The sequence below is a fragment of the Pinus tabuliformis genome, chromosome 5_1 (genome assembly GCF_031772625.1).
Source record: "Pinus tabuliformis cultivar Carrire ecotype Pingquan chromosome 5_1, CPIR1, whole genome shotgun sequence".
NCBI classification, from domain to species: domain Eukaryota; kingdom Viridiplantae; phylum Streptophyta; class Pinopsida; order Pinales; family Pinaceae; genus Pinus; species Pinus tabuliformis.
This window is the reverse complement of record NC_142305.1, coordinates 37,336,229-37,480,407: the sequence shown is the minus strand read 5'-3', so window position 1 is coordinate 37,480,407 and position 144,179 is coordinate 37,336,229. Positions and strand designations below refer to the sequence as shown.

General features: G+C 38.1%; 1 long non-coding RNA gene across 1 annotated transcript; it reads left to right on the top strand.

Moving 5' to 3' along the window:
- Positions 1–125,285: 125,285 nt before the first annotated feature.
- Positions 125,286–126,206, top strand: LOC149163365 (uncharacterized). The gene is made up of 3 exons (XR_016260167.1): positions 125,286–125,633; positions 125,731–125,965; positions 126,078–126,206. It is a non-coding gene; the product is annotated as an uncharacterized LOC149163365 (long non-coding RNA).
- The last annotated feature ends 17,973 nt before the right edge of the window (positions 126,207–144,179 follow it).

Below are 144,179 nucleotides of genomic sequence, written 5' to 3'. Positions count from 1 at the left end.
TGTAAAAAAATATAACATTTAAAAAAAATATCCACACTTAATACAATAGAAAAGTTAAAGCGTCAAAAATAAGCCTTCTAAAAAAAGGGTTGATGCTGCGTCAACATGTTTCAAAATCAGCATGAAAATCACTAATATTTAAAAACAAATATTTATATTTGATACATAAGAAAATTTAAAGTGTCAAAAATATGCTAAAAAAAAAAGTGTATTCTACATCACCACTTTTCAAAATTGGTTGACCTTTTTGCTACCTTAATGAAATGGGTAATTGTATCAATTCCCATTTCAAAGTTTACATTGTTCAACTGAGAGGTCATGATATTCTTCTTTTTATTATCTTTCTTTTTTTCTTTGGGTTAAGATTTCGATGCAACTTCCAATACTTCTCATCTGTATGACTGTCAATATTACAGTGGTTTAAGTGGTTGTTGGGGTCTTTACATTGGTGTGTTGTGGTTTTCATCCTTTTATCTTTAGCCCTTTACAATTCTTCTTCCCTTCCTTAGAAGCATCATGATGCTCCTTTTTCTTTGATCCACTTGATTTCGCTTTCCTTAGGCTTATGTTCTCGAGGTAATATGCTTGTACCCAAGCCTCATCGATTGATTTGAGATTGAAAAGCATAACTTGCTTCCGCATATGGTTGTGTAGACTCCCAGAGATACTTGAGGAGTAAATTTTGGTTCTTTGGGGGGATATCCAACATTATGGCCATCTTTCTAAACTCCGTGGTGTTCTCCTATACACTTTACCCTTACTTCTACTTGAAGTAGTGCCACCGAATTCATTGGTCCTCTACATACCTAATATGGTAAAATTGTGACTTTATGAAGGTTTTATAGTCCCCCCACTTAGTCATTGGAGGATCTCCCCCCAACTTCAACACCCCCGTGTGGTTTTCCCACCAAATCAAGACATGGTCCTCTAATTTTAGTCGCCCAAATGAAATCTTACGTTCCTCCTCTATATGTTGAACCATTAAATAAACTTTTAATTATTAAAACCAAATTATTTATATTCAAAGAATAGTTATCACCTTGGTATGAATTAATATCAACCTTCAATTATAGTTTGAATAGGGATTTTGAATACTTCACGACACTCAAATTGGGTTTATCTCTTTCAAGTATTTTCTTTAGCTCGTTCTATATTTCTTCCCCATCTCTTGATCTCCCCACTTATATGTCAGTTGTGTTAGAACCCCCCCAACTCTGCCGCCCAAGGCCGCGCCCCCACGGGTCGGTGGGCGGCTGAAGGCCGATTATCAGAACCGACCTTCAACCACCCAGAGGGCCGTGGGGCCGCAATTTTTTTATTTTTTATTTTTTTAAGTCCGATTAAAAAAATAGCTTTTATATATATATATATATATATATATATATATATATATATATATATATATATATATATATATATATATGATGATGATGATGAGACCAAATAATGATCTATCGGACCTAAAAAGACAAATTATTTATTTTGATTTAAGATTTTATTCCTATGCTCAAAAAGCTCGGAGAGAAGCCTCCCGAGTTCACTATAATTTTGGCATTGTAAAAGGCTAGGAAGTTCAGTATTGTAACAAAGGTTGTGAAATTGAGATCTAATGTGGTTGTATGCAGGGCACTCTAAGAGGAAGTGGTTTTCATCCTCGATGCTCCTATTCTCACAAATATGGCAGATCCTTTCTATCCATGGCGTTTTAGGAACTGCCCAACGGCCAATTTCACTATGGAGCTCATGAGAATTCGTTCTAATCTTTGCTATATTAATTTTCTTCTTTGAGCTAGTTAAAATAGAGAGATACTTTTGATCTTCAAGGGTGGGGTTGATGACCTTCTTATAATAACTTAATTTTCTTTTAGACGCTAAATCTTTCACGCTAATATATATATAATGTTTTTAATTTAATTTGAGTAGTTTTTTTTTTTTAATTATTTAAAACGTTTTAATTTTTTGTTTTGTTTTTGTGTTTGTTAAATTTCTAGTTTTGTTTTTTAAAATCTAGTTTGTTATATATATATATATATATATATATATATATATATATATATATATATATATATATATATATATATATATATATATATATATATATATATATATATTATGTTTTTTATTTTGTCTTTTTTTTTTAAGTAATCAACATTTAAAAAAAGAAAAATAAGACAACTAGAAAATTTGCTAAGTAATCATGATTTAAAAAACAATTGGACATAAAAAAAATTAAAGTGTAAAAAAATATCCACACTTAATACATTAGAAAATTTAAAGTGTAAAAAATAAGCCTTCTAAAAAAAGGGGTTGATGCTCCATCAACACGTTTCAAAATAAACATGAAAATCACTAGCATTTAAAAACAAATATTTATATTTGATACATAAGAAAATTTAAAGTGTCAAAAATATGCTCCAAACAGAAATCAAGTGTATTTTGCATCATTACTTTTCAGTATTGGTTGATTTTTTTGCTACCTCAACGAAACGGGTAATCGCATCAATTCCTGTTTCAAAGTTTACATTGTTCAAATGAGAGTCCATGATATTCTTCTTATTATTATATTTCTTTTTTTTCTTCGGGTTAAGATTTTGATGCAACTTCCAACACTTCTCATCTGTATGACTGTCAATATTATAGTGGTTTCAATGGTTGTTGGGGTCTTTACATTTTTGTGTTGTGGTTTTCATCCTTTTATCTTGAGCCCTTTACAATTCTTCTTCCCTTCCTTAGAAGCATCATGATGCTCCTTTTTATTTGATCCACTTGATTTCGCTTTCCTTAGGTCTATGTTCTCCAGGTACTATTCCTGTACACAAGCCTCATCGATCGATTTGGGCTTGAAAAGAATATCTTGCTTTTGCATATGGTTGTGTAGACTCCCAAAACTACTTGAGGAGTAAATTTTGGTTCTTTGGGGGGATATCCAACATTATGGCCATCTTTCTAAACTCTATGGTGTTCTCCTATACACTTTTCCCTTACTTCTACTTGAAGTAGTGCCACCAAATTCATTGGTCCTCTACATACCCAATAGGCTAAAATTGTGACTTTATGAAGGTTTTATAGTCCTGCCACTCAGTCACTGGAGGATCAGCCCCCAACTTCAAGGCCTCCATGTGGATTTCCCACTAGATCAAGGCATGGTCCTCTAAGTTTAGTCATCCAAATGAAATCTTATGTTCCTTCTCTATATGTTGAACCATTAAATAAACTTTTAATTGTTACAACGAGTGATTTATATTCAAATCATCGATATCACCTTGGTATGGATTAACATCAACCTTCAATTATAGTTTGAATATGGACTCTGAATACTTCACGACACTCAAACTGGGTTTATCTCTTTCAGGTCTTTTCTTCAGCTCATTCTCTATTTCTTCCCCATCTCTTGATCTCCCCACTTATATGTCCTCTGCGTTAGAACCCCCATATTCACCAATTATCTTGTTCTTATTACTCATTTTTGACATGAGAAGATTCACATTATGCATTACATCTGCAACTTGTGCTTCCAGCGACGAAAACCTCTCCTTTATTGGATCATGAGGATTATTTTCATATTTGTTGGCCTTGAATAGGATTTTCTAAGTTTTGGCTTAAATGATCTATATTCCCCATAAATATGCTAAATATACCCAATGAAGCCCGCTCTGATACTAATATGATCGACAAAATTCCATGGATATTCCATTGGACAGTTCATCACAATAGAGATGATAAAATTATACTTCAAATTTTGAAGATCTACCTATTAGGGTTTATTCCTCTTTAGATATCTAGATATGTATATTATTGTTTATTGCGTATGCATGCAAAATTAAAATTTAAGAAAAAATATAGAACACCGAAATAAAAACTTACAAACCACATTTGAAATAAGACATATCTTGGGAAAACCTTTTCGGAGAAAACCTAGTTGGAAGGTGAGACCACTCTACTCTATTTCTCTGAATAGAAATTAATGCAAGTACAAATAAATAAGGCCTATGACCCATGGGCTACTACAGTGAAAAAACCTCTCTTTTTTCTCTCTCCCTATTCCTCTTGGCTACTTTTCTCATCTATGGAACAAATGCACTAAAAAGGAATGAAACACCTTTTCCTCCTAGTGGCCCAGTTATAACATAATTTGATATCCTACTAATGGTTAGGTTTTACTACCTCAACTCTTAAGCACAATTACAATATGCATTCTTCTAGAGTATTATTCATCATAGTAGCATGGCTAGTCACATCTCAATGGGCTATGGGGGTTTACATGGAATCATCACAAATTATGGTGGTGAAAACAGGAAGATCAACTTCTGAGTGGCATATGATTTGCATACATACTCCAACTGGGGTGAGTATTAAACTATTTGAAAGGTATCTATGTCTGCAATATGAAAAAATTGTGTTAGAGTATAGCGGAAAAGTTTTAGCCCCCCAAAAAAATGTTTTATGCCTCAAAATTTTCCTAGAAGACTTCAGACCCAATTTGCCAAACTAGGCCCCTTCAATAAAAATGGTCCTATGAACTTATTCTTACAATTTTTCCTCTCTAAAATAATTGAAATGGATTTCAAACAATATAATGATCAAATATAATATAATGTTGACTTAAGTTTACTAAGTTGACCTAGTTTTACTACGTTTACCTAAGTTTTCTAGGTTGACCTAGTTTTGTTGGGTTGACCGAGGTTTATTAAGTTTACTGAGTTGACCCATGGTTAAGTAGTTGATATAGGGTATTTGGTTTATTAGGTTGACCTGGGTTTATTAGGTTTACTAGGTTGACTTAGGTTTACTAGGTTGGCTTGTGTTTACTAGGTTGACCTATGGTTTACTAGGATGACCTAGGTTTATGAGGTTGACCTAGGTTTAATAGGTTTATTACACCGATCTATGGTTAGCTAGGTTGACCTAGGTTCACTATGTTGACCTATGTTGACCTAGGTTTATTAGGTTAAATAAGTTGATCTAAGTTTACTAGGTTAACCTACATTTACTATGATGGCCTAGGTTTGCTAGGTTGACCTAGGTCTACTAGGTTTACCTAGGCTTACTAGGCTAAGCTAAGCTTGCTAGGTTTACCAAGTTGACCTGATTTTACTAGATTGACCTAGGTTTATTAGGTTTACTAGGTTGACCTAGGTTTATTAAGTTTTCTAGGTTAACCTAGGTTTATAAATTTATTATATTTACTAGAGTTACTTAGTTTTATTAGGTTGAACTAGGGTTATTAGGTTTACAAGGCTAACCTAGGTTTTCTAGGCTCACCTAACCTTACTAGGTTGACATGTGTTTACTAGGTTGACTAGATTTTCAAAGCTTACCTAGCTTTACTAGGTTGTCCTAGGTTTACTAGGTTTACCTAAGTTTCCTAGGTTTACTAGGCCTATTTGGTTCACCTAGGTTTACTTAGTTGACCTACCCTTACTAGTTTGACCTAGATTTATTAGGTTGTCCTATGTTTACTAGGTTGATCTAGGTTTACTAAGTTTACCCTAGGTTAACTTAGGCCTACTAGGTTTACTAGGTTGACCTACATTTATTAGGATGACCTAAGTTTATTAAATTTATTAGGCTTACTATATTGACTTAGGTTTACTATGTTTACCTGGTTTTATTATGTTAACCTATCGTTATAAGGTTAACCTAGATTTACTAGGTTGACCTATATTGACTAGGTTGACCTAGTTTGACTAGGTTGGCCTAGATTTACTAGGTTGACTAGGTTGACCTACATTTACTAGGTTGACCTGAGTTTACGAGGTTTACTAGACTTACTTAGTTCACCTAGTTCTATTGACAACCACATTAATAAAGTGGTTGACAACCATATTAATAAAGTGGTTGACAACCATATTAATAAAGTGGCTTGCTAAATTAACTAGGTTGACAATCATACTAACTTCATTTATAGTTAAACATTGACAACCATGGTGAATCATGTTCACCCATAGTCAACCATGGTTGTCCATATTTAATCATGGTCAAACATGCTCACAATGGATAACTATGGTACAACATGGTCAACAAGTTCATCCATGGTCAAACCAACTCACTAATAGTCGACCATGGTCATTCATGGTCAACCATGGTCAACATGGTCAAAATAATCAACCATAATCAACATGGTCACCCATATACATCTATAGTTACATGTTGATAACCATGGTCAACCGAGCTAAACGATGGTTAAACGAACTCTTCAATGGTCAACCATGATTAAAACAACTAAACAATTTTAAACCATGGTTAATCCACTCAATAATTGTCAACCATACTCAACTGTAGTTAAAAACAGACATCCTTGGTCAACTATATTCATTTATAGTTAAACATCGACAATCACGGTTAATCATTTTCACTTATAATCACCCATGGTCTATCATATCCTTTCATAGTCACAAATGATTGACCATCGTTAACCATTGTCAAATAATCTAAGCCATGGTCAAAGAATTTGATGAAAAAAGGATGATTTGTAATATGATTAACAAATAGTAAACGTTGCAATGTGATGAAAAAATTTGGCTTTACAATGTGACAAACAAACATCAATTTCACAATATAATGAACAAAAATAAACACCACAATGTGTTGAATAAAAAATGTAATTAGTGCATGTGATGAGCTAAATAAGTGTCATAATGTGACGAACAAAAATCATCATGGCGATGTGGAGAACAAAAATTATGTTGCAATATGATGAACAAAAATTGAGATCATGTGTGATGAACAAAAAATGACACAATGTGACAAAACAGTACCAACGTTGCAATGTGGCAAACAAAAATCAATGTTATATTGTGATGAAAAAAAATTAGCATCATGATGCAATGGACAAGATGTAAAACAAATGACGAATTCAATGCTATTAATGCTAGTCAACTATAGTTATCTTTTTCAACTATGGTCAACCATAATTAAGCATGTTGACCATGTTTACCCATGGTTTAGCATGACTAAACTTGGTCAATATGTTCATCCATGGTCAACCATAACAAACCATAGGAAACAAGGTCAACCATAATGAACTTGGTCAAACATGCTTAGCCATCGACAACATGCATAGAAAAATAAACTCTTGCTAAACATGGTGTTACAGGGAAAAGTGTCTATATAAAACTGCTCCATCCCACTAAGGTGTGACAGCTGCCTTAGAAACAAACAGAGAAAAGCTACTTTAGTTTTTCCTTTATGAATTATAGATAGAGAGGAATAGAAAGACCAACCTTTGTCTTGCGCTAATCTCCTGATTTGATCCCTCTCTTCTTTGATAGTCCTCGCTACCTGCTCCCTTGCACGCCCAGCTTCACAAAGTACCTATAAGATCACAGAAGCATAGCACTATACAAAGACATTGATCTATAATCATAAACAATCTAGGATGAGATGTAAATTGACCATACGAATGTAACAAGCATCAATGACACAAAAGCATGGAGGAAAACTCAAATAGCTTTTATTGATAAACAAGAAAAGAGCCAAGAGGAGTTATAACTGGTTGTTCTGACCCAGCATCAACCTCCCAGCAAAGAAACCCCTCTTCACCTCAAACAAAGCTTAGATCACCCAACAATCTGATGTTTGTCTCAAGAAACCAACAACAATTCCTTACAATATGCAAAATTCCAGCCCTTAACCCCCGGATCTCTGGGATGAGAGATCTATATATAGATATCTTCAGAGGTGTGAGTCAGCTCTGGGTTTTTGATTAGTGTCTTCTCTCTGATAGTTCTTGCTTCCACTTGGAGATCTCATTGATCTCTTACTCATCGTTGGGCGATTCTCAGAGGCAAGTGTCCCAGGAGAAGTTTCTGGAAGATTCCATGATCATCCACCTTGCAACATGTCTCTGCCACTTATCTTTTCCCGTCCATCACACCCCATAGAAGGGCTTTTTGAAATGCAACGCACTTCCCGTGTGTACAAGGTGCGATGCATCGCACCCTGGCCATGGAGCAAGTGAAATGATCCAGTTTTGACCAGTTCTGAGTAGTTTTTCATGGAGAACTTCTGGGAGAAGCTGTAATCAGTTGACCTTGTTCCTTTAGGGGTTTGAACAACACTTTTAGGGACTTAGGAGACCTTGGTTTATGGACATTTTATGCTTGCGGTTGTAGTGCCCAAAAATGTCTATAACAGTTGCCCCTTAAAGCATGAGGTCGTTAATCTTTTGATGTCGGGTGAAATGCTTTATTATGAGGATCCGAAGTTCTTTCAAGCTGGGAGGAGACCTGTAATAAGATACAATACAATACATTATCTTCATAATATTTTCATGATCTAACTGAGGCGGGCATTCCCATGCTCAGCTCTATAAATTCATTTTCATGTACATAGGACAGACAATCGTCTGAGTGTAGACTGATGATTCTGATAGAGCCATCATCATTTTGATTGGATGATTATCTGTGCAGCAATGATGTACATTTGATGTCTTTATTTCCCTGAATATATATCGCAGCCCGGATGGATGAAACTAGATCCGGGGTCTTCAATCTCGTTCGATCTTCACTCGAAGTACAAGTCGATCCATGTGAAAGTTGTTTTGGAGTCGAACATGGAAAGACATCGCCTGATTACCAGCCAATGATGTAAGTTGTTAACAGGCGCGAGAGGAATCACTGATAATGATAATGACCCTCAAGGTACTACAGTACAATTCACGTGGTGTGAATAAAGGACTTGGCGTCGAACACCACGCAAAATCTTTCAGTCGAAGGCCATTGATGTAAACCTGTCGCCGGAAGTGAGAAAATTGCCATTGAGGTATGCAAGCTTCAAAGTACTGAATGGGGTGTTCCTAGATCAACTTCTTGGATAATGAGCTGATGTCGACAAGAAGTGATCCGTCACAGGAGGGCCTTAATGAATCCCACATCAATGACACGGAACAGAGAAAATGATTTTAATGGAGGTGAAAACGATATGGTGATATAAGGTTCAGGGTGGCGGTCATGAAAGAATGGAGTATAATGTATGGTAGTGGGTGAGACATAGGTGAATTCTCTGAATGACTTCTCTTGAACATATCGGTGACACTGATGTGATGGATTGGTAGCATTAACCCCAAATGTGGATGGTATGGCGTGACCATGGTGATGTGATCGGTGAATGAAACAACCCAACCCGACTCGGACACGGAGTGGAAGTGTCATGTTCAAGAGCGACTTGCTACCAACAAAGTTTCTTTAAGTTTTCTTCCCAATTTTCCCCAGTCATTGCTGACCAGTACCTCTTTATTTTTGTCAAGCTTGAGGAGGATAACATATGCTTGTTCTATAATTTGCCCTTCGGGCAAACTCCTCGCTATGTTTTAACGAGCCTAGCGATAGTGAAACTCGTTCTTGTCTATAGACAAGTTTGTCGCTATTAATCTTTTTTTTTTTTAACGAGTTTAACGACAAAGATAACTCGGTCCTTTTCAATTTTAGAGAGTCTGAAAAGGAACCTAAAGGTAACTCCAAAATTCCTTTTTCGTCATCTAATCCCTTAAGTCCGAAAAAGTATAAAACAATACAGAAGGGATGAATTTTCAATACTTTTAACGAGCCAAACAAAACAAGCGCTCGATCTTTTTGTGTAATAATCCCTCAGATCCAAAAAGATTAAAATCTAGAGGAGGGATAGCACTTCTTGTCCCTTTAACGAGCTGGAGAGGCCAATGGCTCGGCAATCTTTTCATATTTTACGAGTCAGTTGAAAAGAGCTTAAAGGAGACTCGTCTTTTGAGGAACGAGTGATAAAACAGGTAGCAGCTGATTCCAGGTAAGGTTTGGAATTTTCCAATCACGGCAGTGTCACAAGGATGGCTAGTGAAATCAGTCTTCACAGCTGTTCCTAAAAATGGGTAAACAATCAAATGGAGGTGAATGATCGGCCAATGAAAAAGTGGAGGTGACGGTGCAAACACGACCAAGGCTTTAATGGCTGAAGTACTACATTCACGATGGTTATTTACCGAAAATTGGTTCATTTTTTAATGAGCTTAAACTCTGGGGAAACATGTGCTCATTGCTTATGTTTATTTTTTAACGAGCTTGAACTATGCGCTAAAACTGCTCGATGCGGGTTTATTTTTTAACGAGCTTGAACCCTGTGGTAACACTGCTCATGGTGGGTTTATTTTTTTAACAAGCTTGAACCCTGCAGTAACACTGCTCGTGGCGGGTTTATTTTTTAACGAGCTTGAACCCTGCAGTAACACTGCTCGTGATAAGTTTGCATGCCCCCAGCATAATAACGCAAATAGAGGTGCACGCCCCCAAGCTTCATTGCATTCAACTTGGTGGTTGGAATGAAGGTTTACCTTTGAGATTTGGAAAGGGGATTTGTTTCATTTTTTTTTTAATGAGGTTGACACAGTAAAATAACTATCCTCATGACTCCTTGTTTTATTTTTTTAAGAGGTCGACACGAGATAAGAACCATCCTCAAAATCCACGGTATTTACAGTATTTGATAGAATCAAAAACTGATGGATGATTAAGGTTGCTGGAATAATCTTCGTGGTAATCCGGAAGATGGGAGCGATGGTGGTAATCTTCCCATGGTGCCTCTCCTATCATCACTGATTGAATGATTCCTTCGTCTATAGAATGTACATGCGACCAAGGATCTGAAGAGGTGCCATATTCCCTAGACCTATCTATCCAAACACTCGATGAGCGCTGATTTGGGTTTGCCCCCCAAGCCAAGAAAATTGATTGCTACAATATTTCTAAAATGGCGATGATCCATGCTGACAAAATGTTTAGGAATCTTCTGAATCCATTAGATATAGAAGATTTCATATTGTAGGTTTCCACTGTGGCCACTTCCACCAGATTACTTTGAGGCGGTAGGGCAAAAGTACCCATTAAGGCAGGGTCTTTTAGGAGGCCTACTCCAATATTTTGAAGCGTATGGGGGCTTCCATGGATCATTGGAATGCTTCCCGTAACTTGTGAACTTTTGGGGAGAAATGTTTGTTGGTCGATGATTGTAATTCTTCCTTGGAAGGGAAATGCAATCTTCCTGAAGTAGGTCGACACAACTACGGCCATGGCATATATCTAGGGCCTTCCCAGTAGGATGTTGTAATCGAGGTTTCCTTCGATTACTTCAACATCAATTTCTATTGTTTTGCCCCCCAGTTCAACTTGCAAGTTACTTAAAATCCCGTATGAAGTGTATGGTCATCCATCAAATGCTTTTAACATCGTTGATGATCTAGACAAGGGTGGTGAGCCTAAATTTTTCCAAAAACTCATCGACATAATACATGTAGATGCCCCCTCATTAATAATTGTTCGATGAACAGTTTTGTTGAGGGCTTTCACTTGAATAAGAAAAGCTAGTTGAGCTGGTAACTGAGGGTCATATCCTTTATGATCAAAGGCCACAAGATTGGAATCCATTGGGTCAATCCCACCTATCGCTGATAATAAAGCTTGCTTTTGGGAGAGGCAATTTTGCGGTACCTCAAGTGTTGACATAGCGGATGGCGATTGGGCCAAGTCCTCTATTATATTATAATTCTGTGCTACTTTTGCACGAGGATTAAATGTCGATTTGTGTACTACTCCCTTTGGCGACTTTATCATTGGTTCAAGAATGATGGGTGGCACAACTTCGGTCAAAGTTGTTGTCGAACTACTAGGTTGTTCATTAGCCTTGTTATTCGACAGCTGTGGATTCCCGTAATCTTTATTCCTTGTCAAAGCATCATTTTGCTGCTTTGAGATAGACAACATAAGCACTTGGGATCGGGAAGCATTTTGATTAGCAACCAGTTTGGTTCCCGGGTTTGGAAACGGATCAGTCAATACTGCTGAGGTTTTTGAACTCTTAAAGAGTTTCTTAACTTCGGCTTCATGTGGACAATCTCTCGTCCGATGATCCTCATCACATATATGACACCCCGTAGGGGGTTTCCTTTGCCCAAAAAGGTTTGTGGAAGCTTTTTCAGGAGATGACTCATCCTGCTTCTTTTTTCTCCCTTTCTTTTTCTTCTTGCCCCCTGGTTGTTTCAGTTGTTTGCCCTTGTCGGTCGACACGGCATTTACTTCCGAGGCAAGAAGTTCCTCATTAGCATTTTGACTAGAAATCTTACAGGCTTTCTTAGATGTAGCCTTTGTCGATTTCGTGTCTGTCATACCAATCACGCCATCGCCGGCATGAGTGTCATTGTTCGATTTAGGAGGAGGAGGAACTGAGAATTCTGGTCTAGGAGCGTCAGGTATTTTATCATAGAGCGTGCCAGACTGAGTGTAAATTAAGTCCAAATATTGCGCACGAGCGATAACCTGCTCTTCGGTGATGACCCCCCATTTTGCCACATCTTTTGTGATGGAAGGCAATAATGACTTAATAAACCATTCAGCTAAAAGCTGATCGGGAACATACGTTTTCACCATTCTACGACGACGTCGCCACTCATGTATATGATCGGATATGTGAGTGGCCGTCGTTTGTTTGAAATTGGTAAGAAGTTCCGTTCCCATTTCGTACCTTATCGGTAACTGAAAATGTGTTAAAAAGGTCGTGGCTAGGGTACTGAAGTTGTCAAATGAAGCTCTAGGCAATTCGATATACCATTTTGTTGCCGGACCAGTTAACGTCCTTTGAAAAAGGCGAAGCCTAATCGAATCATCGTTTACGGTGTTTGATGAACACCACAGATGAAAGGTCATCACATGATTCGACGGATCTTCACCCGGATTTCCATTAAATTTAGGAATATCTGACGGAAGTTTATGCGGAATCGTTGGCCACCAAGGGGCATAAGCAATTGGATCATTCGTCAGCCGGTTTAGATCTGGTAATTATAGAGTTGCTACAAAGGGAAACTGTTGATTCAGGTTAGGTGGAGCATACCCAGGATAAGATGGAATCGCCTAAGCAGTGGGTCTTTGCATACCAGCATAATGTATTTGATGCTGGCAACTTTGACAAGGTTGATGGGCATAACCATTATAATATGGTTGTTGATAACCGCTTTGGAAATGCGGTTGCCCATTACTTACAAAGACTTGTTGCTCAGGTCCTTGATATGATTGCTGGAATTGCGGTTGTTGAGATTGAACCAGCCATGGTTGTTGGACCATTTGTTGTTGTCCAATACTGGATGATTGACCAAGATGAGGAGTCATAGTACTTGTTTGAGCCTGAGTCGCTCCAGATAAGGAGGCACTAACCTGAGGTTGTGATTGAGTCGTTGAGACAAAAGGTTGTTATATTGCAACCTGAGAAACTTGGGGTTGACAGACAACAGGTAGCGCTTGTACTTGCGACGCAATCACCGTAGCAGGTATAGTGGGAATATTCGACACAGGGTAAACTGGTTGCATTGAATATACAACCCTTGGTTGCTGAGGTAGTATTGGTACCCAACCGCTGGATGTAATTCCAGTATGACCTGAACTTTGTTGTAAACTCCCATATGGTTGTTCTCTGGAAGGGAACAATGAAAAGGCATACTGCCCTCCATATGGTGGAAATCCAGTACTTAAAGGGTAGATTGGCCTTTGAATACACATTGGATCAATTTGTTGAGTTTCAACATAAGAAATACCAGATGATAATCTGGATGAAGAAATAGGAACTGACCATGTCGTCGAAATAGTCCTTGATTGGACTCCGGCTTGTTGTTGATAACTTGCCGGAAGAGATGGTATACCATCGAACATCGTTGGAGTAGCAGTAGGAGGCTCTGCCACTGCTGCGTCGGATGACACAGTCCTGGATGTTGACGGTTGTTCAGACATATCTAGTGTATCCAAAATATTTCCTAGCGATTCTACAAGAACTTGCGATGAAGGGAGATTAACTTCTAAGACCAACGAGGGAACAGTGATTTTATTCCGATTAAAATAAATTTTAGATGCTTTGACACAACTTGTTTTTTCAATTTTTAAGAGTCGAGAAAAAACAAAAGATGACACTAGTCGCCTTCGATTTTTAATGAGCCTGAAGTGACAAGTGCTCAGATGGACCTTTTCCGTTAAGGAGTCTGAAAAGGAACGAAAGGGACTGCTCTGGAAATCTAGGTAGAGGGATTACCAAACCAATCGCAAAACTGCAGAATACTTTTTACGGTACGGCAGTCAATCTTCCCGAATGTTGTGTTCAGTGCATTGCGATCGATAGGGCGGCAGACACGGCTTCCTTTGGATAAAGGATTAAGCCTATTGGGGTCTCCCAAAATATACTCGACGGTACGTGGGAGTACAAGTCCGTACTGGCACTTATCGTCTCAAAGTGGAGGAATCACCCAACCACCAGTGAGAACAATAGTTACCAGGCTTTACGACGCCGGAATACGTCTCTAGCCTAGACTTCTAAATGTTGTGCGTTAGGTTCCAAAGCGTTGTTAGATTCATTGGATTTATTTTAAGTTGATGTTGTTTATGAAGTTTTCCTTTCGGGTTCACCACAAGATGTAGATGTAATTCCTAAAATGCAATCTAAGATGATAAACAAACTTTTTATCTCCTTTATGCAATGAAAATCCTAGCTACTAGGGAAAAGAAAGACAAAATCTTTTCACAAAGAGCAAAGAGCACACTCTAAATGCACATTCCTAAATCAAGCCAATCAGACTGTCTATATGCAAATGCACATGCATGTATTTGTTTTTCGACTTTCTTAGTATATGAATGCTAAAAAGAAAGTTGATGCACAAATCTGAATTTCTTTTCAAGCGACAAATATCAACAAGTTTCTTTTCGAAATCAAAAAATGGAGATGATCACAACACCTTACGATTTTGAAATGAATACATGTTCTCGACACTAGAAAACTACAAATTCAGACCAAAAGCAATAGTAACAGGATAATCGACCATCAACAGCAATTAAACTCTTTCCTACGATTAAAATCGACACTTGTGACAGTTTCAAATCAAAGGACGACAGTACGATTACGCTACTTTTGCAAAGGAGAACTGTAGATGACTCAACAAACACACAAAAACATCTACAGTTATTTTGTACAAAGGAGGTAGAATAATAGCAAGGAAAAGGGGTTTCAAGCAGACATATACTGATCACAGGTAGCAAAATTCAAGAATAGAACTGGAAAGAATGAACCACAGAAGCCACAACTGTACAGAGCTAGTCTGATCAGCGCACCTGTAACACAGAGAATCTAAAATGCAGCGCAGGTTGTCCACTCGGGAAGTGCGCTGAAATTCAGAATCTCTGAACAGTACCTGCGCTGGGCCAGAAACGAGACTCTGTTCGGGTTTCGGGTCACAGTTTGCAGTCCAGTTCTTGGGTTTTGGCCAAGCAAAAAGCAATCAGTAATGCAACAATCAGGGGTAGATCTAAGGAGGATCTAAGAGCTATCACGAGGGCAATCAGATAGTCTGTGAATCAGTTGTTTAAATCATAAATAGATCCAGTAGATGGATTGAAGCAGCAGTTGTCTACTTTGCATTTGTTATGGCAAATGCAGTTCGAATGCTGCTTGTAAGTTTATGAAACAAACAACAAAGAATGATAAACACAAAAACCAATTAGTTTCCCAGCGGAGTCGCCATTTTGTTACAGGGAAAAGTGTCTATATGGAATTGCTCTATCCCACTAAGGTGTGACAGCTGCCTTAGAAACAAACAGAGAAAAGCTACTTTAGTTTTTCCTTTATGAATTATAGATAGAGAGGAATAGAAAGACCAACCTCTGTCTTGCGCTAATCTCCTGATTTGATCCCTCTCTTCTTTGATAGTCCTCAACTACCTACTCCCTTGCACGCCCAGCTTCACAAAGTACCTATAAGATCACAGAAGCATAGCACTATACAAAGACATGGATCTATAATCATAAACAATCTAGGATGAGATGTAAATTGACCATACGAATGTAACAAGCATCAATGACACAAAAACATGGAGGAAAACGCAAATAGCTTTTATTGATAAACAATAAAAGAGCCAAGAGGAGTTACAACCGGTTGTTCTGACCCAGCATCAACCTCCCAGCAAAGAAGCCCCTCTTCACCTCAAACAAAGCTTAGATCACCCAAAAATCTGATGTTTGTCTCAAGAAACCAACAGCAATTCCTTACAATATGCAAAATTCCAGCCCTTAACCCCCGGATCTCTGGGATGAGAGATCTATATATAGATATCTTCAGAGGTGTGAGTCAGCTCTGGGTTTTTGATTAGTGTCTTCTCTCTGATAGTTCTTGCTTCCACTTGGAGATCTCATTGATCTCTTACTCATCCTTGGGCGATTCTGAGAGGCAAGTGTCCCAGGAGAAGTTTCTGGAAGATTCCATCATCATCCACCTCGCAAAATGTCTCCGCCACTTGTCTTTTCCCGTCCATTGCACCCCATAGAAGGGCTTTTTGAAATGCAACGCAGTTCCCGTGTGTACAAGGTGCGATGCATTGCACCCTGGCCATGGAGCAAGTGAAATGATCCAGTTTTGACCAGTTCTGAGTAGTTTTTCATGGAGAACTTCTGGGAGAAGCTGTAATCAGTTGACCTTGTTCCTTTAGGGGTTGGAACAACACTTTTAGGGACTTAGGAGCCCTTGGTTTATGGACATTTTATGCTTGGGGTTGTAGTGCCCAAAAATGTCTATAACACATGGTTAAGTGGTCTACATGATTAACCATAGTCAACATAGTTAACCATAGTTATTTATAGTTAAGCATTAACAATCATGCTTACCACAGTAAACCATAGTTGACTATACTCAACCATGGTTAAACATATTCATCAAGTTCAACCATAGTCAACCACACACAAGCCAACTCAACTATATGCAACCATGGTTACCATGGTCATATAAACTTTAGTTAATCAACCATGGTCAACAAAGTTTGACCATGGTTAAACATGGTCAACATGTTAATATGTTATTAGCCATAAATAACCATAAACAACATGGTCAACCATGATGAACTTGGTTAAAGGATGCTTGGCGAACATGGCTAACATAATTGAGCATGGTCAAATATGGTAGGGTGGTCTACATTATCAACCATAATCATTTACAGTTAAATATAGATAACCATGTCCCCCCTTGTCATTTTTACTTAACCATAGTCAATCTTTGCCAAACAAGCCCTTCCATGGTCACCCATGGAATCCAAGTTAAACATTGTCAACATGGCCATCGATGGTCACATTTAGTTAACCATAATATATATCATATACATCCCTGATCAACCATGGTTGACCTTAATCCATTAAGTTCAACCATGGTAAACTAAGTCAAACATATCTAACCATACTTAACTAAGGTCAACAACAGTTGACAAAGGTCTACTTTGGTCAACCATGGTCAACCTCGTCAACCCTATTTAACCACTAATGCAACCAAAATTGTAAAGTTAATGTAACATTAACATTAACATTACTGTACCATGATCAACCATGACCAAAATTAATGTAATGTGAATCTAACAATGTAACAATCATCAACATTAATGAGACATTGTTAGATTAATGTAACATTTTTACATTAATAGTTGACCACTATCAACCTTAGTTAACCTTAATCAAATTTCTTCAGCCTTAGTTAACCTCATTGACCCTCTTCAACCATGGTCAACAATGCTCAACCTTTGATAATCATTTTTAACCATAGTCAACCAACATGAACCATAGTCAATCATAGTCTATGAATCCACTCCATAGATATGGATCATCTATTAGCAAAAGCACATTAGTAAATGTAGTTGATACATGTTGATTGGAAACATTTTCCAATTGACATATGAAGATGATATTGATGAGAGTAGATCGACCACATTTATTAATGTGGTTGTCCTAGTGAATAAATTTAATTACTAATGTTGTATCACAAAGATGCCTACGTGTTGTATGTCAACTAGATATGACAATCATGTCATTATACCAAAATCATTTTTTTGAGTTCGTTTACTTGAAATACATGGTCACTTAAGATATTGTTGAATACAAAGTTTGCATGATATAATAAGAAACGAAATCCATGTTAACAAATACTTTAATTATGTCAATAGGTGTCTTTATTTATGAATAGGACTTTATTTACAAAATATTTTAGTAATAGATAAGATAAAGAGTTGAGATTTGTCTCAAAGATCATTATTCTCCTTTTGCTTTTCATTTTAATTAAAAAAAAAAAATTAAATAAAAATATATATAAAATATTTTTTTTGGTAAGTTTGGTAGGACTACATCTTCATCATGTCCAATTCCCCACCCCAATCGGGGTGGAGAATTGAACTGGTGACTTCACATAAGGAGTGCCTTAACAAAGCACTTGATCATTGTCTAATATCCAACATATATAAAATAGTAAATGACTATGCAATGAATTATGTTCTTTTGGACATATGGTATTAAGTCATTATATTGTAACAAAGCCTATTTACAAGTTAATAATCTCCATAATAAAATGGGGATAAATATCTATAATTAAAAACCTTATTACATGTTTTTTTATACTATATATATGTTTAACTCATATATTAATTATTTTATAATAATAATAATAATAAAATTATAATTTAGTTTTTTTTTTGACAATTTAAATGTATTAAAAGCTTAATATTTTGATGCTCAATATAAATTAAAATTTTTCCACCCTTGCTAATCATTTAATTTATATAATTATATCTATTTATATAATATAAAAATATCCAATATCCCAAAAAAATATAAAAATATCCCATATCCCCAAAAAAAAAAAAATAAATAAAAAAATAAATTAAATTCATATTCTCTCAGTAAAATTTAAATTTATTTGCACCACCAAAACATTTCTTCCGTTCTTTGACGACCGAAGTATGTGATAACGATGTGGAGCATGGAGCTCCGGTCAACAATTAATTTTACGTGAACACGCACATGGCGTTGGTGACGAAGATGAATTGATAGACTCCAAAAACAACTCCGCTACTGGTAGTGAGGGTCGTCACTTACAAAAGCTACACCTTTCCTTAACCCACAACATGTAACCCACAGCATGTAAGGTAACAAATAAAATTACTTTACAACAGCCTATTAAAAATTTATTTGAATATGTTACATGCATATGTAAGGTCAATAACATCATCACATGCGTCAATACATATTGAAAGATCAATAACATCATTATATCCATTTAATTCTAACTTTTATAATGATATAGAAAAAATTATTAATAAAAGATTTGTTCAATGTTATTTCAATATTATTATAATTATATGTAAATGTTTATAAGGATTAATTTATAATAAATATGAAAACATTTATTTCAAATTATATTATATATGCAATTTATTTTATGATACCATATATTTTTTATATTAAAAAATAATAAAATTAATTAAATTATAATTTTATTTTATATTAAAAAATAATAAAATTAATTAAATTATAATTTTATTTTAAATGATTATTATTATTATTAAATATAAAATCAATTAATATATAAAATAAATAATATTTTTAAACATGGAGAGTTATTTTCACTTTACTATGGAGTATGGAAATTCTTAATTTGTAAATAGTTTTTGTTACAATACCATGGGCCAATACAATGGCTTATCAATACCACATGCCCAATATGATACATGTGGACATAACATTTTTTTTAATTAATTAATTTGAAATAAATCAATTAAGCAACTCATACAACTTAACAAACAAAAAACTTGGAAATAAATCTTAACCCTTAATCTATAAATACTACTACAAATTTTCTGACATATTGCATGGAGGTTAAATCTACCATTCATCTAATAATTATTAATAGTTAAATTAAATTATTAAACACATATCTTATTAAATTATATATATATATATATATATATATATATATATATATAGATATATATATATATTCATGATGATGATGATAATGGTGGTGGTTAACGTCCATGAGACTAAACTTTGGTCTATTGGACCCAAAGAAACAAATTATTTAGTTTGATTTAAGATTTTATTCTTATGCTCAAAAAGCTTGGAGAGAAGCCTCCCGAGCTCACTATAATTTTGACAACGTAAAAGGCTAGGAAGGTCAGTGTTGCAACAAAGATTTTGAAACTGAGATCTAATGTGGTTGTAGGCGGGCCACTCTAAGAGAAAGTGATTTTCTTCATATTCTCATAGAGATGGCAAAACCTTTCCATCCATGGTGTTTTAGGAACTGCCCAACGACCCGTTTCACTATGGAGCTAATGAGAGTTCGTTCTAATCTTGGCTATATTAATTTTCTTCTTTGAGCTAGTTAAAACAGAGAGATACTTTTGATCTTCTAGGGTGGGGTTGATGACCTCCTTATAATATCTCAATTTTTTTTAGTGGCTAAATCTTTATCACACCACATTTTTTCTTTGAACTTAAAAGTAACAATATTTTTAATGTTATTAATGTTTTGCAATGCAACATTCTTGTCGATCTCCCAATGATTGAACCAAGACCTGGTATCTTTATACCAATATTGTTTGAGCCTTAAGTGATTTTAACTGAAATTTAAGACTAACTTAAAAAAATCATAAATGATCCAACTATTAAAGAAAAAAGTACCCCCTGCTTCTCAGCGTAGCGAGAGAAGTCCGGATGATGGTGGTGTGAAAGAGGGCTCTCATAAAAGATTCCTCGAGCCATGCACGTTCAATGTCCGACAATGATCATCACGGAAGTAGACTCACGTGAGGTTCGTAAAGGATATGGATTCACAAAATAAAAAAGCGCAGTCTTATCAGAAAATACATTTTTAATTGAAAAAATTCTCGCCATGGTAATAATAGAAAACGTCAAATAATATAACAACCACCCATGACATTGTTGAAGTCCAATTAAAGTTTAGCGCACCACCCACCCTCTACAACTGCTCTAGTGTCCATATATATATAACGAGTTGTAACGAAAGTAGGTAACTTTTGTCTTCTCTTGGTAACGGGTCATAGGGATTAGTCACGTTAGAGTTTGTAGTGATTGAGTTGCATAAGGTGGGAAATTTGGATCGAAAGCAATTAATCAATAGAAATAAATGTTTTTGTAAAGCTGAATTTATTGTTGTTGTTAATGATGATTAATATTTTTTTAAGAGTATTAAATTTATGTAAAATATTATTATGAGTTCTTTAGAAAAAAATAATTTTTTATTTTTGTTGTTGAGGCCATAGTTAAAAGTTCTGCTGTATCGGGCCAAAAAATTAGAAAATTCACTTATATGGTTCGATTCATATAAAAATACGTTCACCTTAATAAGATACTGATTTTTGTTTTTAACCAAAATTTTTATATTAAAAATATAAAAATTATATTAAAAATTATGAAAAACTATAATATTTATGTTAAAAAATTATAAAATTTCTATATTAAAAAGTTACACTTAAATAATATTAAGTTTTTTTTACTAAGAAAGTATAAGTTTTTTATTAAAATATAAAAATCATAATTTCTATATTACGAAATTTATATACTAAAAAGTTCTATTAAAAAGTTTTTTATTTAGAAAATATAAGTTTTTTATCTCTAAAATATTGATGAAAAATTTTGTATAAAAAATATAAGTTTTTTATTACAAGACTGCTAAAATAAGTTTTATATTTTAAAAAATAAATTTAAAAAGTATTTTCTTTACCTTTCTAATTTTTTTAATGTGTTGACAATATTGGATCGGCCAGCATTCAGGGGATCTCCTCCGTATTAATTCTCAACTAAATCTCACATTGTTTGGTGTAGGAGTCTCATAGAGTACAATGGCCCGCTTGCCATTATCTTAGAGATTTGCCTTAGCTCTTGTTGTTCAACACATCAGAGTGCTATGCTTGTAACTTCAAGAAATCGAGGTGAGTGTGCCTGGTGAGTGCGTAATGTAACTCTCTGTCCAAGTTCTCTTACTGTCAAAAGGGGGAATAAAGTGGGCCTCTTAATGAGAGGGAATAGTCTCAATCCAAGAAGAAACACACGAGAACAACAACAAGGGTTTGTCCAGCATCCAACGGAATAGTCCATAGTGGATGCAGCAGTCATGAAAACCAAAGTTTAATGGAAAACATGTACACTATCCAACAGAGTAGTCCCCATGGGGGTGACAATCGTTAAAACCAAGAAAACACAAAGATGGTTTGTCTAATGTTAGGCGGAGTAGTCCACATGGATGGGACAACAGTGGTAAGCAATATAACACATCTTCAACAATATGAGTACTAAAATAACCGAAGTAGTTCAACTACCATAATACAGGTTAAGAAAACATGCATTACAAATGCTTAAAGAGTAGTCTTATAAACGGATACAAAACATGCGTGAAAATGTACTAGCCTAAGACATGCATCTGAATTAAGAAAACAATCCAAGACACATCTGTACACCATACATCACTAGTCCCAGTAGTGGGACATTGGAGCCACTCCTCGCTCCTCAAAGAACAAACTACCAACTCTCAAGGCTATGTGGTAGGAGCAAAGGTGAAAAGTCAATTTCTCATACAATGAGGGGGTATATATAGCCAAGGGAAGTAACTGACCCTTGTGACTCTTCGACTTCCCTCATGACTGTTTGACTTCCTATGACTTTTCAACTTTACATGACTCTTCAACTTCATATGTGGGTCTCTTGGACTTCCACTTTACATTACATTGATTACAAGAAGTATGGCTCATAGCAGTGATTTGGTTGACACAACTCATGACACAACTCAACATGATACTACTGACATGTACTGGCTGACTGTGGTGTCCGTGTCGAGCTGTTATACTACTGAGTGATAGTATGATCTCGGTGTAATATGTCTTCACCTCCACATGGAAAAGTGCACAGGGTCTTCGATTGTCTTGGTCTTGGCTTGATGGTGTATGTGAATGTATCCCTTTCGCTTGCTCGCTCAATGTGCTTCATGTGTTCGTTCAAGTGCGAGAAAGTCTTATAGCATGCGCCTCTTCTCCATCCCGTTCGTCGTCGTGCCATGTTTGATCAATGTACCTGTTCCTGCAATCACTCATGACGAGACGTCGTTAAATCCAAAACTCTCCTAGTCTAACATGATGCATTGTTTTATGTTTCAGTCCACGTGACCGATAGAGGGATAAGGCACTGAAACTGCATAGAGCACAGCTCAGGCCGGGATGCAAGGCTCCGAGCACTGTCAGGAAAAACTGCGCAGATGTTAGTAGGAGGCAGATTTGCGCAATTCGGGACAGCAGTGACAGTTGGAGGGCAAAACCCAGCTAGGAGGTAGAATTGCACAGTTTTTGAGAGGAAGGCCAGGCGGGGTGTCAAAGAACTACTGGGCCAGTCTGTGCAATTTTCAAGGGGAACACTAGGCAGGTCATCCAGCTAGGATATGCAGAGTTTCTCCAGGGAAGACAGTGTGAGCAGCAGGAGGCACTGGCAGAAAAAATCTGCGCAACTTTCCAGAGGAGGACAAGATCGGGTTGCAGGAGCTGCTAGTCAAAATTGTGCAATCCTGGGAGACATTCCGGGCCCAGACATAATAGCGCAATTTATGGGTTGATTACAGAGCAGGACAAAAGAGCAGGTGATAGCCACATTTGCACAATTTTTTGAGCGAGAGCAGAGTAGGTCAGTAGGGAAGCCTACTTAACAGCTCTGCGCAGTTTCTGGGTTTTGCCTATTGATTCAAACGGATATTGATGGTCACCTGCCTATCCCACTTGGACCCCCACCATTGTCTCTTTCAGTTTTTCGGTTTTCTTATTTGTAGCAAAATTTACTAGTTTTGGTAATTTTATGGGTCCTAAACTTACGAAGTCGTTTTGAGGCCCTAAACGACATTTTTTTGGCAAAATGTCTTTAGTGATTGCTAGGGAAATCACATCAACAGTTGTAGTTCTTAGAGAGATGTTTCCAACGAGGTATCACACGTGTCAAACATAGATAATATGGCCATGTTACGACCCCAGGAAGTTAGTTTCCCAACTAACCCCAACGGGGCCCATAAACTCTTGGTGTTACATATCCTCAGGTTAGGGTTTTGGTTGTTTAAGGTTTTCTCTTATTTTTCAATAATAAAAAGGCCCTTGAGCCTCATTGTAACTCAGTTCAGAGGCATGTCACCGCCACATCTCTTCTCGAAGATAGGCTACTATCGCCCAGGTTAATCTTATTTCCATTCTGTTTGTAAGCATATTTTAGTATTTTATATTAATGAAATTGTAGAGCATTGGAAAGGTATGTTTTGATGCATAATTTAGTGATGTTTCAAGCAATGTTTGTAATCTTTTCTTTGTTATAAAGTAAGAAGAATGTAATGAGAATGAGCACGAATGACCAATTACTAATAGTTGTCTTCTCTATGCAGAAAATGACAAAAGGAGGAAGACGCAGTGCAAAACTGGAGTTCCATGAGAAGATAACGGTTGTCCCTTCGAAACTAACTAAAGTCCAGACCAGGGCGAGCAAATCTCGGCAAATCAATCTGGGACGAGATAAGGGACTGTCAGTTCGGAAGACTAGGCAAAGAAAAGAGAGGAGTTAACAGTTTAACAGATCCCTCAGGATCTTTGATCCTGAGGGATCGTTACTTTCAATTATTTTGTTGTCTGGTTAACTCCGCCATTACTAGTATAAAAAGGGTAGCATTGAAGACTTTGAGGACTCTCGTTTCTGTATCTTTATTTTCTGTTTACAAAATTCACAGTCAGTTGGAACTCAGACTATTGAGTCTCTTTGAGACTTAGTTTTTGCTGTACTATCGTTGATGCGTTAATATAATATATTTGGTATTACTTTCCCTCTGCGTCTGAAGTAAATTCCGGCGGTGTGCCATTGGAAGCTAAGGGCCCGGCTCCAACGGACACTGGCTGATTGTATCATTACAGTTTGGCTTTGTGTGGTTTGTTTATCATTCTTAATAATTTGACATATTTTACATGCTGTTCCATATTCGTTCATCAGTAGTTTTTCTATTGTAAATCTTTATAACAAGCTCACATCATATTTCCAGAATTGGTCACATAACGATTGTTCTGAGTTGTTCACTTATGTTACAACATTTATAAGTGGAATGCTTTAGCTACATACAGTTGGAGTGACGATCATAAGGAAATGGAATTAACGTTGTAGGTGGACTACTGGTGATCATGTCAGATTATCTGTACATATGATTGACGTTTCCTGTTTATTTGATTTAGTTGTCTACTTTTATATATGATTGACGTTTCCTGTTTATGATGGTTTGCTGTTCCATTTGGTTAAGCTGTTTACTTGTATAAAAGATTGCTCTGTCTTTGTGTATAAGTTGATGCAAAGGATTGAGAGTGTTGAACTCGCGAGACTTAGTTTCTTTTACTGTTGTTCCATTTCTGCATTGTCGTTCCATTTTACTTTCCTGCTGTTCCTTTTTACTCGCATTCATTGGTTTGGTGTGAGAGGAGGATCAAGGCTGTCGTGAGACACAGCAGACGCTATTATGCTCCCAGATCCATGATCCATACTCTAATTTCTTTTCTTTCAACAGTTTCTAGAGGGATGGGTTACTATTTCCGCACCCTCGACTGGTAAAGTTGCTGCGTGTAATTTCTTTCTGCAAAAGTAATCTAGCCATAGTTTAGCATCCGTTTACTCTTGTATTTCTTAGGCCTATACTACTAAGCATTACTCTGACAAATAGCCTCAAATTGAGATACCCTTTGCAATAACAAAACGCTCCCGGATTGACTTGTAATGTGAGATAACTAGAGGTGAAAAAGGCCCTTGTTACAGCTCTACATTTTGGCGCCGTTGCCGGGGAAGGGTATAGCCATTTGTCTTTTAAACAGGGTAGTGTGCGAATCTGCTGGGGGAGAGTTGGATTTTAAAACGAAAGGTAAGAACCTGCATACGGAGCATGTAAAAGCCCTGCTCCACCGTCCGCTTTCCTAGCAGAATTGATTGGTTAAATAGGATTTAGCAGTTTAATTGGAGTGCATGACTAAGCAGAAAAAGTTAGAGAAAGATCAAAAGCCTCCATCCAAAGCCAAGGGGCCGGTGACCCTTGGACGAACGACCTTCATAGACGAAATCTATAAGAAAGCCAACTCTCAGCCATCGGTAGGTTATAAGAAAGTCAATTCTAAACAGCCTACTAGTTCCCTTCAGGCCTCGGGATCACCATCTGAAGCCTTTGCTGAAGTGCACAGTCAAACAGAGGAGCAGGATTTTCAAGAAATTGAAAATTTGACTCCTGGACCATTGCACGAAGGGACCCAAAGTAACCTTTGTGAAGGAGAAGGAGAAACAGGGGAAATCGAGGAACCTAGATCTCCTATTGAATTAAGCCAGCCTTTAAATAGCCCGGACAAGGGAAGCGCTGCAAAAATCCTCGTTGAAGGAATCCATTCACCACAGACAGTTGGGGCCATTATCATCCCTGATCAAGGGAGTGGTGTCAAGACAATCCCTGTTAAGACTACCCCTCCTCAACCAAGGAACACTCTCTTGGAAATTCCTGAAGATTACTGGCATATATTCGATCCCATGGCACAGAATCAGCCAAACACCCAGACCTCCACATTGCAATATCCGATAGTAGATTCTGCAGAAAATGCGCCCATGAAAGCTATCCCTCTCCAGCATATCCCCACATTTCATGGCCTTACATCAGAAGACCCGGACGCATTCTTGTTCAAATTTGATGTATTATGTAGAGGATACGATTACACCACCGATCCCCAGAAACTGAAATTGTTCCCCTCTACATTAAAAGGGGCTGCATTAAGATGGTTTATGGGCTTAGGTGGTGGGGTTATTAACAATTGGGATCAAATGAAAGAAGCCTTTTTAAAGAAATATCAAGATTACTGTAGGTCAAGGGAACTAAAAGATGAAAATTTTCAAATGTCAGCCAGACCAAACGAAACCCTAGAAGAATATGTGGAACGTTTCCAATACAACTTGCAAAGATCTCCTTATGCATCGCTACCTCTGCCTGATAACGTGTTGAAAACTGCATTAATTAGAGGTATGAAAGAACAATGGATTGAAACGTTAAACATTATGGGGAAAGGAGACATTTATCAGGAAAATTTTGCTGATATCATTGATCTGTGTATCAGGAGCTCAAGAGGAAGCACGAGGATAAAATTGGCAGAATATGATCGCTTCACCAGAGATAACAGAACATCAACAGAGGGAGTAACACGGGTGGAACTTGGAAATTTGCTAGAAAATTTTAAAACTGATATCCTGGGGACATTAACTACACAACTTGACATTGTGCAGGCTAAACAGAAGCAAGCAGAGGCGGAACAGAATCTAGCAGTTTTTTGCCCACGATGCAGGAAGAAACATAGCCACAAGGAATGCCCGCTGGATACAGTCCAAATATGTGCTATCTGTACCAAGGACCACCTGACCGAAAGCTGCCCCTCACTTCCTGGTTTGAAGGCAGTATACAAAGAAGCAGAAGAGGAACCAGAATCAGCATATTTTATTAACCAGCGTCGTCAATGGCAGCCTAGGCAATCAGGTATGTTTTCAGACCCCTCCTCTTCTTTTCAACCCCCGCAGTTCAATACTCAGCAACAGAATATGTGGCAAAACCAGTCTCAACCCCCGTTTTCAAATTGGTCACCTCAAATGTTTCCTACTCCGAATCCTTGGATGTCCCAATTTGGTTGGACAAACTTCCCTTATCCTCCACCATATTGGCACAATAATTCATATCCTCCGCAGTGGACCCCTTCTACTTCGCAAAGCTCATCCTGGCAGACAAGCTGGCCAAGATCGACATATCAGCCAGCAGGATCAATTCCATTCCCTCAACCGACTCTGCCAGCCTTACAACAAAACCCCCAGCCTAATCTGAGACCGCAGCTCCCAGCCCAACCCAACCCTAATCCAAATAATAGACCAGTTCAATCTCTTCAAATTATAGAATCCTCAGAAATTGAATCTGATCTGCGGGAGTGCAACGATCTTCAGCTAAGATCTGGGCGAATAATAGAAACTGAGGGACATAGAACAACTCACATTGAAGATCAGTTACCTATAGAACAGCCATCACAACAGGAAGATGTAAATAAAGACCAGGCTCATCAACAAGTAATTACATCTCCTCCACCGTTCCCAGAACGATTAGCCATTCCACGACCAACACAATATCCAGACTTTGATATTCTGGGAGAACTACAAAACTTGTATATAAGAATACCATTCCTTCAAGCTATACAGGATATCCCCATATATGCAAAAACCATAAAGGACCTGTGTAGCAGAAAACCAAAAAGAAATGTAACTTCTAACCCAAGAGTCCAGGTAGTCGGCACCTTATCCGACCTCCTATCAGGAAAAGAAACACCAGTTAAATACGAGGACCCTGGGAACCCAATTGTCACTGTTCAAATCTATGGGCAGACCTTGAGCAACGTCTTAGTTGATCTAGGGGCTGCAATTAACATCCTGACAACATCAGCTTGCCAGAAACTCAGAATTACATCGGTAGAACCTACTTCCACCTTGTTAGAACTAGCTGACCGATCAGTAATTAGACCAGAAGGCACCCTTTATGATGTCATGGTTTCAGTGGATTCCTGGGAATACCCGACCGACTTCCTGATAATTAATCTGAAAACCCGACTAGATGGACATCCGCTAATTCTAGGTAGACCGTGGCTCACTACTGCTGACGCCTACATTGGTTGCAGGCAGGGAAACATGACTATAACCAGAGGGCCGGATATCAAAAATTTAATTTTGTACCCTCCAGCTCAGCCAAGCATCACGATGATGAAAGCCAACCTGCGCCCTGCCTCATATATCACAGACAACATTAGACCTCCATTAACAGTCCAGGAAGCGCTAGATTTCAAAGATCAAACCGAAGACGATGTCATTAATAAATTCATTAATCAAACAGAATCCACATCGTATACACAATGTTTTATGATAAAGGCGGCATTTGACAACGAATTAGAGGAGGATCCTCTGAAGGACGAACATGACCAAAATATACCGGTGACTTCTGTCGCTAATAGCAAAATAGTGCAAATTGAACCGGGGAAAACTTTAAATATTAACGCTAATCTGACACCAGATCAAGAGACAAAACTCATCCAGCTGTTACGAAAGTATCAGGAGGCATTTGCATGGGACTATCCCGATATGAAAGGGATTGATCCCCAGCTATGTACACATCATATTTATATCGAAAAAGATGCAAGACATGTTCGACAACTGCAAAGAAGACTCAACCCCCATTTAAAAGATGTTGTAAAAGATGAGCTTCAGAAACTTTTAGATGTTGATTTCATTTATCCTATTTCTGACAGCAAATGGGTATCCCCACTTGTGGTAGTACCTAAAAAGAATGGGAAATGGAGGATTTGTGTGGATTATAGAGAATTAAACAAAGCCACACAAAAAGATCATTTCCCTCTTCCATTTATAGACCAGGTACTGGACACCTTAGCAGGCAAGAAATTATTTTCTTTCCTGGATGGCTTCAGCGGATACAATCAGATTCAGATTGCCCCTGAAGACCAGGATAAGACTACCTTTACTTGCCCCTGGGGAACGTTCGCTTATCGAGTCTTACCTTTTGGTTTATGTAATGCTCCAGCCACATTCCAAAGGGCTGTTCTTAGCATCTTTGCAGATCTAATTAATGATGGATTGGAAGTCTACATGGATGATTTCACACCATATGGAGAGGACTTTGATCCAGCTCTAGATACTCTCGAAAAAGTCCTACAGCGCTGCATCGCTACCAGACTTTGCTTGAGTCACGAAAAGTGTTACATGATGATGACTGAAGGACTCATTCTGGGACACTATATTTCAGCAGCTGGTATTCAGGTAGACCCGGCTAAAATTCAAATACTTTTGCTTATTCCAACCCCCACTAATCAGACAGAGGTACGCAGTTTTCTTGGTTTTTCTGGCTATTATAGACGATTCATACAACATTATTCACATATTGCCGCACCTTTACATGCATTAACTGGAAATGTTGACTTCTTATGGACAGAGAAATGTGATCGGGCCTTCAAAGAATTAAAGAGGCTGGTATCTACAGCTCCAGTTCTCCGAGGACCTAATTGGAATTTACCATTCCAAATTTCAACCGACGCCTCAGACACAGCAATCGGTGCAGTTCTGGGCCAAGAAGAGGATAAAAAACCATACGCCATCTATTATATCAGCAAGAATTTGGTTCCAGCTGAATTAAATTACACTGTCACCGAAAAAGAATTTTTAGCTGTGATACACGCTGTTAATAAATTTAGACACTATATTACAGGCTATCCTGTTATTTTGTATACAGACCATTCTGCTATTAAGTACTTAGCAAACAAGCCTGTTACAAATGGAAGAATAACCAGGTGGTTGATCTTGTTGCAGGAGTTCGACATTACAATCAGAGATCGACCGGGGAAGGAGAATCCTGTAGCCGATTTCCTCTCACGAATACCAAAGTCAGTTGAAGCAGCAGCAGTCGAGGACCAATTTCCAGACGAACACTTATTCGTTGTCGCTGTTCAGACTCCCTGGTACGCTGATGTTGCTAATTATCTTGCAGTAGGTAAGCTTCCAAAACATTTAACTCCCAATGAACGGAAACAGATTGTTCAGAGAAGCAATCGATTTTCGTGGGTTGGGGGTTATTTGTTTCACACAGGAGCAGATATGGAAATCAGAAGATGTATTCGGGAGGACGAAATTTTTGATATCTTGAAAGCCTGCCATGACGGGCCATGTGGAGGACACTTTGCTGAACGAAGAACAGCACATAAAGTCTTACAAACGGGATATTACTGGCCTACAATTTTCAAAGATGCGAAAAAATTTGTCCAGGCCTGTGATAGCTGTCAACGTGCAGGACGACCTGGTCCAGCCGACGAAATGCCTTTGCGACCCCAATTAGTGATCGAACCTTTCGAACGCTGGGCTCTGGACTTCGTCGGCCCCATCAGCCCGCCATCAAATCAAAGAACCTACATTTTGGTAGCAACTGAATATGTTACCAAATGGGTTGAAGCGGAGGCTTTGACTAGAGCTACCGAAGATTCGGTAATACAGTTCTTGCTCCATTTGTTTGTACGTTATGGTCTCCCAAGGGAAGTAATTACAGACGGAGGACCACAATTTGTAGGGCACCAATTAGCTGCAACACTCAATAATTATCGTGTCCAGCATAAAATTACTACCCCATACCATCCTCAGGCAAATGGGCAAGTGGAGAGCAGCAATAAGGTAATAGAGTCGATTTTGACAAAAACAATTGCCTCACATCGGCGTGATTGGGCCGCCCGATTACCCGAGGCACTGTGGGCTTATCGAACCACATGGAGAAGCACCACCGGCTACTCACCATATCACTTAGTGTTTGGAAAGCAGCCTATTTTTCCGATAGAATTCGAAATCCAAACGCTGCGAACGGCCCAAGAAGTCGGATTGGATTTAAGTGAAGCACAGAAAAATCGATTACACCAAATTAATGAATTAGATGAAATAAGGCTCTCTGCATTACAGAATACAGCACTCATTCAACAGCAGCGAGCCAAATGGCATGATGCGCTTATCAAAAACAAGATATTTCATGAAGGAGATTGGGCTCTGTTATATGATTCTAGATTTCAGGATTTCCCGGGCAAGCTTCAGACTCGTTGGTTGGGACCATACGAGATTCAAAAAGTCCATGACAATGGGACCCTTACATTGACCACAATCGATGGGTCTGGATATACATTTAAGGTAAACGGTCATCGAGTTCGTCTGTATCGCAAACCGCTCACTCGGGAATCTTTTTGTCAGCAGCTACGCCAAGATACTAACATTGAGATTATGGGCGAGGAAGCAAAAACTTCCTCACCTATAGATCAGTAAGAATTTACTTTTTATTACCACATTTTGTATATAAAATTGTAAATTTTGTATATATGTTTTCAGTATCTGTGTGTGCTGTTCCTTTTCAAAAGGAACAGCACCTTCGGGTTTTTGCTGTTCCTTTTCAAAAAGGAACAACACTTTTGCGTTTTGCTGTTCCTTTTCAAAAGGAACAACACTTGTGTGTTTTTGCTGTTCCTTTTCAAAAAGGAACAGCACTTTTGCGTTTTGCTGTTCCTTTTCAAAAGGAACAGCACTTGTGTGTTTTTGCTGTTCCTTTTCAAAAAGGAACAGCACTTTTGCGTTTTGCTGTTCCTTTTCAAAAGGAACAGCACTTGTGTGTGTTTGCTGTTCCTTTTCAAAAAGGAACAGCACTTTTGCGTTTTGCTGTTCCTTTTCAAAAGGAACAGCACTTGTGTGTGTTTTCTGTTCCTTTTCAAAAAGGAACAACACTTTTGCGTTTTGCTGTTCCTTTTCAAAAGGAACAGCACTTGTGTGTTTTTGTTGTTCCTTTTCAAAAAGGAACAGCACTTTTGCGTTTTGCTGTTCCTTTTCAAAAGGAACAGCACTTGTGTGTTTTTGTTGTTCCTTTTCAAAAAGGAACAACACTTTTGCGTTTTGTTGTTCCTTTTCAAAAGGAACAGCACTTGTGTGTTTTTGCTGTTCCTTTTCAAAAAGGAACAGCACTTTTGCGTTTTGTTGTTCCTTTTCAAAAGGAACAGCACTTGTGTGTTTGAACAGCACTTGAGTGTTTTTGCTGTTCCTTTTCAAAAGGAACAACACTTTTGGGTTTTTGTTGCTCCTTTTGAAAAGGAAGCAACATTGATGTGCTTTTGCTGGTTTTTTTAAGGCAATGCATCAAATGAACTCCTCCTCACCCTTCCTTTCAAAAACAAGTAGTATGCTCTTGTCCCTTTCACATAAAGGGTGTGTTGTCCATCCTCTTTCGAAGGTCATAAGTAGCAGCTATACCTTTATGCAATGAATATAAAAGTCAGGACATATCGAAATCAGAATATCATGAATCGCTATCTTTAACAAGCCCTAGTATTGATGCAACAACAAAGGAAGGATCCACACACTCATCATTTTTGCTGTCATAGTCTCACCTCCTCTGCCTTGTTGGACAATTTTATCATGTTGAGTTCCTACAATTTTCTCTATTATTACTTGGAAATAAGAACAGAAGATTTATATCTTCCAAATTGAGATGACAAGACTTCTTCCGCCATTCCCACTCTTAAGGAGGGCTGAACCACCCTTATGTGTAATTATACAAGAGAAAAATCTGTTACTTAAAAAAAAAAAAAGGAAAAATATATATATATATTTGTCAAATGCAGGATAGGGGGTTTCATTAAAGAACCAACCTACTATGATCATAAGATTGGAAGCGAAGTGGCATTCCCATCATGGCCACCACACCAGGGATATGGTCCAACAGGTTCACTATATAAACAAACCTTGGAACAGGGGGTCTCATCACGAGCCGGCCTGCCCACGATTCGCGCCTCTCTGGTGAATAGCATCATGGTTATCTGGTTACCAAGCCAGCATGATGGCCTGCATTTTGACAAGAATTGCTCTTCAAAAACACACAAAGAACCATGGTTCCAGGGTGAAATAAACAACTCTGCCAAGGTTATGAACACCTGTCGGCAGCAGAGCTCTGTTAGTGGTATCGGAGTCGTAATATATACACCAATTTGGATGATATTAAATACTTCCTTCTATCCTTGTAATAATGATATCTTATATTTTGATGGATACGTCACATGAATATCTATCACTACCAATCATGGCAGAGGTATTGACTATGACTACCTTAGACTTTATATGAGTGCCAGACGTCCTATCCTCCTGTTTTGCATCACATCACGAAGGCTTATGCAAAACGCGATCTACCTGTTGCCTCGATCTCGGTATTTCTTTGTCTAATCTGAAACATGGCAAAACTCTACATGCTGTTCCTTTATGACTTGGTGACGGGATGGCGGCTCCTCCTCCATTTGACGGCTGGGACAGCCTATCATGTTGCGAGGGGGGAGGTGACCTCATTACTCCGCCGGCCACGTGGTAACACACCATTCGGAAATGATATGGTACGAAGGTACGATATGGGCTAACGGCATGATAATACTATTTTTGCAATAAGTTGTTATTTACAATCAATTTTTCATGCATGCTCTGTGTTTTTTCTAGCTGCGATTACGTTCTTTGCGACAGGTAATTGCTGTTCCATCTAGGAGCCCGAAACAGAACCATGGGAGGCAAGGCTATCAGAAGCGAGCCTAGTGAGCTAGTAGTCTCCGAAGCTGCTCGGGAGATCCTAGAAAGGGCGGGGTGGTTAACTTATTTTAGCCGCCTGCGTGAATCTAATGAAACTGTGGCCATGGAATTTCTGCAGAACTTGCAGGAAGAACACTCCGTAGTGGGTGGAAAGCAGATAACGGTCACGAAGGAAATAATCGCGGAGGTAACAGGATTACCAGCCTCAGGACCAATATGGACGACAAAGAAGGAGAGGCTGCAGAAGATCATAGAGATTTTCCAAGACGAAGGACAGAATCTAACAGTAAAAGGAAAAGGAGTGCTGCCGGCAACGTTGGGAGAACCCTGGAGCGAATTGGCAAAAGTAGTGCAGAGCTACATCACCTGCGAGGGCCGAAAGGATGTGGTAAGACCGCGTCACCTTAAGCTCTTGGCTGTGTTAAAAGGAAAATGTTTCGTGCATCTCCCTGCATTGTTAAATTCATTATTGCATAATGCCTCTCGGAGCCTGAAAAAGGCACACCATGAAGACACAGTAGTTAGCCACCATGGGTTGATCCGCCTGATAGTGAGCTACAGTCTCACTCAGCAGCAGAGTAGCTGGGGGGAGCTTATTACAGCAATTGGAGGGGGAGTGGCATCACCATCCCCAAAGGCTAAGCACCCTGCTAGTACCTCTGAAGCACCCAAGGAGCCCAGAGCATCACCATCCCCAAAGGCTAAGCACCCTGCTAGTACCTCTGAAGCACCCGAGGAGCCCAGAGAATCACCAAAACCTAAGCGTCCCTCGGATACACCCGAGCAACCCAAGAAACGCACGGAGTTATTAAAACGAAAACGTTCCTCTAGGGCATCTGGACATGTAGAAAAACATAAGGAACGGGCCGCAGAAGAGCGTGCTGCCTCGAAACGTAGGCATTCCTCTGGCACGACAGAACAATCTAAAAAACGTAAAAAGGTGGTGGTGGAAGAACAGGTGGCCAGTACACCTGAGCGACCCGAGAGACCTAGGAAGTCAGCTCGGCTGGCAAGAATAAAAGGCAGGCTGGAGAAGATCCAGCCAAGCATTGATCAGCCGATCGAAATAACAGATGAGCCACCGGTGCCAGAACAGGAACCTTCGAGGGAAAATATGGAACAAATTGAGGACGAAGCAGAAGTCGAGGAAGGAAAGAAACCTTCTGACTCTGAGGCCGAAGCCGACTATCCGAAGGCAGCCACTGAGCAGCCAATTCAGGAGGAGGAGATGGAACAATTGGGGGGTAGCCCTCCACAGGTCGCCATGGAGGAAGAAGAGCTGGCCACTATCTTGGCCAGCCTGGGAGATTATACTTCACCTTCCAGTCCAGCAAGCCCTCCTGAGGGACCCTCTGGGGAAGAGGCGCATGAAGAATTGCATGAAGAGATAGCGGGAGGAGAAAACCTCCCTGTTATTGACGAAGAGAATGTAAATACCGACCGGGAACAATCCGTTCCCAAGACACCAGAAGAAAACCCACCTGCTGATGATGTGGGGAATGAAAATGCTTATCGGGAACAGTCTGTTCCCAGAATGCCAGAAGAAACCCTCGATGAAAGAGGAACAGAACTGAGGGCCACTCATACGCCCACTGCCGAGGCAAGAGAAATTAAGAAATTGAGAAAGAAACAGCAGAGACTGCTGAATATTATAGCCCAGCTTCGGCAGAAAATTAGAAGTTTGAAAGCCAGTCTGAGAATAAGAAGGACCGTAAGGAGAAAAAGAAGAACAAATGCAGCAGGGTCCTGTCAGAAGAGAAGGCAAGGGGCTTATAGGCGTTTCGTGGGTCAATACTCTGCTGATAGACCTACGGCTGTTCCGACCAGCACTGAGGAACCAAATGCCGTTCCATCTGATATGGAACAGCAGAATGCCATTCCGGAACAAACTGCTGTACCAAATAGCCCATTGGGACCAACTGCCGTTCCAATCAAAACCGAGCCGCAAGACGATATTCCATTTACAGAGGGGCCACCGTACCCCTTTATCCATGTGAAGAAAGAAAGGGAAAACAAAGAAGTCCAAACTGAGGCATCACCGTTAGGGATAATTCGGGACACGAATTCCAGGCAGCGAAACGTGAAGGTACAGGTAAGACTCCCTGCCTCTGAGAATTCATGGAAAAGGGATCCAAAAACCAAGGCCTTGCACCACAAAATGAAGCAAGCCCGACAGGAGGCTGACCAGCTGAGGGAACAAATGATCCCTCGGGAAAAATACGAGGAGTTGCAGCAGGAAGCTGAGCAGTTGAAAGAACAAACGATCCCTCGGGCAAAATATGAAGAATTGCAGCAGCAACTGCGCAACATGAGTCAATCAGAGAGTCAGGCCTTTGAAGGATGGCAGAAGGAACAGGAAAAGGCTGCCAAGGTAACACGTCGATTAGATGTTGTTATTAAACAATTTGACACTGTATGTTCGCTGTATGATGATGTTTTGACTTGCAGGGCCCCTGCAAAGAATTATGCTTTATTTCTCCTTGAAAGATACTTAAGACTGAAAATAAAAGTTGTCAGGGCAGGTGCCCCTATTCAAATTAATACTGTTAATGATTTTATTGATTGTTGCAAACATTATGGGGTTAAGGTTCAACAGTTGCTATGTGAATTCTATTTGCACAATATGGTGCTCGAGCAGGAAACTGACTTAAACCCGGGGCCCTTCGTGGGAGATATACAACTCCAAGCCTTTGTCTCGTTTGGGGTCAATCAGTTAAAGTGGCTCAGGGCTTACAATGCCTTTCAGAGGCAGGAGCACAGCCTAGATCTATGGGTCAGGGCCGAGCCTAGAGACCCAGTTCACCTATGGCAATCACACAAAAGCCTCATGAGAACCCAGGGCGTCATGGAACTGTTAGGACCCATGCATGAGGACTTGATCCGAAATAGCGTGGAATTTTTTCTGGCTATTAAAGATTCTGCCCTGGATGCTGCCAAATTCCGTTATCGGGTTTCTACCCCAAGCATCCAGCTCAGGGAGCCATTCAAATACGAGAATTTTGAGCTGGCTGCTGAACGGTTGAGCCTTTATGGCCAGCGCCTTTTGCAAGCTGGGCCGTCTTGGTTAGGATACCGGTTCCGTAGCCCAATTATTTGGCACCCTGCACCTGGATACCAGGCCTTGTATGACATGCCTGCAGATCAATTGAATTACTTCTTTGATAATCTCGTTGCTCACCATGGTTGCAGACCTCCTCATGCGATACCCTCTCCCGCTTATTCTCTTACCGCTCTCCATGTTAATTATAACGTTTTCATGAGGCCATGAAACAGGGTAAGCCGGGGGGTGTGTAGAGCATTGGAAAGGTATGTTTTGATGCATAATTTAGTGATGTTTCAAGCAATGTTTGTAATCTTTTTTTTGTTATAAAGTAAGAAGAATGTAATGAGAATGAGCACGAATGACCAATTACTAATATTTGTCTTCTCTATGCAGAAAATGACAAAAGGAGGAAGACGCAGTGCAAAACTGGAGTTCCATGAGAAGATAACGGTTGTCCCTTCGAAACTAACTAAAGTCTAGACCAGGGCGAGCAAATCTCGGCAAATCAATCTGGGACGAGATAAGGGACTGTCAGTTCGGAAGACTAGGCAAAGAAAAGAGAGGAGTTAACAGTTTAACAGATCCCTCAGGATATTTGATCTTGAGGGATCGTTACTTTCAATTATTTTGTTGTCTGGTTAACTCCGCCATTACTAGTATAAAAAGGGTAGCATTGAAGACTTTGAGGACTCTCGTTTCTGTATCTTTATTTTCTGTTTACAGAATTCACAGTCAGTTGGAACTCAGACTATTGAGTCTCTTTGAGACTTAGTTTTTGCTGTACTATCGTTGATGCGTTAATATAATATATTTGGTATTACTTTCCCTCTGCGTCTGAAGTAAATTCCGGCGGTGTGCCATTGGAAGCTAAGGGCCCGGCTCCAACGGACACTGGCTGATTGTATCATTACAGTTTGGCTTTGTGTGGTTTGTTTATCATTCTTAATAATTTGACATATTTTACATGCTGTTCCATATTCGTTCATCAGTAGTTTTTCTATTGTAAATCTTTATAACAAGCTCACATCATATTTCCAGAATTGGTCACATAACGATTGTTCTGAGTTGTTCACTTCTGTTACAGAATTTATAAGTGGAATGCTTTAGCTACATATAGTTGGAGTGACGATCATAAGGAAATGGAATTAACGTTGTAGGTGGACTACTGGTGATCATGTCAGATTATCTGACGTTTCTTGTTTATTTGATTTAGTTGTCTACTTTTATATATGATTGACGTTTATTGTTTATGATGGTTTGCTGTTCCATTTGGTTAAGCTGTTTACTTGTATAAAAGATTGCTCTGTCTTTGTGTATAAGTTGATGCAAAGGATTGAGAGTGTTGAACTCGCGAGACTTAGTTTCTTTTACTGCTGTTCCTTTTTACTGCTGTTCCATTTCTGCATTGCCGTTCCATTTTACTTTCCTGATGTTCCTTTTTACTCGCATTCATTGGTTTTGTGTGAGAGGAGGATCAAGGCTGTCGTGAGACACAGCAGATGCTATTATGCTCCCAGATCCATGATCCATACTCTGATTTCTTTTCTTTCAACAGTTTCTAGAGGGATGGGTTACTATTTCCGCACCCTCGACTGGTAAAGTTGCTGCGTGTAATTTCTTTCTGCAAAAGTAATCTAGCCATAGTTTAGCATCCGTTTACTCTTGTATTTCTTAGGCCTATACTACTAAGCATTACTCTGACAAATAGCCTCAAATTGAGATACCCTTTGCAATAACAAAACGCTCCCGGATTGACTTGTAATGTGAGATAACTAGAGGTGAAAAAGGCCCTTGTTACAGCTCTACAGAAATGAAGTGTTATTTCTGTTGCATCTCTGTATTTATGGTTATATCTATAATTTGTTATGTTCCTGTTTAAATCCAGATCAATCCACTCCATAGAAACCGATCGTCTATTAGAAAAAAAAACATTAGTAAATGTAGTTGATATATGTCGATTGACAACATTTTCCACCTATATGCCAATTTCCATATGAAGATGACATTGATCAGAGTAGATCGACCACATTTATTAATGTGGTTGTCCTAGGGAATACACTTAATTACTAATGTTGTATAACATCGATACCTACGTGTTGAATGTCGCCTAGGTATGGCAACCATGTCATTATACCAAAATCATTTTTTGAGCATGTTTACTTGAAATACCCGATCACTTAACATATTATTGAATATGAGGTTTGCATGATATAATAAGAAAAAAATCCATGTTAACAAAAACTTAATTATGTCAATAGGTGTATTTATTTTGGAAAAGGACTTTATTCACAAAATATTTTAGTAATAGATAGGAGAAAGAGTTGAGATTTATCGCAAAGATCGTTATGTTCTTTTTATTTTCAATTTAATTTCAAAAAATTACAAAATCATATATATATCTATATCTATATATATATATATATATATATATATAGATATATATATATCTTACTTTGACTATGCAATGAGTTATGTTATTTTGGGCATGTGGTTTTAAGCCATGATATTGTAACAAAGCTTATGTATAAGTTAATAATCTCCATAATAAAATAGGGATAAATTTCTATAATTAAAAAAATTTATTACATGTTTTTTTATACTGTATATGTTTAACTCATATATTAATTCTTTTATTATAATAATAATAAAGTTATAATTTAATTAATTTTTCAATTTTTATTTTTGGGAGTTTAAATATATTAAAAATTAAGTTTTTTAATGCTTAATATAAATTGATATTTTTTCACATTTACTAATCATTTAATTTATATAACTACACCTATTTGTATAATATAAAAGATAAGAATAATCTATAATGTAAATTTTTGGATAGAGATGTGACACTACTATGAATGTATATAATAGGACAATTTCTCAATTTCCGCGCGACGGTCCCTCTTGAGGTCTAACAACGAACATGGATATACGTACCAGATATACAATGTATGCACACTCATTTAAATTTTAAGTTTTAATTTGGAAACCTTCAGAAACATGAAATTTGAATTTATGTATCCTCTCGTCCAATATTTTTCGCAGCAGTTGTTGCTTTCAATGGGAAGATACATCATTCTTCATGATATGTCGGGGAAGGGAATATTTAGTTTCTACAATGATCCCTGGAGGCTGCAATAAAGTCTCCAGCTCTGATCATTTCTTCGATCACATTCTCAATCTATTCGTTCTCCATCGCTTGGGTAGTATAACATATTCCCTCACCAAATATCCTACCATGATCTCCAGTGTCTCGACATCGATTTGGCATATGTCATTCGAGTTTGATAAAATGGGCAACACTATTGAGTTACCTGTAAATGAGCAATGAGCAATGTTGAGTTGATGGGAGTTCTTTGTAAAGTGTGATTCGAAACATTTTCATTCTTTATGATTGGCATCGTTGGAAAATTTTCTTTGAAAAAAGTGTAGGATCTCTGTTTATTGTTATGCACCATAATCTTTGTGCCTTCTCTTTACTTTGTGTGGGTGTAAATTTATTTTCCAAGATTTCACATGTGGCATTTGAGTTTGATGAAATGAGCCAAACGCAGTGCTAATAAGTCTGTCATAAATGAGCAATGAAAAACACTATTAAGTTCGATGTAAATGAGCAATAGACAATGCTCCATTGATGAGAGTTCTTTGTAAAACGTGATTCCCAAATGTTTGCTTTGATATAAATTATTTTCGGTGAGTGAAGTTTTTCCATTACAATCGAGCCTTTCGTTATTGTCTTTTTACATTAGAGAGAAATAAAAAATACATTTTCCATTTTATTGGATTTAGGCTTTCAATAACTCAATTAAAAATGAAATAACTTGTAAAGTAATATTAATTTTATTAATTTTAAGTTAAAAAAATTATGATAATATTCATTACTTTCATTACAATATTGTTGATATTGAAATATTTTTTTTTTAAGTTTGGTAGATTTTCCTTTTTCGTTAATAGAAAGCAAATTAACACCACATAGAACTAGCTAGGTGGTCTCAACTTGCCTAGTGGGAAACCAAGTCTGTTGGCCACCTATTCTTATTATATGCCATCCAATAGCAAAAGATCTTAGGTCTCTATATCCAAGCAATATAAGTTTCGTCCACTTCCATACTCTAGAGTTCTACATACATATGTAAATGCATAGACAAATTTAAAGGCTAGCCACATATATAAACAAAATTATGAGTAAGTAGGCATGTTAATCATGTTGTTCAGCAGATGTTGATTCAACTGGGGCTAGATCTTTGGCATTCGATCCGGGTAGATATTTCTGAACCAAAATGCGTGGCAAGTGCTTCTCAATTCGACCAAGGCGTATGTTTTGTTTTTGCAATTGGAACTGCACCTTCTGAAATTCCTGCTTGTGATTTGGCATTCCCTGGATCGTGACTACCATGTCTATCGAGATCTGCTTTCCCCACAGGCTTCTCATCAACCAGTATAAGTAAAGGGCATGTTTGAACTGGGTGATTCTCCCTCTTTTGTTCCCAGGATCTAGGATGAGGACTCTGCAGTCCTCTAGCTCTGTATCCGTCTCATTCTCCTGCTTCACGTCTGCCTCCCATTATTCTAACATATTTCAAATTTCTTCATTGGTTACCTCTCGGTAGGCGGTTGTCGCTTCACTGGTTAAACACTCAACAGAGTTCCAACCTCATCGGCCACCCAAAGAGCCAGGTCCCGTGGCTTCTTACCTCGGCCTCGAGTCTTTGTTGGTAATGCTGTGATCTCACCGACCCAACACTTTGTAGTGCGAGGTGGATAAGTCGGTTCACGAATTGTGATCTGTTCAGTTATGGAATTTCCTTGTGTTGGGGTGGGTTTACCATGTGGAAGACCTGCTTTTCATACAAGACATTTAATTGACCAATTAATATTCATTGTGTTACTATAGAATTGATGTATACGGGTGGTAAAACTGTGTTGCTCCATCCCCCCAACTTCAAACACCCCCTTGACTGATCCAGATTTAAATAGGAATGCAACAAATTACAGATTTAACCATAAATACAAATATGCAGTAGAAATAACACTTCATTTCATTAATATCAAATACTGAAATATGCTTACAGACAGAATGGAAATAAGACTAGCTCGGACGATGGTAGCCTGTCTCTAAGAAGAGATGTGGTAGCTACATGCCTCTAAACTATGTTATAATGAGGCTCAAGGGCCTTTTTATTATTGAACAATAACGGAAAACCCTAAACAACCAAAAACCCTAACCCGAGGAGATGTAACACAAAGAGTTTATGGGCCTCGTTGGGGTGAGTTGGATAGCCAACTTCTCAGGGTCGCGATTTGGTTATATTATCTCCATTTGACGCGCATGATAACCCGTTGGAAAGATATCTCTGAGAACTACGACAAAAAACCCAATTTTTTCCAAAAAATTGTTGGCGGTAGGTTGCCAAAAAAACGTCGCTTAGGGCCTCAAAATGGCTTCGAAAATTTAGGATCCGAAAAACTGCTAAAAATAGTAAACTATGCTACAATTATGGAAACTGAAAAACTAAAAGAAACAATGGTGGGGGTCCAAGTGGAATTGGTGGGTGGCCACCAATATCCACCTGGATCATTCATCCCCCCTTAGGAAGCAATGGTTCCCATTGCATTGAGTTCCTCCATGAGATGAGGAAACTTCTGCTGAAGTTGGTCCCTGGTGAGCCACTTGCCCTGGTGAAGGTGTTGGCCTGCTTTGATAACTCGATACAATTGGATCTTCTATTGGCGAGTGTTCTTGATCTATGTGTCCATGATCCGATCAGTTGTGGCTTGCTCCATGCAATTTGGATTTAACTCTATAGGTGTGAGTTGTTCTACAATGTCTGATATGTCCAACAATGGTGGGAAGTATGGTCGAAGGTGGTCCACATTAAACATTGGGTGCAGGCCAAGGAATGGGGGAATGCTGAGCTCAAATTCATTGTCGTCCACAGCCTTGGTAATGGTGTAAGGACCATATCGGAGTGGTCTGAGTTTACGATAGGCTCTGGCAAGGCGTTCCTTCTGCAAATGCAACCAGACTTTGTCGCCCACCCGAAACTTGTGTGGTACCTAATGTTGATCATGTCGTTGCTTGTACTTGGCATTTGATCTCTCCAGAATGTCATGGACCTGTTGGTGATATGTTGGATGTGCTCAATGAAGCTGTTTGCCTTATTAGCTTCCGACTGGACATGAGCCGAATCTTCTTGAGTAGCTGCAAATGGTATGGCCACATCAATGTGACATAGTGGCTAGAATCCCAAGCCCACCTGAAAAGGGCTATGGCCAGTCGAGTTGTGGAGAGCCCGGTTATAGCTGTGCTGGACACAGGGAAGGCTCTCATCTCATGTGCATGGATGCTTTGAGTTGTATATGTGCAGAATGTGTATGATCATCCTGTTGACGACCTTTGTATGGCCATCAGTTTGGGGATGGAAAGTTGTGGACTTAGTGAGCTTGGTGTCCAGAATCGACCAGAGACTGGACTAAAATGTACTAAGGAACCCACTGACCCGATTTGAGATGATAGACTATGGGATCCCAAAGTGTACCCACACTTGTTCAAAGAAGACTTTAGCAGTGACTTCTGCTGTGATATTCTTCTTGCAGGCCACCAGAATGGCAATCTTCGAGAATCTTTCAACGACCACAAAAACATAGTTGTTTCCATGCTTAGTAGAAGGGAGGCACGACATGTAATCCATGGAGATGGATTCCCAAGGTCGACTAGGCGTAGGCAGTGCAGTACACAGGTCTTGCTTCTTGATGATCAGTTTGGTAATGGCGCAAGTAGTGTAGGATCTGATGTACTTCTTGATAGCATGTCGAAGATTCAGCCACTAGAAATACTTCTGCAATATTGCCACTGTTTTCTTGACCCCAAAATGCCCAATGGTACAACTGTAGTTCACTTCCCAAATCATCTTGGCTCGCTCGCTTGAAGGAACACAAAGGTGTCCCAGGTGGCATAGGAGGACATCCCGAAGGTGAAAATATGGAACTTGTTGACCCTCCAAGAGCATCTGGTATGTGTGGCCGAACTCTGGGTCGCTTTTGTAGAGAAGTGGCCAATTAGAAGTCTCGTGCCCACCAGAGTTGAGCACGGTGGTTAACGCCATGATCGGTGGTCGGCTGAGGCTGTCTGCAACATTATTGGTGCTACCCTTCTTATACTAGATATTCAAATGGAACTGTTGCAAATATGTGGACCACTTTTGATGGTGATCATTATGCAACTTCCCTTGCGTCTGTATGAACTGCAGGGGCCGGTGGTCTATGTGGATGGTCGTTTCCTTCCCCAAAATGTAATTCTTCCATTGTCAACATGCCTGCACAATGGAATACATCTGTTTATCATATGTGGGATACGTCCAGACTGTGTCTGAAAGTGTCCCACTGTGATATGCCACTGGATGCCCTTGTTGAGTAAGGACTGCCCCAATATCATAGTCACAGGCATTTGTCTCGATCTCAAATGGTTGTTGCAAGTCTGGTAAAGTGAGCACTGGCACAGAGTAGAGGCGATGTTTCAACTCTGCGAATGCCTTCCGTTGAGATTTAGATCAAAATAAATTTTCTTTCTCTCCTCCCTTGGTGACTTGACTCAAGGGCTAAGTGATATGAGAGAATCCCAACACGAACCTGCGGTAGAAATTGGCAAGACCTAGAAAGCTACGGAACTCTGTTAGAGTGGTTGGGGCTGGCGAATCCTGAATGACTTGGATCTTGGATAGATCTACATGAACCCCTTGTTCATCAATAATGTATCCCAGATACTGAACCTGGGTCATGTCAAAAGTTAATTCCTCCAAATTGGCACACAAATTGTGTGTGCGTAGTGTTTGGAGAACCTGTTGGATGTGGTGGAGGTGCTCTTCTCAACTCTAGCTGAAGATGAGGATGTCATCAAAGTATACCACTACAAATGAGTTGGTGAATGGCCACAAGATGTCATCCATCAGCCTCATGAAGGTTGCAGGAGTATTCATCAACCCAAAAGGCATAACCGACCATTCGAGAAGGCCCTCCTTGTCTTTGAAGGAAATCTTCCACACATCAGAGGGTTCAATTGGCACCTGGTGATAACCGGACTTCAATTTGATCTTGCTGAAATAATTTTCCCCCTTCAGTTGGTCCAGAAGGTCGTTAATCCATGGGATCGGGTAGCTACTCCAGACAGTGATCTTGTTGAGCACCCGATAGTCAATACAGAGTCTCCAAGTCCCATCCTTCTTCTGTACCAACATGATCAGGCTCCCACAGGGCGATGAACTCAGATGGTTGTGACCTTTCTGCAGCAGCTCCCGAAACTGCCTCTTGATTTCATCATTCTCCAGAACGAAGCGTCAATAGATTGGTCCATCGGGCAGCGACGCACCAAGGTCCAAATCGATGGAGTGCTTGACCTGACAGTGCAGAGGCACCCCTATGGGGGAGGTGAAGATGTCCTCGTACTCCTCCACGACCTTGTCCATCTGTTGTTGTCGTGCGGAGGGGCCCTGTCTGGAGGTCATGGCCACCATATTCTTCTTTCCCTGAGGGGGTATCATTAGGAAAACAAATTTCTTGGTTTTGGAAATGAGCTTACTGCATTGTTTTGCAGTAACCAAAGAGATGGCAGTAGGCAGTTCTACCTTTGGTATCATGTAAAACTTATTGCCCAAAGTAACAATAATAGCACAACGCCTTGACTCATACACAACATGTCGCTTCCATAAGTATGGTTGGCCCAATAATACAACACAAACATTAAGGGGAGCAATGTCACATAATACCTCATTCATGAAGGGCTTGATGTTGTATGGAAGGTAGCACTGCTGCCTCACGCAAAGATCCTGTCCTTGGTGAAGCCACCCGATGGTGTAAGGTTGTGGATATGCTGTGGTTGGTAAGCATAACCTCTTCATGACCTCTGTCGAAATGAGGTTCTTTTGGCTCCCACTGTCGACAATGAACTATAGTGGGGAACCCTTTACCCACATCTGGGAGTGGAAGAGGTGCTCCTCCTCCTCTGGATCTTTGGGTTCCTCCTTTCGGATCTTCATGGTGGAAACAGTAGCATTGGGCCCCGCATCGATAATCTGCTTCCCTTTGTCATTCCCCTTGTCGGGTTCTAACTTAGAGTCATAACATGCATCTGATTCCGAAGCCTTTAGCTCAACCACGAGTGACTACTTGGCCCGACACTCACTTTTGTTGTGAGTGGAGCTCTTATGGAACTCCCACCACTTTCCCGTGTCCTTCTTCGGCTTCTCGACGTTGTTCTTTGCTTGCGGCTTTGGTGGGTTGTCCTGGGCCGCCCCACCTTGGCTTTTTCATTTGTTCTGTGATTTGGGGGCACCTTTCCCTTGCTTCGAATTCACAAATCCAAAGTCTCGCTTCTTTTGTTTAAACTTTTGCTCGATCTTAACCGCATATCAGTATGCCATGCCAAGCGAGGAGATGTCCTGTAATTTCATCTCATCCTAGATGTACCTGTGTAGGCAACCGAGGTACTTGAGAAGCAAATGCTTCTTAGAATCCTTGATACCCAACTTCATGCGAAGGGTATGAAAAACATTGGTAAACTCCGACACATCTTGGTCCCTTCCCTATCACAACATTGTCCACTTTATGTATTTATCCTCATAGCTCCTGACAGGGTAATACTGCTCCTTGATGGCATCCCGGAATGAGTTCCAAGTGGGTGCGGCTGAAAACAGTGAGTTCGTACTTTCATCCTTCTGCTCATAATAGGTTTCCCACCAATCCTTGACGTGGGGGGCTGCTTTGAGAAGTGCAAAGGTGATCTTTTCCCGGCTGGAAAAATCATGAACGGAAAAATATCCTTCTAGCATATTTAACCATTTATCTACAACATCTGCATCTATCTGACCCTCAAATATGGGAATGTCAAAGTTAACTTGTACCTTAAAGGGTGTGGTGCTTCCAGAGTAGCTTCCAGAAGTAGATGTGTCGCCCCTGGGTAGCTATTGAAGGATCTGGGCAAAGTTGTCCATCATCGCGTTCCTTTGTCACTTGAGGGCTTCCTCGAGCAAGATTTTGATAGGATCTCCTGCCCCCTCGTCTTTATTTTCATTCGCCATGGGAGGCCGTCAAGATTTGCAAGGCTAGTCTTTCAAAGGCTTGACCAGTTCAATCCCTAACTCCTTATATCCCGACCTCGTTGGGGACATGCAAAGAGAAAAAAAGAAAGAGCAGCCCTCTCTGATACCACTGATCTAGATTTAAATAGGAATGCAACAAATTACCGATATAACCATAAATACAAAGATGCAGTAGAAATAACACTTCATTTCATTAATATCAAATACTAAAATATGCTTACAAACATAATGGAAATAAGACTAGCTCGGGCAATGGTAGCTTGTCTCTGAGAAGAGATGTGGTGGCTACATGCCTTTGAGCTACGTTATAATGAGGCTGAAGGGCCTTTTTATTATTGAACAATAAGGACAAACCCTAAACAACCAAAACCCTAACCCGAGGAGATGTAACACCAAGAGTTTATGGGCCCCGTTGGGGTGTGTTGGACAACCAACTTCCCAGGGTCGTGACTTGGTCATATTATCTCCATTTCACACACATGATAACCAGTTGGAAAGATCTCTCCGAGGACTACGACGAAAAAGCCAAATTTAGACAAAAAACCGTTGGTGGTAGATTGCCAAAAAAAACGTCGTTTAGGGCCTCAAAATAGCTCCGGAAGTTTAGGACCCAAAAAAATGCTAAAAATAGTAAACTGTGCTACAATTAAGGAAACCGAAAAAACTGAAAGAAACAATGGTGGGGGTCCAAGTGGAATTAGCGGGTGGCCACCAATGTCCACCTGGATCACTGATGCTTGCAGTTGCATTCCTCTTATGGTCGCAGGCAGGATATGCAGAGAGGCCTTGCCCATGCCCCGTACATATGGGTCAAGGTCCCAATTGAAGCTCCCCCCTTAGGATCGCTCATGCATGTATTATCCATCCAGTGCCAGTTACAGTGTCCCAACTTCCCTCCGGCCATTAGCCCAACCTGTTTGAGCTTCCCTTTGTTGCCAGCCCGACAAGAAAAATGGGTGCCCAACACAGGCGGCCAACCATCCCCAAGCCCCATAACACAACATTCGTCGCTCCTCCTTCCTGTTCTATCATAGTTAGTCTCAATTACCTGCTAGGTTGCATGCCTGTGGCGTTTCTCCTCCTTCTCCCCAGTTCCCAGGTCCTTGCAATCCCCCTCTTCGGCTGAGCACGGCCAAAAGACGAAGGTTTCCTCCCAAAATGCGGGGGTACAGGTAGACAGTATCCCCATACCCAACCCCCAATATTTTCGGGTGACGCGACTATATGCTTCTACACTATTCTCCATGCCCAATACCAACATAATTCCCATACGGGATAGGAGAATCTCAAAATAGAGCGAGATGGTTAGGATGCCTGACGGATTACAAAGGCAGATGTAGGTTATCACTACCAGCCTACGCCCCCATCCCCTATCATCCCTACACCCCTTCCCCAATTTTCTTTCCATCTCCCATAGACGAAACCAGAAACAAGGCAACATAATGAGATGAGAGAGGATGCCAATTACATACCCGGTTTCCTTCGCTTGCAGACGGTGGGTTCTTTGTTGCTCGTGGAGTCGCTGCACCTGCTTGTCGCTCCAATCTCCTTGCACTCGGTCATTCTGGTGCTCACTACACTTCTCTCTGGGGTGATTACAGACTAAAACTCTTTCCCTCCTCTCGCTGCCACCTTTCCTTAATACTCTGTCCATCATCATGCAAAGGGTCACCGCACCCATCGCCTCGAGCGTGTGGGGGGTGGTGGTTCTGTACCTCGTGGTACATTCCATTAACATGGCCTTAATGAGGTGATATGATGGCTCACACCCCAATTGGGGGTATATTGAAATGTCTTTTAAGTTATACAATAAGTTATTATTATAATTATTTTATAATTAAATTAATTTGATTTTACATGTTTTAATTAATATTTATAATTTTATTTTTTATTTTTTTTATATGAAATCAATTTTATCTTTTAAAAAATGACAGTAATTTAAAAGATTTAAAGGATAGCTTTAAATTAATGATATAAAATAAATATTATTAAATTTAAAATATATTAATAATATTTTTCTAATTAAAAACTTTTTGTAGGTATGTTGGTTTATAAATTAATAGATAATTAAAATTAAATAATAAATATAAGGAAAATAAATTAAAGTTTATTAAATTATTTGGATTTTTTTAAATTTACATATTACTTGCATGTTTTTATCCGCTCTATAAGTTGAGGGGAAAATAGTGGTTCTTCAAAAATTAGAGTAAAGTTCCTTTATCCATCTATATAGTGGGTTTAATCTTTTATGTGAGTTAAGGTGACACTTCAAATAAGTTATAAAGGGTTTACTTAACTAATCAATTTGGATTTTGAAAATAGTAATTTTTTTCACATTAAAATTGCTTTCAAAGTGTCTTTTCTTCATAGGACCACATGTTTCATTGGAGTATGGATTCATAATGCCCCTTATTTTGGCTTTATATGGTAAACGTTTCACTTTTTCTCATCTTAATAATTCATTGCTTGGTATCTTTTTGGGATTAGTTATGATCAAATGGATATTTGGTATTTGAACCTATGGACCTATTTGTGTGTTGCATAATATTATTTTCACTTTTTATAAACTAATGATACTTATATGATTTGTTTAAACTTGCAATATTAAAATGTGTGTTTTTAGGATATGGATACTAGTTGTGTAATGCATGGTTTAATTAGGCATACATTTATAACATGTGCGAGACATGGTGTAAATAGGAATATATTTCTTAATTCAATGTCAACACAAATGTAGATTCTCATATGAACTTTGTGATATATCTGAATTGATAATAGTTATTGGTGAGCTAACTTACAAGTTGACGAGCTATGTATTATATCAATTATTGTATTGCTAAGGTAACCTAAATTTCATAGATATATAGAAAATATTATATACTATAAAGTTTTGCTTATTGATCAAATTTATGATTTCAAATATTGCTATAATGTATGGTAAATGTGGTATTTATAAGATGCATAGATTGCTTAGAGTGGTTGTTCAATCATATGACTTTATGTATAGTAGCGAGTATGGATTAATATAAGGTCACCCCTAGTTTTTCCAACAAGAATAGAGGTATTTGTATTGAATATGTGTAACTGTTATTGATGGCTCAACAAGGTATCTCTATAACCTACCATTGATGTATCAACAAGGTATTTTTGTGGCCCCTTTGTGGGATTTCAACAAATTAGAGTTTATAGTTGTGCACATTACTTTAGACTCTATAACATTAAAGAGAGAGAAAACTATGAAACAAGAAGTTTCATAGGTTGATCATCTACACTTATGTAGGAATGCAACATAATACAAATATAAACATAAACATAGAGATGAAGTAGAAATAAAACTTCATTTCATTAATGTCAAAGAACTGAAATATGCTTACATACAAGATTGAAATAAACTAGCTCGAGCAATGATATCTTATCTCTGAGAAGAGACGTGGCATATACATGCCTCTAAACTATGTTACGATGAGGCTCAAAGGCCTATTTATTATTGAGAAACAATGGAAAACCCTAAACATCCAAAAACCTAACCCTAGGAGATGAAGTGCTAAACATATTGGCCTCGTTGGGATAAATTGGTACATCAACTTCCCGGGGTCATAAATTTGACATACGATCTACGTTTTATGCGCACGATGTCTTGTTAGAAATATATATTTGAGGAATATATCACTCTTCTTCACCTGCTTTCCAAAAAAATGTCGTTTAGAGCCTCAAAAAAACTCCGTAAGATCAAGGCCCGACAAACTACCCAAAATAGTAAATTGTGCTACAATTACGGAAACTGAAAGAAATAATGGTACGATAGTGGGGGTCCAAGTGGAACAGGTGGGTGGCCACCAATATCCACTTGGATCAGTCCCCCCCCTTAGGAATCAATGAAACCCATTGCGTTGAGTGCCTCCATGAGATGGGGAAACTTCTGCTGAACTTGGTCCTTGTTGAGCCACTTACCTTGGTGCAAAATATGGGCAGCTTTGACAACCCAATATAGTTGGACCTTCTATTGGTGAGTTTTCTTGATCTATGTGTCCATGATTCGATTAGTTGTGGATTGTTCGACGCAGTCGGGGTTTAGATTTGTTGGTGTCATTGGTTATGCAATTTCTGATGTGTCTAGTAATTGTGGAAAGTATGGTTGAAGGCGGTCCATAATGAACAATGGGTGTAGGCCAAGGGATTGGGGAATGCTGATATCAAAACCATTATCTCCCACGACCTTGGTAATGTTTTAATGCCCGTATCAGAGTGGTATGAGCTTCCGATGGACTTCGCTAAGGCATTCTTTCTACAAATGCAACCAAACTTTGTTTCCCACCTGAAAATTGTGTGGCACCCAATGTTGATCATGTCATTGCTTATACTTGGCATTGGAATTCTCCAAGATATCGTGAACCTGTTGGTGGATGTGTTAGATGCGTTCAATAAATCTATTTTCTTTATCAACCTGATACAATACATGTGTGGATTTTGTCTATGTGGTCGCATGAGGCATGCCAACATCAATGTGACACAATGGTTGAAATCATAGACCCACTTGAAAGGGACTGCGACCAGTTGAGCTATGGAGAGCTCTGTTATAACTGTGACAAGAAAATTTTTATTTTTTATTTTTGTTGTTGAGGCCAAAGTTAAAAGTTCTACTGTATCGGGCCAAAAAATTAGAAAAATCACTTATATGGTTCAATTCGTATAAAAATAAGTTCACCTTAATAAGATACTGATTTTTCTTTTTTAACCAAAAATTTTATACTAAAAATACAAAAGTTTTATATTACAAATTATGAAAACTATATGTTAAAAAATTACAAAATTTCTATATTAAAAAGTTGCACTTAAATAATATTAATTTCTTTTTACTAAAAAATTATAAGTGTTTTATTAAAATATTAAAAATATAAAAACCATAATTTCTATATTATCAACTTTATAAAATTTCTATACTAAAAAGTTTCTATTAATAAGTTTTTTATTAAAATATTGATGAAAAATTTTGTATGAAAAATATAAGTTTTTTATTACAACACTGCTAAAAAGATAAGTTTTATATTAAAAAAAAAAAAAAAGCATTTTCTTCACTTTTCTATTTTTATTTTTTTTAAATGTGTTGACGGTGTTAGACCGGCCAACATTCATGGGATCTCCCTGTTATGAAGTCTCAACTAAACCTCACACTGTTTGGTGTAGGAGTCCTATCCAGCACGATGGCTCGATTGCAATTATCTTAGAGATTTTCCTTACCTCTTGTTGTTCAGAACATGAGAGTATTATGCTTGTAACTTCAAGAAAGCGAGGCAAGTGTTCCTGGTGAGTGCATAATGTAACTCTGTGTCTGGGTTCTCTTACTGTCAAAAGGGGGAATAAAGTGAGCCTCTTGATGAGAGGGAATAGTCCCAATCCACAAAGAAACAAACGAGAACAACAACAAAGGTTTGTCCAACATCTAGCAGAATAGTCCATAGTGGATGTTGCAGTCGTGAAAACCAAAGTTCAAGGGAAAACATGTACACCATCCAATGGAGTAGTCCACATGGGGGTGACAATCGTTAAAACCAAGAAAACACAAATATGGTTTGTCTAATGTCCGATGGAGTAGTCCACACGGATGGGACAACATTGGTAAACAATAGAACACATCTTCAACAATATGAGTACTAAAATAATCAAAGTAGTTTAACTATCATAATACAGGTTAAGAAAAAATGCATTACAAACGTTTAAAGAGTAGTCCCACAAATGAATAAAAAATATGCGTGAAAATGTGCTAGCCTAAGACAGGCTTCTGAATTAAGAAAACAATCCAAGACACATCTGTACACCATACATCACTAGTCCTAGTAGTGGGACATTGGAGCCACTCCTCGCTCCTCAAAGAACAAACTAGCAACTCTCAACGCTATGCGATAGGAGCGAAGGTGAAAAGTCATTTGATCATACAATGAGGGGGTATATATAGCCAAGGGTAGTAAATGACCCTTGTGACTCTTCGACTTCCCTCATGATTGTCTGAATTCCTATGAATTTTCAACTTTACATGACTCTTCAACTTCATATGTGGGTCTCTTAGACTTCCACTTTACATTACAATGATTACAACAAGTATGGCCCATAGTAGTGATTTGGTCGAGACAACTCATGACACAACTTGACATGATACTACTGACATGTACTAGTTGACTGTGGTGTCCGTGTTGAGCTGCTCTACTAATGAGTGATGGTATGATCTTGGTGTAATATGTCTTCACCTCCACATGGAAAAGTGTGTGGGGTCTTTGATGGTATTGGTCTTGGCTTGATGGTGCATGTGAATTTGTCCCTTTCGCTTGCTTTCTCAATGTGCTTCATGTGTTCATTCGAGTGCGATAAAGTCTTCTAGCATGCACCTCTTCTCCATCTCGTTCGTCGTCCTTCCATGTTTTATCAATGTACCCGTTCTTGCAATCACTCATGACGAGACAACATCAAATCCAAAAATCTCCTAGTCTAACATGATGCATTGTTTTTTGTTTCAGTGCAGGTGATCGAGAGAGGGACAAGAAATTGAAACTGTGTAGAGCACAGATCAGAGCGGGATGCAAGGCTTCGAAGCACTGTCGGGAAAAATTGTGCAGATGTAAGTAGGAGGTAGATTCGCGCAATTTGGGACAGCAGTGACAGCTACGGGGCAAAATCCAGCTAGGAGGCAGAATTTCACAGTTTCCCGGAGGAAGGCCAGGTGGGGTGTCGAGGAACTGCTGGGCCAATCTCTGCAATTTTCAAGGCGAACACTAGGCAGGTCATCCAGCTAGGATATGCAAAGCTCTCGCAGGAAGATAGTGCAGGTAGCAAGAGGCACTGGCAGAAAAAATTTGCACAGTTTTCCAGAGGAGGACAAGATCGGGCTACAGGAGCTACTGGTCAAAATTGCGCAATCCTGGGAGATAGTCGGGCCCAGACATAACTGTTCAATTTATGGGTTTATTACAGAGCGGGACAGAAGGGCAGGTGATAGCCATATCTGCGCAATTTTCTGAGTGAGAGCAGAGCAGGTCAGCAGGGAAGCCTACTTAACATTTTTGCGCAGTTTGTGGGCTGATTGCAGAGTGGGGAAGAAGGGCAGGTGACAAACATCTCTACGCAATTCCTGAGATGACTGCAGAGTGGGGAAGAATGGAAGGTGACAAACAATTCCGCACAATTCCTGAGATGATTGCAGATTAGATAAGCAAGGAAGTCTGCCTGGCAGATTTGCGTAATTTCTCGGGATAGTGCAGTGATAGGTAGCAGATGCATGTCCCACATGTCTGCACAGTTTCTGTAGGTAGTGCAAGGTAGTCAGGCTGGACGAGTTCTGTGCAATTTTGGAGATTAATATAGCCCTGGTTCACAGCTCAAGTCATTTATCTGGTTGACCAGGGGAAGGCTTGACGGGAGATCTTGCGGGAAGCACAGACTGGATAGGGTTAGGGGACAACTTCTACGTGGTTATGGGAGTCGTTCAACTAGCTCATCTCAAAAATTGTGTAGTGCAAGCCACCTGGAGGACAGCCTCAAGCTCTGCATAGTTCTGGGTAGCAGTGCAAGGCCACTAAGATCGGGTCTAGCTGACGAAGAGTTTTTCGGTCAACAGATTTTCAAGAAAATTGACTAAGTGTGAAAGCAAGTTTACTTGTGCATACATGACAATGTGATCACACACTTAGCATGAATCGATGACAAGACACCTCAAACCAACAAGACAACATGTGTTTAGTGAGACTAACTCAAAGGTTAAGAGCTACAAGTGCGACAATTGAAATATGTCTTTGAACTATTGTGATGACACTCGCACGACAGCGTTTACAACTTTGTGTGTGAGTGTGAATGATGTCGATGGAGAGAAATCAACTCACACACACAAAGAAAACATTCACAATTTCCAAAACAAACTCACAAACATGACATAGTGATTAACATGCCAAAAGATGATCGGTGGTCGATCAAGCGAAAAGGGTGTGAAGACTCAACAAGAGCTCATGGGATGAGCCCGAGCATTTGCGAACATCAAGGGGAAAACCAAGGAAGGATCTGAAATTTGGATACAGACCAAAATTTTGGAGGGTGTTGCAGCCGCTACAACACTTGGAGACACACTGGTTGAATACCAGCTTCTCCGTTTTGGTTCATTTGTAGCACAAGGCCTTGGTCTTTCAGGAAGTATTGATTTATTGTGCAGGTTACTTTGGCTTCCCCACTTAGCCCATGGACAAACAAGGTTCACCTTGTACTAACTCATTCAAACACAACACAATTTTCAATTAGATCGCACTGTTTCAAAATTGGGAAAGGTAGTTTGGTTCACGAACTTAAGAATTGCAAAGTATAAGTATTCATCTTTGGTGTTGCTCCGCTGCCAGCAGGCCTAGAAGGTACCCCGGTAGAGTCACTCATGAACACAAGAATTTCTCCACTACCAGCGAGCCTGTTCAGTACCCGAGTGGAGTTGTGTGCTTCACCTCTCTATGCAAGAAGCCTTTCTCTTATTTCACCTTTGTGTGATTTCAAAGAGGATTGTGCATATGCACTTATTTATTTTTGGGGTGAAAGAGGGATCTTGACTTATTGAGAGCAGAAGAGGTTGTTCCTTCAGAGAAGTATGTAAGACCTTTGATTTAGGTATGCTCATTTAGAATTTTCCCCTTCTTTGTTTCTACTAGTTGGATTAAGCTTGAAAACACAGATCAGAAGAATGAGTATAGGCATGGGGTTTCCCGGTTTGGACACAGGTTCATGGTTTGACTAGAGCTTCCCTTATAGATGGATCATATTTTCTTGCCAGGTTTCATTGACCAAAACTTACAACCAAGCATAGAGAAGATGGACGCAGGACTGGCCAAGTGTTGCAGTGTCACAAGACTCTTTAAACTCAGCCACATACTTATTCAAAATCCAGAACATAGTATAGGACAACACTTATTTACAACAAAAAAAAAGACAAGACAACCAAAACAAAGCAAAACAACAAAGTAAAACAACAAAACAAAATAGCAAAGCAAAGCAACAGAGCAACAATAAGCATGCTATGTACATAGGCAGGGCGCGGCCCCAGATCATTGAAAATAACACTTTAAATTTTTGCCATTGAGAGGAAGGTTGTCAATCCTCCCATCAAGTGATTTCAAGCGATACGCATGTTGGCCAAGTTTTTTGTGAACTGTGTACGGACCAATCCATAGAGATTGTAACCTTCTATGTTTTCCTTTGTCTTCTTGGGGTTTATTCCACTTCAAGACTAAGTCACCCACAACGAAGCTAGCATTCCTTGCAGAATTACAATCGAACCATCTCTTGATAAAATTCTGGTGGGGTCAAAACTTTTCTTTTGCTTTCATTCATTCTTCCTGTAACTTGTGTAATGTGTCCATCATACGTTGAATCAATAGACATAGCTTGCCTCCGAATTATTGGGATAACTGGAGAGCAGGTAAGTAGATATTGGTTGGAATGATGGCTTCTTTTTCGTTTACAAGGAAGTATGGAGATGTGTTTAGAGAGGGATTGGGTGTAACTTGGTTAGCCCAAAGTGCATTCACCAGAGCGGAATTCTAGTTTCGTTGCTCAAAGTAAATGGTGTTTTTTATGATGCGAATAAGATTATTGTTTTTAGATTCGACAAGACCATTTCCTTGAGGGTAGTATTTAGTTGAATGTTTAAGAAAGATATCTATTCCAATGCAAAATAATATAGTTCCAATGAAGAGAAGTAAGTTGCATTGTCAAAAACAAGTGATACAGAAATGCCAAACCTCGAAATGATGTTCTGGTGAAGGAAGTTGATGACTTCCTCGTCGTTCACTTGTTTGAGCGGAAATGATTCCATCCATTGCGTGAAGTAATCTATAGCATTAAGAATGTAATGATTCCGCTTTGATGAATGTGGGAAGATTTCCCAAATGATGTCTAAGCCCCACTGTTGGAATGGTTCGTCCACTACAACAGGCTCCACTGAAGCTGCAGACCAAGTTTTGTCGATGCGTCGCTGACAGATCAGGCACTTGTGGGCATAAGCGTGTGCATCCTTAGACAATATGGGATAGTAAAAACCATCTCTCATGACTTTGAGCACAGTTTTGTTACCCGCAAAGTTACCTATGGCTAGTCCGTTGTGCATGTCACGTAACACTCTCTCTGAATCTTTTGCCTCATGGCACCTGAGAAAAATTCCATTGTTGTTCTTTCTGTAAAGCACTTTGCGAACCAACTAGTAATATAAGACTTTGAGGCAAAGTTCCCTCTTATCTGGCATGGAAAAGTGAGAGGGCATGGTGCCATGCTCAATGTACTTGCACACTTCTTCGTACCAAGAGTTGCATCTCGAAGTGGGTAGTGCTTGCTCTATATTGTATATGTTGATTTCTGGCTCCCAATCGGCGAGCTCTTCTTCTTCCTCTTGTGTGTGTACTTCTTCTGCTTCAATTATGTAGAGACCGTGACCCTTGACAGTGTGAAATAGCCTAATACTAAGATCATACTCTTGCAGTCCTATCATCCACTTCGCATGTATTTCACCGAGCGCTTGTTGAACGAGCAACACTCTGACTATTGGGTGTGGCACAAAGACTATGCAATGACTTTTCAACAGGTAGGGTCTGAAATGTTTCATCGCCTTGTATATATCATATGATTGCTTATCCACGGTGGGATATTTGATCTCAGGTCCCTGCATGCTCGTCCTCATGAAGGAGATGGGACATGTGTTGTTCAGCTCATCCTTCTTTGTGAGCACTGCAACGAGTGATTTGTTGGAAGCAAATGTATAAAGCAAGAACTCTTTGTTGAAATCTGGGTTGAACAGCGCAGGTGCATCTACTATTTTCTGATTGATACAGGAGAATGCATCCTTTTCATTCTTCCCCCAGCTGTAGAATGCATCCTTATTGATCATATCTTGGATAGGTTAGACAATCTGTGCATAATCTGAGAGGCACTTCCGAAGGAAGTTGATCTTCCCAAAGAAGGCTCACATAGCTTTCTTGTTGACTAGGTGAGGAATCTACGTGATGGTCTGAACTCAGTCCGGATCAACCTTGATCTCACTCTTGGTGATGATATGCCCAAGGAGGTTCCCCTCAGACACTGTAAATACGCTCTTACTAGGATTCAAGCATATCCCGTACTTTCGACATTGCTCGAAGATCTTCTTGAGATGGTGTAGGTGGTCTGACTGCTTTCTAGAAAACACTGTCATGTTGTGAAGGTATACCACCACACTCTGTCCAATGAGCCCATGGAAGACGATGTCCATAGCGCGCTGACAAGTTGCGCCTGTGTTTACCAACCTAAACAGAATTCTTCTGTAAGAGAACGTACCCCACTTGGTACGGAAAGTATTTTTAAGTCTATCAGGTTCTGCTACCCGAACCTAGTTATATCTAGAAATTCTATCAAGGGGAAAGAACATTTTCGCACTAGATATTGTCTGCAATATGTGCTCCATAGACGACATAGGGTAGTGGTATTTTTCTGAGGCCCTATTTTGATTTCGTAAATCTACGCATAGGCAGATCTCCCTGGACTTCTTCCTTATAGGAAATAAGTTTGAAACCCAAGTAGAATGAAGAACCTTGTATTTGATCCGAGCATCCAACAACTTGGTCAATTCTTTCTATATGAGGGCCTCAAGTGACGGATGGACTTTTCTGAGTTTCTGCTGAAATGACTTGACCCCTTCTTTGATTTGGCAGTAGATGACCAGCTTCCAGATGAACATTTATTTGCCGTAGCAGTCAAAACGCCATGGTATGTAGATGTAGCAAAACTATTTGGCATTATGAAAGCTGCCCACGCACTTGACAACAAGAGAAAGGAAACATATTGTCCAGCCCAGCGCCCGATTTTCTTGGATTGACAGATACCTTTTTCGCACAGAGTCTGATATGTGTATACGCAAATGCATTTGTGAGGATGAGATTTATGACATCCTGAAGGCTTGCCATGATGAGCCCTACAGAGGACACTTCGCAGATCGTAGGACAGGGAATAACATACCACAGATGGCCTATTATTGGCCCACTATTTTTAAAGATGCTAAGAAATATGCCTAGGCTTGTGATAGCTGCCAAAGGATGGGCCGACCTGGTCAATCTGATGAAATGCCACTGCAGCCCCAACTGGTAATAGAACCCTTTGAACGATGGGCATTGGATTTTGTTGGCCCATTTCATCCGCCATCAAACCAAAAGGCCTATATACTGGTTGCCACATATTATGTAACGAAGTGGGTAGAAATAGTAGATTTTCCAAGAGCTACAGAAGAAGTTGTAATTAATTTCCTTTTTGGGCTATTTGTGCGGTATGGTTTACCTTGGGAAGTGATAACGGATGGAGGAGGGAAATTTGTAGGACATAAGATTACAGCCACTCTAAGGAACCACCACATTATACATAGAGTCACTTCCCTGTATCACTCGCAGGCGAACGGGCAGGTTGAAAGCACCACTAAGGTAATCGAAGCAATTATGACCAACATAGTCTCAACACATCGGCTGGACTGGGCTGCTAGACTGCTAGAGGCCTTTTGGGCCTATTACACAACTTGGCGAAATACTACTGGAGATTCTCCGTACCAAATTGTATTTGGCAAAGAACCTATATTTCCTATTGAATTTGAAATAAAAACTCTAAGAACATCTTAGGAAGTGGGATTAGATCTAACAGAAGCCCAAACCAAGCGATTTCAACAAATAAATGAATTGGACGATGCTTGGCTACTTGCTCTACAATGCATCACAATTATTCAACAGCAAAGAGCGAAGTGGCACGACAGTCTTATTAAAAAGAAGACGTTTCAAAAAGGAGATTGGGAACTTCTCTATGACTCCAGATTCCAAGACTTTCCTGGCAAGTTATAGACAAGGTGGCTTGGCCCTTATGAAATTCAAGAATTACAAAACAATGGTACTCTCACTTTGACTACCATTGACGGGTTTGGCCATTCTTTCAAGGTGAACGAGCATCGAGTGCATATTTATCACAAACTTCTCACCAAGGAGTCTTTTTGTCAACAGGTACGTGATGACCCCACCATGCAAATTTTAGCTACATGGAGTAATGACCTGGCAACTTTGCCCTTGTGAAATCGTATCTTTCTTTCACTGTAAATAATGTATATATTCCTTTGCGGTTGATTGCAATCTAGTTAGGCATCACCATGTAAATATGAGGATTTCTCTTCTCTTTGGGTTTAGTAAGTGTAGTTCAATCGATTCAACGATTGTTGTTCAATAAATTGAACGACACTTATTTTTGTGTGTTGTTGTTCAATTATTGTTCAATTGATTGAACAACACTTATTTTTGTGTGTTTTTGTTTAATCAATTGAACAACACTTATTTTTGTGTGTTCTGCTATTCAAACAACTGAACAACACTTTTTGTGTTCTGTTGTTCAATCATTTGAACAATTGCTGTTCAAACAATTGAAGAACATTTTTTGTGCTTTTGATGTTCAATCGTTTGAATGATTGAACAACACTTTGTGTGTTTTGTTGTTCAATCGTTTGAACGATTGTTATTCAATCAATTGAACAACGATTACTTTTGTGTGTTATGACGTTCAATTGATTGAACGATTGTTCAATCAATTAAACGATTGTTGTTCAATCGATTGAACAACACTTTTTGCATATTTTTGTGTTTCGTTGTTCAATCGATTGAACGATTACTGTTCAATGAATTGAACAACACTTTTTGTGTTTTGTTGTTCAATCAATTGAACGATTGTTGTTCAATGGGTCGAAAAATTTATGTTCAATCAATTGAACACTTTTTGTGTTTTGATGTTCAATCGATTGAACGATTGTTGTTCAATCAATTGAATACCAATTGTTTGTTTGCGTATGTTTTGTTGTTCAATCGATTGAATGATTGTTGTTCAATCAATTGAACAACACTTATTTGTTTGTGTGTATTTTGATGTTCAATCATTTGAACGATTGTTGTTCAATCAATTGAACAACACTTTTTGTGTGTTTTGTTGTTCAATCGATTGAACGATTACTGTTCAATCAATTGAACAACACTAATTCTTTTTTGAGTGTATGTTGTTCAATCAATTGAATGATTGTTGTTCAATCAATTGAACAACCCCAATTTTTCTTTTTGTGTGTTTGTTGTTCAATTGGTAGAATGAATAATTGTGATTTCTTTTTGTTGTTTTTATCACCGGTCATTCTTTTTGCCATTTTATTTCTCTTTTATGTTTTGAATAAAAACCATTTGGTTGGATATGTGCCTAAGATAAAGAAAAATAGTAATGTTAATACCATTATGACCTATGAAACCTTTTGATGGTCATCTTTATTCAAAAGCTGACATGGTGCATCTCTATAATGACTGGTTGAATATCTTCCCTTTGGACACATCATAAAATGATTTATTATTCTAATACCATGCTGGTTTATCTTTTACACTTTCAAATGGATAAATCCCTTTGATATGATGATATGGGGGTAAAAGCATAACTTTCATTGGACTTTTGTTTTTACTTCTTACACCATCCTGAATCTTAAGGAGTAAATGAGCCTACCTCTTTTTACAATAAAAGCATTAAAATATGAAAATACAACAAATATTGTTTTAAAGAGGATAGGGGGTCTTAGCACAAGCCAACCTACCATGATCATAAGGATGTAATGGGTGACATTCCATTATGGCCACCACACCAAGGTAATGACCTTCTTGATAATTAAAATTGTCAAAAGGACAGGGGGTCTCATCACGAGCCAGCCTAATCACTTTGTTATATCTTGGTGAATGACACTATGATTATCTGGTTACCATGCCAACATAGTGGTCTCTTTATAGCAAATGAAAAGGGAGAATCATCTAAATACTAAAAAGAGGACTCTGGCTCATTTGTGGGGTTAAAAAGCAACCCTGTCGAGGCTATGAACACCTGCTGGCAGCAGTGGCTCTGCTTGTGGTATTGAAGTACTATGTGACACTGCCAAATGCTCTCTATTCTATTACCACCTATGGATTCGTTTCTAAAGGAAAATTTCCATTTGAACAGCATTCCTAAAAGCCAACATGCATGGTAACTTATATCTTATATCCATTATATCATATTTGTCCAATCACTTTAATGCTAATCATTAATATTTATCATTGTTCGTGTGTTTGCCACTTTGATACCTAAGGTAAAACTCTATTGACATAATGGCATAAATATCTGTTTTATTTTATGGGCATTTCAAATTTATTTTTTTTTGATGTGTATTGCTTTGATTGTCGTTGTCATATATTACGCCGCTTTTATTGATTGGTTGCCTGCATTTATGATTTACCGATGCTTTCTCCTTTATTTCCCATGCTTGGCGGGCATGGATGCCCTTTTCTGATTGGAGGGGGGATGGTCTGTGTATGAACAGCATGTGTGACAATTTATGGATAGTTGTGTGATGATTATTAAATTGATTTCCGGTTAAAGGACTACATGATGATTGCATGTGTGTAATAATTATCAAACCATTTCTGATTGGAGGAAAGAAGGCAACCATTATGGATAGCATGCAAATTGATTATGATCCTACGCCAAATATTGCTGACGAGACAAATGACTTAATTGTCTGTGATATTAATTCTCAAAACAACGTCATTTTCCTGTCAATAGATTTAATGTTCTCTGTTGTTGTTCCAAACTGTGAAAGTGTGAGAGAAGTGCATGCAAGTGAATCAGCCATAGAAAAACAACAACCATGGGAGGAAAATCCATTTGAAATGAACCCATAGTGCTCAGGGTATCAGACCAGGTTTGTGCGATTATTGAGCACCCCAACTAGCTATAATATTTGACAAAATTAAAGGGATTTCATGAGGGGATGACACTTGAATTTTTGCAGAATTTAAAGAATGGCCAAACCATGGTGAGAGGCAGGAACATAACGGTCTGCAAAGCAGTCATAGCTAAAGTCACTGGGCTTCCAACAGAAGGAACAAGATGGACAGACAAACATGTTCTTCTGGAGGAAGTAGTCACAGTGTTTTATGACTGAGATGAGAAATTGGTGCGAAAAGGAAAAGGGGTTGACCCTACAGCTTTGGGACAACCATGGCAGGAATTGGAAACCATTGTGTAGAGGTACATCACGTGTGATAGGCGACAGGATGTGGTAAAACCTCGCCAACTTAAACTGTTAGTTATTTTGAAACAAAAAATTACAATTAACTTGCCATTTTATTAAATTATGTATTACTTGATGTTTCTCGTCGGGTCAAAAAGGAAAAGGACCCACATACAGTCATCAGCCATCATGGGTTGATCAAATTAATTATCATTCATGGACTGGCCCAGTAGTAGCTAACATGGGATAACCTTGTGAATCCCACTTTGGCCTCAGGCCCAGCAAAGCGAAGACACTCTGCGAGGATAAAGTCACAGCGACACACCCCAATTCAAATAGATGAGGCAGGGCCATCTCACATACCCCCTCCAAGTCCACAAGATGTCTCTTTGCAAGACTATGAGGAAGAGGTTGCCTGTGTACTGGAGAATATGGGGATATTTGGTGAAGGAAGGGAGAAATCTGGGAATTCTAAAGGGTAGAATTATGCCCCAAACCAGTCTGCCCCTACTGGTAGTCCTAGTCATGATGAAACCCTGCCATTTATTGATAATATGGAAGAACATAGGGAATCAGTTCCTTCTACGAAAAAGCCTCTTGAAGCAGAAGCGCATGCTGAGGAAACCATTAGGGAAGGAAATCAAGTAGAAGCTATTGGTCCAATGGAACCCCCAGCTAAGGAAAACCCTATAGAAGAAACCTTGGAAGGTGAAAATCAACCAGGGAGCACCATTTTTATGAAGTCCCCAGAGGACGAGGCCCATCTTGAAGAAGACCCTGAAAATGATAATTGCTCAGGAGACATCATTCCATTGGGGTCTCCTAAGAGGGAAGCTCATGAACATAGAGACTTGGAAGGTGAAAATCCATCAGGAGATAGGATCCCATTAGAACCCTATCCTGATGTTGACACAATTGCACCTGAACATGAACCTGAAGTAAATACAGTTGTACCACCGCCGGTCAGAAGCCTCACAACAAAGAAAACATACAAGGATAGACTCAGGAATATGCTTAAAAAGTATAGGAAGAAAAAAGAAAACAATTAAGAAGCTAAGACAGTGGTTGAAGGAAGCAGTCAGGGTTAGGAAAGTGAAAGAAGAATTGGAGACCACAGGGACCCAAACTGAACATTGCTCTAGGGAAGATGTTGAAACCCAGACTGATACCTTTTTGGTTTATTCAAAAGAAACCCAAATAGAGCCATGTCTTTTAGAAGATAGTGAAATGAAAACAGAATCTCCTTGTGTTTCCCCATAGGAAGCCCAAACAAACTTCCCTACTATTGATGTTGTCGTTCAAACTGATACTGAAGAAAACCCCCAAGTTGATCATTACATGGTTTGAGAAGCGGCCGAGGCTACTATTCAGACCGAACCAATGGAAACACAGGACAATGAGGTCCAGACAGAGGAGACGTCTGCCTACATTCCCCTGGTAAGGGAAGCAGTCATTAGGAAATTGCAGAATGAACTAGTCAAGATTCAGCAGGAATTGACTCGGCATAAAGAGGAAGTAGTGCCCTTGCGAGTACACCAAGAGTTACGAAATAAATTTGAGCCACTCGTAGTTAGAGAGGATGAGACTTTTGCTAATTACAAGGATGAATAGAAGAAAATCAAAAAAGCATAGGTAAAGTTGCAAAAAGCTAAAGAGAAATTGGATACTATTTTCTCTCTTTATTCAGATGCCTTGTTATGCCGAGCTCCTGCCACCCACTATGCACTGTTCCTACTAGAAAGATACCTCTTATTGAAGGTCAAAGCCATTAAATCTGGCAAGTTAGTGGAAATTAAGACAACCCCAGACTTTATCAAGTGTTTTAGAAATCATAATGAACAGGTACATCGCCTCTTTTGTGAATTGTACATGCATAATTTCTTTTTAGAAGATGACTTAGACAACAATCCTACTCCCTTCATAAGGGATATCCAATTCCAAGATTTTCTTTCCTTTGCCACTAACCAAATAAAATGGGATAAAGCCCATAATAATTTTAGAAAGCGAGAGTATGGCATAGACTTATGGGTTAGGGGAGAACCTACAAAACCCCTCAACCTCTCTGTCCATCACAAACAGTTCATGAAACAAACGGGTGTTGTGGGCCAATTAGGACCGCTGCACACAAACATCATATAGGCAGGGAAGGAGTACTTCCAGGAAATCAAAGAAGAAGCTTTATCTGCAGCCAGACAGAGATGGGAAGCCTCCAGCAATAATATCAGGAACAGAGAGCCATTTGGATTTAGGAATTTCAAAGTTGCCTCCACTCGCTTACACAAACATAGCAACATGGTCTTGAGAATGGGCCCTAAGTGGATAGTGTGTCGATATATAAGTCCAATTATCTGGTATCCTACAGATGGGTACCGCAGTGATTATAACTTGTCAAACCAACAAGTGAATCGGGCTTTTGCAGTGCTCAAAAATAAAAACGGTTTCAGACTATATAAGGAGGAAGTATATCTTGCATATTCCTTAACTCAACTACACCTTAACCATCTGATTGCATGAGGAAATGAAATAAGGTAAGCAGGGGAGTATGTTGGGCCAAGGAAAAGGTATATTTTCTCCTTGTAAATAGCCTAATTAAGCTGTTTTCTTCACATGTTTATCTTCGTTTCATGGATAAAAATACAGGAAACAACAACAGAATCTGGGTAAAATCGATTAGTAACAAATTAGATAAATCTGGGCACAAAAAAAAGACTTTCACTATATTTATATGTAGGGACACGGATTGGACGATTGTTGTTCAACTGATAAGACAACAACAACCAGCAAAGGAAAAGAGATAGTGTCCTGAGCATGGAAGACAATGGAAGACTTGAAGGACCAATGCTATTTTATGATGAAATCAGATCAAGTGTTGAAAAATCCTCAGGATCCACTGATCCTAAGGATTAGATTCTATCTATTTACTTTTCCAAATGTTATATAAAGCCGTAAGGCAAACTGAATAGCTAGTTTAGGAATTCACAAATTGTAACTATTATTTTTTGACATATAATAATTTCATCTCGATGATGATGTAAATTTGTTATTGATTTTAATGAAGAAGACTGTGTTTAATTCATAATCGTATTCTGAATATCTAACAGCGGGGACTTTTGGAGACTTTGGGCCCAATCAATAGAAGATCTACTGCTTCAATTGTGTTATAATCATTTATGTTTATTCTTCACTGTTTATTATTGTTAGTTTGCAAAGTTAGTATCATTCTGATTACTGTGAGGATTGATGATTCTGATTTGCATTTGTTGTTCAGTCAAGATTCTAGATTTAGTTGTGTGATTATATATGCGTGATGCTCTTTATTGAATTGGTTATGTTAATTCCAGATTGTTGTTCATTCTAAGGTAATGCTATCATAGATTTCAAAGCTAGAGTGATTGCTTTCCATGAGATGTTTATATGGTTATTTGTTGTTCAATTGTCATAGCTTTCCTTCATGTTAAATGAGTTAGTTTCAATACCAGTTAGATTGTCAAGTGTGATTCTTTCTATTTTCATTCTGATTCAATTTCTTGTAGAATAGATTAAGTGGCTTTGAAGGAAGGCCTGAGATGTAATCCATGGAGATGGATTCCCAAGGTCGACTAGGGGTAGGCAGCAGGGTATAGAGGCCTTGCTTCTTGATGGTCAGCTTGGCAATGGCACAGGTAGTGCATGATCTAATGTACTTCCTGACATCCTGTCGAAGATTCGACCAATAGAGATACTTCTGCAGTACTGCCACCATTTTCTCGACCCCGAAATGCCTAGCATCCCAACTGTAGTGTGCTTCCCAAATCATCTTGGCACGCTCGCTTGAAGGAACACAAAGGTGACACAGGTGGCATAACACGACATCGTGGAGGTGGAAATTTGGAACATGCTGACCCTCCAAAAGTGTTTGGTATGTGTGGCCGAATTCTGGGTCGCTTTAAGTGGCCAATCAAAAGTCTCGTGCCCATAAGAGTTGAGCACAGTGGTTAACACCATGATCAGTGGTCGACTAAGGAAATTTGCAACATTATTGGTGTTGCCCTTCTTATACTTGATATTCAAATGGAACTGTTGTAGGTATGTGGACCACTTATGATGGCGATCATTCTGCATTTTCCCTTGGGTCTGTATGAACTGCAGGGGTCGGTGGTCTGTGTGGATGATTGTTTCCTTCCCCAAAATGTAATGCTTCCATTGTCGGTAGGCTTGCACAATGGAATACATCTCTTTGTCATATGTGGGATACTTCCGGATTGTGTCTAAAAGTGTCTCACTGTGATATGCCACTGGATGCTCGTGTTGAGTAAGACTACCCCAATATCATAGTCAGAGGCATATGTCTCGACCTCAAATGGTTGTTGCAAGTCTGGTAATGCAAGCACTGGTGCTGTGCAGAGGTGATCTTTCAACGCTGTGAATGCCTTCTGTTGAGATTCATACCAAAAGAATTTTTCTTTCACTCCTGCCTTGGTGACTTGACTCAAGGGCCAAGTGATATGAGAAAATCCCAACATGAACATGTGGTAGAAGTTGGTAAGACCTAGAAAGCTGCAGAGCTCTATCATAGTGGTTGGAGATGGCCAATCCCGAATGACTTGGATCTTGTTTGGATCCACATGCACCCCCTGTTCATCAATAATGTATCCCAGATACTGAATCTGGGTAATGCCAAAAGTGCATTTCTCCAAATTGGCACATAACTTGTGTTGTCACAGTGTTTGGAGAACCTGTCGGATGTGGTGGAGGTGCTCTTCCCAACTTTGGCTGAAGATCAGGATGTCATCCAAGTATACCACCATAAATGAGTTCGTGAATGGCCGCACAATGTCATCCATTAGTCTCATGAAGGTTTAAGGAGCATTCGTCAATCCGAAAGGCATAACCAACCATTCGAAAAGGCCCTTCTTGGCTTTGAAGGCAGTCTTCCACACATCGAAGGGTTCGATTAGTACCTGGTGATATCCTGACTTCAAATCGATCTTGCTGAAATATGTTTCCCCTTTCAGTTGGTCCAGGAGGTCATCAATCTATGGGATCAGGTACCTATTATGGACAGTGACCTTGTTCAGCGCCCGATAGTCAATACAAAGTTTCCAAGTCCCATCCTTCTTCTGTACCAACATGATCGGGCTCCCACAGGGCGATGAACTCGGAAGGATGTGACCTTCATGCCGCAGCTCCTGAATCTGCCTCTTGATTTCATCGTTCTCCAGAACAGAGCGCCGATAGATTGGTCCATTTGGCAGTGGCGCACTTTGGGTTAGATCGATGGAGTGCTTGATCTGACAGTGTAGAGGAACCCTTGCAGGGGAGGTGAAGATGTCCTCTTACTCCTCCATGACCTTCTCCATCTATAGTTGTCATGCGGAGGGGCCTTGTCTGGAGGTTGTGGCCACCATCTTCTTCTTTCCTTGAGGGCGTATCATCAGGAAAACAAATTTCCCGGTTTTGGAAATGAGCTTACTGCATTGTTTTGCAGTAACCAAAGAGATGACGGTAGGTGGTGCTACCTCCGATAACTTATACAACTTATTTCCAAAAGTAACAATAACAACACGAGGCCTTAATTCATACACAGTATGTCACTTCCACAAGTATGGTTGTCCTAATAATACATCACAAACTTCAAGGGGAGCAATGTCACACAATACCTCATCCGTGAAGGGTTTGATGTTGTATGGAAGGCAACACTGCTGGCTCACGCGAAGATCCCATCCTTGGTGAATCCACCCGATGGTGTACAGTTGTGGATGTGCTGTGGTCGGTAAATCCAACCACTTTACAACCTCTGCTGATATGAGGTTCTTTTGGCTCCTGCTGTCGACAATGAATTGTAGCGGGGAGCCATTTACCCACATCTGGGAGTGGAAGAGACGCTCCTCCTCCTCTAGATCTTCGGGTTCCTCCTTCTGTATCTTCATGGTGGCAATGATGGCGTTGGGCTCCGCATTGATAATCTGCTTCCCTTTGTCGGGTTCTGACTCAGAGTCAGAACATGCATGTGATTCCCGAAACCTTTAGCTCGACCAGCAGTGACTGCTTGAACCGACACTCACTTTTTTTGTGGATGGAGCTCTTATGGAACTCACACCACTTGCCCGTGTCCTTTTTTGGCTTCACAACATTGTTCTTTGCTTGTAGCTTTGGCAGGTTGTCTTGGGCCGCTCTGCCTTGGCTTTGTCCTTTGTTCTGCAGTTTGGGGGCACCTTTCCCTTGCTTCAAATTCGCAGATCCAAAGTCTTGTTTCTTCTATTTAAACTTTTGCTCGACCTTGATGGCATATCGGTATGCCATGCTGAGCGAGGGGATGTTCAGGAATTCTACTTCTTCCTGGATGTACTTGTGCAGGCAGTGACAATATTTTAGTACCAAATGCTGCTCTGAATCCTTGATACCCAACTTTGTGTGAAGGGTATGGAAAATATTGGTAAACTCCGGCACGTCTTAGTCCCTCCCTGCCACAACATGGTCCACTTTATGTATTGATCCTCATAGCTTCTGACAGGGTAGTACTGCTCCTTGATGGAATCCCAGAATGAATCCCAAGTGGGTGCAGCTGAAAATAGTGAGTCTATACTTTCATCCTTCTACTCACAGTAGGTTTCCCACCAGTCCTTGACATGGGGGGATGCTTTGAGAAGAGAGAAAATAATCTTTTCCTGACTGGAAAAATCATGAACAGAAAAATAACCCTCTAGCAAATTTAACCATTTATCGATGGCATCTGCGTCTATCTGACCCTCGAATATGGGGATTTCAAAATTAACTTGTACCTTAAACGGTGTGGTGTTTCCAGAGTAGCTGTTGGAAGCCGATGCGTCGCCCCTGGGTAGCCGCTGAAGGATCTGGGAAAGGTAGCCGCTGAAGGATATGGGAAAAGTTGTCCATCATCGCGTTCCTTTGTCGCTCGAGGGCTTCTTCAAGCAAGATTTTGATAGGATCTCCTACTCCCTCATCTTTCTTTTCATCCGCCATGGGAGGCCGTCGGGATTAGAGAGGTTGGTCTTGCAAATGTTTAACCAGTTGAAGCCCTAACTCCTTATATCTCGACCCACTCCTTATATCCCGACCTCGTTGGGGACATGCGAAGAAAAACAGAGAAAAAGCAGACTGCTCTGATACAAATGATTTGGATTTAGATAGGAACGCAACAAATCATAGAGATAACCATAAACATAGAGATGTAGCGGAAATGATACTTCATTTCATTAATGTAAAATACTGAAATATGCTTACAAATAGCAATGGAAATAAACCAGCTAGGGCGATGGTAGCTTATCTCTGAGAAGAGATGTGGTGACTACATGCCTATGAACTATGTTACAATGAGGCTCGAAGGCTTATTTATTGTTGAGAAACAATGGAAAACCCTAAACATCCAAAAAACTAACCCTAGAAGACGAAACGCCAAACTGTGGGCCCCATTTGGGTAAATTGGTACATCAACTTCCTGGGGTTGTAACTTTGGCATATGATCTTTGTTTAACGTGCACAATATCTCGTTAGAAAGATCTATCCGGGAACTATAACTTTGGGAAGAGAAACATGGGTTAATGGACCCATGTTGCTCCCAGTTTTGCCAAAAAATGCCATTTAGGGCCTAAAAACTGCTCCAAAAGTTCAGGACCCAAAAAACTGCTAAAAATAGTAAATTGTGCTACAATTAAGGAAATTGAAAAGCTAAAAGAAACAATGGTGGGAGTCCAAGTGGACTTGGCAGGTGGCCACCAATATCCACCTGGATCAGTTATGAATTCCTTTCAGAAGTGTTTGGATTGAATTTAGAGAAATAGATAGTAGCAATTGCAACGATTCCAACATAAATTGACCTCTGAATTCACTGAATATATAGTGTTAACACTCTTGAAATTAAAAAAATTGCCCTGGGTTGATAATTAATGTAGGTATTAATATTCCTTGTAATAATACATCTTAGTGCACCAACAGGGGGTGTGTCGTTTCCACTCACAAATGTGGGTGAAGGGTTCGCCGCTACAATTCATTGTCGACAGTGGCAGCCAAAAGAACCTCATTTAAGCAGAGGTCATGAAGAAGCAAGGCCTACTAACCATACCACACCCATAGTCATACAACATCGGGTGGCTTCACCAAGGATGAGATCTTCGAGTCATCCAACAGTGTCGCCTTCCCTACAGTATCAAGCCCTTCACAGATGAGGTATTGTGTGGTGTTGCTCCTCTTGACGTTTGTGATGTGTTATTAGGACAAAGTAAGGGGAATATCGTAGCCACATCCATGGCCCCTTGGAAGGGTTCCTCCACGCAGTAGAAGCAACTGGATATGGTCATGAAAGAATACAGGGACATATTCTCCTCACCCACAGGGGTATTGTGGCACTCTAAGGTCAAGAATTCATTTGATCTTACTCCCGGAGCACCTCTACCTAACAGGTTGATATATCACCGCTCCATTGTGGAAAATTCCAAGTACAAGTAGCGACATGATCAACATCGGGTGCCACACATATTTCAAGTGGGTAACAAATTCTGGTTGCGTTTTCAGAAAGAACACCTTACAAGAGCGCGTCAGAAGATCAGACCACTCCAATATGGTCCTTACGCCATTAACAAGGCTGTGGGAAACAATGCTTTGGAGAAGATAATTCCCCCTTTTCTTGGCTTGCACCGAGTGTTCAATGTGGACCACCCTCGACCATGCTTCCCACCATTACTAGACACATCATACATTGTAGAACAACTCACACCAGCAGAAGTTCCTCATCTCATGGAGGAACTCAATGCAATGGGGACCATTACTTCCTAAGGGGGGAGGAATGATCCAGGAGGATATTGGTGGACACCTGCCTATCTGACTTGAACCCCCACCATTGTCTCTTTCAGTTTTTCGGTTTCCTTATTTGTAGCACAATTTATTATTTTTGGCAATTTTACGAGTCTTGAACTTCCAGAGCCGTTTTGAGGCCCTAAATGACGTTTTTTTTGTTTTGTTTTTTGTTTTTGTTTTGTTTTGTTTTGTTTTTTGTTTTGTTTTGTTTTGTTTTGTTTTCTGTTTTTTGTTTTTTTTGTTTTTTTGTTTGTTTTTGTTTGTTTGTTTGTTTGTTTGTTTTTGTTTTTGTTTTTTTGTTTTTTGTTTTTTGTTTTTTGTTTTTTGTTTTTTTTTGTTTTTTGTTTTTGTTTTTTGTTTTTTTGTTTTTTTTTTTAGCAAAATTGCTTTGGTGATTACTATGAAAATAACATCAACAGTTGTAGTCCTCATAGAGATCTTTCCAACAAGGTATCGTATGCGTAAAACGGAGATAATATGGCCAGGTTATGATCCGAGGAAGTTGGCTACCAAACTAACCCCAACAAGACCCATAAACTCTTGGTGTTACATATACTTGGGTTATGGTTTTGGTTGTTTAAGGTTTTCTCTTATTTTTCAATAATAAAAAGACCTTTGAGCCTCATTGTAACTCAGTTCAGAGGCATGTAGCCATCTCATCTCTTCTCAGAGATAAGCTACCATCGCCCGAGCTAATCTTATTTCCATTCTGTTTGTAAGCATATTTCAGTATTTGATATTAATTAAATGAAGTGTTATTTATGTTTCATCTTTGTATTTATGGTTATATCTATAATTTGTTGCATTCTTGTTTAAATCCGAATCAATCCACTCCATAGAAATAGATCATCTATCAAAAAAACAACATTAGTAAATGTGGTTGATATATGTCGATTGACATCATTTTCCACCTATATGCCAATTGCCATATGAAGATGACATCGATCAGAGTAGATCGACCACATTTATTAATGTGGTTGTCCTAGGGAATACACTTAATTACTAATGTTGTATAACATCGATACCTCATTCTTCATCGATACGTCATGAAGGTACGACATTCTTCATGATATGTCACGGAAGGGAATATTTAGTTTCTATAATGATGCCTAGAGGCTGCGATAAAGTCTCCAGCTCTAATCATTTCTTCGATCACATTCTTAATCTATTCATTCTCCATCGATTGGGTAGTATAACATATTCCCTCACCAAATATACTACTATGATCTCCAGTGTTTTGACATCGATTTGGAATATGTCATTTGAGTTTGATAAAATGGGAAACACTATTGAGTTACCTGTAAATGACCAATGAGCAACGTTGAGTTGATGGGAGTTCTTTGTAAAGTGTGATTCGAAACATTTTCATTCTTTATGATTGGCATCGTTGGAAACTTTTCTTTGAAAAAAGTTTAGGATGTATGTATATTGCTATGCACCATAACCTTTGTGTCTTCTCTTTACTTTGTGTGGGTGTAACTTTATTTTCCAAGATTTCACATGTGGCATTTGGGTTTGATGAAATGAGCCATGGGCAGTGCTAATAAGTCTGTCATAAATGAGCAATGAAAAACGCTATTAAGTTCGATGTAAATGAGCAATAGACAATGCTCCATTGATGAGAGTTCTTTGTAAAACGTGATTATCAAATGTTTGCTTTGATATAAATTATTTTTGGTGAGTGAAGTTTCTCCATTACAATCGAGCCTTTTGTTATTGTCTTTTTACATCAGAGAGAAATAAAAAATACATTTTCTATTTTATTGGATTTAGGCTTTCAATAACTAAATTAAAAATGAAATAATTTGTAAATTAATATTAATTTTATTAATTTTAAATTAAAAATAATTATCATAATATTCATTAATTTCGTTACAATATTGTTGATATTGAAATGCCTTTTTTTTTTTAAGCTTGGTAGATCTTCCTTTTTCATTAATAGAAAGAAAATTAACACCACATAGAACTGGGTATGTGGCCTCAACTTGCCAAGTGGGAAACCAAGTTTGTTGGCCACCTACCACATTTTATGTTATCCAATAGCAAAAAATCTTAAGTATCTCTATCCAAGAAATATAAGTTTCAGTTTCCTATCCACTTCCATAATCTAGAGTTCTAAATACATATGTAAATGCATGGACAAATTTAAAAGGTAGCCGCATATATAAACAAAATTATGAGTAAGTAGGCATGTTAATCATGTTTTTCAGTTTATGTTGATTCAACTGGGGCTGGATCTTTTGCATTCAATCTGGGTAGCTCTGTTTGAACCAGAATGCTTGGCAGGTGCTGCTTAATTTGACCAAGGTGTATGTTCTGTTTTTGCAGTTGGAACTGCACCTTCTAAAATTCCTGCTTGTGGTTTGGCATTCCCTAGATCATGACTGCCATGTCTACCGAGATCTGCTTTCCTAACAGGATTTTCATCAACCAATACAAGTAAAGGGTATGTTGGAACTGGGTGATTTTCCCTCTTGTGTTCCCAGGATCTGGGATGAGGACTCTCCAGTCCTCTAGCTCTGTATCCGTCTCATTCTCATGTTTCATGTCTGCCTCCCATTCTTCTAACATTTTTCTAATTTCTTCATTGGTTCCCTCTCGATAGGCGGTTCTCGCTTCACTGATTAAACTCTCAACAGAGTTCCAAGCTCATCAGCCACCCAAAGAGCCAGGTTTCTTGTCATGATTGGCCTCCCATGGCCTCTTACCTCGACCTCGAGTCTTTGTTGGTCATGCCATGATCTCACTGACCCAGCCCTTTGTAGCGCGAAGCGAATAAGTCAGTTTATGAATTGTGACCTGGTCAGTCATGGCATTTCCTTGTGTCGGTGTGGGTTTACCACGCGACAGACCTGCTTTACATACAAGACATTTAATTAACCAATTAATCTTCATTGTGTTACTATATAATTCATGTATATGGGTGGTAAAACTGTGTTTCTCCATTCCTTCAACTTCAAACACCCTCCTGAAGCTTGCAGTTGCATTCCCCTCATGGTCGCAGGCAGGATATGCAGAGAGGCCTCGTCCATGCCCCGTACATATGGGTTAAGGTCACAATTGAAGCTCCACCCCCTTAGCATCGCTCATGCATGCATTATCCATCGAGTGCCAGTTACAATGGCCCAACTTCCCTCCAGCCATTAGCCCAACCTGTTTGAGTTTCCCTTTGCTACTAGCCCGACAAGAAAAATGGGTGCCCAACACAACATTCGTCCCTCCTCATTCCCGTTCTATCATATTCAGTCTCAATTCCATACCAGATTGCATGCCTGTGGCGTTTCTCCTCCTTCTCCCTAGTTCCCAGGTCCTTGCAATCCCCCCTCCAGTTGTGCATGTCCAAAAGACAAAGGTTTCCTCCTAGAATGCGGGTGTACAGGCAGACAGTATCCCCATACCCAACCCCCAAGATTTTTAAGTGACGCAACTGTATGGTCCTACACTATGCTCCATGCCCAATACCAACATAATTCCCATACGGGATAGGAGAATCTCAAAATAGAGCGAGATGGTTAGGATGCCTGACAGATTACAAAGGCAGATGCAGGTTATCACAACTAGCCTATGCCGCCATCCCCTATCATCCCTACATCCCTTCCCCAATTTTCTTTCCATCTCTCACAGGAAAAACCAGAAATAGGGCAGCATAATGAGATGAGAGAGGATGCCAATTACATACATGGTTTATTTCACTTGTAGACGATGAGTTCTCTGTTACTCATGGAGCCGTTGCACCTGTTTGTCGCGCTAGTCTCATTGCACTCGGTCATTCTGGTCCTCACTACACTTCTCTCTGGGGTGATTACAGAGTAAAACTATTTCCCTCCTCTCGCTGCCACCTTTCCTTAATACACTGTCCATCATCATGCAAAGGGTCACCACACCCATCTCCTCGAGCGTGTAGGGGGTGGTGGTTCTGTACCTTGCAGTACATTCCATTAACATGGCCTTAATGAGGTGATCCGACGGCTCGCACCTTGATCGGGGGTATATTGAAATGTCTTTTAAATTATACAATAATTTATTATTATAATTATTTTATGATTAAATTAATTTGATTTTACATGTTTTAATTAATATTTATAATTTAATTTTTTAATTTTTTGGTATATGAAATCACTTTTATATTTAAAAAATTATAGTAATTTAATCATTATTAGTAATTTAAAAGATTTAAAGGATAACTTTAAATTAATGATATAAATTAAATATTATTAAATTTAAAATATATTAATAATATTTTTCTAATTAAAAACTTTTTGTAGGTGTGTTGGTTTATAAATTAGCATATAATTAAAATTATACAATATATAAGGAAAGTAAATTAAATAATAAATATAAGCAAAATAAATTAAAGTTTATTAAATTACTTGGATATTTTTAAGTTTACATATTACTAGAATGTTTTTATGCACTCTCTAAGTTCAGTGGAAAATAGCAGTTCTTCCAAAATTAAAGTTCCTTAATACATCTATCTAGTGGGTTTAATCTTTGATATTAGTTAAGCGACATTTCAAATAAGTTATAAAGGGTTTACTTAACTAATCAATTTGGATTTTGAAAATAGTTATTTTTTCACATTAAAATTGCTTTTAAGGTGTCTTTTTTTCATACGACCATATGTTTCATTGGAGTATGGATCCATAATGCTCCTTATTTTGTCTTTATATGGTAAAAGTTTCACTTTTTCTCATCTTAGTAATTCATTGCTTGGTATCTATTTGGGATTAGTTATGATCAAATGGATATTTGGTATTTGAACATATGCACCTATTTGTGTGTTTCATAATATTTTTTTCACTTTTTATAAGCTAATGATACTTATATGATTTGTTTAAACTTGAATTATTAAAATGTGTGTTTTTAGGATATGGATATTAGTTCAAAATGATTTTGTGAATTTATAACATGTGTAATGCATGGTGTAATTAGGCATACATTTATAACATGTGCGAGACATGGTGTAAATAGGCATATATTTCTTAATTCAATGTCAACACAAATGTAGATTCTGAACTTTTTGATATATCTGAATTGATAATAGTTATTGGTGAGCTAACCTACAAGTTGACGAGCTATGTATTATATCAATTATTGTAGTGCTAAGATAACCTACATTTCGTAGATATATAGAAAATATTATATACTATAAAATTTTGCTTGTTGATCAAATTTATGATTTCAAATATTGTTATAATGTATAGTAAATGTGATATTTATAAGATGCATAGATTGCTTAGAGTGGTTGTTCAATCATATGACTTTATGTATAGTAGCGAGTATGGATCAATATAGGGCCACCCCTAGTTTTTTCAACAAGAATAGAGGTATTTGTATTGAATATGTGTTGTCACTGATGGCTCAACAAGGTATCTCTATAACCTATCATTGATGTATCAACAAGGTATTTTTGTGGCCCCTTTGTGGGATTCGAACAAATTGGAGTTTATAGTTGTGCACATTACTTTAGACTCTATAACACTAAAAAGAGAGAAAACTATATTCAAGAAGTGTCATAGGTTGATCATATACACTTATGTAGGAATACAAAATAATACAAATATAAACATAAACACAGAGATGCAACCGAAATAAAACTTCATTTCATTAATGTCAAAGAACTGAAATATGCTTACATACAAAATGGAAATAAACTAGCTCAGGAAATGATATCTTATCTATGAGAAGAGATGTGGCATATACATGCCTCTGGACTGTGTTACAATGAGGCTTGAAGTCCTATTTATTATTGAGAAACAATGGAAAACCATAAACATCGAAAAAACTAACTCTAGGATATGAAGCGCTAAACCTATTGGCCCCGTTGGCGTAAATTGGCACATCAACTTCTCTGGGTCATAAATTTGACATACGATCTATGTTTGACACGCACGATGTCTTGTTAGAAAGATATATTTGAGAAATATATCACTCTTGTTCACCTTCTTTCCAAAAAATGTCGTTTAGAGCCTCAAAACAACTTCGTAAGTTCAAGGCCTGAAAAACTACCAAAAATAGTAAATTGTGCTACAATTATGGAAACTAAAAGAAATGATGGTACAATAGTGGAGGTCCAAGTGGAATAGGCGGGTGGCCACCAATATCCACTTGGATTCCCCCCTTAGGAAGCAATGAACCCCATTGCGTTGAGTGCCTCCATGAGATGGGGAAACTTCCGCTGAACATGGTCCCTGTTGAGCCACTTGCCTTGGTGCAAGATCTGGGAAACTTTGACAACCCAATACAGTTGGATCTTCTATTGGAAAGTTCTCTTGATCTATGTGTCCATGATTCAATTAGTTATGGATTGTTCGATGCAGTCGGGGTTTAGATTTGTTGGTGTCATTTGTTCTGCAATGTCTGATGTGTCTAGTAATGGTGGAAAGTATGGTTGAAGGCGGTCCATAATGAAAAATGGGTGTAGGCCAAGGAATGGGGGAATGTTGATATCAAAATAATTATCTCCCATGACCTTGGTAATCTTGTAATTCTCGTATCAGAGTGGTATGAGTTTCGATGTACTTCGGTAAGGCATTATTTCTACAAATGCAACCAAACCTTGTCGCCTACCTAAAAATTGTGTGGCACCCGATGTTGATCATGTCGTTGCTTGTACTTGGCATTGGAATTTTCCAAGATATCGTGAACCTGCTGGAGGATGTGTTGGATGCATTCAATAAATCTATTTTCTTTATCATCCTGACACAGTACATGTGTGGATTTTGTCTATGTAGTCATATGAGTCATGACAACTTTAATGCGACACAATGGTTGAAATCATAGACCCACTTGAAATGGATTGCGACTAGTCGAGCTATGGAGAGTTATGTTATAACTGTGTTGCACATAGGGAAGGCTCTCATCCAAGTTTTGTGGATGCTTGAGGTTGTACATATGGAGTATGTGCACTATCATCCTGTTGATGACCTTTTTCTGGCCATCAGTCTCGGGATGGAATGAATTCGACTTGATGAGATTGGTGTTCAATAATGTCCAGAGGATTGATGATAATGGTCTATGGGATCCCAAAATGTACCCATACTCGTTCAAAGAAGAGTTTGGAAGTACCCTCTATTGTGATACTCTTATTCCTGGTCGCTAATATAGCTGTATTAGAAAATTTGTCCATGACCACAAATACATAGTCATTACCATGCTTGGTAGAAGGGAGGCCAGACAGATAGTCCTTGGAGATGGATTCCCAAGGCTAGCTAAGAGTAGGCAGAGGAGTGTAAAATCCTTGCTTCTTGATGGTTGGCTTGGCCATGGCCCAGGCAATCCAGGATCTGATATATCTCCCAACATCATGTCGGATTTTTGGCCAATAAAGTAATTTTATAGTACAACCATTGTTTTCTCCACACCAAAGTGTCTTGCAACCTGACTGTAGTGCACCTCCCAAATAAACTTGTCACACTCGGTTGAAGGAACACAAAGGTGGCCTAAGTAGCATAATAATGCGTCTTGGAGGTGGAAATTAGGAAATTTCTTTCCATCTACTAGCATCTAGTATGTGGAGGTGAACTCTAGATCATTTTTGTATAGTTGCGGTCATCTAAAGGTCGCGTGGACACAAGAGTTGAGAACAATAGTCAGTGCTGCAACTGGGGGCCAACTGAGGCAATCTGTAACATGATTGGTGCTACCATTTTTGTATTTAATGGAACATGAGTGTTATATTCTTTAGATAGATTTTTTTAATGAGGTATCGTGTGCATCAAACGAAGATCGTATGTCACAGTTATGACCTTGGTAAGTTGATGTACCAGCTTACCCCAGCAGGGCACATAGCTTTGGCACTTCATCTCCTAGGGTTAGGTTTTTCGATTTTTATGGTTTTCCATTATTTCTCAATAATAAATAGGCCTTCGAGCCTCATTGTAACATAGTTCAAATGCATGTAGCTACCACATCTCTTCTCAGAGATAAGCTACCATCGTCCGAGCTAGTTTATTTCCATTCTTTATGTAAACATTTTTCAATTCTTTGATATTAATGAAATGAAGTTTTATTTCTGCTACATCTATGTGTCTATGTTTATATTTGTGTTCTTTTGTGTTCCTGCATAAATCTGGATCATCAACCTATGACACCTTGTTCTATAGCTTTCTCTCTCTTTAGTGTTATAGAGTCTAAAGTAATGTGCACAACTATAAACTCTAATTTGTTGAAATCCCACAAATGGGCCACAAAAATACCTTGTTGACACATCAATGATAGGTTATTGAGACACCTTACTGAGCCATCAATAACAACACATATTCAATAAAAATATCTCTATTCTTGTTAACAAAACTAGGGGTGACCCTATATTGATCCATACTGGCTACTATACATAAAGTCATATCATTGAGCAACCACTCTAAGCAATCCATGCATCCCATAAATACCACATTTACCATACATTATAGTAATACTTGAAATCATAAATTTGATCAATAAGAAAACCTTTGTAGTATATAATATTTTCTACATATCTACGAAATGTAGGTTATGTTAACACTACAATAATTGATATAATATATAGCTCATCAACTTGTGGGTTAGATCACCAATAACTAACATAAATTCACATATATCAAAAAGTTCATATGAGAATCTACATTTGTGTTGACCTTCAATTAAGATATATATGCCTATTTACACCATGCCTTGTACATGTTATAAATGTATGCCTACTTACACCATGCATTGTACATGTCATACATTCACAAAATCATTTTTAATTAGTATCCATATCCTAAAAAGTCACATTTTAATATTGCAAGTTTAAAAAAATCATATAAGTATCATTAGCTTATAAAAAGTGAAAATAATATTATGCAATGCACAAATAGGTCCATATGTTCAAATAAAAAATATCCATTTGATCATAACTAATCCTAAATAGATACAAATCAATTAATTATTGATAGGAGAAAAAATAAAAGTTTTAGCCACATAAAGCCAAAATAAGGAGCATTATGGATCCATGCTCCAAAGAAACATATAGTCCTATGAATAAAAGACACCTTGAAAGAAATTTTAATGTAGAAAAAGTAACAAATATTTTTATAATTAGGCTGAAGGAAAGTTGAAAATTTTGAAATGGCTAGGGTTTCAGATTGTAAACCCTGACATCGCTGCAACAAGCAACCTTACCTACCACGCAATCAATCGTACATACCAAGGGCAGGACAACTGAAAGTAAAATTATTTTGGCAGCAGAGGGGAGAGATCTCCTCCTATAAGGATGCAGTGGCAGGAGAAACGAGAAATCACGGGACTGCACCGACGAGGCACCAAGGAGGCGAAAACAAAGGACCTTCAGTTCTAGGCACCTTGTGGGTAGCACAGATGAGGGGTCAGTTTTTTCTCAGGGCCACGAAAAAGCCAAGATTCATCATACCAAATAATAAATTGGAAGGGTACAAGAAGTACATGAAAGACGATGCCCTAATATGCAAGTTCATTGGGGTTTGGCCGGCAGAAAAGAATATGGTTAGATGGATCCACTACAAGTGGTAGCCAAAAGGGCACATCGAGCTGAAGCTAGGAGCTAAAGGCTTCTTTACAGTAATATTTTCCAACCTGGAAGATAAGGAGCAAGTCTTTGAAGAAGGGCCTTACTTCTTCAACAATACAGGTCTCTTTATGAGGCATTGGGAGGAATGCTACAACCGAGACTAGGAAAAAATCATAGCGGTGCCTGTTTGAGTCAGATTATTTGCCCTTCCAGTTGACTTTTGGGACCCAAAGATCCTCAGAGGGCATAGGAAACTCCATCAGGAATTTCTTCAAGGTAGAAGATTCCACCAAAAAGGGAAGATACACTTCCTACGCTCGGATCTACGTCTACATGAACATAACCAAGCCACTACCAGAATTCATAGAGCTGGAATACCATGATGAGGTGTGGCAACAACTGTTAGACTATGAACACATACCTTTTATATGTCGTAGGCTCCATGAATATGGTCATCTGGTTCGTGCATGTCCTTTGAACAAGAAATAATTTCCATAAGACCCTAATGTCGTTAGGGAGAATAGAGCTAAGGAAAACAAAAAAGGATTCCAGGAAGTCCATAGAAGAAAATGTAACTAGAAGACTTCGCAGAACCCTAATTAGGGACCAAGTGGCAAGGGAAGCCGCAATCATAACCGTTTTGAGATCCTATAGGAGGACGAGGAAAGCGTAAAAACCCCTTTGTCAAAGACGGATCTGGAAACCCAACCACAGACCCAAAGGGGAGGGAGTAATTCCAAACGCAAAGTGGAAGAGGAACCATAGGAAAAGGAAGTAACCATGCAGATAGCGGACCAAACCAACATGGAGATCGACAACTAGAAATACGACCTTAGCTTGGAAGAACAAGTGATGAAACACTTGTTGAGTGAATGGAGGCACCTTGATGAGAGATTCATTCCAGAAGATCACAAAACAGTTATATAAAGAGACTTTTCAGCAATATTAGGCCAAGCAGGGTATGATAGCAGTGGATCAACCGGATCACTTGGGGTCCCAAGCCAACCAGGGGATGGAGCAAGGACCTCAAGGAAAAGGAGGAAAGAAATGAGGTAGAAATAACTTGAGCGAGTCCATTCAAATGGTAGGGGAAATGCTGGTAAATTCGAGAAGGGTGGTACCCCTGTCAGCGGTGTTTCACCAACTCAACAAACCTTTGAAATGATAATTACAACCTGGAATGTTCAAGGCCTCAACAATAGAGGAAAACAATGGTGCCTAAAGGAGAGACTGAGAAAAGACAAATCGAGTATCATGATTCTTCAAGAGACAAAGATTGCGGAAGGCAAGCTCAAAGAATGTAGGAATTTACAGGGTAAGTTCCTCAGATAGAACACTAAAGGACACCACTCACAAATAGATCACAGTTCAATACACCAGTATTCTTGACATAGTTAAAACACTCAAATAGGGAAACAGTCCACAGCCTGAGCCAACACGACCACTTCAGGAAATTTATTAATAAAAGAAAGAAAATTTACATAAGCTTCTATCATGAACAGTCACTTTAAAAATGACCCTCCATGCTCTTTAAATAGAGATCATGGACCAATCGGGTGTTAAGCCACAGATCAAGCATCGGTAATACCGTGGAGAGAATGAACCGTCAGATCACTTCATGTATAGAACATATCGTCACCGTCAGATTGTAAGTTAAAAAAGTACATAGTAAAGAAACACACTTTACCTAACTATACACTAGACCAAGTTATACTTAACTATTTCCTATGTGTCTGAATATCTTAACAAAGAAATCTTGTAGAATTATAACCCATCTTATGAGGTAATGGCCTAGGACACTAGAGGCAGTGCTGGCGGCCTGGCTATCCTGTAGAACCCAACGGAGCTAACATTTGAGGATTCGATTAGCCTCCCAAGGATATTATCAAGGAGATTTATACATGTGGGCTCAAGGGATTGGGTCCTTCTGACGGGAGTGTATGGGCCTCACACTCTAGGAGAAAAAGGGGTCTTCTAATCTGATAATCACCTAATGAGTGACCTCAATTGAAGATTTATTAAACAAAAGGTATTACAGAGCCATGTGCTGGTGTGTGTGTTCTGTATTATTGAAACAACGGATCGATCAGATTGCCAATACACAGAAAATAAATGGAAATACAATAGATAAATACAGTAAGCAACACAAAGACACAAACCGTTTTTAATAAGTAGTTCACCCTATTCTCCAAGGCTACGTCTCCAGTCCAGCTTCAATGGTGGCCTTGTTTTATTGTGTCTTTCAGCAGAGAAATTACAATGCAAGGACTCAATATGAGTTCTCCTGAAGTAGATTTTTCTTGGCAGGGTGGTTCTTGGATTCCCCAAGCCACTTAGAGTACACAGACTCTTGTTCTTCCTACCAGCTCTGTGACCTTCGGTCTATAGTGGAAAGAGCCAACTATGATGCTCAATTCTGACAGATTCCTCGATGGGAAGGCTTGATTCTTCAAGATCTCTGGTGCTCGATGTTGCCTGTGGTCAACTCGGTCCTCTGTCTCCTCTGCTTGGCTTTATTGCTCTCTGTGCTTAGTCCTCCTCTCAGGGTTCACTGTTCACTGTCTCTCTTGGTCGCTTGGACTCTTCGCTCTCCCTCTCTGAATCTCCATTCGGCTGTCTCTGTTCATCGCTTTAGCAATTTGACCTCCATGCCTGTTCAGTTCCTCTCCTGCCTGCGTCAATTCACCTACCGTCTGCGTGCTTGGAGTTCCCTATTTAGCGTCAGCATGAACACTCGGGAAGTACCCACGTGTCCTCATTGGAACAACGCCAGCCTGTTTTCCGATTCATTTCTTTCTCCACCATGGCGGCCAATGGATTCCAAATCCCCTTAAATTGCGGCTTAATCCCCTGTCGATTCCGCTTCTGTCTATCGGGCGCAATCTCAGCCATCCAATCCGAGCTCCTCCAGATCCAACGTCATACGCACGTCGAGCACGGTTGACTTGCTCGACCGATAACACGCGATCACAAGGGTTTTTCTCTCACCTCCACTGCCACGCGTTGATCGCTGAGTGTGATCGCTCCACTTTCTCCAAAACCTCTTACCATTCAAGGGTGCCCCGATCAAACCATCGGTTTCTAGGTCATGGGTCCCACCTTCATACGATGGCGCTTTTCGTTTCTCCGCCCATGGTCCTCTGACTCCCAACTTGACGGAGTGCTTAAGGCTCTACCGTTTCAGCCCTGTTCAACCAGCAATGCGCAATTAGCGGCAATCGTGCATCGAAAACCAGCTCCTTTTCCCAATTTGGGGCTCCCAGGGGCTACATCGACCTCCTGCACAGTCTCCATGGGCCTTGTTCAACGCGCTTTGACTGAGGTCCTCGTCGTTCCATGCCGGCTGCTATGGCCACTGGTTCAAGGTGTTTTCGATTGCTGTTTTGGATTCTTCAAGGATTTGTTTCGTCTCGATATAGTCATGGTTCTATGACAGTCATTTATGGATCCGATTTGGATCACGACCTCCCAACTGAAAAGCTTTTGGACCACCAAAAGTTGGTTTTGTTCAAGCATCGACTAAGTGAGGAAACTGTTGTCTCACTTTTCCAATCTCAATCCACTTTGCACTACTCAGCTTCGAACCTTTAAGCCCAATTCTAAGGTATTCCACCTGTCCACTACGCGTCATCCTTACCTTCCTGTCTAGAACTGTATCTTCCTGCAACTCATTAAGATATTCAGGTACCAGGTCATCAATAGAAGGCAATTGACTTTGCTCTTCAGGGTCCTCAATCATTGAAGGTTCAAACAACCTCAAGCAATATGTGTTCACAACTGAGTAGATGTGCATGTAAGCTGGTAGATCAAGGCGAAAAGCATTCTCACCAATCTTCTCAAGTATCCTGAAGGGTCCATATCTGATAGGTTTTAGCTTCTTGCCTTCACCTTTCATCCTGTCCTTGCTGATATATAGCCAGACTTGGTCTCCAACTTGAAAACTATGCTCCAACCGATGCTTATCATGCCTAGCCTTGTACTTGGCTTGGCTCTTTTCCAGTTGTTCCTGTACTGCCTAGTGGATCTCCTAGATCTGTTCAATGAATCTAGTTGCTTTGTCCACATCACTGTGTCCATCAACCATGGTATCTTTACCAAAGACAAAATCCAAGGGAGATCTTGGTATGAAACCAAAGCAGGTCCCAAAAGGAGATCTCTGGGTAGAAGAGTGTTTGGTTCTTTGTCAGCATGCTGCACATAACACAAGTGTTCATCCCAAAGCTTAGGGTGTTTTCTGCAATATCCTCTCGGTAACTGGATCATTGTCCTGTTAACTACTTCTGTCTAGCCATCTGTTTGTGGATGAAAAGCTGTGCTTTTATTTAATTTGGTGTCCATTAGTTCCCACAGACTGGACCAAAACTTTCCCACAAATCGGGTGTCTCGATCAGATATAATAGAAGTGGGTAATCCAAAATGAACCCATACATGTTCAAAGAATAATTTTGCAGTTTTTTCAGCTGTAATCTGTTTACTATAGGGTATCAAAATACACCTTTTGTTGAACCTATCCACAACAACATATAGATAATCATGACCTTTCCTAGATTTAGGCAGTCCTCCAACAAAATCCATGGAAATGCTTTCCAAGGGTGAGAAGAAACTAGCAATGGAGTGTACAAGCCTAGTTTTCAGTTGCTGGGCTTGCTTTTAGCACACATAGCACACCCCTTTACATATCTAGAAATTGTCTCACTCATTTTTGGCCAATAGTAGAACCTTTGCAGCTGTGCAACTGTTTTACTTACCCCAAAGTGACCTAACATCAGAGAAGTGTGTGCTTCCCTAATTATCTTTGCTCTCTCAGTTTGTGGAATGCAGAGTTTCCCACAATGATATAAGAATCGGTCCTTCACATGATAGTCCAATTCTTCTACTCTTTTGCCTTGACTCAAAGTTGCATATACATCTTTAAAGTCCATATCCTGATCATATTGTTCTATGTAGCTTTCATGTAGCACAGAATTATGCTTAAGTATGGTAGATGCATTTATAATGGGTCTAGATAACATGTCTGCAACCTTGTTATGTATGTCCTTTTTTATATCTGATGACTAAATGAAACTATTGTAGAAAACCCATCCATCTGTAATGTCTTGATTGTTGCAACTTAGTTTGGGAGTGTAGATATTGAAGTGGCTGATGATCAGTATGTATTACTGTTTCTTTGCCCATTAAGTAATGTTTCCACTTTTTCACACTTTGAACTAATGCATACAATTCTTTATCATAGGTAGGATAGTTGACTATTGTAGGATTAAAAGTCTCAGAATGATAGCATACGGGCTTACCGTGCTGTGTCAACACTGCTCCCATGGCATAGTCACTGGCATCAGTTTGGATCTCAAATGGTCTTTTTAGATCTGGCAGTGCTAGTACAGGTGTTGTACTAATTTTTTTCTTTCAAGGTGTCGAAGGATTTCTGTTGTTTGCCTCCCCACTTAAACACCTTGTTCAATCCTGTCAAAGCAAGTAAGGGAGCTGCAATTGAGGAGAAATTTGAAATGAACTTCCTCCAATACTGTGATGCTCCTAAGGAGCTTCTCACTTCTGTAGCAGACTTGGGTTTAGGCTAGTTTATAATGACTGCCACTTTAGAGGGATCTATTTTCAAGTCACCTCCCCCTACTATATGACCCAAATAATTTAGAGAGGTTTTTCCAAATTCACATTTGGAGAGTTTAACATAAAGTTTTTCTCTTTTCAAAACATCTAATGTCTGTTGAACATGCTTTAAATGTTCTTCCCACGTTTTACTAAAAATCAGAATGTCATCCAGAAACACAATAACAAAATCATCAAGAAAAGGTCTGAGTACATCATTCATTAATCTCATGAAAGTAGCAGGGGCATTGGTCAAGCCAAAAGGCATAAGCAGCCATTCTTACAATCCCTGCTTTGTTTTGAAAGCATTCTTCCATGCATCTTCCTCTACAACTCTGACCTGATGGTATCCACTATGCAAATCCAGCTTGGTGAAATAAACAACTTCTTTCAATTGATCTAAAAGATCATCTATGTGAGGAAGGGGATAACGATTTTTTATCGTTATTTTATTCAGTGCTCGATAATCAATGCACATTCTCCACGAGCCATCTTTCTTTCTCACCAAAATGATTGGTGACCCACATGGTGATGTGCTAGGCCTGATGAACCCTTTCTCGAGCAACTCCTGCACCTGTTTCTTGATTTCAGCATTCTCTAAAGTAGATAACATGTACATCCCAATGTTAGGCAAAGGAACATCTTGCTGCAAAATAATATCATGTACTATTCCCTTTTTGGGTGGCAGAGCTTGAGGTTCTTGAAACAAGACATCATACTCTGAAACAATCTTTTCTATATCAGCTTGTTGATCAGAATTACAACCCTCAAATACATTGGTTTTATTAGTTTTCTTTTCCTTTACAACCATTAGTAAGAATTGTTTGCATGAATTTATCATTCTTTTCATCTGTCCTGAGTTTATGAGAGTATAATTATTTTTGAGCTTATGAGATCTTACAAAGTATTCGATTCCATCTTTAAAAAGTAGATACTTGTTCTCGGATCTATAGAAAATAGCCTTTCTATCATACAAGTAAGGACTTCCTAAAACAATTCCACATATATCCAAAGGAAATATATCTAATTCAACCTCATCTACAAATGCTGACCCAAAAGAAAACTTGAGTTTGCACTGTCTAGTCACTTGTAGTTGTGCTTTATCATTCAACCATCCTAATGGGTATGGCTTCTTATGAGGTGTAGTTGTTAATCCCAATTTCTTTACAATTGCTTCAGAAATAAGATTTACTTGTGAGCCACTATCAAACAAAGTATCAATCTTCTGATTTTTGGAAACAACTCGAATATGGAAAAGCTCATGCCTTTTTCTCTCATGTTCTTCATCAATAATAGATTGAGCAGAATTACTAGTAGATGCTTCAGAATTCTTACCTTTTATACTTGTGGCTGCAATGATTGTTTCATCTCCCGAGTCTGACCCCAAATCCTTCTGAATAGCTGCAGCAATCCTCTTCTTCTTGCCCTCGAACTTCTTAGGTCTCAGCTTTGGATGCAGAATCCAACAGTGCTCATCATCATGCCCCTCCTTTTTACAATGAGTGCATGAGGCTTTGCCTTTCTGTGCAGTGTTAGCCTTCCTTGCTTTCCATTTCTGCTTTCTTTTATCCTTGCTCTTGCTTACAATGGGTTGGTATGGTCCCCCAACTTCTGGATTTCCATTCTTTCCTCTAGCTTCTAGATGAGTAGCTTGTACAGATACCTCATCTATACTAGTGGGATTAAACATGAGGATGGTATGCCTCATGTAGCTGTGTAGACTACCAATGTACTTCAAAAGAGTTTCTGGTGAGTCTCATGAAATACCCAACATCAATGCTCTCTTTCTGAACTCTTGAGTATACCCTTGTACACTTTGCCCTTTCAACTGCTGAAGAGTTTGCCAACTCATCATGGCTTGTTGCATGTAGGCCAATGGATAGAACTGCTTTTTGATTGCAGTAACAAATTCACTCCAGACAAAGATGGTCTTACCATGCTTCCTCATATCATCTTGGGTTCTGCCTTCCCACCATACCAAGGCAGTGCCTCCTAGGCGAAGGCTTGCCAACTGAATCTTGCTCTTGTCTGAGTCTATATTTTGTACTTTGCAATACACATCAAATTGTCTAATCCAATTGTCTAACTTTTCAGCATTTAGCTCTCCATCATATATAGGCAAATCAAATTTAACATCTAACTTGATCAAATATGCTTTCTTATTATGCACAGGGCTACTAGGAGGTGTAGGGAAGCTTTCTTCTTTTCCCTTTCCTTTTGAGTGGTCATGGGAATGAGATTCATCTTCTTCCTTATCTTGCTTAGAGTTTGATGAATCTTCACTCTTATGCTTTCTAAAGTCCCTATTCATTTCTTCTACCATAGACTTTATAGCTAGGAAACTTTCTATGAATTGAGGGTCTGGCCCTATAGAACCTTCTTCTGACATTGTCTTTCGAAAATAGACTCTCCCAATTTCAAGATTAGTTTCCACCAACTCTCCTTCTCTTAATTTGAGCTTTTATCTAGTGAGCATTCACAGCTAAACCAACACAAGCTTGTCCAACCTTACAGCCTAGAGCTCTGATACCACTTGATCTGATAATCACCCTATGAGTGACCTCAGTTGAAGATTTATTAAACAAAAGGTATTATAGACCCATGTGCTGGTGTGTGTGTTCTCTGTTATTGAAACAACAGATCGATCAGATTGCTAATACACAGAAAATAAATGGAAAGAAAACAAAGAAATACAGTAAGCAACACAAAGACACAAACAATTTTTAATAAGGAGTTCACCCTATTCTCCAGGGCTACGTCTCCAGTCCAGCTCCAATGGTGGCCTTGTTTTATTGTGTCTTTCAATAGAGAAATTATAATGCAGCGACTCAATATGAGTTCTCCTGAAGCAGATTTTTCTTGGCAGGGTGGTTCTTGGATTCCCCAAGCCACTTGGAGTACACAGACTCTTGTTCTTCCTACCAGCTCTGTGACCCTCGGTCTACAGTGGAAAGAGCCAACTATGATGCTCAATCCGGATAGATTCCTCGATGGGAAGGATTGATTCTTTAATCTCTCTGGTGCTCGATGCTGCCTGTGGTCAACTTGGCTCTCTGTCTCCTCTGCTTGGCTTTACTGCTCTCTGTGCTCAGTCCTCCTCTCAGGTTTCACTGTTCACTATCTCTCTTGGTCGCTTGGACTCTTCGCTCTCCCTCTCTAAATCTCCATTCAGCTGTCTCTGTTCATGGCTTTAGCCATTCGACCTCCATGCCTATTCGGTTCCTCTCTTGCCTGTGTCTATTCGCCTACTGTCTGTGTGCTTGTAGTTCCCTGTTCAGCGTCAGCATGAACACTCGGGAAGTAGCCACTTGTCCTCATTGGAACAACGCCAGCCTGTTTTCCGATTCGTTTCTTTCTCCACCGTGGCGGTCAACGGATTCCAAATCCCCTTAAATCGCGGCTTAATCCCCTGTCAATTCCACTTCTGTCTATCGGGCGCAATCTCAGCCGTCCGATCTGGGCTCCTCCAGATCCAACGTCATACGCACGTCGAGCACGGTTGACTTGCTCAACCGATAACACGCGATCACGGCGGTTTTTCTCTCACCTCCGCTGCCACGTGTCGATTGCTGAGTGTGATTGCTCCGCTTTCTCCAAAACCTCTTACCGTTCAAGGGCGCCCCGATCAAACCGTCGGTTTCTAGGTCGTGGGTCCCTCCTTCATATGATGGCGCCTTCGTTTCTGTGCCCACGGTCCTCTGGCTCCCAACGTGATCGAGTGCTTAAGGCTCTACCATTTCAACCCTGTTCGCCCAGCGATCCTTTTCGCAATCCGGGGCTCCCAGGTGCTACATCGACCTCCTGTGCAGTCTCCATGGGCCTCAGTCAGCACGCTTTGACTGAGGTCCTCGTCGTTCCGCGCCGGCTGCCATGGCCACTGGTTCAAGGTGTTTTCAATTGCTGTTTTGGATTCTTCAAGGATTTGTTTCATCTCAATATAGTCATGGTTCTATGACAGTCGTTTATGGATCCGATTTGGATCATCTTCTTACAGAACCTCATCAAATTAAGGGAAGCATATCTGAAATACCCCTAGATAGTTGGTGTCGATTTTAATATGATAACATCACTGGAAGAAAAGAGAGGAGGTGCTCAACGAACTGAGGTGGAGATGGAGGATTTTGGGGAGCTCATAGCAAACCTACACTTAGTGGACCTTCAGACAAACAATGGAGTGTACACATGGAACAATCGTCGGGGAGGAACCCATCAGATTGCATCTCAACTAGATCAGTTTCTGGCCTCGAAGAAAGTCATCAACAAAGATATTTTCCTAGAAGCCTCGATCCTCCCGTGCATGGGCTCAGATCACTGGCCCATCTGATTGGAAATCGATTTGAAAATTGGATCGAAGAACTATCCATTCAGATTCGAAGCCTTCTGGCTACGAGACCCCAATATAGTAAACAAAATCGAGGAATGGTGGAGGAACAGTGAGGAGAAAGGGAGAAAATTCATGCACACCTTCCAATTGAAGTTAAAGGAGATCAAACACAAGATCAAGAAATGGAATCGAGAAGAGTTCAACCACATCATGAGAGACCAGCACCAGTTGAATAACAAAATCCAGGACATACAACAATAAATCATCCAACATGGTCGATCAGATAGCCTTGCAGTGGAAGAAGGGAAGCTAATCAATCAGCTAGAGGAAAGGAGAAATAAAGAGGAGATATTATGGAAGTAGAAATCCAGAGTCAACTGGTTGAGGGAAGGAGAAAGGAATACCTGCTTCTTCCATAAAGCAATGATTCAACACTAACAATAGAACCGGATCTATTCCCTAAAGAACGAAGAGGGTAACAGTGGTAGTCCAACATGAGGAGATGGAGGAGATTTTGGTCCAACACTTCAAATCCCTTCTAACGGAACCATCCCAAGATTAATCTGAGGCTACAAAGTGGATTTTGAGGAACATTCTGCAACTTATCTCTAGGGACCAAAACCTTGCCCTCATGCGAGTAGTAACGCTGGAGGAAGTTGAGGAAGTGGTGAAGGGCATGGCAAAGAACAAGGCACTCGAATCGGATGCCTTCATGGCAGAATTCTATCAGGAAGCTTGGAAGTTCATAGGGCCTAACATATTGAATGTGGTGGAAGAATCACACCGGAACCAAAAGGTATGTCCTAGCTTAAATGTGACTTTCATTGCTCTAATTTTGAAATCCTCCAAATCTGATGACCCTCAAGGCTTTAGACCTATCTTCCTCTGCAAATTCATTTATAAAATTATATCTACGGTGACTTTTACACGGATAAAGCCTCTACTTCCTCTCCTCAATTTCCTCAAAAGAACAAGTTTTGTTGAAGGCCGACAAATCCTGGATGGATTCGTGGCTTCCCAAGAAATTGTGCATTCCCTTAAATCCCAAAAACTCCCTGGCATGTTGATCAAGCTAGACTTGTCAAAGGCCTATGATCGCCTCAGCTGGGAGTACCTCAGCCATGTCCTTGGGGCCTTTGGGTTCGATCAGAGATGGATTAAATGGGTCCAAGCCTTGGTGTCATCCCTTGTGTTCTCTATTCTACTCAATGACTGCCCCTCCCAAAATTTTAACTCATCGCGTGGCCTCTGCCAAGGCGACCCCCTCTCCCCTTTTCTCTTCATTATTGTTGCTGAAGGGTTGGGTCGATACCTTAAGACTAAAGCCAGAAATTCCCAGATCAAAGGACTGAGGTTATGGGGCAATGATCGCCCCATTACTCATCAACAGTTCTTAGATGACATCATGCTATTTTTTCATGTGTTGCTTCGGGAAGCTCGTCACATCAAAGAAGTAATCATAGTCTTCATGGAAGCATCTAGGACAATGATCAACAATGAAAAATCTTGCATTTTCTTTTTCAATACCCCTGGAAACATACAATCCTACCTAGCCCGGGTCTTGGGGTTTGGTATTGGATCTCTACCTTCCAAGTATCTAGGAATGCCCTTGACGGTAAACTCCCTTAAGACTTCTTGCTGACAACCCCTACTACAAAAAATCACGGGCAAACTCAGCAGCTGTGCTTTTCGATGGTTAAATCTAGCGAGCTGGGCAGTCCTCCTCAAAGCAGTTCTCCAATCTATCCCAATCTATCAGCTTTCTGGAATGGCAGTGCCAAAAACCTCATGTGAAAAGATGGTGGAAACATTTAAGAAGTTCCTATGGGGAGGAGCTTAGCAAATTAAAAAATGGGCACTGGTATCTTGGCCAAACTTAACAAAGCATAAGATGGATGGAGGCCTGGGCTTGAGGGACCCTTATATCCTAAATCAAGTAATGGGGGAAAAATTATGGTGGCGTTGGATGAGTGGTGGGCCAGATCTATGGAAACAAATATGGAAAAGAAAATATAATATGCCTGTAAGAACGGAAGACGTCCTAAGATACAAGGATCCCCCCAAAGGGTCAACCATATGGAATTTGGCGACCCAAAACAGAGACCTTGTTCAACAACACTTCTTCTGGGAAATCGAGAATGGAAAAACAACCTTATTTTGGAAAGAGTCATGGAAACAAAGAGAAAAACTTTAGAATAGACAAGACCTGAGAGACCTCCTGCTATACACAACTGGGAGGAATTTTTATATAGTGGAACAATTCTGGAAACTAGACCAAGCGCGGGAAGGATGGAGGAGATGGAGGGAGAAGACGGGCCCTGGAATCAAATCAATGGAAGCAGCTAGAGAAGGAGCTAGACTCAAGGAAAATAACTATCCTAAATGGACTAGACATCCTTCGATGGGGATATACTACCAAAGGGAAATTCACAATAAAAGAAGTGTATGGAATAAGAGCAGGTCGAGTTGTAGAAGGGAAGAACCTGATTTGGAAAAAGATATGGGGCAGAGGTTGGTGGCCGAAGGTGGCCTACTTCCTTTGGCTTGTCTACAGAGGCCACATTCTTACATGGGATCAGCTCCAAAAAAGGGGATTCTATGGGTTGTCGTTATGTAAGCTTTGTAATACGAATAGCGAGGACCTTGAACATATCCTCAACACTTGTCCATATGCTGAACAGAAATGGAGATAGATGGAGGACCTCTTCAGAAGAATGGATCAGGATAGGGATAACATTTAAGAAACCATCCTCCTCTAGAGAATAGGCCTTTTCTCCAGCCCAGTCATAAACAGAGCATGGGGCCTCGCACTAGGACTCACTCTCTGGGCCATCTGGAAAGAAAGGAATCGTCGAATCTTCAAGGATCAACTTCTCCCTCAAGAGGCGGTGTGGGAAGGGATCATACAGAACATCAGGGAAATAATTCTGGCAGAGAAGTGGTATCCAGAGGACTGGCAGGTCCCACCCCACGAGGCTAGAATTATGCAGAAATTAAACATAGTTCTGACCATGGTAAACCAGGCCTCCTGGAAGGTAACAGTGAGGGGAGTTACTTCCCTTAACTATTTTACAACCCCTCCGGAAGGATTTGTGAAGTTAAGCTTCGATGGAGCATCGAAAGGAAACCCAAGACCAATAGGCCTCAGAGGACTTTTTTAGGACTTCAGAAGCAACACCAAGCTCATCTATGTTGATCACTATGGGTTTTCTAGTAACAATGAAGCAAAATTTGCAGTTGTAAGGAAAGGCCTCCAAATTGCAACCAAAATGGGCTACAAGAGTATTGTAGTGGAAGGGGATTCGAGGCTTGTAATCAACATGGTAAAAAAATTAAACCAAGGAACCAAATGGGAAAATCTTAGCCACAACTAGAGAACAACAAGGCTAATCCAAGAGATAGGAACCCTTATTAGAAACTTCAACTATATAATGACAAATCATGTCAGGAGGGATGGAAATAACTTCAACTTCCTAGCGAATTGGGGTTGCAGTCATCAGAGTGCACCTCTTAAGAAAGCTTGGTTGAACCAACCAAAAGATGATAATTTCTGACCCTTGAAGGAGATCTTGGAACAAGACCAAAGAAAGAGTGGCCAAGGCACTCAGACCCCCGATCGGGGTGAGAGGTGGCTGAAAGACCCATTAAGAGGTTCATCATGACAAGGACGTCCGAAGGAAGTGTCACTGCCTCCCACTCACTCAAAGTGCAGGGTACGATGGTTGTACGCATGGTTAAGACAAGATGGCGGAAGGAAGGTTGCATTGGCATGCACCAGAGTTGGTTGACAATAAAGAGGGTTAGTAGAGAGGAGGGAGATTGCGCAGTGGGGATAACAACAAAGGTGGTACAACGATTTCGGGAATCCGAAGAGATACAACAATCCTAAGCATTGGTTAACAGTTATGTTCTCTGCCTGGACTCCATTATGCTTCCCTATGTCTCGTTTGTTGAATTAGGATTGAATGGGGGCAAGGGGCTGGAGAGAGAGAGCATTTGGGTTGGCGAGAATAGTTGCGAGGTGGAGGATAGTGGGATTCATCGCAGCTGCAAAAGTTATGCAGGGATATTACTCCGCATTGGTATTTCACTCTCATGCATGGGGTCTGCTAGGGTATCACTCTATTGTTTTATTCTCGTCTCGCACGTGGGGATTATAGGGATGGGGAGGGAAGGCTTCTAGCTGAGCGAACCTTGTCTTCTTGGAAAACCTTAGGGAAGGGGTAAGGTAGCAGCAATTGCATTAGCGTTAAGTCTAGTCTGGGTCCTAGAAGGAGTCGCGAAGGTTAGGACATTAAGTAAGATGAAGGACATGAAGGAGGATGCCAAGCCCCTGAGGGGAGTTAGTAGGGGGGAGGATGTCGGGGGCAGGGGTCCTCCGAAATTGGGGAATCAACATGTTGGGAAAGTCGGACAGGCAGGCCTCGGTTGCTGGAGTGAGGGATGGTTCGTAAGGTATGGGAGGGATATCTAGTGGAGGAAGGGGCTCAGAAGTCGGGAGGCCGAGATGAGCAACGTCAAGAATTGTTGAGACAAAGTCAGGGGGACAGGGGACAAGGTCAGCCAACAAGGGGCACAAGGGAGAAGGAGTGTGGCTCCTATAGACTGGGCTTCTGGGCTACTGGGCCTGTAGGTGGCCATGCAATTCGAGACTGAAACCACGACCATTGTAGGCGCAGGGCAGGGGGCATGCAGGGGTGTTTAGGGCATCTTGGGTGGGGGTTCCTCGTGCTTAGGGGCTTTGAACAGGATGCATGGGGGGAAGAAATGTTGAATGAGCAGAACCATTGGCTGATGGAGATTATGAAAATAATGGCTTGGAATTCTTGGTTTCTTTTTCCCGTAATAGGTAAATCCCCTTGGAAGAAGAGAGCATTGAAGTTTGATCCTGACCGATGATAGTAGTAGGCTAGAAGGCCCCGAGACATTACAACAATGGCTCGAGAAATGAAAGGTAAGGGAAGAGGCAAAAGACCGCGGGAGAGTGAGGTCAAGGCCAAGCCGAACACCATTGGAAAATGTCGTGGGAGGAAACCAGTGGCCAAACTGATCCAAGAAGTGGCGGCTCCATATGCGGGTGGGACCAAAGAGGAGATTCAACAGCTTATTGCCGAGTGAGAGGAGGATATCAATAAACATGCGAGCATGGGGGCAGTGGACGTGGAAGAGTGGAAGGTCCTGGTTCTTGATCCAGGACACACTCGCGATAGAGAGACACAATATGAACATACTCTATACCTATATTGGCTGCTGAAATGCCTCCTAGGCAAGGCGATGGAACAAATCTGGATGACTTCCATTAAGGATTTACCAGACTATAAACAAGACTTTCAAAAGTTGTAATTCCAATTGTAGAAACATGATAGTCGCGTGGGCAGTATCAAGAAACACTTCCCATGTTTCTTCTTGCAGACTGATTTGCCCGATTCTAGTGTGAAAGACTCGACCTCGGTTACCTCGGCATTTGTCGAATAGGAGGATTAAAAGGATGAAGTTGTAGTCTTTTTTTAATTAAGTTTATATGCGGATAGCTTTTACTTTCCAGTTTGCAGTTGTATATATATATATATCTATATATATATATATATATATATATATATATATATATATAGACAACATATGGTTGTGGACATGATAATCAAGTTAAATAGCTTGGATGGATAGAGTAAGTATTTTTTGCTACTGGATGACTTATAATACGGTTAGGTGGTCAACAAAATTGGTTTCCCACCAAGTTGAGACCACCTAACCACACTAAGTGGTTGTAACATATTTTATAATGAAAAAGAAAGATCTACCAAACTTAACAGAAAAAATGTGGAAAAAGTAACTATTTTCAAGATCCAACTTAATTAGTTAAATAACCCCTTTATAACTTATTTGAAGTGTCATCTTAACTAATTTCCAAAATTAGACCCACTACATAGATGCATTAACGAAATTTACTCTAATTTTGGAAGAACCACTATTTTCCACTATATTTATGGACTAGGTAAAAACATGAAAATAATATGTAAACCTATAAAAATGCAAATAAACTTTAATTTATTTTTGTTATATTTATTATTTAATTTATTTTCCATATATATTTTCCTTATATTTATTATTTAATTTATTTTCCATATATATATATATATATATATAATTTTAATTATGTCATATCTACCAAAAGTTTTAAATTGGAGAAATATTATTAATATATTTTAAAATTAACCATGTCTATTTTATATCAATAATTTAAAGTTATCCTTTAAATCTTTTAAATTTAGATTACTAATAATGATTAAATTACTAAAAAAATTTAAATATAAAATTTATTTCATATACCAAAAAAATATATTTTTTTATAAATATTAATTAAAAAATATAAAATCAAATTAATTTAATCATAAAATAATTATAATAATAAATTATTGTATATCTTAAAAAGACATTTGAATATCAACAATATTGTAACGAGAGTAATGAATATTACAATAATTTTTTTAAATTTAAAAATAATAAAACTAATATTAATTTACAAATTATTTTATCTTTAATTTAAATATTGAAATCCTAAATCCAATAAAGTGGAAAATATATTTTTTATTTCTCTATGTAAAAAGACAATAACGAAAGGCTCTATTGTCCTGGAAAAACTTCACTCACCAAAAATAATTTATATAAAAAAAACGTTAGGGAATCACGTTTTACAAAGAATTCTCCTCAATGAAACGGTGTCTATTGCTCATTTACATCAAACTTAACAGCATTGTTCATCTCTCAATTTTGAGAGACTTGTTAGCCCCTCGCTTATTTCATCAAACTCAAATGCCACATGCTAAATCTTGGAAAATAAATTTACACGCACACATAGTAAAGAGCACACACAATAGATTATGGTGCATAACAATATACAGACATCCTACATTTTTTTCAAAGAAAGTTTTCCAACGATACTGTTATCACCTTAAAATTTTTGTTTTTAAGCTTTGGAAAGTTTACCTTGTTTCTAGTCATAGTCTTATAGGTCTTGAGTCATCTCATCTCAATAAGTGTCATTCTCTTTTCCAAAAAAAAAGTTTCACAGCCTCATTCCATGTCCTAAAAGCCTCACCATGTGTTTTGACATCACTAAGATTCCAAAGGATTGGTGTTAGTCTTGGTCTAGTCTTTCCATGGTCGCTTTTGTGTCTAAGATTTAGAAAAGAGTCTTGTTGGTATGGTCAAATAAGGTCAACACTCTGTTCTTGCCCATCACTGGTCCCACATCACCTAAAATTCCATGTGTCAAACTTGTGTCAAGTGCAAAACTCACTCTAGGTATTTTCGTGGCGCAAAACCCAGAATTTGCACTGGCTGCACTACGAAATCGGGGATTCTGAACTAGGAGTTTTCGTAGCGCGCTATGAAACCCCTGAAGCAGCGTGTTTCAGCAAAAAAATTGTGTTTACTAGTTAACTTCCAGAAGGTTTCCTGAGCAGTTGAAAACTCAATTTTGAAAACTGAAAGAGACTTTTCTTCCTAACATACTGAAATACAAAAACCTCTTTCAGTTTCTTCAAATTCATTCTGAGGTGGGAGAAATTTATGGTTAAACTTGCGCTACGAAACTGTTGTAGGTGTAGTTTTGTCTTTTGGTTTTAGTAGTCTTTTTCAAGATCCGTTTCTAGTTACAAAAAAACTTATTTTGGAATTTTGAAGGAGGTTTCTCTTAATCAACTCTCTAGCTACAATAACCTATCTCACTTTCTTCATAAGTGTTTTCAGTTGGCAGATATTAAGCTTTCATTGAGACCTTAATTTCAGAAAACAGATTTTTCCTGTTTTACACGTGTTTTTCAAGGACAGATTCTAGACAGCTGGAGAAGTTTTTTAAAAAACCAAGAGAGGTTTTTGTTTTAGACATCATGGACTACAAAAAATTCCTTAAGTTTCGAAAAATGTGTCATGGATGAGGAGATAAAGGCTCTGTCTCACGTGCCAATTTTCAAAGATCCTAAACCTAAAAATAGGGAAACATGTTCCCTAATTTCTAGGGTTTATCATCAACAGTCAGGTGACAATGTGGGAGGCTTCATCAAATTCGACTTCATGAGGTTTCAATTGTCAAAGAATGCATTTAATGTTTAGTTGAGGTGGTATAATCATAATAAGGAGTTACACTCCTAGTTGTATTAGGTCTCTAGGACTGCTAGTTAGTTGTCAAATGCATTTAAAGGTCTATTTTATGGTTAGAATAGGTGTCACTGATGGCAAATTCGAATTTCCCTGATGATGGAGGAAGGAATCCAAGCTTGTAATGAACTCTATATATGACAAGAGATGTAATGCACTTGGGATTGGCAATTTTAAAAGAAACAAGCACATTGTGCTATTGTATATGACTGTATGTTTTCAGGTTAATACAAAGCGTTGCTTTCACTACTCAGGATTCAGAACGGGTTTCAATGTTTGATTTTCCTCATGGCTTCCTTCATATACTTACTTGCAGTGGTATAGACATATTCCTTCATGTGTTTGTAGGCTGTGTTCTCTGTATTATATCTCTGTTTTGCTTTTATGTTAAAACCCTTTATGCCTTGACTTCCATGTGAAATTGATCTTTCTGTTGTACTGAAACACACTTTGACTCCATAGCCCAATGGAAGTTTGTTAATTGATATTTCAACCATTTATACACTGTTGATCGAATTTTCCATAGAGTTAGCCATCTAATCTTCAAAGTAAAATCTTTAATCCATTGAGAGAGCCCTCTCAGGTTGAGGAGGCTAAGCCTCAACCAAAAGTTGGTTTGAAAGAGTTACACAAGGTCTACCTGATCAGCAGCCTATCAGGGGTTGATTTTGTGATAAAATTTTGGTGCGTCTGCCGAGAGGCTGAAGTCTATTCATTTCCGAAATTAAGAGGCTGAACTTCTGAAGGTAGCAGGAGCTTAAATATCTTTTTGAGGCTTCAAAACTACCTTGGTGACTCCACACATCGAATAACAAATTGGAAGGTGACTCCACTGGTAGAAGATTAGTAGCTCGATGAAGTTTCAAAATGAGTTCCATTACAAGAATGAATGCGAGGTATGCCCCTATGAATCGGTCTCATATCCCTGGTTTTCCAAATCCTATGCCACAGGTTGATTGGTTAGATGATCTTCCAATATTCAAAGATGAAAAGAAAGACAATGTTGCTCTTCATTTGGTTAGGTTCCATATGCATATACGCAATCTTAAGGTTCAGTTCCCTGAAGATTGTCTCATGAGGATGTTTATTACCACTTTAGAAGGAAAAACATGGTCTTGGTATAAAAGCTTGGAAAATGGTTCAATATATTTGTTTGCTAATTTTCATGATGAATTCTATGAGATGTATAAAGAATGTCATCCTTCCTTATTGCTGGTAAAAAATTGTTGTAAACATTATTTGAGTCTTATTCAATATTTGGAGGATTGTTATGATGATGATGAATTCATGGATGAAGAAATTTTAGAGGCTCTTCATAACAATACATTTCAACACCAAGAAGAAAGTATAACATCCCATGAAATGCAGCATGAAAATCAGGAGGGGTTTACTTATGAAAATCATATTACATCCTCCGAGATTGATGTAGAGATGCAAAAAATTTGCCAGTCTTTTGATCATAAAGAGTATGAAAATGATTACAAACACCGAGAAGAAATGCTGGAAGAAATTTTTTATAACCCTCAGACAGAGGAAAAGGTTGTTCATTTTTGTAATTCCTTGCAGCAGCTTTGTTGGGCAATTTATTGGACTTAAATTGCTGCATAAATTATCGACCAGGGAAACTCGTAAGCTTGTGATGATGCCAGCACAATATATGCAGGAGTAGGCAACTAACTCTATGTCTAACTAAATGATTTATGATTCAATACAATATGCAAGGGAAGAGGCTCCTAACTAAGGAGGTCCTGGTTGTCCTTCCCTACAGTATCATAAAGAAATCATTGATTACATAAAACTAAAAAAAACTTGAAATGAAGACATGAGAATGAACTTAATTATTGTTTAGATTCAAGTAGAGAGAGAGACTAACTTAGTCTCTTGATTGTCCTCTCATGTACTAGTCCAAACTAAACTAAGATTCATTCACAAGCATAAGAAATGAAATAACTTGAAACATAAACACAAAAGAATGAGTTTCAATTACCATATAAATCAATGGAGAGAGAGCCTAACTTAGACTCTTGGTATCTCCTCATATGATACTTGAAACATAAAAGCAAAAGAATGAATTCCAATTATCATGCAAATCAAATAGAGAGAGAGCCTAACTTAGACCCTTGGTTGTTCTCTCATGTGCTGATGAGATTCTAATTTAAAACTCATTCATCAATCATAAACAAATCCTCAAACATCAAACATCTAAGCAAGTAAATGAAATAAGATCTAATATGAAATAACATGTTTCCCTCATCCTTTTAGAGTGAGCTCAATTCTCTTAAGAACAAGACAAATTATTCCATATACTACATTAAGGAAACTTATATCTAAAAACTACATAATGGAAATAAAACTACATAATGGAAATGTATGAAAAATGAAGCTTTATTCTATGCCATCATAAGTTGGATACAATGCTCTAAGAGTCCTCTCTTTGGAATGGAGGAGGTACTCCTATTTATACAATGAGAGGAGATAACAAACTCATAATGATGATCCATTAATCTCTCTTTTAGTTCCATACATTTCTCAACCATCTAGACACATAACCCTATCCTCCATGATTTCCTCCATGAGGTCCATGATCTTCTCCATGATCTTTTCCATGAGGTTTATCTTATAAAATTCGAATTTGATCATTCAAGGCCACATAAAGGTGTCTTGGAAGCTTCCTTGAAACCTACACATGTCACCAAAACAACCCACTTTCCATATATAAAGTAAAATATATTATTTTCTAATATTTAATCAAGAATTTCTCTCAAAAATGCTTAAAAATAAACAATATTTGGAAAATATAAATGAGACCCATTAATGGTGAATAGTAGGGAAAATGGAGTGACAAGGTGATGAATAGTGAGCGAAATAATGGAAGCATAGGTGAAAAATGTATGGTAATGAGTGCCATTTTTGGAGCCCAACATGCTCCCCAACTGAAGTTCTTGCATGTCCTCATGCAAGCTACTACAATGACTTATTTGATTTGATTCTTAAATGAGCTTCCTTTTAACTTTGCACATCTTTGGATAACTTTTATTTGTTTGCAAAGCATTGACATATTTTAATGATTGGTTCTTGTGTTACAATCATTATTTACTTTGATCTCTTCTTAATGATTGGTTCTTATGTTACAATCATTATTTACTTTGATCTCTTTTTAATGATTGGTTCTTGTGTTTACAATCATTATTTACTTTGTTGAGATCTATCATATGCTCATCATTTTGTAGTAGTTTTTATTGTGAGAAGACTATGTGGGTTAAGATGTAATATGAATGAGGAAAAAGAATGAAGTGTGAAATTCCCCCCCTCCCCAACTGATGGTTTTTGGCAATTTTAAATGAGAAGGGAAATAGTGAAATAGTGGAATATTTTCCAAATATCATCATTTTAGCATCTAAAAAGAATTTCAAGATTAAAGGTTAGAAAACATCATACCTTACTTACCTAAGGAAGTGGATGAATCATGCATGTTCAGCTGCCACAATTTTGATCTGAAGCTTCTTCTTCAAGTTGTGGATGAAAGATGGGTCTGTGTTGTCGTATCGGCTGTTGGATCCTCTGCTACTAGATGATGAATCCGAGGAGTCTGTTGAACATGGCTGAAAGTCGTATCTGCTACTGGATCTTCTGCTGCTGGATGATGAATCTGATGAGTCTGCTAAATATGGCTGAAAATCTATAAGGCTTGGAAGGTATACAAAATATATATAAGTTACATGTCCCTCCCAGCCTTATTGATTGACTTGTCCTCAAGTGATGGCAAACTGAAAAACAATGAAAATAAATTGGCTTCATCTGCTACAAAATATGGGTCTTCAAGTCTTCAACGCTCGCTGGCACAAATCTTACTGTGTGATTAAATTTGTCGATGTCGAACATAGCAAGAAGTTGTTGACTTAGTGGCCGTTAATGAATGCCCCTAGCCAACACAAGAGCTCCCACCATTGATTCCAATGGGAGTCAGGATGCCTAACACATCTTTGTAGGTACGAATAAATTTGTCGTAGTCGAGTCACCTACAAGATCCAACGAACAAGGGATATTAATGTACTCCCATTGTTCGTTGGCAAGAGTACTTGTCATTAAGGCATGCAAGCCTCTAGGTGTTTTGTGAATGATACTTAGACTCTAGGACTTTGACTCAAGCAGAGTTTTATTGCGGAAATGAAGGGGAATGGTAATGACATGGAAAATGACAATAAGGAAATGCATGGTGTATGAATAAGAACTCTTGCTTTGAAAAATGGATATGGAAAGGTCATGCTTTATGGTTTGACAATAGGTGGAATTGAAAATATTTTGCAAAAAGGGAGTCGCAAAGGAGTGGTTGTAGAGTTGGATTTGTCTTTAGAATATTTCATGACTTAGTCTTTGGAAGACCAATTGTCATCACAATGTAATCTCCTTATGTTCACTTGATTATCCTGTAACCTGTAAAAAACTTGGTACAAAGAAAACATAAGTGTGCTCTAGAAGAAATGACCAGTTTCTTCATGATTCTTATGCAAAAATTTCATACCAAATAAAACAAATTAAGGACAGACAAAGTGTTAAAGTTGACTTAATCATGATATTAATATCAATCCATTTGTGAAAATAACCTTGAAAAGTAATACTCCCTGTTTGTGTCAGCTGACTTCTATGCATGGCGAAAAGTTTGGCATAATCGATTTGTTGTGTCCTGCAGATTAGTACGTTATAAAAGCATACAACAATATCAATTTGCCAACTCTAAACAAGTTAGTCAGCATTTAAATAATCCACCAAATGTTCTTTCAAATTATGCTTCCAAATGTTCCATTCTTTATTTTCAAGCCTGCGTGAATTTTGTGAAAAGTTCTTTTTTTTTTTTAAATTTTGCCCTTGTACCAACTGTTGCACTTTCAATCAATTCCTGTAATTTTCATGATTCTCTCAATTTTCATGCCCCCAAAGTTTTGTTTTATGCACCCTTCACATGTCAATGCTTTATTTTTTAAAATCCTTCTAAACAACAATTGTTAACTTTTTTTTTTTTAAATGATAACAAAAGATAATATATTAATATCTTAATATAATTAATATATTAATACAACCATAATATATTAAGATAATTAATATATTAATATTATTAATATAATTAATACAATCATATTAATATATTAATACAATCATAATATATATATTAATAAAAATCAAATATTAACCAAATATATAAATCTAAACAAATCAATCAAATAACAATAAATTATAATTCTATTAATTAATGTAATTATAAAACATATTAATATAATTAATATATTAATATATTTTTTATAACAAACATTAATTAAAAAATCATAACCAATAAATATATACAATCAGATCTCAATTACAATTATATTAACATTATAACATAACAAACGTTATCTATAATAAGAAATTAGCACTAAAAATAAGTAACTAAATTCAAATCAAAATAAATGCAAACAAACGTAAACCCAAAACAAGGCGCATAACTTGTGAAATCGCTGGATTGAAGGCATATAGAGTCTTTTAAGCATATGCAACAATTTCTAGGAATTGCAGCTTTGAAATCCGAAATTGTTGATTGATAGTGAACTTGGCCAGATGGGATAGCTGGACTCAAAACCCTAGGGCCCAGGATCAAATCCTGCACCAGGTGGAGTGGGGATTTTGAACCGTTCAACGGCCGTGATTCCTTTTCTCTTCGAGCTTATCTTCGACGCGTGTATCCACCTAATTTCGTTCTCGCATTTCTGCTCCACGGCCTCTTCCCTGAAGATCAACAGAATGATTAACAAATGCGTGGATTTCGCACGACTTGCACTGGTTGGACTGTGAATCTGCCCTAGCTTGTATAGGATTTTTTTTCATCAAATTCGGCGTCCCACAGGTAAAGATCTGAGGTTTGGGAGAAATCTGTACATTTTTTCCACGATTTCTGATGTCTGACGTAGTTTTATATCCAAGAAAAGGCTCGTTGGAAGATAATCTTTTGAGTGGAGAGGCGGTGAAGTTCTTTTTGCTGTGAATGGTGTGATAAAAGATCAGACCGCCAATGAATTTTTTCTGTTGCATAATGATAAAGAATTTAGTGCTTAAGAGGCTTGTGTTCTGCAATAAAATATAATAGAGAAGAACTGGCCGGCTGAGTTGTACAACTTGCTTTAATGTCCGGAAACCCTAGTCTGTATAGACAACCGAAGCACGGGTATTTTCAGTACTGAGACACTTTGTTCTTACAGCAGCAGCAGAAACTTCTGTACAGTTATTGAAGAACACTGTGAAATCTTAAATGATCTTCACCCAATTTTAATAAGCATGTGGGGTTCTTTAATTCGTTCCCACTACCTGTAGACGCTGTAATAGAACCATTTTAAACAAGTGCTACTTCTGGTTCCAGTTTGGCAATGTAACAGTTTCACCATGGTAAGAGGCAGAGGTGATCCCCTACCCCTATGCAATCAAAGCATTCCTGCATGCTGGGCAAAACGTTAATCCCAAAATCCTCCTCATAGTTCATGAAAAAAAAACCAAAAGAATGAAAGTTAATTTTTTTTTTTTAATAATATATATATATATATATGGAAATTTATTTATTTATTTTTTATTTGATTTTTTATTTTTTATTTTTTAAACAACAAATCTTTAAAAGAAATGAAAACATATTTTTTTGTTTTTGTATTTTTTATGTTGATTTTGTTATTGCTTTAGATTTTTTTGTTAAACAACAAATTAAAAAAACAAAATTTTTTTAATTTGTTATTTAAGTTGAGATTTTTTTTAAAGTGGTAAAATCAACAACCTTTTTTTTTATATTAAAACCTATTATTAAACAATGACTATAATGAAGTTAGTTTTTTTAAATATCTAAAAACAACAAAAGAAATGATTAATTTTTTTTTTTTTTAAATAATAATATGTATATATGATACATATATTATTAAATTAAAAAAAAAAAAAAAAAAAAAAAAAAAAAAATCTAAAATTAAAAAACTAAATTTCATCTAAATTTTTTTCATTCACAAAATTCTTTATTGTCATGTTGCACATAAGTTCTCCAGCAAGATTATTTTTATTTGAACAAAATCAATAGACTTTCTGATCTTCCTGATCGCACGAAGCGCAGGAAGAGAGCATACTTATCGATTGATTTGTTTTTATTCATGCAGGGGGGGTGTTTGTGAAAAGACAAAATTTAAAACTAGCTAAGCACTAAAACATAAAAAAAAACTCCAACTTAAACTTCTTTGTGAAGATCCTGCTGTCACCAGGTCTCACAAGTTATTTTGTCTAAAGAAAAATAAATACTGAATTAAATTCTACTGCCTAATCCCTTAGCACCATCCCCGGCAACGGCGCCAAAATGTTGGGCAATTTATTGGACATAAATTGCTGCATAAATTATCGACCAGGGAAACTCGTAAGCTTGTGATGATGCCAGCACAATATATGCAGGAGTAGGCAACTAACTCTATGTCTAACTAAATGATTTATGATTCAATACAATATGCAAGGGAAGAGGCTCCTAATTAAGGAGGTCTTGGTTGTCCTTCCCTACAGTATCATAAAGAAATAATTGATTACATAAAACTAAAAAAAACTTGAAATGAAGACATGAGAATGAACTTAATTATTGTTTAGATTCAAGTAGAGAGAGAGACTAACTTAGTCTCTTGATTGTCCTCTCATGTACTAGTCCAAACTAAACTAAGATTCATTCACAAGCATAAGAAATGAAATAACTTGAAACATAAACACAAAAGAATGAGTTTCAATTACCATATAAATCAATGGAGAGAGAGCCTAACTTAGACTCTTGGTATCTCCTCATATGATACTTGAAACATAAAAGCAAAAGAATGAATTCCAATTATCATGCAAATCAAATAGAGAGAGAGCCTAACTTAGACCCTTGGTTGTTCTCTCATGTGCTGATAAGATTCTAATTTAAAACTCATTCATCAATCATAAACAAATCCTCAAACATCAAACATCTAAGCAAGTAAATGAAATAAGATCTAATATGAAATAACATGTTTCTCTCATCCTTTTAGAGTGAGCTCAATTCTCTTAAGAACAAGACAAATTATTCCATATACTACATTAAGGAAACTTATATCTAAAAACTACATAATGGAAATGTATGAAAAATGAAGCTTTATTCTATGCCATCATAAGTTGGATACAATGCTCTAAGAGTCCTCTCTTTGGAATGGAGGAGGTACTCCTATTTATACAATGAGAGGAGATAACAAACTCATAATGATGATCCATTAATCTCTCTTTTAGTTCCATACATTTCTCAACCATCTAGACACATAACCCTATCCTCCATGATTTCCTCCATGAGGTCCATGATCTTCTCCATGATCTTTTCCATGAGGTTTATCTTATCAAATTCGAATTTGATCATTCAAGGCCACATAAAGGTGTCTTGGAAGCTTCCTTGGAACCTACACATGTCACCAAAACAACCCACTTTCCATATATAAAGTAAAATATATTATTTTCTAATATTTAATCAAGAATTTCTCTCAAAAATGCTTAAAAATAAACAATATTTGGAAAAAATAAATGAGACCCATTAATGGTGAATAGTAGGGAAAATGCAGTGACAAGGTGATGAATAGTGAGCGAAATAATGGAAGCATAGGTGAAAAATGTATGGTAATGAGTGCCATTTTTGGAGCCCAACAAGCTTACATCAAAGAATGATCATAATAATGAGGAAAATTACATTGTTTGTGGGAATCATTTAGAAAAGTAGTTGGATAGCATATCAAATAAATGTTGTGTAGCTGAGGATAAGTTTTTTGAAGATATAGAATGTTATGAGAATCATCAAACTAACCATGTGTTTTTTGACCCTATAGCTGACTACATGGAAAATATTTACTGTTCAGGCTTCTAGTTATATTTTCATCTTGAAGAAAAGTTACACCTCATGCTGCCTTGGTTATTTCAGTATCTGGTTTATTTTTGCTTCAAGCATAGTCAAGAGATTCAAGTGACAGATCAGATCGACGGCTGGCTTCATTGGAAGTTTCATGTTCCTTGAGCTACAAGTGGAGATTGCAGCTGATAGGGTAGGTAGGAATGTGCAAATAAGCTCAGGGTAGGTTGATTGAGCCTCTGTTTCAGTAGGTGCAGTATTGAATTCTTCTTTAAAAAATCATTAAAGGTTTGAAGAGCAAATTGGGCAGAAGTTCAGAGTTTTATTCTAAAAGATGGATAGCGGCACTGGAGCTACAAGTTCTTAAAATACCACAAGGGCACACTATCCCTAGTAGAGCCACTGTTATCACCCTAAAATTTTTGTTTCTAAGCTTTGGAAAGTTTGCCTTGTTTCTAGTCATAGTCTTATAGGTTTTGAGTCATCTCATCTCAATAAGTGTCATTCTCTTTTCCAAAAAAAAAAAATTCACAACATCATTCCATGTCCTAAAAGCCTCACCATGTGTTTTGACATCATTAAGATTCCAAAGGATTGGTGTTAGTCTTGGTCTAGTCTTTCCATGGTCGCTTTAGTGTCTAAGATTTAGTAAAGAGTCTTATTGGTATGGTCAAATAGGGTCAACACTCCGTTCATGTCCATCATTGGTCCCACATCACCTAAAATTCCATGTGTCAAACTTGTGTCAAGTGCAAAACTCACTCTAGGTGTTTTCGTAGTGCAAAACCCAGAATTTACACTGGCTGTGCTATGAAATCGGGGATTCTGAACTAGGCGCTACGAAACCCCTGAAGCAGCGTGTGTCAGCAGAAAATTTATTTTTATTAGTCAACTTCCAGAAGGTTTCCTGAGCAGCTGAAAATTCAATTTTGAAAATTGAAAGAGGCTTTTCTTCCTAACATACTGAACTACAAAAACCTCTTTCAGTTTCTTCAAATTCGTTCTGAGGTGGGATAAATTTATGGTTAAACTTGCACTATAAAATTGCTCTAGGCGCAGTTTTGACTTCTGGTTTTAGCAGTCTTTTTCAAGATCCGTTTCTGGTTACAGGAAAACGTATTTTGGGATTCTGAGGGAGGTTTTTCTTCATAAACTCTCCAACTAAAATAACCTATCTCATTTTCTTCATAAGTGTTTTCAGTTGGGAGATACTAAGATTTTATTGAGACCCTCATTTCAGAAAACGAATTTTTCCTGTTTTACACGTGTTTTTCAAGGACAGATTCTCGACAGCTGGAGAAGTGTTTTAAAAAACTAAGAGAGGGTTTTGTTCTAGATATCGTGGACTACAAAAACCTCCTTCAATTTCGAAAAATGTGTCATGGATGAGGAGATAAAGGCTCTGTCCCACGTGTTAATTTTCAAGGATCCTAAACCTAAAAACAAGGAAACATGTTCCCTAATTTCTAGGGTTTATCATCAGCAGTCAGGTGACAACATGGGAGGCTTCATCAAATTCAACTTCATGAGGTTGCAGTTGTAAAATAATGCATTTAATATTTAGTTGAGGTGGTTTAGTCATAATAAGGAGTTACACTCCTAGTTGTATTAGGTCTCTAAGACTGCTAGTTAGCTGTCAAATGCATTTAAAGGTCTGTTTTATGGTTAGAATAGGTGTCACTGATGGCAAATTCGAATTCCCCTCATGATGGAGAAAGGAATACAAGCTTGTAATGAACTCTATATATGACAAGATATGTAATGCACTTGGGGTTGGTAATTTTAAAAGAAACGAGCACATTGTGCTATTGTATATGACTGTATGTTTTCAGATTAATACAAAGATCTGCGTTCACTACTCAGGATTCAGAAAGGGTTTCAATGTTTGATTTTCCTCATGGCTTCCTTCATATACTTACTTGCAGTGGTATAGACACATGTTACTTAGAATTCATTTCGTGATGCTCTAACTTCCTTCGTGTGTTTGTAGGCTGTGTTCTCTATATTATATCTCTGTTTTGCTTTTATGTTAAAACCCTCTATGCCCTGACTTCCATGTGAAATTGATCTTGTTGTTGTACTGAAACACACTTTGACTCCATAGCTCAATGGAGGTTTTTTAATTGATATTTCAACCATTTATACACTGTTGTTCGAATTTTCCATAGAGTTAGCCATCTAATCTTCAAAGTAAAATCTTTAATCTAGTGAGAGAGTCCTCTCAGATTGAGGAGGCTAAGCCTTAGCCAAAAGTTGGTTTGAAAGAGTTACACAAAGTCTACTTGATCAGCAGCCTACTAGGAACTGATTTTGTGATAACAGATACCAAGCATAAAGAATAAAAATGGTCTGAATAACACTTTACAAAGAACGCCCATCAACTCAGCGTTGCCCATTGCTCATTTACAGGTAACTCAATAGCGGTGACCATTTCATCAAACTCAAATGACATATGCCAAATCGATGGCTAAACACGGGAGAACATAGTAGGATAGTGTCACATCACCATCCAAAAATTCTTATTATAGTCTACTGCTAAAACAATATCCAACCTCGAAAAAACAAAAAAAATCATATCTAAATTTATTTGCACTACCAAAACATTTCCTCCATTCCTTGACGACCATCTGGACCAATTTATATAATATAAAAGATATCCAACCGCCCCAAAAAAAAATCCGATACTATGTCACTAAACCTAATTTATTTGCACCACCAAAACATTTCCTCCGTTCTTTGACGACCGAAGTATGTGATAACGATTTGCTGCATGGAGCTCCGGTCAACAATCAATTTTACGTGAACACGCACATGGCGTTGGTGACGAAGATGAATTGACAGAGTCCAAAAACAACTGTGCTACTGCGTAAAAATCAATATTCCATGGTAACGCATGTGAGGGTCTTCACGTACACAAAAGCTACCGAAATTCCTGGTCGACTAAAGTGTACTGCCTTTATTTGAAAGGGGATCTTAATGAGTTGACAGAGTCCAAAAACAACTGTGCTACTGGTAGTGATGCATAACAATCAATTTTCCATGGTGACGAATGTTGGGTATTTTTACACGGGAAAATACCAAAACCAAACAAACATTAACACCACAGAGGCAATGCTCTGTTTCCACTGTTCCAATGTTCCAGGATCTTTTGCACAGGGAAGCCTTTTAAAAGAAATTACTCATAACAGAGTATTACACAGCCATAAAATATTTCTATTCATTAAAACAAGATTTCTAAAACAACATTCATCCTCTTTCACTCAGAGGGATTTACCAAAAATTACATTCACCCAAAACTCTGTTTTCACCTGAGAAATTACTGTGCTGGGTTTACTGCTGTAAAACCCCTTTTACATTCACTGCAGTGAAAAACACTTTACTGCTGTAAAACAAAATTTACATATGCATACAAATGCGCTCCACCATTTTCTTTATGCACTGTTGTGCAAAACCACACATGGTTTTTCTTACACCTCTGTTTTACAAAAATGCCACACAAAATTTTACAACATATTCAACCATTTTTCTTTATGCACCACTATGCATTCACTTCGCTGTTCCTTCCTTTTTATGATGGCCAATCACATAAAAAAAAATTCTATGCTGCTCTTTTTCATGCACTGCTGTGCACACACTTCTTTCGCTCCCCCAAAGCTCTCATATTACAAAAAAATGGTCGACGCATGTTACAACACTACGCAGCCATCACACACAATTTCTACACTCTAAAACTACCGCACATAAAAAAAACTACATAACTATTGCCTCACGTAGGCTTACATAGTATATATATAAAACATATAAAAAAATAACTTATATCAAAATGTGCCCATAACTATGTTAAATGTATGGGACGTATGCCCATCACAATATTAAAGACCGCCACCAAGAAATTACGTACAACCACCAACTCCATTAATTCTTCCATTCTCGGCGGTCAACGGGAAAACGGGAAAACCAAACACTGCACGCAAAACTTGAATTGACGCAGGCGATATGCATCTTCGGAAAGTTGACGGCTGAGATCACGCGATCAAATCGCTGAGCCGATCCTACGTGGTTCACACGCCAACCTCCAGCAAACCGAACGAACTTTAATGTCCGGGGAAAGCAGTTTTGGGTTCGTACAGCAGACGCGTGGCAGCATGTGAATGTGTTCGGAGGGCTCCAAGGAAAAACAGCCTTTGCCAAAAGGCGGTGCGATAAAGATAGGTGGTTTTCGGGAATGGTTTTGTGTTGTCGTTTAGTGCTCCCGTACGGTAGGTGAAATTAATATTTCAACACTCCCCTTTAATTTCAGCTGCTGGGCATTCAGTCATACCCAAACACTTCCTCTCGTAGAGGGATTCCTCAGTACTGCTGTTACAAAGATATCTTCCTCACATAGAGGGATCCACCAACTGCTTCTGCTGCAGTTCATAAACAAACAAAGTTGTCTTCCTCTTAATAGAGGGATTAACCTGAAACTGTGCTTAAGAGCACCTTCCTCATGACAGAGGCGTTCACCATTACAATGTGCTGAAGAGCACCTTCCTCATGATAGAGGGATTCACCTGTTATAAAAAAATCTTCCTCTCAACAGAGGGATTTACCAAACTATGCTAAAGAGCATCTTCCTCTCAACAGAGGGATTCACCAATGACGATGTGCTGAAAAACACCTTCCTCTTTAACAGAGGGTTTCACCAAATGACTGCTTCAAATGCAGTTCCAAAACAAACAATCATTGCACTGTTGTGTGTGCAAACTCATTACAATGTTCTTTTATGCTGATGCATATTCTCTGCTGCACTGTTGTGCCATCTTCTTTACTGTGTCTATCCCACACTGCTGTGTCTACACTTGCACTGCTTCTGCACTTTTCAAAGACAAAATACTCTGTCTTTTCTGGAACAATTACACTGTCCCAATTTACAAATTTACACTGTTGTGTGTAAACATTTCTTACACTCACTGCTGTTGCATATATTGCATTTCAATTCAATGAACAACAAATTCATTACATTTACCTTTACTGCTGTAAGGAAAATTTCTTTTGCATGTGCTGCTGTTCAAAACTTCTTGCTGCTGCATTTTTTTTATTTGCATTGCTGTGTGCTTCTCCTTCTTCACGATGGGAAAACTTTTCTTCAAGCTGCTGCTGTCCATACACTTGCTGTTGTGTTGCTGCTGCAATTTGCACTGCTGTGTGCACATACACTTGGCACTTCATTCTCCACGAAAAAAAAATTAACACGGGCTGCTGCCTTTTCTTATGCACCCTTGCTTCACACAATCTTCATCTTCATTTTTTTTATTTTCATAATGCACTGTTGTGCAATTCCTTTCGATTTTCTGCTGCCACACACATTCTCATTCACCCATGTGCATTAAAAATCTGCTGTCCCTGTTTTTCTTTATGCATTTCTTTGCATGTGCTCCATAACAAAAAAAATTCAAAAACTGCTGTTTTATGTTCTATCTTCCCACTGCTGTGAGGGTCTCCATGCTTTGCATTTTTTTTCTCTTATCTCGCTGCTGCTCTTTACATTTCAGCGCTGGCATCTTTTCTTCTTGATGCATTTCTGTGCATATTGCATAAAAACAAAGCAAAAACATTGTTGATTTCATCACTGCTGCATATTACCTTTTAGAGGGATTAACAAAGATTTCATTTGCAACTGCTGCGCTGCAATACATCCTCCATCAACAAATGACTGTTAATACAGTTCATCAAACAAAAATTACAAGCTCCCCTTTAATGTATGTTTGTCTTCTTTTAGCAAGTTTTCTCAAAACAAACTTAGATCAGCTGCGTTGCTTAAGGGGCTTTCACACTGTATTTCTTTTCTTCTCCATACTTGTGTAACGTTCTTCTTTTGCATGGGTCTAGCTTGTGTAAGAGCCCATGTCAGGTTACAATCTCGTGCCATATGCCTAATGTTATGACACTTAAAACATTCTACATTTTTCATGAATGACATTTCATGATTTCTTCTAAAATTGTTTCTTGGAGATTTTCGGAGACCACAAAATTTATCTTTATGAAATGCTCTACAGTCTTTTGCCATATGACCAAAGTTTGAGCAAGCATAATAATAACCATAAAATGAACTTTGGTACCTGGGAGACGGAGGTTTCATTGATGTACTTCTGAATTCTTGCTGCCTTGAGATCCTTTGATTATCACCATTGCCTCTTGCCTCTTTGACATCAGCTACATTTCTTCTTGGAGCTCGATTTCTTCTATTGCTGCCTTCATTTTTCTCCTTGTCTTTGCTGGAACTAGGAGCATCATACCTTCTTTCTGGCTTCTTCACATCTCCTTTGCTTAAAGCATCCTCATCCTTGTTTGAGGGTTCACCTACATACCCAAGTCCTGATTTATCAGATGGAGATCTGTGATAGCTGAGCATGTCATCCAAAGCTTGAGAGCTCTTCATCATTTTGTTCATCCCTTCAACCTTCTTCCTGAGGAGGACAATCTCTTCTTCTAACTTTTCACATTCATTATTTTTCTTTGCTAGTTGTCCCTCAGTTTCTTCCTTGCTACGAGTAGCTTCAGCTGCTACTATTTTAAGAGAGATGATGTTTGTCTTCATTTTGGAGATTTCTGCTTGACTGCTCTCCATTTTCTTTTCAACTCCTTGTGCCTGCTTCCTGGCTTCTTGTAGTTCAGACTTAAGGGAGGTGACCTCTACCTTGTACTGTCCAATCTCTTCTACAAGTTTGTTCACTATCTTGTTCCTTTGTTCAAGTTGACTTGACAAGGCGTCTTCCTGCTTCTTTGCTCTGTTCAACTGATTTGTCATAGACATGACTTCTTCATGATGCTTCCTCTTGCATTGATCAAGCTCCTTCTTAACCTTGGCAAACTCTTCATCTCTTTCTTTTACTTGAAGCTTGATGAGGTCAAGCTTTTCATTCTCAGCTTCTATGATGGGTTCTTCTTGACTCATTGTCATGGTCAGTGCTCCCTTTGCATCAAGGTCATGCAGTCTGTCCCATATATCCTTTGCTGATGTATATTTTCCAAGGTTCCTCTTCACTGAATCAGGGAGACCATCCAAGATAGTCTTTGCTGCTTGTGCATCATACTCCATGGATTCTTTATCCATCTTGTTGTCATCAATCACTGACTCCCAGACTTCAATCCCCTCAGACATTAGGAAAGCCCTCATCATTATTTCCCATACATCAAAGTTTCCATCAAACTTTGGAACCTCAAATACAATGCTTTCAAACAGATTGCCTTCTAATTTAGTAGAGGAGGGAGACACATTTTTAGCAGGCTTGGAGGCTTTCTTCTTTGACCTCGCCATTCTTATCTAGGCTTTAAATACTTGACTGTGTTTTCTTTTAAATCATTGACTGTTCTCTTAACAGTAACAGAAAGGAAAGCTTTGAAAAATACCTTAACTCTTTTGGCTGAGTCTTCACACTGCTGGAGAAGTTTGACTGCTGCAACCACACCTTCCTTCAGCTTCTTTGAGTCTTCAAAGAGCCTGGACTAGCTCTGTCACCATCAAAGAGCCTGGACCAGCTCTGATACCACTGTTGGGTATTTTTACACGGGAAAATACCAAAACCAAACAAACATTAACACCACAGAGGCAATGCTCTGTTTCCACTGTTCCAATGTTCCAGGATCTTTTGCACAGGGAAGCCTTTTAAAAGAAATTACTCATAACAGAGTATTACACAGCCATAAAATATTTCTATTCATTAAAACAAGATTTCTAAAACAACATTCATCCTCTTTCACTCAGAGGGATTTACCAAAAATTACATTCACCCAAAACTCTGTTTTCACCTGAGAAATTACTGTGCTGGGTTTACTGCTGTAAAACCCCTTTTACATTCACTGCAGTGAAAAAAAACTTTACTGTTGTAAAACAAAATTTACATATGCATACAAATGCGCTCCACCATTTTCTTTATGCACTGTTGTGCAAAACCACACATGGTTTTTCTTACACCTCTATTTTACAAAAATGCCACACAAAATTTTACAACATATTCAACCATTTTTCTTTATGCACCACTATGCATTCACTTCGCTGTTCCTTCCTTTTTATGATGGCCAATCACATAAAAAAAAATTCTATGCTGCTCTTTTTCATGCACTGCTGTGCACACACTTCTTTCGCTCCCCCAAAGCTCTCATATTACAAAAAAATGGTCGACGCATGTTACAACACTACGCAGCCATCACACACAATTTCTACACTCTAAAACTACCGCACATAAAAAAACTACATAACTATTGCCTCACGTAGGCTTACATAGTATATATATAAAACATATAAAAAAAATAACTTATATCAAAATGTGCCCATAACTATGTTAAATGTATGGGACGTATGCCCATCACAATATTAAAGACCGCCACCAAGAAATTACGTACAACCACCAACTCCATTAATTCTTCCATTCTCGGCGGTCAACGGGAAAACCAAACACTGCACGCAAAACTTGAATTGACGCAGGCGATATGCATCTTCGGAAAGTTGACGGCTGAGATCACGCGATCAAATCGCTGAGCCGATCCTACGTGGTTCGCACGCCAACCTCCAGCAAACCGAACGAACTTTAATGTCCGGGGAAAGCAGTTTTGGGTTCGTACAGCAGACGCGTGGCAGCATGTGAATGTGTTCGGAGGGCTCCAAGGAAAAACAGCCTTTGCCAAAAGGCGGTGCGATAAAGATAGGTGGTTTTCGGGAATGGTTTTGTGTTGCCGTTTAGTGCTCCCGTACGACAGGTGAAATTAATATTTCAACAACGAAGATGAATCGACAGAGTCCAAAAACAACTGTGCTACTGCGTAAAAATCAATTTTCCATGGTAACGCATGTGAGGGTCTTGACGTACACAAAAGCTACCGAAATTCCTGGTCGACTAAAGTGTAGTGCCTTTATTTGAAAGGGGACCTTAATGAGTTGATTTTGTGAGTAATGTTGTATTAACCCCTGCATCCTAAGGTTCCGTACATCGTATGTCATGATTACCAACGTGCAATCGTGGGAGTTTGATAAGTTAGGGTTACACATACTGTAACACCTTTCCCTAACCCACAACATGTAGATAGCAAATAAAATTAATTTACAACGACCTCTTAAATTTATTTGAATATGTGTTCACGCTTAATTTTAACACTTATAAACTATTTATAAAACTAAAGGTTGAGAAAAAAATATTAATAAAAGATTTGTTTATTGTTATTTTTATATTATTATATATTGTATAGTTATATGTATAGGTAGATGTTTATGGGCATCAATTTATGATAAACATCAAAACACTTATTTTAAGATACATTGCAATTTATCTAATAATACATCACACGATTGTCTATATTAAAAGGAATCATGAAATTAACTAAATTATAACTTTTTCTAAAATTATTATTATTGAATATAAAATCAATTAATATATGAAATAAACAATATTTTTTAACTATGGAGATTCATCTTCACTTTACTATGGAGCACGGAAATTCTTAAATTGTAAATAGTTTTTGTGGGCCAATACCATGACTTATCAACCACATGCCCAATATGTCACATGTTGATATGGCATTTTTTTAATTAATTAATTTGAGATAAATAAATTAATAAAACATAAACAACTTCAAGAATTTAGCAAGCAAAAAATTTGGAAATAAATATTAACTCTTTGTCTATGAATACTACTACAAATATTTTGACATATTGCATGGAGGTTAAATTTACCATCTACATAATAATCTTTGAGCATTAAAGATAATTAAATTAAATTGTGAAACACATACAATTATATATATATATATATATATATATATATATATATATATATTTATTTATAATTTAAATTATTTTCTATTTTAATTTTATTTATATATTTTTATAATTACTTTCATTTAAAATTTATTAAAATTATAAATTTGAATTTTAAAATATATATAATCCGAAAACTCGAATAAATTTGAAAACATAAACAATTTTATATATTTAAATTAAACAAATCATAATCGAACGAAAAAATATATTGCCGAATTCCAATTAAAAAACCAGAACATAAGATAACTCAACTATATCATTAATTAAAAATATTTAATATTGAAAAGTATATCATATTTATAATGGGAATATCATAAATGATCCAACGATTACAGAAAAGATGATTCCATAGCGAGAGAACATGGGATGGTAGTGTGAAAGAGGGCTCTCATAAAAGATTCCTCGAGCCATACACTGCCAATGTCCGACAATGATGCGCAGGTAAGTAAACGCACGTGACGGTCGTAACGGATATGGATTCACAAAATCAAAATGCGTAGTCTTATCTTGCGACGTTTTGGACTTATTTTGTACGTTTTATACTTTTAAAAATACATTTTTAATTGAAAATTTTCTAGCCATAATAATATAATATAACAACCACCCATTACATTGTTGAAGTCCAATTAAAGTTTAGCGCACCACCCACTCTCTCCAACTGCTCTAGTGTCCCGACATATAGATATATAGCTTCTCTCGGTGTGCGCACACACAAGGATACAAGGAATGTGATACAGAGATTAAAAAGGAGAGCATACAAAGGAATAGGAAGAGAGCCGGATGGGTAATGTGCTGCTGCGAAGAGGAGTGGATGGTCGTCGTCGGATAAAGATCATGAAAGCCGACGGATCGGTGATGAAGCTGCGGGGTCCTCTCTGCGTGAAGGAAATACTCATCGATTACCCAAATCATGAGATGTTTGAGGCACCCGCTGGCCCTCCACCTGGGATCGCCAGTTTGAGTCGACCTCTTCCAGAAAGGGCAGAGCTTGTAGCTGCTCATCTCTATTATCTCATTCCTCTCCCACTCGAATCGGACGAATTCATGATTTACGATAGCAATAGAGGGCCCTTTCCAAAAGCTGCTTCTCGTAGCGTGGCAAGGGCCAGTTGCAGGTCACAGCCACCGTGCTATGCGGGAACTGCCACAGATTCATTAAAACAACAGGAAGAAGCACATCCTGTGGCTAATAAGATTAATAGGGGAGGCTTGAGTGTTGTTTCTTCTTCCTACTCCACAGACGGATCGACCGTGCGTCTGAAGCTTCGACTCAGAGAAGACGAGCTCGCTTCCTTTCTATCAGCCAATAACCTACACATGGAAAATGTAGTAGTGCCTGCCATAATTAAACGAGCCACTGGACAGTCGGCCTTGTCGACATGGAAGCCAAGTCTGGATAGCATACCTGAAATTCACAACCCATTTTCAGGTTCATAAACGTCTAAGGATCAAGATCTTGAGTGCTGAGATTGACTGTACCATAATCTGTATATAATTACTGAGCATTCTGTTGCTGGAATGCTACAGAGTTTTGTTCATATTTATTCACCACATCAATATTATGCAGATGAAGTTCACTGTTCGTAAGAGTATTTTCATAGCGCACTCATCTAAAACAGTATCGATTGTGACAGCACAATAGCAAACAAATGGGAAAAATTTTGTAATACAAGCGGTACTATTAATGTATGTATACAATCAAATCCAACAAGTTTACGTTCCTCTCGTGTCTATGTTTTTCTACCAATTAAACTCTTGTTTCCCTCGTTTGTCCTTTTTCTTAATTAAGATTTTATTTACAATTTTATGGTTTTTTTTTTCGCAATTTAATAAGATGCATATAACTGTATAAGCCATCGACACAAAGGGTTTCATCTTTCCACCGGGGAAGCAGGAAATGGTGAAACTTCACATGGTGAGTCTTCCTGGATTTTGTTTTCTTCAAACCTATTTTTACATGCTCTCCACCCTCTCTTGAATATCCTTTATCCTTAATTTTGACCATCATTCCTATGTTTGCTTATAGAATCGTGAGAATATATTTACCCTGGGTGAACGCCCATCTGCGTTAACAGAAAAGCAAAAGGACTGTGGCATTATAAACCAAACGATTGCCCGTGGAAATATTTACAAATGGAAATCGATCATGAAACTTATTTTTAATATGCGGCAAATTTAACTTTACCATATAAACGAAATTGAAGCCTTTATACGAGAGAATTGGTTGGTTAAAATATTTTGAACATAGTCGTTACGAGAGAACTCCACATCACCAAAAACAACCCTATAGTCGTTTAATTTTACAGTAATGTGAAACAGGGCTCTAATGAAAGATTCTTTATGTCATTCACAATCAAATCTAATACTCTTGCTTAGAAGTCATGTTAGGTAGGTGGCGTGTATAGGTTAAGAAAGTCTAAGGACAACCACCCAGATTGCTTACTGGTCAAGCACAGTCTCCGAGTCATATTTGAAAAGGGCGTTGATGAATTAATTTAAGTTCCCTTCCGCAGCCATGGCATGCTACTCAAATCGGCTTTTGAGCCCACGTGATCTTCTGTTGGACAACTTTCGAATTTGACATCAAAACATTTTGACCTTGCATATGTTTGCAGACTTTCATAAAGATTTTCATTGTTTAGAGGCAACGCATGGTAATGAAAGTAGCTCATTTTGTCATTCTCTTGCTACTTCATGACGGGTCATTGGGATTAGTCAGGTCAGAGTTTGTATTCATTGAGTTGCATAAGATAGGAAATTGGGATCGATAGCAATTAATAATAAATAAAAATTTTAAGGTGAAAGATGAAATTATTATTATTAATAATGATAAGGATGATGATGATTAATATTTATTAAGATTGATGTAGTATATGATTTTAAAAAGATAAGAGATTATAAAGAATTTTTTAAAATTTTATTTTTATGCTTGAAAAGTATTAAGAGAAGTTTTTAAAGATTACATAGTTTTGCTAACATAAAGGTTAAGTAGGCTACTAGTGTGACATATACTTTAAAAAATTAGATTAAACGTATAAGAATGTCAATCCAAGAGAAAGTGCTTTTCATCTTCAACCCTCTTAGTGTTACAATGTTGACAAACTCTTTCATCCTATGGTGTTTGGGAATTGACCAACTTTGAGTTTCAAAATTTGTTCTTATTTTAACAATGTTCATTTTCTTCTTAAGATTACTCAAAAATAAAAATAATTTTGATTTTCGAGATCATGTTATCACCTCCTTATATTATCTTAGTTTCTTTTTTCCCTTGAGTCTTTATCACCCCATAGATTCTCCTTACATTTTGAAGTAATAATATTTTGAATGTTATTCTTATTATGTAAAATACTATCTTTCTTTATCCCCCAATGGTCAAGCCAAAATTGAGCATCCTTATGCCATTCCCACTTGAGCAGAAAGTGAGGGATTTTTCTAGAGTTAGAAGGAATTTTAGGAAATATTTTGGCTTCCATGTTGTCAAACTTCTTTTTATATATACGATACCTTCTCATAACCATGCTTTCAATGGGGGAAATGATTTATTCAATTAGGAGGATAGGTGTAATACCCCTTTCTTTCTATGTAAATATCTTTTTATTTTTAGATTACACTCATTATAGATGTGATGGCTAGGAAGTCATGGTAGAGTTTAGTCAAGTGAACAATAAATTATGATGATTTAATAAAAGAATTTTATTAATGAAAGGAAAACTGGAAATTACTTGGAAACAAACACTTAAGTAGGTGACCCTTGCCAACATCTGGAAACCAATTTTGGTGGATAAGATCAAGACAAACTTCCCCTAAATAACTCCTAAAAATCTCTAGGAGTCGATTAACAAGATTTAATATGATGGGAGAGCAAATATATTAAATCACTCAGTTGCATAAAAACACTTAGTAAAGGGTGGAATAAAGCGTCGCAGCAGAGAAAAAGTGGGCTTTCAGGAAAAAGAAAGAAAGGTTAGGCTACTGGGATAGCAGATCTTGAATAGCAAGAAACGGCTAAGGAAAAATATGCTAGGGAAGTAAGGCATAAAATACCTTGTCTGGAATAACAAGAGGTTGTTGATCCCTTGACAAGCACATCTCAGCTCGGGGGAACTAGAGACAGTTCAAGATTAGGAGGAAAGTGATTCACCCAAATGCAATTCCAAATTCCAATCCCAAATTCCAATTATAGATACAGTTAGAATTTTCTAGAGAATGATTAAGTGTGATTTAGGAAGAATTATGAGCATTCTAGTTTACTTTCTAAGCATGCCGTAGGATGTATAGTAAGCGTATCTATTTTGGTAAAGCATATTTTTAATAGCACTGGTTTGGACATGATGGTATAATTTTGTGGAATGGGATGTAGATAGAAATACATGATTTATGTATAAATGAATTTTTAAGTGGTTGTGAATGCCTAACTAGATTGTTTTACTTTAAAGACATTTCGAGAAGATCAAATAGTGAAATTGGAAAAGGAAAAAAAAATTGATGTCTTGATAACCTGTGTATTGAATCATTATTTTGATAAACTTGGGGTATAGCAAGATTTTATAATTTTCTCTCGGGGAAAAGTGTGAGTCGCTAAACAATGGGAGGAAGCGATCAATTTGGTCAAAACTATCAATACGGTAGAAATTGGTGAGTTATAGGCAACATCGTCAAATTAAAAAAAAAAACAAAAGAAAAAGAAAAAAAGAAAGAACAAAAAAACAAACTCACACTTAGAGGGTTGTCGTACATATGTTTTCATTCACGCTGATACAGTTGAATTACGAACACCGGAAATTCACGAGAGGCGAATCAAAACTCCCAAAGAGGAATATAGTGACAAACTCAAATCCTTGATTTGAGTTATAGGGCAATTTGAAGCTCTGTTGTTTTTTTTGGGGAGAAATTCTTGATTTCGACACCATTTCAAGGGTTATCGCTAGCAACCAGTAGTATGACACCCCAACTGAATTAGAAAATAATATACAACAACGAAAAAAAATCACTTGACATAGAAAACATTAAACCCTATAATATGAATTCAACGGGAATATATATATACATATATGCAACTTGAAGAAGAAGCGTATTCTCCTCAAAACATAGACCAAGATAAAAAAAGGCATGGGAAAAGTCTGCTATACAATTTGTTTGGCATGGTGGCCAACGTTTTCTTCAAAATGGAAGAGAAGATTTACGGTTGAGCGAGGCAGGGAAATTATTTTAACAAAGAGATAACATCATAGCTACGCGAGGCATGGAGAGTTGTAACAGAGAATCGAGACAACAAAAGACTATATCCAATTACGTTGGAAAAGAAAACCAATGCTACATAAAACACCTAAATTGGAGATTTCATAGTACAATTGTTTCTATATAAAAATAAATCTTTCGATTAGTGATAAAAGACCCAGAAATATGATGGTACATACTCCATTTTCAATATAGAAGGAATGGGAGATTTATTGTTCATTATGTGTGTACATGTATATAAAAAAACAAAAAAATATATCAGAATCGTAGCTATGAACATCAATTCCATATTTAATTCAAAACTCACGATAATTTCATACATAAGACACTAATTAGAGAACATTATCCATACACAATGGGAACAAAGGAGGAAACTTTCCATTATATGATAAACATTACACATAACTAAATTGTTCGTAACCCTAGAAATTTAATGACAGTAGTCATATAATCATTGTAAGGAGAAGAACTCCGAGAATATAAACAGAGGAAGAAAACAAGTCGGTCGAGTCATTCCAGTAGGAAGACTTTAACCAAGTTTCAAGTTGGAGGTACCAATCCCTCAAATAGAAATGAAAGGTACATAGTTCTTAAACAAAATTAACCTTAATACAATTAAATAGTTTCAATGTCTAAGCCTGTGGTCAGGCTGTAAGAAATAAAAAAATTAATAAAGGGGAACTAGTAACGGTCCCTAGCAAGTAGAAATTACAACAAGAGGAAAATTAAGTCCTCGTTTCTTTATGCGTGAACCCTCCTTGAGAGGCAGAGGTTATACAGAACAACTGACCTGCCGCAAGGAGTAGTGGATAATCAGTAGAAGACGATATTATATCATTGATGGAATTTAAAAGAATCACTTTGAATCTTGCAGGTGCTGGAGTTACCTACAAAAGGGAAACCCAGAATTAGTGATAGTCCTGTTGTGTCAAAATATCTAACATGGCTGAATAGGAAAACAAGAAAAAACAAGATGTTCCAAATTATTTTAGTTACCCGCGGTAAGGCGTTTTCATGAAAACACCTTCACCTTTATGAGGATGCAACACAAAGAAGAAATATTACTAGCCGATGATAGTTACTCATTGTTATGAACCTACCTAACCTACCTACATAAACAATCTTTTTTTTTTTTTTTTTTTATTACAAGAGTGGTAAAAGTGACTTAGGCCCTTTTATTAATGGCTTACATGGGGTTTCCCCATGTCCTCTTTTAACATCAAGGTGACCCCCATTAAGCAATGGTTGTGACTAATGTATCAACCTACCAAACATATGAGGTGTTATAGATATCCTTGCCACTATATAGTTATGTTCGTTATCATTTTAACTTGCATAAATATATATGTAGGAGTTCATATGGTTTTAATTATATTGCTACCATGGTTATAACTGATGCCTATTAGTAAAGTCATTTTGTATAATTGTTGGAAATCCCTAATCGGTGGTTTAATTATTGATATAAATTAAACCTTTATGTTACATCTTGTGTTTCTGGCTAGCTGTCATGGTGATTTAACTCATACGATGGCTCAAAGGATTAAGTCTTAATGCCTTCATTGATGGCCATTTACTGCCTCTCAGATGTTGATACTCACGAAGTCCTATCTGAACGCTACTTCAGGTGACACTTGTACCCTCTTCCTCACCTCTTGCCTCCAGCATGCTCCACGTACCATATTCTGCATGCCACTGCACTTAGTCAAATGGCTCTTGTCCTCGCTAGGAGAATGGGACTTCAACAGTTCTGATTCAGTTTAACAGATCTACGGTGCGTCTCCTCACATTCGAACCCTAACCTCACCCCATGTTGGCTATGCCCACATTCCGTTAGGCACTCTATTGCAGGAGTATGAAAGCTTTCTCTCGATGGTTTATGCCATACCACAGACTTTCTGTGCATTAAACGTTGCCATTGTTGCCACATGCTTTATTTGCTATGGTTTCCCACGTCCACCACAGAGTTTATGGACGCTCATGGCATTTTTTTTCCGGGAAAATGGATGAGTGAACATGTTTGTTGACGAGCCATGCTACTCCCTACTAGGTTGAAGTCTGCAAGAGGCATCAACGTAGCACAACAAGTGCCTCTTATCGAGTTCAAGTAGCCCTTGCCTAAAATGTCATATTTTGTTTTTGTTTTTTTTATATTCCTGCATATATATCATCCCTGCAAGGCTAACTGTGTTATGAATGTGCAGGGATCTGGGCACATTTTCTTTGAAGGTGCAGGAAGGGCTTTCAGGAGGTTTTTACGCGGCTACGATCCTCTCTTAGGAACTCATGGTATGTGTGTTTCTGGGTCAAAACGAAGCTTTAGCAGTGATTCTCTATACTAGTACCCAACTTTCTTACCTCATTAACCCTTTTTCTCATTATCTAGAATACCCAGTTCCGTTGATCTCCAACCCACTTCCGTCATGCACCCTGGTGCAGGTATGGGGAGTCTTGCCATGAATTTATTTCTACAGTTAAAATGGTATTTTCTAAGGATTCTTATTGAAAGTTGGTTTTATTAATTTATTCCTCTATCTCTAAATTTGGACAGGGACAGGTACCTTTGAACCTCCTATCCTTCATGTGTACAGCTAGTCCTTGCTACTTATGTGCTAAGCTCGCAATCATCTTTTTCCAAGTGTGTTCTATGGTTGTAACCCCTCTCCTCTTGGCGCCTCAATCCGATTTTATTATATTTGATGAACTCATTCAAGGTTGAATGGTTTAAATTTTCTTTGTTGTTGATACAGGATTTGTCACGATGTGTTACTAGGTTCTTGATGTGTTACTACGTTCCTGAGGGGATACAATCCCGACCCCATTTGGTTTTTTCTCTGCCTGCAAAACTTAAGGCTCCCCTTGTCTTTATGTGTCTTCTAATTTAGCAGGTATCCATTTAGTAATTACAGTTCTGCAGGTTTGGTAGTATCTTGACAGGGGGTTACTTTTGCTTCCCTTGAAACATTGTTATACAACACACTGCTTAATTTATGAATTTATAAATTGTTCATATGATTCACCGGACATATTTATCTTTGTTCCTATATCTCTACTATTTGAAACATCTAACCCACACTCTAATTGTCACTGTGCTACTGTATCTAAACTTCTTATTTTCTATGCTGATACAATCTTCTATAAACTGTTTGGGTTTTTCCTTCTCATTGCTGAGAGAATTTCATGTCAATAAACTCAATAATTTATTGTGTTTAGTGTTAATGAGATGATCCTTGTATTCAAGGAAAACTTTACCAGAATTCTCTTTTCTTATTACAGTATTACGAATTTAATGTATATGTTGGGCTCATGATGAATGATTTCCACAAGTGGTCCACGTTCATCCCAAATAATTTTGTTATCACTGTTAGTGTCAGTCTTTTCATCGTGTCACTAGCGATCAAATGTGTGTTTTTACATAGTTATATTTTTAGGGTTTCTGGTCAAATTTTTAGTTTCAAAAAGTTTTTTCAATAAAAATTTGATCACCGGTTAGGAAGGTCAGTGTCCACTATTCCTTTTAGTCTTATGGTCAAAGACACTATCTTGTTCAAACATATCATCATTAGTAGAGTCCCATACTCATTTTTATTCATAATCCACCAAATAAGTCATCAATAAATCATCATTAGGTCACCACTAGGTCATTAGGTGTAATTCTGGAGAATTGGTCTTTTTACCATTTAAATTCATGTTTGGAGAATTGGTCTTTTTACCATTTAAATTCATGTTAGGAGGAATAGTGGAAATTAGTTTGGTAACTGAGGTTTGAAAGTTATGTTTTTATTTCATTCTCTCAAATGAATATCATTATAAATTCATAAAAAATAAAGTGTCAGGCCCAAGTGTAAATTGTTTGGTGGGTCCACTATTATTGTTTGGTGGGTCCACTATTATTGTACAAAGGGAAAATCGATTTTTCCATTTATAAGAGCTAACCACTCACTCCCTTTCATTCCTCACTTGCCCATTGTTGCATCCAACACTCCATAGCATTCCACCAAGGTAATTATGCCATGCAAAGAAGGGTTACTTGCATCCAAAAAACTAATTTCTGGAAATTGTGCTCTGCAAATGACCTTGCCTCTGCTACGCATAACCAGGTTGCAGCTCCATCGTTTCTCCAAAAGTGTTAGCCCTCTGCAGCTTCTTGCTCCGTCATGGTGACATTATTCTACAACTGAAACAGGTTGGTGTTTTATCCTAGGGTTCAAACTCCTTTTATTTCCATTATCTATACTCATTGATCGCATCTCTACTTCATAGGGTTTTGAAAGCAGTTAGCAAAGTTTTCACCTTTCTCTTGTCAAATTTGCTGCTAAAACTCATACCTATATGCTTCCACACCATTATCTATCCTAAATACACTTTCCCAAACACCTCCTATCAAACCCACTCCCAAAATTCATCATTTCTACCCAAACCCTAGACAAATTGCACTCTTTTTCACTATAGGATTGTGTTTTCTTGTTTTGGAAGCCTTCCACTCACCCAAATTCGGTAATTCCAGTTTCCCTAGCTTCCTAAACTCCCCCAATACTTCCCAAAATTTTCTCATAATTTTCTCACATCCCTATCCCCCTCATTTTCCCCAAACTCCCTCACAGCTCTTGAAAATCCCCTATTTTCACACAGTCAAAACCCTAATTTTCTATCCTAAGAGCTAAGTGCTAAGATGGAGTCTAAAACCTCAGAGCAGAAGAAGCATAGAGGAGGACATGTCATTAGACATGAACCTACATCAACCCATGAGGTCTTATCTTCTCCCTTTATCATGAAATCTTTTGAAGATGTTGTCTGCCTTACATTTTGTCAAAGGGTTGAAGAATTGAAATATCATGAAATTGACTAGTGCTTTGGCCACTAAGCTTAAAAAGGACAAAGTGACCATAACAGGGTTTCAAATCATTGTTTCAAGTCAACTTATCTCCGTAGCTACAGGGATTCCTGACACTGGAGAGATCTGGTTCAAAATAGAAGACATTGATCTTCAAAATTACAAAATGTACCTAAAAACACAGTACAAGGTAGCTCCAACTTATATTTTTCCATTCAGACATTTGTTGGGTAAGTACACCCCTATCATGAAAATGATCATGAGGTATTTCACATGTGAAGGCAGGTTTTCAAGGATTTATAAGTACCACATGAAACTTCTGATGCATTTCACCGTTGTATAGCAAATCAACTTATCTTATTACTTGTACAAAACTTTGGTTAAAATGGCAGAGAAGGTACAAAAGCAAGGGGAGAATCACTACTCTAGTTTGTTTCATCATGGCCTAGTGAAAGTTCTTGTTTGTCATCAACTAGCACAAGCAAATATGTCTTGGGACCATTTTGCTAGTTCATTTTTTCCTCCATCTTCTTCAACTAGGTCTAACGATAAAACAATACCTACAAGCTCACCCATGCAACAAGAGATTGCTTCTTCAAGTAGATCAACTAAGAGGAAAGATAGGGCAGAAGGGTCTTAGACCTATTCTAGAGGTGATATGCTTGTGTTTGCTCAAGAGATGGTTGAAGGGGCCAAGCCTACAATAGGTAAAGAGACAGTTTCCTCACAGCGTGAAGAGTCCTCTCATCTGGATACACATGTGTCAGCTATGGAGAAAGAAAAAGAGGGCATAATTAAAAATCAGATCATTAGGGCTAAGGAGGCTGAAATCAAGAGGTTGGAAGGAAAATTGATTTGAGGCAAATGCTCTAGTAGCATGCCTGCAACAAGAGAATATGCAACTAAAGGTGAACCAGATGATTCAAGACAAACAAACAACAATTTCAAGGAAAGAGGATACAAAGGGTAAAGTAGTGGTTGAAATGGAAGTGTCCAAGGGTAAAGGAAAGCAAATTGCATCAGGTAGACCTAGGACTAGAGCAGCTAAAAGATCCCTTGAGCTACAAAGAGAGATTTCTCCACCAAAAGAGCAGATTATGGTAGATGGCCTAATCACTAGAAACATAAATGATGATAGGGTTTATTCGCTTGATAAGGTAAATGGACACCTGGAGTAGCTCCTCAAGAAGTCAAACAGGAACAACAACTTGCAGTAGCATATGACTATACACTCCTATACCAGAAACAAAGTATCTCAAGTGAGGATCAAGCATTTGAAGAACAAACTCAAGGAAAACCTAATTGGTCAAAAGGGCAAGGATAGGCTTGATTTACTTGTTGAGGCCTCACTCATGGCATAAAAAATTCTATTTTACCACCACTCAGCAATTTTGATGAAATTTGGAGAAAAGTTTTTCATTTTCAAAATTTTGGTCATTTTTTATTGTTTTAAAAGAAAATTCTATAAGTGCGCGCCTTTGTACTACGCTTTAATCTCAGAGCTCAAAATCATGAAAAATTTATATTCTTGGATAGATTTTTCCCTAAGGATTTCATAAATCTTCTTTTGGAAGCGGGTCAAAAAACTGGTGAAGGGAAAAGGTCAAAAAAGGGGTGAAAAACACACTTTCTGCCACTATTTTGGAACATGCATTGCGCTTATAGAGTAACCTCAGGAGAATGGATTTTTGAAGGCCTTCTTGTGCTCCATTTATAAAAATACGAGTTGATTTGGAAACTAGACCAAAAATTCCAGTTGATTGTTCTCTTATTTTTCAAGTTTTACCTCTAGAAGACCTCCAAAAACTCCCTGGAAGTTGGTGCTACGCTTATAGCAGAATTGCACTATGTTTATCCATGTAGCTAACTTTTTCACTTCAAATTTCACCATATTTTGTTTGATGATGTAATTTATGTAATTATGGAGTTAATAGACATGATAGGTTGTTTTAGTGTTTAATTAAAGCCTCATAAAGGTAGCAAAACTCAATTTGAAGTCTAAAAGAGGAGTTTGTGTTTGACCTTCTTACTTCCTCTGGTTTGTTGAGAGATTCTTGCTAACTGTTCCAACACCTAAGGATTCGACCCCTGAAGGTGGGGAAATGGTTGTTTTGAGTCTATATGTATGTTTTCTCATTTAGTGAGAAGGGTTGGACTTTTGTGGAAAGGCTTGTATCTTATGTTTTCTTACAGCTAATCAAGGAGCAATTGCAGCTATATTTCAAGAATACTTGTTCAGTGAGTCTATGGTGTTAGTTTCCTTTCAGATCAGTTTCTAATTGATGAAATCATATCTATTTTTATGATTTATGTTCTTCTTATGGTTTTCCTTGCAGTCATATAGGCATGATTATTAAATTTAAGCTTGTTTATGTGGAAAATCATGCTTGTGTTTCTTCTTTTATGACTAATGAATTCATGCTGATACATGCTCATTATGTTCTCTTAAACTCTCAGACCTATACTACATTGGCAAAACCTTAAGTTCACTATAACACACTGATATCTAGCTCTTATTTATACTTTTCATTGCAAACTTGAAGCATTGACCTAATTTACCTGCTCTAATCCCTACTCCAGCAAATTAAAATACCTTAAATTCTCAAATACTCTAGAAGACTTGTATATCTAGCCTAAAATGTATTTTTTTCAGTTATTCATTGACAAATCCTTTGAGAGATCTCTCTCTGGTTTAGTAGGGCTAGCTACTAAACTGAAAGTGGTTCGAGGTTACCTTTTTCAATTTCCTCCTCAGCCTAGGAAATTGTAGAGGATAACAATCACCATTTTGTTTTATACTTCTTTACTCAAGGCCTATCCCACTTCTTGGCCTTTATTCCTATATTTTTCTCTATCACCACTTCAAGGAAATTTGTGTTTGAAATGCTAAGAAATTTTGCGAATATCATGTGAACTTTCTAATCTTCGCATATGACCTTCTAGAGGTTAAATAGTTTACATTTCCCATGATTGTGAATTTAGTACAGACATACCTGATTTGATTTTGCTACTACTTGAGCTAGAATGATTAAATAAATTGATAATTCTGTGTTTAGAGAAAAATCATTTATTGCTTCCTTAAAGATTTACTGTGTAAAATTTACCTCTTTCTGTTAACAGTATATGTGAAATATGTAGCACATATTAATAGTATTGTTTTCTACCCAATCTCATTCGATTTATGTGTAAGATCATAATATATTGAAAAGGATACATTATGGTAATTTGATTGAGTCCATAGTTTCAAAAATAAACTACATGCATTGTACTTTGCATACATCTTACATCTTGATTTGATAACTCTTTTTATAGATACATTTTGGTATGGCTTCCTTGATCCGGATTTAAACAGGAACACAACAAATTACAGAGATAACCATAAACATAGAGATGTAGCGGAAATAATACTTCATTTCATTAGTGTAAAATACTGAAATATGTTTACAAACAGAATTGGAAATAAACCAGCTAGGGCGATGGTAGCTTATCTCTGAGAAGAGATGTGGTGGCTACATGCCCCTGAACCGTGTTACAATGAGGCTCGAAGGCCTATTTATTGTTGAGAAACAATGGAAAACCCTTCACATCCCAAAACCTTACCCTAGAAGATGGAATGCCAATTTGTGCCCCATTTGGGTAAATTGGTACATCAATTTCCAAGGGTCATAACTTTGGCATACGATCTCTGTTTGACGCGTATAATAGCTCGTTAGAAAGATCTATCTCAGCAATAAAATTTTGGGAAGGGCAACATCGGTCCATGGACCCATGTTGCCCCCATATTTCCCAAAAAATGTCGTTTAGGGCCTCAAAACGACTTTGGAAGTTCAGGACCCGAAAAACCGCTAAAAATAGTAAACTGTGCTACAATTTAGGAAACTGAAAAACTGAAAGAGACAGTTGTGGGGGTCAAAATGGGATAGGTGGGTGGTCACCAACATCCACCTAGATCATTCCTTCCCCTTAGGAAGCAATGGTCCCCATTGCGTTGAGTTCCTCCATCCGCTAAAGTTGGTCCCTGGTGAGCTGTTCTGCAATCTCAGATGTATCCAGTAATGGTGGAAAGCATGGTCGAGGGCAGTACACATTGAATATTTGGTGCAGGTGAAGAAATGGAGGAATGCTATGCTCCAAAGCATTATTTCCCACAGCCTTAGTAATGGTGTAAGGACCATGTTGGCGTGGTCGGAGCTTTTGATGGGCTCTTGTAAGGCGTTCTTTCTACATATGAAACCAGACTTTGTTGCCCACCTGAAGCTTGTGTGGTACCCCTGTGGGTGAGGAGAAGTTGTTCCTGTGTTTTGTCATGATCGTATTCCTTTGCTGCTGCTGCTGCATGGAGGAACCCTTTGCGGGGGTCATGGATGTGGCAACGATCTTCCCCTTACTTTGGGAGCGAACTAGACAGATGAATTTCCTAGTCTAGGAGATGAGCTTGCTGCCTTTCTTAGTAGTGATCAAAGAGGTGGCGGTATGTAGGGCTACCTCCGGTATCCTGTATAATCAATCACCCAAAGAAATGATGATAGCGTGAGGCCTTGACTCATACACAACATGTCGCCTCCTCAAGTATGGCTGGCCTAATAACACATCACAAACATCCAGAGGTGTAACATCACACAATACCTTATCTGTGAAGGGCTTGATGCTGTAGGGAAGGTGGTACTGCTGGAGAACTTTGAGATCTCATCCTTCATGAAGCCACTAGATACTGTACAGCTGCGGGTGTGGTGTAGTCGGTAGACCCAACTGCTTCACAACCTCTACTGAAATAAAGTTCTTTTGGCTGCCGTTGTCGACAATGAATTGCAGCGGCGAACCCTTCACCCACATCTATGAGTGGAAAAGACACTCCCCCTCCTCTGGATCTTCAGGTTCATTCTTCTGGATCTTGGAAGTGGAAATAGTGGTTCTGGGCTCCGCATCAATGATCTGCTTCCCTCTGCCATTCCCCTTGTCGGGTTCTAGCTCAGGGTTGGATCATGCATCTGATTTAGAAGCCTTCAACTTGGCCACCAGCGACTGCTTGGTCCGACACTCACTTGTGTTATGAGTGGGACTCTTGTGGAACTCACACCACTTTCCTGTGTCCTTCTTCAACTTCGTGGTGTTGTTCTTTTCTTGCGGCTTTGATGGGTTGTCTTGGGTCACCCCACCTTGGCTTTGTCCTTTGGGTTTCGGATTTGTAGATTCAAAGTCTTGCTTCTTCTGTTTGAACTTTTGCTTGATTTTGACAGTGTATCAGTACGCCGTGCCGAGCGAGGAGATGTTCAGGACCTCCATCTCTTCCTGGATGTATCTGTGTAAGCAGCCGCAGTATTTCAGTACAAAATGCAGCTTAAAGTCCTTGATACCCAACTGTGTGCGAAGGGTATGAAAAATGTTTGTGAACTTTGGCACATCTTGGTCTCGTCCTTGCCGTAGTGTGGTCCATTTGATGTATTTGTCCTCATAGCTTTTGACAGGGTAGTACTGCTCCTTGACGACATCCCGGAATGAATCCCAAGTGGTTGCGGCTGAAAATAGTGAGCCCGTACTTTCATCCTTCTGTTGGTAGTAGGTTTCCCACCAATCCTTGACGTGGGGGGCTGCTTTGAGAAGAGCAAATACAATCTTACATTCATGAACAGAAAAATACCCATCTAGCAGATTTAACCATTTATCTACGACATCTGTGTCTATTTGACCCTCGAATATGGGGATTTCAAAATTAACTTGTACCTTAAACGGTGTGGCATTTTCAGAGTAGCTGTTGGAAGCTGATGCGTCACCTCTGGGTAGCCGCTGAAGGATCTGGACAAAGTTGTCCATCATCGCGTTCCTTTGTCGCTCGAGGGCTTCTTTGAGCAAGATTTTGATAGGATCTCCTGCCCCCTCATCTTTCTTCTCATCTGCCATGGGAGGCCGTCGGGATTTGCGAGGCTGGTCTTACAAATGTTCAACCAGTTCAAGCCCTAACTCCTTATATCCTGACCTCGTTGGGGACATGCAAAGAAAAATAGAGAAAAAGCAGACCGCTCTGATACCAATGATCCAGATTTAAATGGGAATGCAAGAAATTATAGAGATAACCATAAACATAGAGATGCAGCGGAAATAATACTTCATTTCATTAGTGTAAAATACTGAAATATGCTTACAAACAGAATTGGAAATAAACCAGCTAGGGCGATGGTAGCTTATCTCTGAGAAGAAATGTGGCGGCTACATGCCTCTGAACCTTGTTACAATGAGGCTCGAAGGCCTATTTATTGTTGAGAAACAATAGAAAACCCTTCATATCCCAAAACCTAACCCTAGAAGATGAAACGCCAAATTGTGGGCCCCGTTTGGGTAAATTGGTACATCAATTTCCCGGGGTTGTAACTTTGGCATACAATCTCCATTTGACGCATATAATAGCTCGTTAGAAAGATCTATCCGAGAAGTACAACTTTGGGAAGGGCAACATTAGTCCATTGCCCCCATATTTCCCAAAAAACATCGTTTAGGGCCTCAAAACGGCTCCAAAAGTTCAGGACCCGAAAAACTGCTAAAAATAGTAAATTGTGCTACAATTTAGGAAATTGAAAAACTGAAAGAGACAGTTGTGGGGGTCCAAATGGGATAGGTGGGTGGCCACCAACATCCACCTGGATCATTCCTAGGTTACTGGGCATGTAGATTATCCTCTTTCCTTTCCCCGAAGCTACATTCGAAAAGCGACATGCAAGATTTTTCTTGCGTTCACCTTCAAAATGCTTCTCCGATTCGCTTCGCTATTCCTTTCTTCCATGCTTTAATGTAGTTAAATTTAACTTCTGTACTCATACCGATATTCTAATCAGTCCACCACAAGGTGTGATTTGGTAGCCATGTTTTCAACATCAACATTTTGTTGTTGGAAAACTCTGTAGTATCACTATTCCTAACTTGTTAGCTAATTTTACCACAGTCATATAATTTCGTTGCAGAAAACAGACAATTTTACAAAGAGAACATCCACACATTACCCATATTTCAACTACATATGAATACATGTAACCGAGTATATATATATTTTGATACGACAATTAATTAATTTTACATTACAAGTCATACGTAAATAAATATTTGAGTAATTGGAGTTCATCCCAGGGGGGATTTTCCTCATAGAAAAATTCCATATTTCTTCTGCAAAATTCAAACTTTTACATCTACTGTCATAGAAATAATTTAATGTGCACAAATATTTCCATTTCTATAATCATACCATTCAGTTGTACAAAATAAACATAACTAATAAGATGCACAAATACTCCATTTACTTTAAACATACCAATCAGCGGTACAAAATAACTGTAGTAATAACCTCAAACCAACAATTTAGTTTGAAGAATAAACTTGGAAAAAACAATTTGCCTCCCAACCATGAACCTCCTCCTCTCGTTCTCCGCCGTGTTGAGATCTTTCTTTCCCCCGAATAAAAAACCTTTATTGTTCTGATAAAGGCATTTTTATGCCTCACTTTCTATGGGGCTATTAATTTTCATTATTATTATCACTTCTTAACATCTATTTCATCCATTTTTATTTTTATTTTTTTTATCACATTATTTAACATAATTTATTATATAATTTCATTTCATAATTATTTATGCTCTTGTGGATAAGTAATATTTGTTCTCCTTTATTTTTAATAAATTGATGATTATTATGCATGATTTTTCCAATGATGGCTTATTGATGAATTTGTTATAACATCACTCATGATTTTAACCTCCAAGATCTCTTCCAAATTTCGAATTTGATCTTCAACTCATAATCAAATATTCCAACTTAGAAACTTGATGGAATAAAAAGTGACAGTTTTGCATTAGACGTTTCAGGAAAACGAAGAAGAATATTGAAAATCTGAGACAAGGTTTTTGGGTAGAACATACCAAATTAGTTTCCCAATAGAAGCTTTCCACAATTTGTTCTGGATTGGGAGAAAAGCAAGATTCTTCGAAGGACATATTCGCAAATTTTCTGTTGTGGCCGTTTTCTAAATTGTCCAATTGCAATAACCAGATTCGACTTGTTCCATCTGAATCATGATGGGAATATATCTCAAATCTAATCTTTCTTATTGAGATTTTGTAATTAATCTAAATTGTATGGGAAATCATTTTGTAATCAGTTTATTGTAAATTTCCCTTTGTTGTTTGTATATTTAAAAGACACAAATCAAAGAGAAAAGGGAGATAATGCATATAGGGAGTAGATAAGATATTGAAGGTTTTCCTTTCAGAATGTAGCAACAGACTTCTGTATTTTCCTTTTGATTAATGAAATCTTGATCTTATTAGTATTATATAGCCTTCGATCTTTTTTCCACAACCCTAATCAGAGAGTTGGGCCCACTCTCCTGATTAGGTGTTTTTGGATTAGTGGCGTGTGTAGATTTATTTATGTTGTGATTATTCCTTTATCTTTGTAATGGTTCATTAAGTTTGTGTTGTTGTGAATCCTAATTTGTTGTTAGTGTTATTACTTGTTGTTACACATTGTTATATTGTTTATTGAGTGGTCAATGCTAGGTAGGAAAACTGTGCCCTGCATAAACTTTACATGGTAGCCTTGAAATAAAAAGACGAGCCCCAGATTGACAATTAATGTGGGGAAGGGTGAATTCTATAATTCATATCTGAACACCAACATTTTGGTGTCGTTTCTAGGGAGGCTATCAAAGGCACGAAAGTACGACCAATATTGATCATAGGACCACTCTCTCATACTAGGAAGAGAATTTTTCGCCCTGTTCCAGGTCCTGAGCATTAGATTGCTTTGGTTGTTTCAATTTATTACATTTTTGATTGATTATAGGAACCGCTCTGTCATCCTGGGAAGGGAAGTTTCAACCCTATTTCAGGTCCTGAGCTTAGATTTAATGGTTGGTTTGTTTGTTTTTATTTTGTCTTACTGATTTTAGGGGCCACTCTCTCATCGTGGGAAGGGATTTTTTCACCTTGTTCCAAGTCCTGAGTTTTAGATTCATTTGAATGATTTCTTCTCTAGATTGTATGAACATAAAAACAAACAAAAGGGGCAGAGGAAGGCCCCCAAAACTCGCAGGTCGAGGTCAAGGAAGAAAGCATCAACACCATATGGAACCCAATCGAAGAACTTCACGATACGACAACTATGGGAAATCAAGACTATATTGAAGAGTGGTTTCACTCTATCGTTTTCTTGCAACATCACTTCCTAGTTCAACAATTTTTGGTACCATCCTTAACAGGGAAATTGGTCTCTCATACCCTTAGTATTTATTGACATGCATTTCTCAAATTCGGGGATATAGACACTTGAGGCCTTATTTCGAAAATTGTTCCATTGGAAGTACTCTTATACATAAGTATATTTTATTTTTGAAGGTAGAGTAGGTTAGTATAGAAAATAGAACAAATAAGTACATAAATAAATAAATTTCTTTATATGTAAAAAGAGTTGTGATCGCTGTAATATGTTGAGTAAATTAATATCAGTGGTAGATATTTGAATTTATTTGTGTATGTAGACATATTATATTGAAAATCATATTTCTACAAACACTCATCATCATTTCGGAAAAAAAATTGCTTGTTTATCATATCTTATAGCTTGTGGGCTTGATAAAATCACCCAAAACACAGTCGGGACAGTCATGTTTTGAGGGCCCAATGGGCATATTTTCAAAGCATATTACTATCCTAAGTATCCCTTTATGTCTACCTTCTAATCCAATTTTAATCACTCAAACTTGATTTGAAATGAAAATGTTATGACCAAAACATTAACAGGTTGTCTAGTAGGTAGCTTAGAAACAGAGATGGGACAATAAAGTTTTGGATGCCTAAATGACTAAATTTTGAAAGCCTGTTTCTATGGTATATTACCCTATTAATATAGTTTACAACACAATTTGAATCACTTGATTTTGAAATCATATGAGAAAGTTATGACCAAAACACTGATTGTTTATCGTAAATCGACACCTTTAAAACTGTTTTTCCGACCATACCTTAGCAGATTTGACCCATCAAATATTCATGTATTCAAAACCTCTTTATATTGGATATATTTACATGAATATAATTTAATCTCCAATTTGATTCAGTTCGATCCGACATCAGATGAAAATGTTATCCTTAAAATATCAATTGTTGGTCTAAGTTGGGAAATGGAAAATGGCTATGTTATGTAAGTTGTTCTAAGTAAATTTGACATATCATACCATGGAATTGCTAAACATTGTTTCTATTGGTGATGTGTCTTTGAATTAGCTTTCATTTGGCTTTGGAATCATTCAAATCGGACGACAAAAAAGGATTTATGATTAAAACACCGCTGCTCAATATGTCGACCACTACTCTCTCGCAGGTAACAAATGAATTTTCCTTTGTTCATCTTTCCTTGGATTCGTTTTACCGAGTAATTATTTTTTAATATTTTTTGCATATTTCTTGGATTAAGAGAGTTCGTACTCTTATTCCATGATTTCATGTTTTATTGCAGGTAGATGCTCGTTTTTTTGTAGGTCCAAGGAGAATAAAGGAGATCCATTTATGAAAAAGTGATTCTTGAAAACAGTGTTAATGAAATAAGGACATTTCACCCAAGAGTCTATTAAGAAATCTTATATCATATGATTCTGAGTATTTCTAGGTGTCACGATCTAAAAAATTAGATCATAAGAGCTTGTTGCAAAATTGTTCCCGCTATTGTTCATCAACACAGAGAAAACAATAAGAAGACTTTTCATCACTTAATCGATTTATAATAGGAGAAATGGGGAATTGATTTCCATTTGAAGATCCAAGTCATTTTCGCCAAAGCATTTTTTTTCAAAAGATCATTTTTCATTCACCATTGAAATAGATTGATGGTTCCCGTAGGAAAAAAAAAATTGTTGCAACCAAAATCACAACTGTTGTAACTTAAGTTATTTATTTATTTATTGTTTTTCAATAAAGTGTTATTTATTTTATGATTTTTCTTATGTTTTTATGTTTCAGGTATCGTTTACTTCAAAGTCACATTTTTTTTTTTCAAAATAAAAGAAGGAACTTCTTAAGTTTCATGATGTTGCACCACATCTATCCATTTGTTCCCCAGCCTTATCAATATATGGTTTCCTCATATCTAATATCAAAAAATATTATGGTGTTGTTACTTCATTGGTGCTGATACTTTATCGATGTTGATACTTCAATGGTGTTGTTATTTCACCGATGTTGTTAGTCCACTGGCGTTGTTACTCCGTTGGTGTTGTTACTCCGTCGGGGTTGTTACTCCGTCAGTGTTGTTACTCCACTGATGTTACTCCGCTGGTGTTGTTACCCCATCAGCGTTGTTACTCTTTTGGATGTTGTTACTCCGCCAGTGTTGTTAATCCACCAATGTTGTTACTCCACCCACACTGATACTCTGCCAAGGTAAGTTGCCAGGTACGTCCCAAATCGACTATGTGGATTTGATTAGTATTTCACTTATGAAATGAACAACCATGACCGAAGAAGATCATACCTTAGTTGGGGGTAGGTATCGCATTTAATAGCAAAGGTATCATATTTAATAACAATGATTTTATGTTAGCATTATTATTAAACCTTGCGTCAAGTCATACATCTTACGATTATTACCACCATAATTTCTAACAATTTGTAACCCCCACCATACCTTGCACACTTATCCATGCACATTGGAACTTGAATCATGTACGATGATATTAACTTGGTGAATGGAAAATTCTTTTAATGGTCTAGGTCCTCTTTCACATAATGATTGGGTAGTCGATTTATCTTTGTTTATCTATAAACATAAACTTATTTTTAAGAAATAATTATGCAAAGATGATTTCATCATACCAACTTTCAACTTTCCTAATTGGTTAAATCCCTGATCTTGTAAAATTTATGATGATGACCAAAAAATTGTATTTAAATATTTCCATCACTATCTAATGAATTGTTCCTCAACCCCAATATTAGTAAAGAAAAATATATTTATCAACAGTCATTTTAATTTTATTAGTTTTTTAGAAGCAAAACTACCCAAGTTGAAAATAGTTACTACAAAACGTTTTACACCATCCTTAGCTCTTAAGGTGCTGGCCTGCCACCCCATCTATTAAGTAATATTTTGTTGATTAACAATAACCATAGTTGAATTTTAAACATAAATAGTCAACTGGAGGATAGGAGGTCCCATAATGAGCCAACCTACCATGATCATAGGTCCTAATAGAATGACATTACCACTATTGGTCACCAAGCCAGGGTAATTTCCTTCAGTCATAAAACTAAATGACAAGGGGTCTCATCATGAGCCGACTTGTTCATTTTTGTTAGCTCCCGTGAATGGAATTTTTATTAATTGGTTACCAAGCCAAAACAATGATCTTTGGTAGACATCTAAGTAAATTGAAATGCTTTTGTAACTATGCACTTATTTCTAATAGATGGGGCACTGGCATCTCAATGGGATAAAAATGAATCCCTGTCGATGCTATGGATGCCTACTGGAAGTAGTGGACATGCCTATGATATAGAAATTAATTCAATACTATGATCTACTTGGTTACCTTGTTTTTTCAAATATAACTGCCGACAAAGCCCACTGTTGCATATATAAGGTTTTCTAGAACTCATGGTTCATGGGGTAATATTTAATCAATTCTTAGATGATGCTCTTTGTGGTTTATATCTATTATTAAGTTATAAATATTTTCTTTACATGTCAGGGATGGACTTTTAGGATATTTGATATTTGACACTTTGTATCATCTAATCTATCATTCCTTTATCCTACAACTATCATATCTTTAACCAAAGATAGTTGCTTTGCCCAATTAGTTACCATTTATTCATAGGTTAACAACACTACTATTTTGGGGTAGAATAAAGAGGCCTAATTCTGATTTTGAATCCCAGGTAATTGGTCAGACCTTGAGAAGCAAAGACTGAGATAACTAATTTTCATCATTTTTTTCTCATAACAACCAAAGCTTATGGGTATAGGAAATACATCGTTTCCCTTCTTATCCATTATTATCCCATGCCATTCAGAACATGATTATGTCACTTTTATAAATAATGAGGTAATTGAGGTATTGAATTACTGATTGAGGATACTCATGAGATGTGTTATAGAAATCTTGATGAAAAGGAAACTAATCAATTTGGGGGAAGGAAATCTTGCTACACTTTTTTATTACTTTCTTTCAACTTGTATGCCTTCCACCTTCCGCATCATTTTCAGCATCTGCTCAACTTACATTAACTTCAACAAGTGTCAATCCATACGTGTCATTCCAAATTTTTATAGAGGTAAAACTCGAGGTAAAATAGCATAAGTTTTTGATTTATTAAAAGTTTAGGAGAATGTCATGAGGAAACACTGAGCATTATTCACTCATATTTTTCAACCATTATTTCCCCTTCTTTACCACTTCCCATTTTTCAGAAAAAGAAAAACTTTCAGTTTGGGAGAGTGTTACTTTCATTAATTTATTCATCATGACCATGTCATTACTATTCTTTATTATCCATCAATCTCCTTATTTATTTTCAAAACCTCCCTTATTTCATGTTGTTATACACCAAGCAAATATTTCAACAACGATTGTAGCAACCACCTTAATTATTTTCTAGTGTAGCATGACAGCATGCTAATCCTCCAGTTTGGGGGAAGAGTTGCTACGCGTGATGGTTGTTTTCTCATTTCTTCCTCATTTAAGGTATAAAATTTCATTTTTTTATAGTGCATAAATTGATTTGTGTATATCTTTAAAACTATCAACTGAATTCTTGTGATTTTTGGACAACAAAAAGATATCATTAACCCAAAAAAATTTAAGCTAAACCAATTGGTAAATTCCAAAAATCATGCACTGTTACCTACAACCATTTTGTTGATATATTTAAATCCCTTCATTGGATTGCTTTGATTTTTGGTGTGGAGAAGTATTAAGGTAATAAGAACAAACCTGTGAAATTTCAAGCAAAACTTATTTACAATTTCTTATAAATTAACATCATTATATACATCGATTTTGTTTATATCACGAGATCTATGCATCAGATAAATTTGATTTTCGGATTGGAGAAGCATTGATATAGTAGAAATTTTCTTGCAAAATTTCAGCAAAATCTGGTTTGTAATTTTTGAGAAAATGGTTAATGAAGTTTGTTTTTACTTGTATCATACTTTGCTGCAACTTCATATGATTGAAAGTAAATATGAAAATTGTTACAGCTTCACCAACATTGCTAGAATTGAACAACTATTGTTTTAAAGAAGCATTTGGGGAAGAAGCCTTTTGTTCCATCAATATCATGAGCTGGGGTGAGCATTTTGATTATTGTATTACAACTTGGTTAATACAAAGGCATTGGGTTGCATGAGGACATGTAACATGTTCAGTTTGGGGGAGATGTTGGGCTACTAATTTTTCATTATTATTATCACTTCTTAACATCCATTTAATCCATTTCTACTATTATTTTATCACATTATTTATCATAAATTATTATATAATTCCATTTCATAACTATTTATGCTCTTGTGGATAAGTAATATTTGTTCTCCTTTATTTTAATAAATTGATGATTATTATGCATGATTTTTTCCATGATGGTTCATTGATGATTTTTTTATAACATCACTAATGATTTTAGCCTCCAAGATCTATTCCAGATTGGAAATTTGATCGTCAGCTCATAATCAAATATTCCAACTCAGAAATTTGTTGGAATTAAAAGTGACTGTTTTGCGTTGGACGTTTTAGGCAAACGAAGAAGAATATTGAAAATTCGAGACACAAGTCTTGTGTAGAACAAACAAAATTAGTTTCCCAAAGAGTATCTTTCCACAATTTGGTCTGGATTGGGAGAAAAGCAAGGTTATTTGAAGGACATATTCACATATTTTTTCTTGTGGCCGTTTTCCAAATTGCCCAGTTGCAATAATTGATTTGACTTGTTCCAGCTGAATCATGATGGAAATATCTCTCAGATCTCATCTTTCTTATTAAGATTTTATAATTAATCTAAATTTTATGGAAAATCATTTTGTAATCATTTTTTCTGTAAATTTCTCTTTGGTTTTTATATATTTAAAAGACACAAATTAGAGAGAAAAGGGAGATAACACATATGGGGAGAAGATCAGATAATGAAGGTTTTCCTTCTAGAATGTAGCAACGAACTTCTGTATTTTCCTTTTGATTAATACAATCTTGATCTTTTGAGTATTTTCTAGCCTTCAATCTTTTTGTCACAACCCTGATTGGAGAGTTGGGCCCACTCTCCTGATCAGGTGTTGTTGGATTAGTGGTGTGTGTAGACTTATTTCTGTTGTGATTATTCCTTTATCATTGTAATGGCTCATTAAGTTTGTGTTGTTGTGTATCCTAATTTGTTTTTACTCTGATTGTTGTTTTTGTTATTGCTTGATGTTACACATTGTTATATTGTTGATTGAATGCTCAATGTTGGGTAGGGAAACTGTGGCTTGCATAGACTTTGCACAATAACCTTGAAATATCAAGATGAGCACTGGATTGACAATTAATGTGGGGAAGGGTGAATTCTATAATTCATATATGAACACCAAAACTTTCCCTAGCAGATTTTCTATAGAAAAATCACATTTTTTCTGGGTTTTGCCAATTCCCATAGCTTAGGACTTTCCTATTTTTTTTTTGAAAATGATTACTTTTCCTCCTTTAAAGCCTGTCTTTTCCACTACGATGCTTATTCACCCATTCCAGTGTTCTTTCCCCCGCACTAGGTGATTTTCCTAGATTTTTCTCTCCTCATCTAGTCAATCACATAA